We start from the raw sequence: 144179 nt of genomic DNA, 5'->3' as shown, positions 1-144179 counted from the left end.
ACTGCTCCCCATATCTTTTGTCGGTATATGCCAAAAGGGATGGCGTCGGCCTGAGGGTCATCTATCAGGTCACCATGTTGAACATTTCTTTAGCCCGTCCCTTACCCACTGTTTTGCAGAAAATGGCTTTTATGTCACCGATTGCTAGGTGCTGTCCTGATGTTTTTTCCTCAAATTATGTAATCCATTTCTGCCCCCCTTCACACATGCTGGGTAATCACTGGATTAGACCAGTTAGGTCTATGAAGCTCCATGGTGCATAATGCAGAGCTTTTCCTTTGACCATGAGGGGCATCTGAACTGGGGGTTGCTCACTCTGATATAGAGCGGACTCGGACTGGGAGCGGGAAAGCGATACTCTCCGGGCCTTTGAGATGCTCTGCTGGTATCTCGATGGGACTTTCAGTCTCGCTCTGTTCTGCAATTCTTTGGCTTCTTTGGACTCCACCTTTGTTGTGGGGGGGGCATCTGATTCCTCATCATCGCTATCCCCCCGTTCATTTTCTTCTTCTTCTCCAGTCTCAGTCCCCTTACTCTCTGTCCCCTCCTGTTCTCCTACCAGATCCACGTCTGAACTCGCCTGTTTATTCTTCTGCTGCCGTAATTCTTTGTGTACCCGCGTTAGGGCCTTTGAGGCCTCATTCATGCTTTTTAGCTGTTTTCCTGCCGACTGGCTCAGTGCTTTCTCCAATTTCTGCAACCTCCTCATTTCTTCCAGTCGGTGCGTGTTTGCATTCTTTGCAATCTTTGCTATCTGAGATTTTCCAATTTATCCATTTTACCTGCCCGATATGCTATTCTGCTTTCCAAATGCTTAACTCTGCCTTCTAATTCTAATTCTTCCTCTGTCTCATACGGGGTGAGCAACGGGTGCCCTTCTTCTGTTTCTCTAGTGCGTGAGGCTCCTCGTTCTCCATTTTCAGCCCATTGTTCTCCCTCGTTCTCATTCTGACACCTCCTCTCTTTACCGATGTGGCACTCTCGGTCCTGTCCCTCCACTGGTTCCCTGTCTCTCTGCTTGCTTACCATCTGCTGTGTTGCTCGGCCATTCATACCTGACCCCGGCCTAAGGGTACTGGTGGGAAACTCCCCGTGCCCCGGCCACAGTGGCGTGTAGTTTCAGTCCTTCATATATTCCTGCAGTTCCCTTTTCCTTTCTCTGTTACCTACATGTGGTAGGTCGAGCCATGGGCTTCGTCTCTCAATTAGTTTCATCTTCCTGCCCAGCTTCTTCTCCTTCCATCTTGATCAGCAGCCCCGTTCTCCTGCTTGGGGTGTCTCATTCTCTGGTATCCGGTAAATGTTCCCTGGATGTTCATCTCTGTCTCCTTCCATGCTTCTCCTCTGTTCTCCACCCCTTGCATCATGTATAACCCTGCTGACGGGGTGTGCCTAGTAGGTTTCATCGGTGGGGAGCTCTGCCTCCCTTTGTTTCTCTTGTGATGGCACGGTTCCTCCGCTTTCCGCTTCTTTCTCCGCCCTGGCTCTTTCCTTCTGGATAGCTTCCTTTATATTTTTTTTCTTAATTTCAACTCCCTTTCCTCTTCTTTCTTTCTTTCTTTCTGCCATTTCAGCCCACTCCTATTGCATTCTGTCTTTTCCCCTTTTATCCTTCGCTTCCTTTGCAAACCAGTCCACTATCCTCTCTTTCTTTATCAACTTTTCCCTTGTTTTTAGTCCTTTTTTCTGTTCGCCCCATATGGCTAACCTTTCCCTCATTTTCTGGCATAGTTGTTCATCGAAGGTTCCCACCTCAGGCCATTTCCACTCACCACTAGTCTTCCTGCTCCATTTTTTACAACAATGCCTGATGTTTTTCTCATCTATGTTATGTTTGTCAATCACTCTCTCTGTCAGGCTCACCCCTATCTTTCTCCCAGCCATATTTCTGCTCCTTTCACTGCTATACGTTTCGTTGGTGTAGGCCGTGTCTCACACCTCTCACCTTTGGTGTTCACTCCCCGAGAGCTCCCAACATGGATTTTCCCTCTGCAGTTATACTTCACAGCCAAAACTTTTCCCCTTACCTTGCCCTGTTGTCCAGGCCCGTCTCAATGACGTAAGTTATTCTACCTCTTGTCATATCGCTTATGCCTGTTTCCCCTTCCATCCTTACTCAGTACAGACTTCCTAGGGACTCACATACACACGAAACATATACTGATATATATTTTATATGTATTATTCTTAGCTTATACTTATTGCTCTCCTTTTTACCACCAACACAATTACATTCACACACATTAACATTTTACACAAATACTATCCAATTGTATCACACACATTCACCGGGCATGCTTCTCTTAACGGGTCCTTACCCTGAGTCGCGTCGACCCGGACCTGGGCCCAGGATTTCACCCCTCTCTAACCAGACCTGAGTCACTTCACTCAGCGGTATTAGGGGTTCCCCACCAAAGCAGCCCCCACCCTCCGTGAGCGGTATCTGGGGTTCGAGGCCTCACGTCCACCTGCCTTGTATGCAAACCTGAGAATTTCTCAGTGGTATCGCAGGACTTTCACTCACTCCACATACACACAATTTACATTAATTTGACCATTCCGTACAATTCCTCCAATGCAAACTCTTACCTTTTCTCACTCACTTTTAGTTCGTATAGTATTTTTCTACTTAGTTCAATTACTACACTGGGCTCTCTCTGGAGACCAACTCAGTCTTCCTTCCCTCCTCGGGGCTTCCCACTCGTGACAACAGAGTAACTAAGGCAGAGCTTTGGTTAAACAGGCGTCTGCGGTGCCTTCACACTACTCGGCCTCTCTGTGGTCCTTGGAGTGTGAAGTCCCACGACAGGGATCTCAGACTTTCGGGTCTTAGCCCAGTCCCTTCGTGGTCGCCAAAATGTGGTACAAATTTTTGCCCACTAACCTTGTAACGATTTATACATTTATCATAAATTTTAGTACTTACAGCCAACAGCTCCTTGAAGAAATAAAGTAAGACACGGAACCAGGGAGTGAGAAAAAGCAAGACAGGTCCAAGTTTATTGTTCCACCACACGAGATCCACACTGTTGAGACGTCCCCAAAGGGATCAGAACCATTCGATATTGCAACCCCCTTTTTATACACACTTTTTGTCCTAGTTCCCACCCTCTTCCTTTCAAATCCCCTTACATATGCATTTCAGACCTTATCAAATCCCCTTATGTATGCATATCAGACATTACCACATCCCCTTATGTTCACATTTTGGATATCACAAAATTCCCTTATGTCTGCATTTTAGCTATCTCAAAACTTCCTCAGGTCTGCAATTTAGCTCTCCCAAAATCCCCTTATAATTGGTCCAGCCTAGGCCGCCTTTTTTTTAAAAAATACCAACGTCTGCATGTGTCATTATTGAGCTGACTTCCACAGAGAGAGACCTTCCAGACTGCTTCTTGTTTTCTCTGTTATCATGGGTTTTAAGCTTACTTTAACATTCTTAAGGATTAACCTCTCTTCTTTATCTGTTCTTTCATCTGTAGTTCTGTGTGTGTGTGTGTGTGTGTGTGTGTGTGTGTGTGTGTGTGTGTGTGTGCATTACTGGAGCCGCTGGCCTGAATATTTCTTTTTCTGTGTTTTCTGCAAAGCTGAACGACGGCTGCTGTTCCCTACTTTTGAGGAGTGTGATTTTGACCTCAACACGCACTACCAGCTTTTACATTTGTATGCAGACTTGGCCCTCTTGATTGAGGCTTTGCTAACTCCTTCTGACACCTCTACGTTTCCGCCACCTCTCCGATACAGGCTTATTCCAGCCCGAGTGTGTGTGGACGCTTCAACTCAGACCGACCCCCCTCATTCTCCTGAAGGCTCATCTGGTTATAGGGCCGATGACGACATGCCTTATTCTGATACTGGTTCTCCCTTCACTCCCCAAAGTCCAGACTATGCTTTACCTGGGCATATACCTCATTATCAACCATTATCAACCCTATTGTCCCCATCGCCTACCGATTACTCACCCACGAGCCCAACTTTTCAAAAAACTAATCATTTTCCTCACACCTTGTTTCCTCGTGTTTTATTTTGCATTTAATTTTACATCCAACACTTCCTTCGTTTATTTGGTTACTCTGTTCCCAGAACGAGTGAATTCACACCTCAAACTCTGCTCCTTCGGCGGCGCTCATGTTGACCTGCTGCTTCCGCATGGTAGTCGCAGTATTCTGTAACGACACAGAGAGGTGAGGCGGGAGCAGATACAGGTCATCAGAACAGATGGTCAACGGAACAGATATTCAAGCTTTAAACATGAAAACTGGATACAAGGCATGGAACAGGAACCGGACACGACAATAAGACCGCTTAACACATGTACCGCATTCATCATTACATTTACTCAGTTAACATAAATACTGGGCGAAGTGTGCAGCCACAAGAGGGGTTTAAATAACAAACATGATCAGACTGAAACATAGACACCTGGATTAAATCAAGACACACCCTCAAAAATCAACCAATGCTTAAACAGAGGGAAAACCAAAACAAACAAAAGGCGCGTGTCCATATATAAGAGTCTAGTGCATGAGCGCTCTCTGCAGCAGTCTTTGCACTTCAATGCTGCAGCGCCATCTGCCGGCAGGAGTGTAACACAGATCAGAAGTCCTAAAAGTAGACAAAGAGAAACCTATTAAACAAATGAGACAACAATAATATACTTGGGAATTTATTTATTTAGGAAAATGATCAATATGACATATCTGTGAGTGACAAAAGTATGTCAACCTCTAGGATTAGCAGTTAATTTGAAAGTGAAATTAGATTCAGGTGTTTTCAATAAATGGGATGACAATCTGGTCTGAATGATCATTCTGTCTAATTTAAAGACCAGAGATCTATCAAAGTCTCAGGGTATGTCTCAACTAGCTCCCTAGTTCAGTAGTAGTGTACACGAGTTGAGGTGCTGGTAAGGACCCTGACTCACTACACATTGGAACACTGATAACTGAATTTCCGGCAACCTGACTACATACTTGCATTGTGAAAGGTCACCAAAAATTAAATACTTAAATATGTTTAAGTTTTATATGTCATATAAATTTATTAGCTTAATCCCACGTATTTCTGTCATAATATGTCAAGTAGGATCGTAGGCTAGCTAGTGGATTTAAGAAAAAAAAATCATTAAACTCTTAAAAGTCGTTGGACTCAAACAAACTGTATATAGAATGTCAAATAAAGTTAAAAATTGCTAACATAAGTAATCATTTGAGAGCTACATAAACAATAACAAGTTACTCATTTGTAGCCAGAAGTTGGCTGAATTTTCATTCCCCATTTTTTTCAAGATGATTTTTTTCATTTGTATTTTTTTTTTTTTTTTTGCAGATTTTGCAATTGAAACAGCCCTTAAAAATGGCCGACTACCTGATCTGTTCCCTGACTACTGACCTAGGGAGCTGGTTGAGACACAACCTTAGCTTCATAACATGTTGGTGGAAGTGAATCATGGCACAAACAAAGGAGATTGCTGAGGAGCTTAGAAAAAGAGTTGTTGATGCTCATCAGGCTGGAAAAGGTTACAAACCGTAACTTAAAGAGTTGGACTCCACCAATCCACAGTCAGATAGATTGTGCACAAATGGAGGAAATTCAAGACCATTGTTCCCCTCCACAGGAGTGATTATAATGATTATCTATTCTATATAAAATCTATTTATATATAACCTAATCTATAATATGTTTTATTAATATGTTTTATATATATATATATATATATATATATATATATATATATATATATATATATATATATATATATATATATATATATATATATGTGTGTGTGTGTGTGTGTGTGTGTGTGTGTGTGTGTGTATAGATAGATAGATAGATAGATAGATAGTTTTGTTTTGTTTTTTCATTTTATGACTTATAAAATTATATAACGGACAGGTATTGAACATGAATTATTAAAAGTGTTAATAAAACTATAACTATAACTATAACTACTTTGACCAAGAGAACTAGGCTGTAATAAGGTGTACTATTTTTTATGTAAAACATGTTGCATCACATTTGTATTAGAGAGAGAGAGAGAGAGAGAGAGAGAGAGAGAGAGAGAGAGAGAGAGAGAGAGAGACAACCAGGCAGCACAGAGCTCTGTGTGTGCGCGTGTAGAGATTTAACCCGCTACAAAGCCAAGTAAAAGATAAAGGATAAAGAGCCTTTTGAGTTGTTCCAAGCCTGCCTCCGGCTTCCTCATTCCCCACCCGAACCTGAGAAGTGTTACACTCATTTTCACACATGTATTCATTACATATAAATAAATTTAAAACACTCAAATATTCAATCACACACAAGAACACATCAATCCTTTCCCTTTACATGCTAGTAACTGTTTTCACAAGCCGTTAGGCGGGAGTTATTTTATGAACACAACAGACAGTTAGACAATTTATCACTTCTGGGTTTTTGCTTTTTCTTCGCTTCCACTTTCAAAGTGACGTTTAATGTTTGTACAGCCAATGATAATGACGAACATTGAGAGGAACGGGTAGGGTGACCAGCAAAATTGGGACACCAGGTAAAGTGGGACAAATATATTTCATGCAAGCTAGCCCTTTAAATATCAGGAGTCAATACATTTTTATAGTCATGAATAATTACCACAAGGGTCTTTGTCATTGTTCAAATGTTTTCATGTGCCTTACAACATCGTTGTGGCCGTGGTCCGGTTTCAAAATCTACGTGGTATCAGCAATAACGTGGTAAGTCCACTGACAAATGAGAACGGTCTTCTTAAACATAAGCCTCTATAAAGAATAGAAATCATCAAAACAAAACTTTTTTTGTATTTATTAAGTTATTCTTGTATGGTCAAATACAAATATATATGTATTGTTGCAAAATTTGCATATAATTCTTTGTGAATGTGTGTTTTAAGTACCGTCCCACTTTATCTAATGTGTCAGATAAAGTGGGACGGTAGCTTTCAGGTAATGTGGGACACTTTTTAAAGCCAATATTATGGATTATGATTATTTATTATCATACTATTCTGAGCTAGAACAGTTATAAATTCATATTATGTTTAATGTATTCTGGTTTTACATTATTAAGGTATTGAATGGAATCTTGTGGCAGATAGACAAAGCCTAATTTGATAAAACCTTAATCACTTTTCCACTTTGTCAATCACCTCTGACAAGCATCATTCAAAGACCTTGTTGTCAGGCCAAAAAGAGGAAGGGGCATGAAGATGCCCAGAGCCAAGCCATCGTCATACATTCTAACAAGCTCAGAACACTTTACTTATGTTGAAAAATCAAAACAATAATGAAAAAGAAAAACAACAGAATGACCACAACCACCTCAGATGAATGCAAAGGATGATACAGAAAATGTGGTTCCAGTGATAATCAATTTTGTTGACTATGCAGAAAAACGCAGCAGCATATAAAAATTTATATTTAGTTTTTGGATCATGTTTTTGTTCAGAAGGACTGTTGATTTTCACAATTAGGTCATTTTTCATGATTATGGTTGTGTTTGTCTCTTTTGTAACAATTAAACTGTAGCAAAAATAGTGTTTATTATCTTAAAATCACTGTCCCACTTTTGCTGATGATCTGTCCCACTTAATTTGAACATTGCTGAAGCAATGCCGAAGGGTGTTCAAATGTCTATCATTATCACATTAAAGCTATGTCAAATATTTTTTCAATACATTTACATTTAGAAGGATTGTCTCTTTACAAAAAAAAAAAAAATCAAAGGCTAGCAGTATAAAGCTTTTTGTCATTATGTCATGGTGAATCTGCCCAAAACTGTCCCACTTTTGCATTGTTTTGCACACTACAACTAATTTACGCAAATTTAGATATCTAATTTTTTTTTTTAGCTCTACTTGTGCGAGAAAGGTACCCCCCAAAGTGGCAGATGACCAGACAATTTTGCATGCCACTGCCGACAATTCATCTACATTTGGGGGTTGCTAATTACCCTGTGTGTAATAGTCTGTGAGGTCACAAAGGAACCCAGGGTAACTGAACAAGAATGGTGTGCATAGCAGGATTGCAAGGAATAAGTCACTGCTCACCAAAAAGAACATTTGCTGCCCCTCTGCAGTCTGCTAAAAATCATGTGGACAAGCCAGAAGGGTATTGGAAAAATGTTTTGTGGACAGATGGAACCAAAATAGAACTTTTTGGTTTAAATGAGAATGTTATGTTCAGAGAAAAGAAAACACTGCATTCCAGCATAAGAACCTTATAACATCTGTGGTGGTGGTAGTATCATGCTTTGGGCCTGTTTGGCTGCATCTGGGCCAGGACGACTTGCCATCATTGATGAAACAATGAATTCTGAATTATACCATTGATTTCTAAAGAAAAATGTCATGATATCTGTCTGTGAACTGAATCTCAAGGGAAAGTGGGTCATGTAGCAAGACAATGACCCTAAGAACACAAGTCGCTCTAACAAAGAATGGTTAAAGAAGAATAAAGTTAATGTTTTGGAATAACCAAGTTAAAGTCCTGACCTTAATCCAATATAAATGTTGTAGAAGGACCTGAAGTAAGCAGATCATGTGAGGAAACCCACCAACATCCCAGAGTTGAAGCTGTTCTGTACTGAGGAACGAGATAAAATTCCTGCAAGCTGATGTGCAGGACTGATCAACAGTTACTGGTTATTGCTACACAAGGAGATACTGAAGGCAAAGGTTACTGAGGTACTGAAAACAAAGGTTCACATACTTTTGCCACTCACAGATATGTAATATTGGGTCATTTTCCTCAATAATTAAATGACCAAGTATAATATTTTTGTCTCATTTGTTTAAAAGGGTTCTTTTTTATCTACTTTTAGGACATGTATGAAAACCTGAGGATGTTTTAGGTCACATTTATGCAGAAATGTAGAAAATTCTAAAGGTTTCACAAACTTTCAAGCACCACTGTACCTCAATTGAGAGATTAGTGCCCAAAATGTAGCCTACAGCACACAATTTACTACGGTATATGATTTATTGCTCTTTAAGTGTATGTATTCAAGTACATTATTTATGAAATAAAATGACAACGCAATCACAACCTTAGAGTAAAATCACTGAACGAGCTGTCTAAACAACAATCTGGAAAAAGTGAATTCGCAGCTTAAAATTTTGCAGGCACAAAAGCACATGTAAACAGGAGACATTTTTTTGGCCGAGGTTGTTATGATTTGGAGGCACAGACAGAAGCAAATGCAGGTATGGCAGTTTAATAAAACAACAACAAGTCCAAAGGATAAGGCAGAAGTCAATAATCATGAACAGGAAGAAATCAGGCAAACAGTACAAATGGCAGGGCAAAGCGACGAGGTCATAAACGTAAAAAAAAAAAAAAAAAAAAAACAGACACAGTATGAAGGCTTGGTACAGACAGAGACTTTTTTCACAAATTGATGACTGAATGAGTCTCGTAAAAGGAGTAGTGTGAGTGTGTTTGGGAAGTTCAAGTGGTTTTATTGTCATTTCAACCATATACAGCTGGTACAGTACACAGTGAAACAAAACAACGTTCCTCTAGGACCATGGTGCTACATAAAACAACACACTAACCACATGAGACGACACAGAACTAAATAAGATCTAGACATTCTACATAAAGAGCACGTGCAAACGTGTGCTAACAACACAGGAGAGTACAGTACTACTAAAACAGGACAATAGACACAGTAAGTGACCGTGTAGTGCCGAACAGTACACAGTTTTAGTGTGAAAGTATCTGATATAACAGGTAGTGCAGAAGATCGGTGCCAAGGAATAACAATATAATTAAAAAATGGTATAAATATGAACATAACATGCTATGACTGAGTATTCAGCAAATTAGCTTATATGAAATATGGACATAGCAGTTAGTGTGGTAGCAGCCAGGTAAAGTGTATAATCGTTACACTAAATTAAATACTATATTTTTATAAGTGTAGTTGTTGTCGGCCATGTTTGTAGTTCACGGTGCATTCTGGGAAATGGAGTTGCTTGTTTGCAGTGGTATGACAGAGGTCAGTAAAATCTAACAAAAACCTTCAAAAACCAAAATACTTAAAAAAAATAATAATAATAAATTCCAAATTCTCATTATAATTTTTTTTATAAATTTGTGTCTGCACACATACTACCAATGAGTGCATTAGTGTGTAATAACTTGCTTGTGTAAATCAAGTCCCACTAACAAGTCCATGAGATTCTTTAGGAGAATGGAGGCACGAGGGTTAACTGTGAGATTTCTTGGTGATGATTTTACCTGTCTTCTTTGAGACCACCTCGCCCCGGCTAGACTTTGAACCCTGCTCTGGGTTTATCCCACTGAAGCGCCTGGAAACACAGCACTATACAACAACAGTTGGTGACATTTAGAGTAGGGAAATGAGGCATGCGAAAAACAAAACAAAATTAAAGTTAGATTTAAGTAACAAGGTATCTTACCTGTGAATGAACTCCAAAGTACAAGAGGCCTCCTCCTGGTACTGTAAGTTAAACATTGCGAACAATGTTGCAAGCCCTGTCAGGAATATAGGTAGGATTCCCTCACAAACAAAAAGGACCCACTGTGTCATTAATGCAAAGCACCAGCACCACTTTTGAATTTTGGCTGCTAAACAGTGAGTGAGTGTGTTTGTGTGTGAGTTATTGAGTGTGAGTTACTGTGAGCATGTTTGTGAGTGAGTGAGAGTGAGCAAGTGAGTGTGAATGACATGCCCAGGTACATGAGGTATTTAACACAAAAAAGATATGTTTTACACTCATTTAATTTTACTGAAACATTACATTATTTAATATATTATATTGCTTTGTTGAATAAAACAAATATGTTTATATGCAAAAGTCTTAGGCAGTCATGGATGTTCTTCTCAAACACACATGTTATTGTATACATTTCGAGAAGTATAAGGCGAGGACCTGCAGGGAGTGTGAGAGTCTTCTCAACATCTGCTGCGGTGGCACTTGCCTGAAGGAAACAAAAAAGATTGATAACCTTACTATAACACTAAGATTATAAATAAACCTTAAAAGAAACAAAAAGCAAATGCACATCTGCATGAAACACGAGTCCATTGGTATTCTCTTTTGTTTTGAGAAAATAATGTATTTTATACCACAGTGCTGTTTAATACTTGATTCCACCTCGGGTGTGCATTATTTTTCAAATAATCCAATGGCCGGTAGTCAGTCACTGCTTACATATAAGAGTGATAAATTGTGACAACTCAGCTCCTGTTACAAAATGAGGATTAGCATTAGCAATAGTGAGCTAGCCACTTGATACTTCAAATGGCTATATCAGCTAAATTGGTACTTTCTTAGTTTATTAGCTTTCAATGACGGCCGTGCAATGATTTAATAAAATGAGGGAGAGAGAGAGCGGGAGAGAGAGAGAGAGAGATGCACGTGTGCTTTGTGTTGCAGTTATGTTTGTGCGTTTTATGTTATGTTTGAGTTATGTTTATGATTAAACTTTATGTTTATGTTCAGCCAGTTCTCGCCTCCTCATTCCCCATCTTTAAAGTTTGTTATAGGGACTAATTGCAGTAAAAATAATTTATGCATGAAGTTATTAACAATACAGTTAAATTTGCCAAAGTGAAAAGTGTAGTACATTCTAGAGAAGATATTTTACTACTTGTTTTGGGTCAGTTGGTCAAACCATTTAGAAGCTATTTAATTTTTTTTCCCCATTTTTAACATTTCAGTAACAAATATAGGCTACGTGCCAAATTGAGAGGTGTAGTATATTCTATTTTCTGGTGCAAAATATGTCACAACTTGTTTTAACAATATTTCTGACTATTTAGAAGCTATGTCCAAAATTATTATTATTATTATTATTTTAAATCTGTAATAGTTAAAACTCACCAAAGTAATGAGTGTAGTACATAGAGAGTATTCAAGAGAAGTACTGCATATTTTTCCTTCAAATAAAAATGGATTAAAAGTCAGTAAGAGTTTAACTTTGGTTGTGAATAACAATAATTTACACATTTTAACCTTTTGGAGTTTATTCCTAGCTGGTATGGACAGGATTTCTCCCTCCTGAACCAATAGACTATAAAAATAGTCATATTATGTATTGCACTGCAATACTTTAAATATGCACTATACACACAAATCAATTGCTAGTGGAAGTGGAAGAGACAATTCGACTAAACAGAAAGAATAGTTCATTTGTTCCTAAAATTGTACGCTTCTTTTTCAATAAATATAACAAGAGTATTTATGATTTGAAATCTAAGATGAAGTATTAAGTTAGAGCAGTAATGTAAATGTAACTGTGAATAAAAACACATACAAGCCAACAAAATAAAGTTTAGGTTGGTTTATTCCTTCATCAAGGGAATTAATAAATCAGAGCTGCTGATAGTCAAAAATAAAATAAACAACATTTGATAAAGAAAATACAAGTGTATCCCTTTTCTTGAAATGCAATATAAAAACAGCCTTCAACTAAGGAAACAATATAACAAAACCTACTGTACATTTGTTTTGTTGTTGAAAATATCCATTTTTAACCTCCACAACCTCTAGTACGGAAATCACACGGGAAAACCTGCAGTAAGTCCACACACACACACACACACACACACACACACACACACACACACACACACACACACACACACACACACACACACCAATCAAGACTGCAGAGTAACTTTAACACCAATGTACTGTATGCATTGATGAACAATATTCGATTATCCACCTGGTAAAATCTCCCTAAGGGAAAGCATCGCTCCCCACACTGCACTTCTGTGCTTCTATACGCGTTACTGGTAATGTGACGTCATGGAGCATTTTAAAGGATCCCACACCTAATTTCTCTTAGACATGGCACTTAATATTTACAAACATCAAAGACTTTTAAACTTCATCTGGTTACTTAAACATCAGCGGAATTTAGAAGAAATACAGAGAGTTTACTTTACTTTTTTGTAATGCTGTACTGTTTTTGCTCTATGGAATATTTAGAATACATTACAATCACTAATAGATGATGACAACTCACATACTTCCTTTGTGTTCTTGTTTAAACTTTCATTCAGCAGCCCCTTAAGGATGTGATTGTTTCGGCACTATGATAAGTCACTGATTTAAAGTCAGTCAGCTGCAGAAAAGTTGCTCTTTTGTATTTTGTTCATCGTACCCTATATCTTCATACATTCAGAGGGTGGGACCCACTTTGAAATGTTGACATATCTTCATACATTCAGAGGGTGGGACCCACTTTGAAATGGAGACATATCTTCATACATTCAGAGGGTGGGACCCACTTTGAAATGGTGACATTAATTGTTGTCATTGCAGGTGAGTAACAATTAATCTATATCCAATGGACAAAGAGTCTAGTCTTTTCCTGCCTGTCTGGATTGGTGGACTAGTGTACAGTGATGTGACGGTTATAGAGGCCCCACCTCCAAGTCACCAGGCAAATTTCCTACTCTAGGTAGCACAGGCCCTGTGTGGAGCAGTTGGCAAAGTGAAAACAAAATCTTTAAGGCAGAAACAGTGATATTAACGTCGCACAACAAGGACTGTTGACTAAAGGTGAGTGATTTCTTCAAAATAAACTTTATAAATGACTTTATATAAGAAGAATGATGATATTGTAAATAAAACTCATGTAAAATCAGCTGTAGGAAATCTTTGTCGTGTAGGTACAACCTTAGCTGCAAACAGGTTTTTATGGTGTATGTACTATATAGGCCTTTCAACTTCCTCTCTCCAATTTCCTATGAATTAAATATTCAAAATGTTTGGGGAATATAGATTTATCAGTGTGGAACAAACATTGTGTGTTTTTAAAATATATTTCATCACATTTCTCTCATTAGCGGTCTGGAAGCAGAAGTCATGGTGTGTTTATAGGCTGTAAACAGGTGTTGTATGGAATGAAATTAGAGTCAGCAGAACCTGAACCTGAATTTGCATGCTTGGGGGAAAATGCTAATTCAAGCTGTCAAAAACGAAAGCAGTTTCAAATTCAATGACTAGGGGGAAAAAACAAAGCCTACAACTGTGCAATTAAGAGAAAATATCTGGGATAGTAAAGGAGCCAGGCTCTAATAGAACTCAATTCTGGCCAATCACAACACACCTGTGAGCTCATGGAGGCGGAGCTTCATTTATTAGTCATATTTTATGTATCAGTTCCCCTGAAGTAGAAGTTAGAAGCTCTGAGGATAGGTACGGGCATGTAATAAAGTTGATATACTTGATCAAGGCCACAAGGATAAGCATCTTTTTCAGTAATTTATTCAATAGAAATATCAATAGATGTGATATTCTTCTGTGGAAAAAATATTTACACCTTTGGCCTCAGAAGCTACTATTGCCCTCTTTAACTTCTTGTAGGCCTTTTACAAAATTGTCCATCAGTCTCTTCCATGTAGTATTCTTTTAATAGCAAGATGATTGAGGGTTTCGTTGCACATACTGGCCATTTCAAATCCCCCCACATTTCAATACGATTCAAACCAGGGCTTTGACTAGGCCATTCCATAACTCCCCATTTCTTCTTTTTTAGCCATTTCTTGGAGGATTTGCTAGTGTGCTTAGGATATTTATCCTGTTGAAAAGTCCACTTTCGGTTCAACTTCAACTTTTGGACAGATGGTCCCACATTTTCTTCAATATAATGCAGAATTTATAGTTGAATCAATGAATGCAAGCTGTCCAGCTCCTGAGGCAGAGAAGCAACTACCAACCATACAATTTCCACCACTACATTACTGGTATGAGGTGCTTCTCCTGAAAAGCTGTCTTTGGTCAGTGCCAAACATGTCTGCTGTTACTGTGGCCAAACAACTCTCTTTGATTCGTCTGTCCAGAGAACATTATTCCAAAAAGCCTGGTCTTTGCCTATATGCTCATTGGCAAACTGTACTCTTGCTTTAATGTTCTTTTTAGACAGCAAAGGCTTTTTCCAGGCACACCTCCCATGCAGGCCAAATTTATTAAATCTCTTTCTGATTATTTTAGTTAGCACAAGTATTATGGTTTCCCATAAACAATAACAACCACTAGCAATAGCAACACAAAAAAAAACTATCAAAAAATGAGAGGGATAGGGGGCTACACATAACACACACGACACAAAATGAAGTTTCAGACACAAAACAAATGAAGCCAAAGTCATACCGACACAACATTCATTAATGTCCAAGGTTTTTTTTTATTTTTATTTTCATTAATCTTTTGGATTATCTGCATGTTATATATATATATATATATATATATATATATATATATATATATATATATATATATATATATATATATATATATATATATATATGCTAAATAATAAACCTTGATTTCTAACTAAGTTCCTTAGTTCCACTGACTGTTCAATGATAAACATGTATGTATATATACACCAATGTAACAGGACCAGACAGTTCAGATATATAAATGTGGAGCTTGTGATTTTAATGCAGCTGTCAATTTTTTTTTAGCAGAGGTATTAAAAATGTGACAAAAATGGAAAATTGTTGTGAAGCTTAACTGTTGATTTGTTTTTGTGTTTTCTAGGAGTGCGATCCATTCCAGCGGAAGAGATCAGACTCTTCAGGACTAAACTGTGTTTTTGCAAACTTTACTAATATTTAAGATTAGACCCGCAATAAACTTAAAAATCACTCAAAAAAACGGTAACTTCACATGTCCATGTGCTTTAATCAATCAAATATTAATATCTGAAATATTTGTTCAGTACATATGAATGGCAAAACTTAACCAAAGGTTTTTCTGTTAATGAAAAGCTATCAGTCACCATTTGTTATGAAAATATTTTAGATTATATTAATTGTAAGTAAAATTAAGTCATCATTAAATTAACAAGTTAGTGAAAATGGTAAAGAGTGTATATAAATCACTAAAGGACTGTCTATAATGTTGTGCAGTAAACTCAAGGGAGAAAGGTCCAAATCACCAGCACCCAGCTGTATCTCCATGAAGAGTGATCAATCTATGGAGCCACCTTTGAAGTTTAAAGCTGAAGGCCCCTCAGATCTACACAGGTAGCATCTAATCACTGTTAATGTCACTGCTAATGTCACAGTTCCAGCATAAAACTAGAACTGAATATATTATTTATCATGGTATGTAGTATTCTGTTGTACAAACTGTATCACTTAGTGTGTGTTTTAGCAGAATTCATTATTTTGCAATACACCAATATGTAATTAAACCATTGGGAATCCCTACAGTGATCAACAAATCTGGACCTCTGAGTGAGACACATCAGTTGCATGTCTCCCTCTGACGAACATTCTTGGAAACAAAACACAGTGGAATTGTAATAACTTGTGGAAACTTGACTTACAAAAAAGAAATAGCAGGACTTTAGTGATTTTTAAATGCCAGAATCTTTTGTCTAAAATCTCACATTGTGAATACTATCAACCTTTCCAAGCCAACAGAAGATGGTTGTTTTTACAGGCAGTTTGGAGGAATGATTCTGGTCCGAGTTGCTCTATCATTGCAGCACACATTTCATCTCAGCTGAGCAGCTAACTATAAAAAATTGTTGTGCTAAGAATTTAACAGGCTTAGCTTGCTAGTAAACTAACATGCCTAATTTATATTGCTTTAACAAACCTGTGTAGCTCTACATCAATCAGGTTCTTACTGAGGAGTTGCCTATAATGGACATTTATCTATCTAACTTTGTTCAGCTTACAGAAGGATTTATAATTCAATAATCAATAGAATATCAAATCTAGAGTCTAGATATTGTTCAAATAACACATTTGTCTAACTACAGAAGCAGGAAAATGGTTTACAACAGCCACATTTTAACAGTTTAACATGTATAACTCGACTTCAATGTCATGGGCAGGGATGCCTCTAAATAAAAAGCTGCCAAGAAGTCTAGTCCTCCTTGTTCACTTTGACAAACATGTCCTTTAGGATGTTTTGAATTTAAGGTGATACAGGGTGGAGTACTAATGCTAACAAATAGATATTGTAAGGGAAATAGCCCGGGGGGGCACAGATACGCAGGAAACTGGTTGCAGTGATACAGTGATTAATCTTGTAGGGGTGTGGCTGGCGTTGACGCTTTCGAGGGCGTGTCGGGATTCCCTAGAAGGGTGTGGGGTTCTTCCGTGCCGTCATCCACCGTCCTGTGTAAGCTTACCAGCTGGCGTCTTCGTCCGCACCCGAACCTTCGGGAAGAGAACGAGAGAGAGAGAGAGAGAGAGATTAGAAAAATTATGTTGCCGTATCTGAGGTCGGAATACCTTTAGGCAGCAAAAGAGCGCGCACGTGGTCTGCGAGTTAGTACTGTCTCGTGCACGGGCGGAAGAGTGTCCTCTTATACTCTTCCCCCGTCGCCTGAGTGGTGGAATTCGTTGTGTTTGGCGCGAGGCTGTCCGCTTCGTGCCTGCGCGGCAGTCGGAGAAGGAGCGACTTTCTTATCCTGCGCGCCGGCTGTCGGTCCGTCGCGACAATATATAAATACGTTAAAGAATAAAAATTGTATAAACAATTTAATTAGACCGAGGAGCAGGTATTAAATATGTAGAAGCCAGCTGATTTCATCCATCCATCCATTTTCTGTTACACATATCCTACACTTGGTCACAGGGAGCCTGGAACCTATCAAAGGGGACTTGGGGCGCAAGGTGTGGGACACCCTGTGTGGAGTGCCAACCGATCACAGGGCACAATCACACTCACTCACTCTCACACACACACACACACACACACACACACACACACACACACACACACACACACACACACACACACACACACACACACACACACACACACACACACACACACACACACACACACACACACACACACACACACACACACAGAGAGGACAATTTGGAAATGCCAATCAGCCTACAACGCATTTCTTCTTCTGTATATTCTGTATATAGAAATCTATATACACAAGGAAGCAAGTAAATTTGAAGAAAGAAAGAAAGAACAAAAATTGAGGTTAAGGAAAATAACTTTTCAACTTCAAGAAATTGGTCAACAAATAAATTGTACATATAAATAACAAATAAAATAGATCCAATAATAAATTACAATGCACTTCAAAACTGAAATTGCTGCTTCTTTTAATTTTTTTAAGCAAACCTTAGCTAACATAATTTAGACATGACTTGGAGAAATATAGTCAAGCTGACTTGAGCTTTAAAATGTAACTGTATCACTTCCAAGAAGAAGTCTTTATTTGTCACATACAGTATACATTACAGCACACCGAAATTCCTATCTTCACATATCCCAGCTTGTTAGGAAGTTGGGGTCAGAGTGCAGGGTCAGCCATGATACAGCGCCCCTGGAGCAGAGAGGGTTAAGGGTCTTGCTCAAGTGCCCAACAGTGGCAGCTGGCAGCTTGGTGCTAACACTGACAGCACCCCAAAATATTTTCTAATTGCACCTGAAAATGATTCTTATGTCACCTGCTTTCATAACATCTCCCAGAACACACCTGCACTGAACTCCATTTCCCAGCAGCACTACAGACTACAAACTCCACCACGTGATCAGTCACATGACCCACTTCCCAGATCACATTCAGCTGATTACTAACTCAGCATTGAGAGTGCCCCTGTTACTAGTTAGACTAAGAGCCTAATTATTTTATGGCTATTTTTTCAGTTAATGATATTCAAGAAAACTCTTACCATTCAGTCATATATCGAAAAAGAACAGCACATGAAAAACAACATCCCATATCCTCAGGGGAAATCTGAGGTAAAAGGAATTAAGTTATATCACTCTGCTCTTTAGCTGCTCGGACATGATCATCACCTGTCGCCTGCTCCACAGTAAACTGTGCAGTTTGAGTTGTATTCATTGTCATTGACAGGACTGTATCCCGTCTCACACCTGTACCTCCACAGACTCTTGCATTTCATGGGGAATGTGTTGTGGAAGACATTTTGTAAGAACCACATGACTGAGTTTTCGTAACCAGGGAAAGAATGATGTTGAAAGGACGGGTGTTGGTTATATATTATTTTATTTCCTTCAGTATCAGTTATGATATAATCAGCATGAGAAGTTGGTCAGCTCTGGTCTCATCACTCAGCTCAGAAACCTCCAATCTGAGAGAACTGCATCTGACTGTGAAAACACTGGATCTGTCTCGGAATGAACTAGGACACTCAGGACTGAAGAGTCTCTGTGCTGTACTGGAGAATCCTCACTGTAAAGTGGAGACGCTGAGGTAAGATCATCTCTCTGAGAAACACAATAACTCACTAAAAGCAGCAGTTGTATACAGAGTTGTTTTTCACCTGGAATGTTCTGTAACAGTACAACATGCAGAACAAATAGATTAGTCATTAAGTGATAATGATTTCTCTCCAGAGTCACTCATGCATTAAAGAAATAATTAAATGTACTTATAATTTGTAACGTGTGCATTTAAAATAGAGATAAACAGAGATACCTTCTATAAAAACTGACTAATTACTTTTTAAAGCCAGCAATACTTTTACAGATCTAGTACACTTAATATCAATAATTCAACAACAGCTATAAAGCTGAATGGCCCACCAAAAAAAAGCACACTTGTTGCTAGGGGCTACACCATGGTCTTGTTAAAATTATTCACAAACCCCAGTTCTCACTCACTAGGAGCTGCTGCTTTAAGAAGCTGCAATGAGTGACATTGCTCAGTAACTTTTCTGTGTGGTGTGTAACAGACTAGTTCAATAAAGAGTTTACCTTCTCTGAAAGTAAACCATGATAAAAACCTGTTGATGAAGATTGTATCATTGTGTCTCTGTACAGGTTGTGTGGTTGTGGTGTCTCAGATGAAGGCTGTGCTGCTCTGACATCAGCTCTGAAATCAAACCCCTCACACCTGAGACAACTGTATCTGTCTGATAATAAAATAGGAGACTCAGGAGTGAAGAGTCTCTCTGCTGTACTTGAGAATCCTCTCTGTAAACTGGAGATACTGGGGTAAGATCATATTTTAAATCATTAATTATAAAACATGTTCTAATCTTCATCAAAGTCATAATAATAAAAAACACATTCTGTATAAATAAAACATATTCACAGTCAATATTGAATAAACTATTTACACATCCACAGTCTGACTTTAAAAAAGTACATGAACCAGTGAGCTAACAACTTCTCCAAATGTTATTTAGAGTCTGAGCCTGTTTTAGGTCTGATTACAGAGTCTGATCTTTCCAAGAAAGACCTGTTCATTTGAACGCTGATTAAAAAAAGAGATTTTGTTGAGATGTGTGAAGGGAAAAGTTACTAAAAACATTTCTAAAGATCTAGTGTGTGTTACTCAGTCCACAATGAGGGAAACTGTCTACAACCAGAGGAAAGTCAGTGCTGTTGTTCCTCTGCTTAAGATGAGAGAGTGAAGAGTGTGTCATTGTGTCTCTACAGGTTGCGTGGTTGTGGTGTCTCAGATGAAGGCTGTGCTGCTCTGACTTCAGCTCTGAGATCAAACCCCTCACACCTGAGAAAACTGAATCTGTTTGATAATAAAATAGGAGACTCAGGAAAGAAGCTGCTGTCTGCTCTTAAAGATGAACATTGCAAACGGCTGGAACTGATGTGAGTTATGACCTTTTTAGATAAATGTTGGAAATAAAATAAAAGACTAATCATTTAACCTCATTATCATTAGTTTGTTTCTCTTAAGTTCCAATAAATATTAGATTACCAGGTTTGGAAATAAAACTAGTTTTAGAAATGTCACTATATTCTATTTAATCTGATTTTTTCTAACAATTGGCTTTAATGCTGTTTTGTGTTCAGTAAAGTGTGTTGATTTAAAATTCATGTGAAGGTACAAGACAGGGAGTCAGACAGAGTCTACAAAATATCACAAATGAGTGCATGAGAGTGATTGTAAATGAACACCTGCTCTCATTGTGACAGCCTGCTATCTCTGACGTCATACTGCTGCTTTTGTCTGAACAAGATGATGTCTGCTTTTCCCTGTTTCTGATAAGCTGTAAGAACTCCTCACTGGACTGCGATGCCCCTCCTGGTTGGCAGGGGCGCCTCTCTCCAGACTCATGCTGAACTCTGCTACTCATTAGCCCCCCCCACCCCCCAATATCTTTTTTTCCTTTATTGTTGCTCTTTTCATCAGTAAGACTCTATTGTGGATCATATCTGCCTCATTGCCTCTGCTGCTCTTTGATTCATTACTTGGGGAATAGCTCTGCCAGTGACTTTCTGTACATGAGAGACCTGGGTTTGATTACCACCTAAGACAGACTCGTTACATAAGCAGCACACTTTCTTCTCAACTTTCATAAAAGCAAATTAAAAAGATTATATTTTATGCCACATATTTATTTAAGCAGCCACTTTACTCCCTCTGTCACTTCTTCCAGTACCCTACCTCCACACCGTGTCTTCTGTCTTTACTGTAACATTCACCTCGGCTTCTTCTTAAAGTCTGCACTTAAATATAAATGTAGAACAAGAGCTACAGTGAGGGGAAAAAAGTATTTGATCCCCTGCTGGTTTTGTACGTTTGCCCACTGACAAAGAAATGATCAGTCTATAATTTTAATGGTAGGTTTATTTGAACAGTGAGAGACAGAATAACAACTAAAAAATCCAGAAAAATGCATGTCAAAAATGTTATAAATTGATTTGCATTTTAATGAGGGAAATAAGTATTTGACCCCTCTGCAAAACATGACTTAGTACTTGGTGGCAAAACCCTTGTTGGCAATCACAGAGGTCAGACGTTTCTTTTAGTTGGCCACCAGGTTTGCACACATCTTAGGAGGGATTTTGTCCCACTCCTCTTTGCAGATCTTCTCCAAGTCATTAAGGTTTCTAGGCTGACGTTTGGCAACTCGAACCTTCAGCTACCTCCACAGATTTTCTATGGGATTAAGGTCTGGAGACTGGCTAGGCCACTCCAGGACCTTAATGTGCTTCTTCCTGAGCCACTCCTTTGTTGCATTTGCCGGGTGTTTTGGGTCATTGTCATGCTGGAATACCCATCCATGACCCATTTTCAATGCCCTGGCTGAGGGAAGGAGGTTCTCACCCAAGATTTGACGGTACATGGCCCCGTCCATCGTCCCTTTGATGCGGTGAAGTTGTCCTGTCCCCTTAGCAGAAAAACACCCCCAGAGCATAATGTTTCCACCTCCATGTTTGACGGTGGGGATGGTGTTCTTGGGGTCATAGGCAGCATTCCTCCTCCTCCAAACACGGCAAGTTGAGTTGATGCCAAAGAGCTCCATTTTGGTCTCATCTGACCACAATACTTTCACCCAGTTGTCCTCTGAATCATTCAGATGTTCACTGGCAAACTTCAGACGGGCATGTATATGTGCTTTCTTGAGCAGGGGGATCTTGCGGGCGCTGCAGGATTTCAGTCCTTCACGGCGCAGTGTGTTACCCATTGTTTTCTTGGTGACTATGGTCCCAGCTGCCTTGAGATTATTGACAAGATCCTCCCGTGTAGTTCTGGGCTGATTCCTCACTGTTCTCATGATCAATGCAACTCCACGAGGTGAGATCTTGCATGGAGCCCCTGGCGAGGGAGATTGTCAGTTCTTTTGTGTTTCTTCCATTTTCGAATAATCGCACCAACTGTTGTCTCCCTTTAATCGCACCAACTGTTGTCTCCCTTTGTCTCCCACACCCCCTTTAAGAGTGTGCTCCTAATCTCAGCTCGTCACCTGTATAAAAGACACCTGGGAGCCAGAAATCTTTCTGATTGAGAGGGGGTCAAATACTTATTTCCCTCATTAAAATGCAAATCAATTTATAACATTTTTGACATGCATTTTTCTGGATTTTTTTTGTTGTTATTCTGTCTCTCACTGTTCAAATAAATCCACCGTTAAAATTATAGACTGATCATTTCTTTGTCAGTGGGCAAATGTACAAAACCAGCAGGGGATCAAACACTTTTTTCCCTCACTGTAAATGGGACAGTAGTGTTCATTATTTAAAAAGCCCCAAAGCGTGTGATTGGATAAGAGTAGTGATGTGATGGGTAAATATCTGCTCATTTTCCTGTTAGAACTTGCTGAAGTCATTTGTTCTCGCTAAATGTTATAACACAGATGTTAGTAAGAATGAAGAAATGTCAAATGATTAATTATAAACAGGAGATGATAATGATGTTTCTCTTGGAGCAGAGTTGATTACATGTTGATCATGAAGTACCACAGTCCAGTTTGTGGTTATTAATTCACGTATTTCTTTTATATTCAGTGTGTGAAGATCAGCTAAAATGGACAGGAACAGTTTCAAGACATTGGTGGAATTCTCACCCAACAATATTGGCATCTGAGACTCACAACAGGTCACGTGTCGTCTGGTTAATTAGTGTAGCAGTGCTGTTATACTAAATATCAGCACTCTTGGAACTCTGCTTCTCCAATCAAATGAATGGACCAGAACTAACTGTTGCATGATATAGTTTTTCTGTTTTATGTGATTAATATTTGTCTAATATTGGAATGTTTTAATATCTTTACACATGCATTGTTTAGCTGATTTGCTGGATACATAACTAAAATTATATTGTACTTAAGCACTTAGAATGTCTTGCCTAATTGTATCAATTAAATACACTTTGAAGAAATAAAATACATAAATACAATGTTATTTTTGTTGTTTAAAATTAACTTGAGTATTTAACAGGAATTTTGTAGCAAAATAATATTTCAACAATTCTTCAAAAACAAATTTGTGTAACAACAAAATATTGCTCCACTGAGTGTTTTTGTAGAGAAAAGTGCTTTTTGTACTTAAATTTAAATCAACATGCTGAGTCAACATCATAACCCAGCCTTGCTGAGATAAAACAGTCCAGACTGAGTCGGTCCACGTTGTTCCCAGCGCTGGATTTCAGAATCGACCAAAACTGGGTTCTGTTTAACTCAGCAATTTTACAGTGGACCTTTTTTAGGAGACTCAACTGGGAATGAGTGTATATGAGTACAAGCACCTTCTTTCTGTTATGTATCTTTTTATATGCTTCCCTCTCTCATCTTTTTAGGCAGGTCAGTAGTGGAATATTTTTTCATGTGTACATTGTAGACTGCTTTTATTAATTGAGAGTGTACTTAAATAAAATGCCTTACCCATTCTAAACTTTTCACCTTTTACATTTACATTTAGTTTTTTTTTTGTTTTTTTTTCACTAACTAGACACTCAGTGGTGACATGATCATATTTCCTATTCTGGTTTGGACAATACTCCATAGCACACTTCTCTCTTTCTCCCCATCAGCTGTTACTGTGAGGCAGTTTTTGGAACTACTGACAGATTTGTGCGGCACTTTCACTTTGGATGAACTGAAATATTATTTCCCTGATGCAGTATTTTGTGTTTTACACATTCCCATGAAGATGGATTGCATGTTTCGTTTAAAGTTAGTGAACATTGCTCATTGCTAGTCAGCTGGTATCTTGTGTACAGCTTGTTTCAGCTTGGGGGTGAATATACAGCACAGCTTGTGTTACGCTGCATGTGTTACCTTATTTTATGTGCTGGCTAGGATAAAGCACCAGAATGTTTACTAATGTAAATTACAATTTTATTTCAGTAAAAGGGTAAAATGTCACTTATTTATGATAGCTGTATGTAATATTTGAGACATGTGCAGATAATTATCCTTGACTTGTTTAGAAGTGTTTGTTTTTTTTTGAGAGGAAAAAAAAATATTTAGGAGAATGGTATCATCGATTCTACCTGTAACTTTGACCTTGATAACCTAAACTTCCTTTGCACACATGAATTGGTTCTTATTGATGCATTAACAGAACAAATTTATGTTCCAGATGTTACACTAAATGCTCTTTGGCAGCTCCACACATTGGTGTGAGAACAGATGGAAACTGAAACATCACGTATTGAGTTAGAAGTAGCTGCAGGAGTGATGGAACGCTGTAAGAAAGGTTGAAGTAATTTCTAGACATCCAACTGTCAATCCTGTTCATAGTTAACTTACTGGGTGTCGGTCAGAGGACAGTTTTCACAGAATGCATGAATTCTCTGTCACAGGTTTATTGTTGTTCAGTACAATAAGTGACGATGAGCTGTACACAGTAGTGTCCAAAATAAAGGCTGAGATGTCTTACATCTTAAACATTTTATATGTTTTCGATGTTCTATTGTGAATAACATCTGTACATGATATTTGCAATCATTGCATTCTATTTTTATTTACATTTATTTACATTTTAGACAGCATCCCAACTACGAATTGGGCTTGAATTAGACGGGCAGTTTTACTGTAATACTATCAACTGCATTGTTGTAATGTTACTGAATTTCCTTGAATGACTTAAGGTCTTTGTATTAGGCAGTGGAAAGTGATAATTTCATGCATTAATGAAAAAGTGATACCTCAGCCTCAAGCTCTTTGTTGGGATCAGTCTTTTCAGTATCCCAATAAAAAAGGTTTGTACAGGCCCACTTTGGAAAATAGTACATGCACACCTTTCCCTGCCCAAGCCTCCTGCACATCTGAAAAAATACAGTAGGCTGTATTATACTATACAACATTATTAACATCAATATTATAGTACAATATTTTGTTCATTTTGTACAAATTACTATTAAAAAAAAAAACTATCATGCTACCTAATTTATCAACTGAAGTGTGTGCATGTGTTGGAGCTAGTGAGGTGACTGGTGAGACAGGGCCTATTGAGGCTGGTGCTGCTGGTGAGGATGCTGCTGTTGAGGATGTAGGGAATGCTAATGCTTGGACTGCTGCTGTTGTGTCCACTGACTTTTTTGAAAACAGTACCATCTTCTCTCAGCAGATTTTTCACTTTTCCACTATAGTGCCATCACAGTGAAAGGGCCAAGGAAGTTTGCCTCCAGTTTGCCACCTTTTCTCTCTTGGTTTCTTATATTCTGTCTCCAGACCTGGTTGCCTACATTTTAAGGTAAGTTTAGGAGCACGGTGCTTCATTGACCTTCCTGTACTCTCCTGCTGTTTGATGACATTGCCAATGAGCAATATCCTTAATTTGATTAAGGCTCTTTATGTCCTTTCAGCCACAGCAACCTCAACACTATCTACCTGTGAACATGTTTTTACATTCTTTCATTCCATGTTTTCAACACTGTATCAATAGACCTAAAATTATATTTAGACATGAGTTTAATAACCATGAAGTGTTCTGGCACGTCTGTTGGGTACCGAGTCTCTCACCAAAACCTCACAAAGAATGGGGAGAACTGAGTTGTTATTTGTTTTTTTGGTCCACAACCTAGACATGACCACAGCCAAGTACTTGTCCCAATTTTATTTTTTTTGCTACCAGCTTGCTGAGAGCTATCACATAATAGAGGCTGAGATGGAAGCAAGTGCAGGTATGGCAGTTTAATCAAACAACAAGAAGTGCAAAGGGTCAGGCAGAAATCAAAGTACAAGGCAGGCTAGAGTCAAATGATCAGGCAAACAGGCTAAACTAGGCAAGGCAGAGAATCAAGGTCAACAGAGTAAACAAAGTCAATAACCAGAACTGCAAACACAATATAAGCCTTGGAAATATGACAGAAACTAAGCAACTGCACATAAGACTTCACAAAGACATTGGTTGAAAATGGTCTCTTTATACTGTGGAGTGAGAGTGTGAGATTGGATGCAGGTGTGCATGATTTGAATGAATGTGAGTGTTCTGGGAATTGCAGTCCATGGTGGCCATGTTTGTAGGCCACAGTGCTGGATGGGAAATGTAGTCACTGGTTTGCTGTGATATGACAAGAGCTCTAAACAAATATTCATTTTAACTGACAATGGGCATCTACCAAAAAGATATATTTATGGTCCCACTTGCATTTGCTGCTGTAAATTAAAGATCATTTGGTACATCTCACAATAATGTAAATTAAGTATATAATGAGTTCATGTTAAAGCAACCATTTGCCTCATCTTTGTATGGTACTGTTCATCCTCTCTACCAGTCCATTGGTTTGAGGAAGGTAAGGTGAACAATGGCTCCTTTTAATTTCTAACTTGGCACATACATTCTTGTTTATCTGTTAATATAAAGAACATATTATAATATCCATTATGCCAATATTTTCAATATGGTTTTGAAAGAAATTCTTTACGTACTGTACTGTGTCCACCATCACACATGTACAGCTTACCTATCAGGTCCGTGCTGAGTAGCTCAAATGGATGTGTATCCTGAAAAAAGCAGTACACAATAAAAATATACATTTTATTCTGTAGATATTGTTTGTGGGCATGCTGGTGTTTAAAAAAATAATAATTCTGCTTTTATCAGTCAGATCTTTCTTCCTTTCCACATGCTCTGCTGAGAAGTATGTAAATATTTTTATGTATTTATATCGGTATGTTAGATATGTTTTGTGATAAAACAAGAGACATTGATTCTGATAATGTGTCAACAACAGCTGCCTTTATCTGGGTATACTACACCTCATGTTTAATAAAATTACCAGCTGTTTAAAGCATGTACACATGAAAAAGTATAGGTTGTAGGTGAAAACAAGTAAACATTCATTTGTACAAAGAAAAAGGTTTGCTTCTCCCAACTTCTCTGTGGAAAACACACAGACACACACAGAGAGAGAAAGGGAAGGTTTCAACATAGCACCAATAACCTTTCTGCTCCTACACTTTACCCTCTGCAGTGTGTGAAACTACAAAATGTCTTTCGGGAAACTGCACAATGTTGTTTCTAAACTTTCTAAACACTATATTTTCTCACAGTCTGTTCCTGCTGCAAATTTGGGGTGGGACACAAAAATAAATGGCTTTGTGTGTGTGGCTCTTTATCACAATCAATCAATATGGCAACATGATTCTCTGAGAAAGGAACACAGTATACATGCATCAAGTGGAGGAAATAAATGTGCATCACAAACTGTAAAACTCTGTCCCTCATGTGTTGTGTAGACTGGGATGAATATGTGTTCAGTGGGGCTCATTTATCATTTCCATAAAATACTCTATGTAAAATTTTTCTTTCCAATTTGGTCAGATCAAAGAAATAAACATCAATACTTATGAAAACCCTGTTTCACTTATTGTTGGACCCATATTTGTGGCAATATTATTATTTGCCCCTGAGAGGCAGAAGATTATCTTCATATGCGTGTTCCTGCGACAGGGTAATTTTTTCGGCACAGCACCTGCTTTTCTGTCTCATTACTGCATTAACACGTTCGCTCTCTCTCTCACATTATATATATAGTGTGATATATATCTCACATTATATATATAGTAAGGATAAAGCAAATAACAGCTTTATCTTCACTTTTCCTCCATCAGCCTTTCTTGCCTCTGCTTCATTTACTCTAAAGAAAAACTAGCGCATGTGGGTTATCACAGAGCGTGTACGCCGCCGGAGAGTCTAAATGAACACACTGGCAACCAGAGCAGTTCAAAGAGACGTCCGATTTAATCGTAGAATTACAGAGGCTTTTATAGGTACAAATAGCTGTGCATAGGCGTACTGCTGTGTGAAATAATATGGCAGTTGAACTGTGTTGTGGATAATAAATGTCATAAAATATACATAAGGGAGACCTAGCATCCAGCAAAGGTGAGAAGAAGAAAAAACGGGCACCTAGACACATAGAAGCGGGATTAGGCGTACATTGACAAATTGGAATTACACTTTAAAGATCTTTATGGGTTGTTAGTCAAAAAGTCGAAAGACGTGTACGAGCTGAGGAGTGCTAAAACACACCCACACACACACACACACCCTCGTGCAGTCAAGGGCGGGAAAGTAGACATAACACACACACACATACAATCTCTCTCACACATACTATTATAACTTTATAAGAATAATTAAATAGGAATATTAAGATATTATAAGGGTAATGTCATAATAAAAAGTATATATATATATATACTTTTTACAAAAATGCTATTAAGAAGTAGGAAGTACAGTAAACAGCATATATAATAAGAGATATAGAGTAAATCTGAAAATAAAAACTAGAAATACGGGAAAAATATAACACACTCATGATTCAGATGGTGAAGATTCTCGTCTCGCAAGGAAGGCCTTAATTTTAAGAGAACCATGAAGAGAGCCAGTTATAAGGGTGGCTGGGTCAAACTGCCCCCCCCCGAGATAACGATAAGACCAAGGTCCCTCTAGGTTGTTTAGTCTTGTCCACGGTCTACTCTCTGGGTAAATGAAAATGCTGGTTTCTGATGCCCTAAGGTAACTGAAAATTCTGGTTTCTGATGCCCTAGGTAACTGAAAATTCTGGTTTCTGATCCTCTGAGTAACTAGAAAATCTGGGTTTTTATTTTCTGGGTTATTAGAAATGCGTGGGTTCTGATTTTATGTGTAAATTAAAACCCCTGGTTTCAATTCTATGTGTAAGTGAAATAGGCCTTTTCCGGAACATAAGAGTAAGGTAAATGAGCTCTTTTTTAACCCTATTGGTAGTGAGATCATAGTCTTCTTGAAACATATGGGTTATCTAGTGTGTAAATACAGTATAAATACTGGAGCTTAAGCTCAGGGTATTGGGATCACTTTTGAGAATTCTCATCGGTGTGGATCTCGTGTGGTGGAACGGAACAATAAAGCTGGACCCTTACTTCTTCTCACTCACGGCTGGTGTATTTTTTCTATCTCCAACTGGGCTCAGAGGTAGATGTGAGTATTGGCTTCTATGTTGAATTTTAAGTGTTTTTGGGTAATAGGCTAAATTTGAGCCAACAACTGTCTGGCCACATACATGAAAAACATTTTAGGCAATACAAGAATGTACAGCTTTCTTGAACATATATGGTCTGATGGTATGGTCCACTTAACACAGAAAAGAGGAAGTTCCTATGGTAACATTTTAACTGGCACGTACACAACAGACAAGTTCTGTAAAGTCCATGAGACAGAAATCAAACTATAACCTAAACATACTTACACATATCTGAGGGAATAAAGAATAGAGAGTTTCCAACATTGCCCTCTTTTGTCCTAGTGAAATGCAGGACAATATAAAAAGAAGATAACTCTAAGCCTGATAGGTACAGAATTCGAAAAAAAAAAAAAAAAAGGTCACCATTAGGGTCAATACATCCTTGTTCACAAACAAAATCATTACCATTAGCCAATACTCCGGCCATAAACATAGAACATAGGAATACATTAACAACAACAAAAATAACACCAACTTTGTGTCCAGTCCATGTATATGTTGGACCCAGGGACACAAGTGAAGAGAGTATGTGTATATGAGAGGTGTATCAGCACACACCTGTGTGTTCATGGGTGTAGAGACAAATGTTTGTTGTAATCGGGCAGCCCCAGTGCAGGTGCTGAACAGATGCCGTTTTGAGATGTTCAAAGGTCGCCACAGTCTTTGGTGTGTGTGACAGGTGACAATAGAGGATCAGAATGTTCCAACACGGCCTTCAGCTGCTTGTCATAATAAGAGCAGTCAGGAGCTAGAACTGCTTGTTTGGTTACAGATAGCTGAGATGTTTTGGCCACAGTTATACGATCATCAGAGAGCCGTCGTTGTCCTTTGGAAAGAAGGAAGCCTAGATACTTGACTTCAGTTTTACAGAGCTGTAGTTTGGTTCTGGACACCTTGAAACCCTTCACAGCCAAGTGCTTTAGATCTTGTAATGAGTCTCTGACCACTCGTGAGAACACAGCTGGTGAGTCGATGTAGCCTTGCGGAAGACGAGTCCATGTCAGCTGTCGTCCCTGATGCGTGAAAGCAAGCAGCGGCTGTGTCTCCTCTGCAACGGAAAGTCTAAAAAAAAAAAAAAGTAGAACACTGGTCCACCACGCTAAACCATGCATGGTGAGACAGAATTAGAGTGATAATAGTGGGTACATCAGGTGAAACAGAGATGAAAATCTCATTAATCCTACGCAAGTCCTGTGTGAATCTTCCAGTTCCATCTGGTTCTGGAACAGGATTAACAGGTGTATTGTAAGAACTGACACAGGGTTTTAATACACCTTGATGTAGTAATGAATTTACAATAACATCAATACCACAGACTTTAGATTCAGAGAGTGGATATCATTTAACATAAACACGAGTAGAATGTTTCAACTTAGCCTAATATGGAATACAGAACACATATCCTCTTTGTTCTTGAGACCCCAAAGAAAATCTGGCAGGCAACTCAACCTCGGACCTGGTGACTCAGAATGAGAAAACAGAGAGTGAAACACATTGAACAGATGATTTTGGGTGGTTAACTGTGGTTTCAGAAAGCAGAGGTGTAGAAACTACTAATTTAGAACCAGAGAAAGCAAGGTTAGATGTAATTAGCTCATCATATCTTTCCCTAGCAAATTAAAGGGACACTCAGGCATATTAACAATTCGATGTTGAAAAGGTAATTCAGGATCCAAACATGGATGTACAAACAACGGTGGTGTTACGTACTGCTCAGTCACTATCCGTCAATACCTACAGACCTCACAGAATATGGGGTTAATGGCCCAGTGTAGTCTTTTCCAATTGCATAACATAGTGGCACCAGTATCCAATAACAATAAAAAGGCATATACCGTACCTGAGACGTTTCGTTCGATCATGGGTAATTTCTTTATTTGTGGTGAATTAAATGCCATGTTAAACTGCATAGGTCCACTCTGCACAAAGCACATGCCCTCTTCCGCTTCCTCTATTTCTGTACAATGCATCTTAAGCGCGTGCCGCATGCGAGGTGAGCAGGATAAGAACGTGTTTACAAATGGAATGTTAGTATTTAAAGGATTATAATTCATGAGTGCAACATGTCTCCATTGTGTAATGAAGCGTTCTAAAAATTTAGGGACACTTTCACCCTTTCCCATAGTTAAAGCAGTTACTTGAGTTAAATCCTGTGCAGCTGAGCTCAATTTAGTTAATTACAACAGCAAATCATTCTTAATTTTTTTTTTACCTTTTCCTCATCAGCCCAATAGAGAATCATTACATTTTTCTTCTTTACTTTTCGCTTGCCATGCCAGGGTTACATTAGTTGGCTTTAACAGCTCAGACGGTGGTAGAGGAAGAGCGGACATTGAAGAAGGACCCGAAGGAGGGTCAGGTCCGATGCTTACGTCATCATACTCACTATCAGTAGACAAAATGGATTCAGATTCCGTGTTCTCGCGAGAGCACATAGCGGCAGCAGCGAGAACAGCAGGAGGAGATTGAAATTTTTTCTTCCTGATTGTAGGTGTGTCTTTTGAAGCGCGAGGCTCTGTGTGTGTGTCTCTACTCGCACAGGTGCGGAAGTGCGCCAAAGAATCATGTTTAGTTTTTGTGTAAGTCTGTGCTAGAACTGCGAGGTTCAAAAGAGCCGCGGAGAGATATCATTTGTAACTGGGGAGAACACGCCATTGACCATCCATTCGAACAATCAAGATACGAACAGTATATAAACCCCCAGAAACGGCTTCAGCCCAATCACGAGGAATTATTCCCGGTGAAGGGAGAGCAGGGGTAGAGGAGGACCCTCCCATGCCTGGAAAAACACTTAACACTGAACTTACAAACAACAAACAAAATACACTCCCTGATAAACCACAAAAGCTCAAATGGGAAAATAATACTTATTTCTATTATAAGGCAGTCGTGGGCGTGACGTTGCAGAGGAGCTCACAGAGTACAGATTATCCTAAACCCAGACAATCACTCCCATTTAAAAGTTCGGAAATTCACCACATCAGGGAAGCAAACTAAATAAATGATCACTTACCCTGATTTGGAGAAATCCCACTTCTGACACCAAGTTGTAAGAATAATGCAAATAACAGCTTTATCTTCACTTTTCCTCCATCAGCCTTTCTTGCCTCTGCTTCATTTACTCTAAAGAAAAACTAGCGCATGTGGGTTATCACGGAGCACATACGGTGCCGGAGAGTCTAAATGAACACACTGGCAACCAGAGCAGTTCAAAGAGACATCCGATTTATTCGTAAAATTACAGAGGCTTTTATAGGTACAAATAACCGTGCATAGGTGTACTGCAGTGTGGAAATAATATGGCAGATGAACTGTCTGGCCACATACATGAAAAACATCTTAGGCAATACAAGAATGTACAGGTTTCTTGAACATATATGGTCTGATGGTATGGTTCACCTAACACAGAAAAGAGGAAGTTCCTATGGTGACATTTTAACTGGCACGTACACAACAGACAGGTTCTGAGACAAGTTCATGAGACAGAAATCAAACTATAACCTAAACATACTTATACATATCTGAGGGAATAATGAATAGAGAGTTTCCAATATATATATATATATATATATATATATATATATATATATATATATATATATATATATATACAGTATCTCACAAAAACCCCTCACATTTATGTAAATATTTGATTATATCTTTTCATGTGACAACACTGAAGAAATGACACTTTGCTACAATGTAAAGTGTGTACAGCTTGTGTAACAGTGTAAATTGGCTGTCCCCTCAAAATAACTCAACACACAGCCATTAATGTCTAAAACACTGGCAACAAAAGTGAGTACACCCCTAAGTGAAAATGTCCAAATTGGGCACAATTAGCCATTTTCCCTCCCCGGTGTCATGTGGTGTCATCGCTTCCACACTCCCTCATACTGGTCACAGGAAGTTCAACATGGCACCTCCTGGCAAAAAACTCTCTGAGGATCTGAATAAAAGAATTGTTGCTCTACATAAAGATGGCCTTGGCTATAAGAAGATTGCCAAGACACTGACACTGAGCTGCAGCATGGTGGCAAAGACCATACAGTGGTTTAACATGACAGGTTCCATTCAGAACAGGCCTCACCATGGTCAACCAAAGAAGTTGAGTGCACGTGCTCAGTGTCATATCCAGAGGTTCTCTCTGGGAAATAAACGTATGACTGCTGGCAGCATTGCTGCAGAGGTTGAAGGGGTGGGGGGTCAGCCTGTCAGTGCTCAGACCATATGCCACACACTGCATCAAATTGGTCTGCATGGCTGTCGTCCCAGAAGGAAGCCTCTTCTATAGATGATGCACAAGAAAGCCCGCAAACAGTTTGCTGAAGACAAGTAGACTAAGGACAGGGATTTATGGAACCATCTCCTGTGGTCTGATGAGACCAAGATAAACACAGTGCATCTGGAAAGCATTCACATCGCTTCAGTTTTTCCACATTTTGTTATGTTACAGCCTTATTCCAAAATGGATTAAATTCATTATTTTTCTCAAAATTCTACAAACAATACCCCATAATGACAACGTGAAAGAAGTTTGTTTGAAATCTTTGCAAATTTATTAAAAATAAAAAAACAAATAATGTGCATTTACATAAGTATTCACAGCCTTTGCCATGACACTTGAGCTCAGGTGCATCCGGTTTCCACTGATCATCCTTGAGATGTTTCTACAACTTGATTGGAGTCCACCTGTGGTAAATTCAGTTGATTGGACATGATTTGGAAAGGCACACACCAGTCTATATAAGGTCCCACAGTTAACAATGCATGTCAGAGCACAAACCAAGCCATAAAGTCCAAGGAATTGCCTGTAGACCTCCAAGACAGGATTGCATTGAGGCACAGATCTGGGGAAGGGTATAGAAACATTTCTGCAGCATTGAAGATCCCAATGGCCTCCATCATCCATAAATGGAAGAAGTTTGAAACCAAAAGGACCCTTCCTAGAGCTGGCTGCCCGGCCAAACTGAGTGATCGGGGGAGAAGGGCCTTAGTCAGGGAGGTGACCAAAAACTCAATGGTCACTCTGACAGAGCTCCAGCGTGTCTCTGTGGAGAGAGGAGAACCTTCCAGAAGAACAACCATCTCTGCAGCACTCCACCAATCAGGCCTGTATAGGTAATACATACTATAGAGACTGTGTCTGTTCCCCGAGCTATTCAAATATATAGAAAATCTCGGAAAGTCGATCTTCGTAACCTAATTAACATAAAATTAAATCATATTGAATGCACAGCCAGCACTTTTGATCTGAGGCTAGGACTATTAAACATTAGATCTCTTGCATCTAAGGCTCTTATTGTTAACGACATCATTACTGATCAGGAATGTAATTTAATGTGTTTAACGGAAACTTGGATTAAACCAAACGAGTACATAGCATTAAATGAAGCCAGTCCTCCTGGATACAGTTATGTATATCAGCCTCGTTCAACTGGTAGAGGAGGAGGTGTTGGACTCATCCATAGTCAAAATCTAGTCGTCACACAAAAACCTAAGCATAAATTTAATTCTTTTGAAATTCTTTATACCAGTATAAGTTATGTAGCCACAAAAAATAAGTCAATTCCTCTAATTATTATTTACAGACCCCCAGGGCCATATACTGAATTTCTTAGTGAATTTGCAGACTTTGTCTCAAACCTGGTTGTGTCTGTAGACAAAGCATTAATCGTCGGAGACTTTAATATTCATTTTGATAACCTGGAAGACCCTCTAAGAATAGCGGTTGTGTCCATCTTAGATTCAGTAGGGATTAATCAGAACGTAATCGGGCCTACTCATAATGGTGGTCACACTCTTGACCTCATACTAACATACGGACTAAGTATAGAAAATATTATCATTTTTCCGCAGTCTGAAGTTGTCTCAGACCATTATCTTATCTCGTTCATAATACGTATTGATCATAATATTTCCACCTCGTCTCGCTACCGCGTAAAACGTACCTACACATCAGCTACTGCACAGAGCTTCATAAATAACCTCGCAGAAACATCAATTAGATTTGGATCACCGTCAGATCACACAGAACTCGATCAGGCGACTGAAAGCTTGGAGTCAACACTCCGCTACACGATAGAGTGGCTCCACTCAAAAGGAAAATAATTAGAGAAAAAAAATTAGCACCCTGGTATAACGATCAAACGCGAACCTTAAAACAGACAACTCGGCAATTAGAACGTAAATGGCGTCAAACCAAACTGGTGATATTTCAAACAGCATGGAAGGAGAGCCTACTGAAATATAGGAAATCTCTTGGCGATGCTAGAAAAATCTATTTCTCCACCTTAATAGGAGACAACAAAAACAATTCTAGATTCCTTTTCAACACAGCAGCAAAATTAACTAGGAATAAAACCACTACAGAGAGAAACACTCAATCATTACATAGCAGTGAAGATTTCATGAAATTTTTCAATGATAAGGTTGAAAATATTAGACGTGAAATACAGGCCATTAAATTAAAACTGGACAGTACTGTAATAAACCCATTACATGACAATGTAGCAATATCAGATCAATGTTTAGAGTGTTTTGCTCCGCTTAGAGAGACCGAACTAGCTACATTAATCTCTTCAGCCAATTCATCAACTTGCATACTAGATCCCGTACCTACATGTTTGTTTAAGCAGATTGGTCCAGTAGTAATTGAGCCACTTCTAAATATAATCAATTCTTCCCTAAGCAGTGGCTATGTACCTAAATCACTTAAATTAGCAGTTATTAAACCCTTGATTAAAAAACCTGATCTTGACCCGTCTCAATTGTCCAACTATAGACCAATATCAAATCTCCCCTTCATCTCTAAGATTTTAGAAAAGGTTGTAGCAAAGCAGTTATGCTCGTACTTAGATAGGAATAACATTCATGAAATATATCAGTCAGGATATAGACCTCATCATAGCACAGAGACAGCGTTAGTTAAAGTAGTAAATGACCTTCTACTGACTTACGATCAGGGTTGTGTCTCGCTGCTTGTGTTACTCGACCTTAGTGCAGCTTTTGATACTATAGATCACACTATTCTCCTTGATAGATTAGAAAATGTTGGTATTAAGGGAACAGTCCTCTCCTGGCTCAGGTCTTATCTCACCGATCGTTATCAGTTCGTAGATGTTAATGGTGAATTCTCTATGCGTACTGAGGTTACTTTTGGAGTTCCACAGGGTTCTGTTTTAGGCCCACTGCTCTTTACTTTATATATGCTACCCCTAGGTCAAATTATTCGTAAACATGGAATTAGCTTCCACTGTTATGCTGATGATACACAGTTGTATGTTTCAGCGAAGCCAGAGGACAGACATAAGCTTAGTAAAGTTGAGGATTGTGTAGAGGACATTAGACATTGGATGTTAATTAACTTCCTTCTGCTTAATTCTGATAAAACAGAAATACTTTTATTAGGCCCACCTGTAGCTAGAAGTATTCTTTCTGATCACATCATTACTCTGGATGGTCTTTCTGTTTCATCATGTGCAGCAGTTAAAGACCTTGGAGTGATTATTGACTCCAACCTATCATTTGATGCTCATGTAGATAATATTACTAGGATAGCCTTCTTTCATCTCAGAAATATTTCTAAAATAAGAAACATATTGTCACTACATGATGCGGAAATACTAGCTCATGCATTCGTCACCTCTAGATTAGATTATTGTAATGCCATACTGTCTGGATGTTCCAGTAGGAATATAAATAAGCTCCAATTAGTCCAGAATGCAGCTGCTAGAGTCCTAACTAGAACTAGAAGATACGACCATATCACACCGGTATTATCAATACTGCATTGGCTCCCAGTAAAATCTCGCATTAATTATAAAATACTCTTATTAACCTATAAAGCACTAAATGGTCTCGCGCCACAATATCTAAGCGACCTTTTGGTTTTATATGATCCGCCACGCCTACTTAGATCAAAAGATGCAGGCTATCTGACGGTACCTCGAATAGTGAAGGCTACAGCAGGGGGAAGAGCTTTCTCTTATAGGGCCCCACAGTTATGGAACAGTCTTCCTATTAGTGTTCGGGACTCAGACACAGTCTCAGTGTTTAAGTCTAAGCTTAAAACGTATTTGTTTACTCAAGCCTACCCTGACTAGATTCTGTTCTACTTTCTCCCTCTCTCCTTTCGCCGAGCCCCACACGAATTTATGGAGATACTAGAGATCCAGATCCTTTCTGCCTCTGCATGGAGCTCAAATCTTCTTTAATTCCAGACTGCTGGGACTACGGCTGCTCTTAACGCCATACAGACTTCATATAAATCCATAATGAACTTTTTCACAATATCTGTTGTTACCCAGATGAGGATGGGTTCCCTTCTGAGTCGGGTTCCTCTCAAGGTTTCTTCCTCTTAAAACATCTTAGGGAGTTTTTCCTTGCCACCGTCACCACTCAGTGGCTTGCTCAGTTGGGATAAATTCACACCTTTAATATCTGTATACCGTGTTGATATTTCTGTAAAGCTGCTTTGAGACAATGTCTATTGTAAAAAGCGCTATACAAATAAAATTGAATTGAATTGAATATAGTAGAGTGGCCAGATGGAAGCCACTCCTCAGTAAAAGGCACATGACAGCCCATCTGGAGTTTGCCAAAAGGCACCTGAAGGACTCTCAGACCAAGACCAAGACAAAGATTGAACTCTTTGGCCTGAATGGCAAGCGTCATGTCTGGAGGAAACCAGTCACCAGTCATTACCTGGCCAATACCATCCCTACAGTGAAGAATGGTGGTGGCAGGATCATGCTGTGGGGATGTTTTTCAATGGCAGAAACTGGGAGACTCGTCAGGATCGAGGAAAAGATGAATGCAGCAATGTACAGAGACATCCTTGATGAAAACCTGCTCCAGGGCGCTCTGGACCTCAGACTGGAGCGAAGGTTCATCTTCCAACAGTACGACCCTAAGCATACAGCCAAGATAACAAAGGAGTGGCTACAGGACAACTCTGTGAATGTCCTTGAGTGGCCCACCCAGAGCCCAGACTTGAACCCAATTGAACATCTCTGGAGAGATCTGAAAATGGCTGTGCACCGACACCCCCCATCGAACCTGATGGAGCTTGAGAGGTCCTGCGAAGAAGAATGGGAGAAAGTGCCCAAAAATAGGTATGCCAGGCTTGTAGCATCATACTGAAAAAAGACTTGAGGATGTAATTGGTGCCAAAGGTGCTTCAACGAAGTATTGAACAAAGGCTGTGAATACTTATGTAAATGTACATTTTTTGTTTTTTATTTTTAATAAATTTGCAAAGATTTCAGACAAACTTCTTTCACGTTGTCATTATGGGGTATTGTTTGTAGAATTTTGAGGAAAATAATGAATTTAATCCATTTTGGAATAAGGTTGTAATATAACAAAATGTGGAAAAACTGAAGCGCCATGAATACTTTCCGGATGCACTCTATTTGGTTCAGATGGTGTCAAGCGTGTGCGGCGGCAACCAGGTGAGGAAAACAAAGACAAGTGTGTCTTGCCTACAGTCAAGCATGGTGGTGGGAGTGTCATGGTCTGGGGCTGCATGAGTGCTGTCGGCACTGGGGAGCTACAGTTCATTGAGGGAACCATGAATGCCAACATGTATTGCGAGATACTGAAGCAGAGCATGATCATTATGCAGTATTCCAGCATGATAACGACTCCAAACACACCTCCAAGACGACCACTGCTTTGCTAAAAAAGCTGAGGGTGAAGGTGATGGACAGTCCAATCATGTCTCCAGACCTAAACACTATTGAGCATCTGTGGGGCATCCTCAAACAGAAGGTGGAGGAGCACAAGGTCTCTAACATTCACCAGCTCCATGATGTCATCATGGAGGAGTGGAAGAGGACTCCAGTGGCAACCTGTGAAGCGCTGTTGAACTCCATGCCCAAGAGAGTTAAGGCAGTGCTGGAAAATAATGGTGGCCACACAAAATATTGACAATTTCGGCCCAATTTGGACATTTTCACTTAGGGGTGTTCTCACTTTTGTTGCCAGCGGTTTAGACATTATTGGCTGTGTGTTGAGTTATTTTGAGGGGACAGCAAATTTACACTGTTATACAAGCTGTACACTCACTAATTTACATTGTAGCAAAGTGTCATTACTTCAGTGTTGTCACATTAAAAGATATAATCAAATATTTACAAAAATGTGAGGTTTTATTTATTGTCTTTCTTTGTCTAGTATTGTTCGTTATGCTAGTGTTTATTTTGTTGACTTTAGTTTTGGATGTATTTTTGGTTCTGCAACCACACGTAGTCTGAGAGGCTAAGTGGTAAATTAGTGTTTTCCAGTATCAAACCTATTTCAGGTTTGTTGTTCCACAGAACCTCCTTACTATTGAGAGGGTGTATGTTGAGCCTTACTGCCTCCATGCTATAGTTGCTATATTTTTCATTTGTACTGTCTACCATAATTCTGGTTCTGCCTAGGTGCTGTTAACTGCCTGTAGTTCATGTGGTGGTGTTAATGTGCCTGAGTGATCTAGCCACCACCCCATGGTGTCTGTAATTTGCTTGTTTTTGTTTAGTGTTTGTGTAATTTTGGGTTAACCGGTGTCTTCTTTCTCTCCAGAAGCCAGTGAGTCTTGGTGGAACGGGGAGGCTAGCTGCATTTATTCGGTGGTGTGTGCTTCAGAGCGTTCTCAGTGTGCCAACACAATAACTTCCTTATGGTGTAGGTAGTGTTTGATGATTTTGGTGTGACTTGCAGTGGTTTTGGATGACCTCCCGAGCTGTAGCTGGCCTGCCTTGTCCCTGCCAAGCCTGGATCTGGAGAAGTGGTCAGTTTAAAATCCTTATTGTGCTTAATGGGAGGGCGATTTTATATTTGTATGTTAAGTTTTAATGAAGCTTAGGTGTCATAATAAAATATCATTTTTATATTCGTACTCCCGTCTCACTCTCATGTTCCTTGCCCCGATTGGTGAAACTTATCTGTGTGCCTTTAGCTGGGAGTATTTCTCTGGTTCTCCCCCAGGGTGGCAGAGTTGGATTTAGTAAGTTTGGGATAAAGTATGTGAAACTTTATCAACAAGGGTATTGACAAATATAATGTGCCTAAAATAATAACAGAAAATAAATTCTGATCTTTCATGTCTCTATTGAACACACTCATTCAACATTCAAAATGGCAGTGGAAAAAGTAAGTGAAACCTTAGAATTAACAACTGGTTGACCCCCCACCTCAACCAGGTGCTTCCTGTAGCTGTGGATCAGACCTGCTAATCGTTCAGGAGGAATTTTAGCCCATTCTTCCTGGCAGAACTGCTTTAGCTCCGTCATATTCTTGGGACGTCTCATGTGTATGGCTCTCTTCAAGTCATTCCATAGCATCTCTATTGGGTTGAGGTCTGGGCTCTGACTTGGCCACTTCAAAAGGCGGATTTTGTTTTTCTGAAGCCATTCTGTGGTGGACTTGCTCCGGTGTTTTGGATCGTTGTCCTGTTGCATCACCCAACTTCTACACAGTTTCAGCTGACGTACAGACATTCTCACATTGTCCTGAAGAATTGTCTGATATACTTGGGAATTCATCTTCCCCTCAACGATTGCAAGCTGGCCAGGCCTTGACGCAGCAAAGCAGGCCCAAATCATAATGTTTCCTAAACCATACTTTACAGTTGGGACGATGTTTTCATGATGATATGCTGTGCCCTTTCTACACCAGATGTAGTGCTGTGTGGTTTTTTCCAAATAGTTCAATCTTAGTTTCATCGGTCCGCAAAACATTTTGCCAATACCGCTGTGGAGTGTCAGTGTGCTCTTGTACAAACTTCAGGCGTGCAGCAATGTTCTTTTTAGTAAGCAGTGGCTTCCTTCGTGGTGTCCTGCCATAGATACCCTGCTTGTTCAATGTTTTACGTATTGTAGACTCATGAACAGAGATGTTAGCCAGTTCCAATGATGCCTTCAAATCTTTGGCTGTCATTCAGGGTTGTTTCTTTACTTCATTGATGAGGCTTCATTGTGATCTTGGTGTCATTTTGACTGTGCGCCCAATCCTTTGTAGTAGCAACAGTCCAAAAGTGTCTCCATTTGTAGAATGTTGGCCTAACTGTAGACTGGTGAATTTCTAAAGTCTTTGAAATCACCTTGTGACCCTTGCCAGATTGATGTAAATCAACAATTCTTGATCATAGATTCTCTGAAAGCTCTTTTTGGTGAGGCGTGGCTCACAAAAGCATGTGCTTCTTGCGCAGAGCAAACTCCAAAAGTTTGAGGGGTTTTTATCAGTCAAAGTAGCTGTAGTCCGCACCTCTAAACTCATTTTCTTAACGAGACTCCAGGTGGCTAAAACCTGACTCCAATTAGCTTTTTGAGGTCATTAACTCAAGGGTTCACATACTTTGTTTTTTTGGTTGTTCTCAATAAAGACATGAACGATCAGAATTTATTTTGTGTTATTATTTTAGACAAATTATATTTGTCAATACCCTTGACTTAGATGAAGATCAGATCACATTTTTTGACAAATTTATGCAGAAAACCATGAAATTCCAAAAGGTTCACATACTTTTCATTGCTACTATATATATATGAGTGTGATCATTTTACATAGTATCAACATAAACCAATTACATTATGAAATCTTTTGGGGATTGTGTTCATTTGTGAAGATATCTTGAAGAACAAAACATGTAAGAATCATAAACTTTTGCTAGTCACAGAGCTTATTTTCTGCAGTAATCCAAAAGTCAATAGAACAATTCTATTTGGATTTTTGTCGAGGGAATCAGGGTGATGATAACTTCCAGGTTGATCTACAAAGTACGTCATCCCTGCAGCATTCCTGCAACACACTATATGTGTGTATAGCCCCAAATACACCACTGATGTTCTGGGCCGGATAATTCAATGGGCATTATGGGCCATTGCGCACTTGGGGTCCAAGTCAGGAGAACAAAAAATGTTGTTTTTTTTAAAAAATTTCTTTTCTTTTCTTTTCCTTTTTTTAACATTGCTGAAAATAGAGGGCGATGTCTGGTTGGGCCACAAATATTAAAAAAGACGAACCCCACTTAACATCGACAGTGGAGAAGGCTGTAGAGAGTGTGGTGCCTGAATGTAGCTTTTGACCCGAGATGGAATCCACCTTTTGCCGAACTCGTTCTACTCCCTTTTCCCATCAAATATCAGATCAGAATTTTTTATTTTCAATAAAAATTAAGAAAATATTTAAAAAGTGGAAATAAAGTACACCTACCTAACGAGTGTTAAATAATGTGTTTATCGGTTAGGGGTAGGTGTAGGGAGGGCTTTATTGTCCCAATAATTTTTATATGTTTAGTCATTGACACTCTATGTTATTACTGCATCTTGTACAACAATACTATCTACTACTTGTACTATAATACTATACTAATAGTATCTGCCATTTATAAGTATAAATAGCATCCAACAACTATTTGCACTTATTGTAAAGAACTGCTACTTTCATATAGTGTTGATAGAATATATCTCTATTTATCTCTATCTGAATTCTTAATCCGGGCCTGCCCGCAACACACTGTAAAAATGACAGCATACAGCTGGAAGTCTTGATGCCAGTATTTTATTGTAAAGAGTGTACATGTAAGTAAAGCGTGTACCTTGTAGCTGGTGCATATTTTCCTGCAAATAAAAATTATGTAAACGTCAGTAATAATTTAAATTAATAAACAATCAATTCTCTGGATTTTAAACGATTTTAAAAATTTCAAAACAAGCTGATTGTTTTGTTGTGAATAACAATAATTAACATGTTCTAACCAAAAAAAGTGTCCGTAGTGTATGAATGGGTGTGATTGTGTCCTGCGATGGATTGGCACCCCATCTAGGTTCCCAGTAAGGATAAGCAGTACAGAAAATGGATGAATGGATGGATATTTTATCCTTTTTGAGGTACTAAAGCTACTGAAGACAGAAATGTGAAAGTGAAACTAACTTTACCGCAGTCTCTTTCCTATGTAAGTGCAGTACAGAGAGGATAAATTACTGATAGTATGTTGTACTGTATGTGATTAAATGCATTAGAGAATCATGAAAACATAATACTGATGAATTCTCAGCAAAAAGAGCCGACTCAAAGAGTCGACTCATTCCCGAACAACTCATCACCTGTAATGAATCCTCCTTCCTGAAGTCAAAGCATTTCTCCCTCAGACTCGACTACATTTTGTGGAGCGGTTGGTGAAGCTAAAACAAATCTTTAAGGCAGAAACGGTGTTTTTAATGTCACACAACAAGGACTGTTGACTGAGGGTGAGTGCTTTATTGATTTTTTTTTTGTATAAACGACTGTATAAGAATAATGATGATATATTGTAAATAAAACTCGTTTAAAGTCAGCTGTAGGAAATCTGCAGCGCGTGAGCTTCAGGTGTAACCTTACCTGTAAAACAGGTTTTTATGGTGTATGTACTATATAGTCCTTTTAACTTCCTTTCTTCATTTTCTCATGAATGAAACATTCAGAATGTTTGGGGAATATAACTTTATCAGTGTGGAACAAACATCATGTGTTTTTAAAATATATTTGGTCACATTTAACGGTCTAGAAGCAGAAGTCATGGTGTGTTTAAAGGCTGTAAACAGGTGTTGTGTGGAGTGAAATCAGAGTCAGCAGAACCTGAACCTCAATTTGTAATGCTTGGGGAAAACTTCTTGCACTGCTCCCTACAAACATGGTCTGCAATAATCACGCAATAATCACGCACACCTGCATCCAATCTCACACACTCAGTCCACAGTAAGAGACCATTTTCAAAATATGTCTTTGTGAAGTCTTATCGCTCAGTTGCTTAGTCTCTGTTATATTTGCTTTCTGCAAATTCAAGCTGTCAAAAACTAAAGCAGTTTTAAATTCAGTGACATGGGGAAAAAACAAAGCCTAAGACTGAACGATTCAGAGAAAATATCCGGGACAGTAAAGGAGCCAGGCTCTAATAGAACTCAATTCTGGCCAATCACAACACACCTGTGAGCTCATGGAGGCAGAGCTATATTTATTAGTCATATTTTATGTATCAGTTCCCCTGAAGTAGAAATTAGAAGCTCTGGGGATAAATAGGTAATTTTCTGTGCTCTTCAAATGAAATGGTTTCAAAGTTGTTTAAAGCACCTTTTCTACATTCAGAGACTCAGCTGGGATGTACAATAGTGTTTTAAGAAATATCTTTAGTTTTGTGACTAGTACAGAGTGGATGGGAGAGTTTTATCATGTACAGCAGTTTCTTTATGGTGGGGAAAATTCTCTCAAGTGAATACAACAATGTATTGTGTAAAATCCATTTTATAAACCCAAGGATGTGATTTATAGTATAGTATAATTGCAAATTATATTATACTTGATATTTTAAACATAGTATTTGTATAAACACTATTATATTACATGTTATATAATCTGATTCCAAAGGATGTGTTTTTATATAATGCTGAGTTAGTGATAAGTTCTGAGGATAGCGTTTGTGTGTGAGAGAGACAGAGAACTCATTCTGTGCTGTGTATCTGACACTCTCATATATACAGAAAAAGAGAGAATATACAGAAAGAGAGAGAATATACAGAAAGAGAGAGAGTTAATCCCATATGGCAGAGTGTTTACGGTCTTCTTGGAAAGAAGGGTCTTGGAGTGTAGGAGGTGCAGTTAAGCCAACTCACACACGTCCACTACATCAGCAGGAGTTTTACATTAGGAGGGGATTTATTGACAATTTCACACATAATCAAGATAACATTTATCTTTTATTTTAAAACAGATACTTATGATCCTTGATTCTGATTGGCTGGGCTGTGTTCAAAGCCATTGTAAATTACTCTATAAACACACACCTGTGACCTCATTACATTAATACATTAATTAATAATACCAGTTTCTGGAGAGAGACAAAACAAATAAAAAACGTTAATTATCCAACAGCCGTGTTTTCTTTTAAATATACATTACAGTTTGGCAGCACGGTAACATACAGTAATAAACCAGCCTACAATGCTAATTGTTTTCTTTTTACTAACTCACTTTACCCATTCATATGATGAATCGTTTCCTTTTTCGATAAAGGCAGGTGATATCAAGCTGAAAGGTGCATTAATGCCACCTACAGGACTGTAGTATCAAAAGAGTTTAAAGAGCATGAGGTTTAAACCTGCCTAATTTTGTTTTTAAGGTCTCATACAATAGACTTATCTGCATCCAAGGTCAAAAAACACTTTAATTTGCTCATAATTTAAATTTCAGCATTACCTTTTATTCCCCAGCTAACAGCTGTGCACTGGCTGTACACATATACAACACAAAACCACACATTTGGAACATATATACATAAATAATTAATTATAATTACAGGTTGTGATGCAGAAGCACAAGATGATCCAAATAAAGTGTATATGGCCCTATATTTAATAAATAATCATTTAGCAAATCCCACGTTGACTTCAGCTAGATTTGTGAAGCAGTCATCAGTGAAATGATCTGAACACAATGAAAGTCGCTGGTATCGTTTTAAAATGAATTCTAACCACTGACGTTGTACATCATCATCCTTTGGGAGTCCATGCAAAGTGGTTTTGCTTTTGTAGCACAGAAAACATCTTCTAGACATGAACCTCACTCTTTCAGGACACAACCTCAACTGTAGTGTTTTTCGGGTGGGTCAAAGCTGTTTGTGAGCAGCCAGTGAAGACCAGAGGTGGGTTTTTTTGTTACCAAATTAGGTTAGTACAGTAAATAAATCTAGAATTACTAAGGACTCGTTTCAGGTGTTCAGAATCGGTTCTTGAGAGTCAGTATTTCCATTTGCAAAATTTTCAAACTTTGCAAACTTTTTTACATTCTCAAACAGCACAGGATCTGGAAGAATTTGACCTTAATAAATATTTCAGTACAGATAAGATAACAGAAACTGTTCTTCTGAAGATGATGCCTGTGATTCCAGCATCCAGAAAAGCAACGTAAGTAAAGCTGAATATAACTGTTCTACTGTTACAGTGTTAGAACGAGAGAAACTGAAAATAGTTTGACAAATATCTACTTTGTGATGTTTTGAATTTAAGTTGATACAGGGTGGAGTTAATGCAAACAGATAAATTAGAGAATAAAAATGCATAAAAAATTTATAAAGTCTGAAGAGCAGGTATTAAATATGTGGAAGTCAGCTGATTTCATTTGAGGAAAAAACACTGAAGTCTTGAAGTTATGACTTAGTATATTGAAATAATTAAAAAGGTTCTTAATATTATGATTTATTATTACCACAGTGATGCTGGTTTTATGTTGGTTATTTGGAAATCTTGTGTTTTTATTTACATAAACATTAGTAATATCACTCTCACATCTAGAATCTTTAATTTTATCTTTGTAGTTTGAAGATTTTTTTCTTCACGTTTTTCTACAGAATTTCTGTTATACATGAAATGGAATTACACAGACACATGGTATATAAAACTATATTTATTGCTGTAATACAAAATTACAGAGAAACACACTTAAGTAGCCTACCGGTAACAAGGCACAGGTGAGAATCATCACGCGTTAACTGACAGTTTCCCCGCCTCCTCTCTGTCCGCATCCGACGATCAACCACGCCCCCACTGAAAAGAGAGATTCTGTCTGTATTTAGTAAAAAACAGAGAGCAGAGAAGCTCCGTGGCCAGAACAAAAGTAAATGAACTGAAATAGGAGAACTTGTTAATATCTGTTAGCAAGTAGGCTAACCCTACTTGATTTACAAATGTAACTACTAGTAATATGGCTAGTAAGGTCATCAATGCAAAGGTAAATAATCATGTAACATTGCTAGCTAACATTATGGTCGCTGTTTGTGTTGTTGCTAACTTCAGTTATTTGTCTCAGTGTAATTGTGAAAGATCTACAGCTGCTCTCTGCCTCCTGTTGTTCTTCTCTCTGGTGCAGTTCTTCTTCTGTATATTCTGTCTCAAACATGTATGAATGGAGGTCTCTGTGTAACACTAAATCAAAATATCCTCATTCACTGAGTCATTTCTCTCTTTTCAGTAAACAATTCGCTGAGGCATTTTACCTCGTCTCTGGTACAAGTTAAAGATTCAGACTGCGATCCATTAGCAAAACAAACGCTTTTTATGTAACATAGTTCCCATCATGTATTGTTATATAGGATGGTCCGTTGGTTTGTTTGGTCGAATTCAGGGTACGAAATAAGCACCTGCCAAATGAGGGTGAATTGTCGGCAGAGTATTTCATTATTATTATTTTATTATTTTTATTTTATTATTATTATTTGCTTCTTCTTCATCTTATAGGATATGATGCATATATACACTGGTGGATTTTATATACGAACACTCTCCCTACAGAATGTTTCATTTTAGTGGCAAGGAAACTGGTTTGTTGTCAAAAGTGGAATGCTAGTTCCGCCACATATGTTGCTATGGCAACCAGTAGTAGGAACGCCTACTGGTGACATCATAGTACAGCGACTGGCGACTAGCAGCAAAAAATCACTGTATGTGTGAACGCACCTTCACTCAATCTCATTTTTTATGGGCAGCAACTGAAAGAACAAAGACTTTAACTGGTTTCAGGTGTGTTTCTTCTTTTTTTGTGTGTATTTGCCTAATTTAGTACCTAGCGTATAGAAAGAAACGTCCCTGGTGATGTTTACACAGATGTGTCGATGGTTAAAATTTAGATGTCGGCTGGAGTGTCCCTTTAAGCATATTGTCTAACTGGTGTTTGTACTTCTAGCATTTATGAAAATGAGAAGGTTCAGTGAGAGCTGTGAGGACTTGTTTGATCATTTGCACTGGTGTTAGTTCATTACGTATTTTATTTCCTTCAGTATCAGGTGTGATTCACTTGGAGTGAGAAGTTGGTCAGCTCTGGTCTCAGCACTCAGGTCAGAAACCTCCAATCTGAGAGAACTGCATCTGACTGTGAAAACACTGGATCTGACTGGGAATAAACGAGGAGACTCAGGAGTGAAGAGTCTCTGTGCTGGACTGGAGAATCCTCACTGTAAAGTGGAGACACTGGGGTAAGATCATCTCTCTGAGAGTCACATGACCTGCTCCTCAGTAAGAGACATTCTCTAATAGTAAACATTCACCTGTTGCCAATCTCACACTCACTCCACACTATATAAGAGACTTTTTTTGGACCCTTTCCTCTTTTTGTTTCATGTTCATTGGTCTTGCTTCTTGTTCCTTGTTGATGATTCTTGCCTAGTTTGTGCCTGTTTTCCAATCGCCTGACCCTTTGCCTGTTATTTTGACCACGCTATTGTCTCGTGATTAGGATTTGTCTGCCTATCTCTCTCTAAATAACTCTTATCTGCATTTGCATCCATCCTAACCTTCTTAACGTGGATTTCGTGAAAAAGAGTGACGTCATCTCAGTGAATCGAATCTTTTCTTGAATAACCTTCATTTACTGGCCCTTTCTGTAAATTACATCATTACACCAGTACGTGTGAAAAGTGAGCGTCTTTTTGTGTGTTGTGACTCATTGAATCATTCACACAATTGATATGTTTAAACACTGAATTGTTCATGACTAAATCACATCTTATTATCCTAAAATGATCAGGCCTAAATATCTACTAAAAGAGTGTTTAAGCAGCGTGTTTTTCCCGCTCAGAGCAGATCTACTGTTTTTAAAATTATTTTTTCGACTACATAACCTGCAGATTTTTTTCATTTAAATGAAATAAGAAGTCATCCTGCAGGATAGATTAAGTACTTGTGAACTTTATTTTATTTCTGCAGGAGGTGAGCAGCAGTCCTTCAGGAATTATAAAATCCTGCAGGAGTTTTCTCTTGTGCAGCGAGTGTGCTGGAAATTACTGCATGTTTCTATTGTACTGTTCCATCCTGAACCCTATAGGAAAATCCTGCACAGTTTGTCAATGTGTCCTGCAGGATTTCATCATTCCAGGATTCCAGCAAACATCCTGCAGAAAAATGAAAATCCTGCAGGATTCTTGTAGAGTTTTTTTAAGGGAGCCACCAAGATAAAAATCTGTTGATGAAGAGTGTGCCGTTGTGTCTCTCTACAGGTTGGAGTGTTGTGGTGTCTCAGGTGAAGGCTGTGGTGTCTCAGGTGAAGGCTGTGCTGCTCTGACTTTAGCTCTGAGATCAAACCCCTCACACCTGAGACAACTGAATCTGTCCATTAATAATGTAGGAGACTCAGGAGTGAAGTCTCTCTGCTGTACTGGAGAATCCTCACTGTAAACTGGAGATATTGAGGTAAGATCATCTCTCTGAGAGTCACATGACCTGCTCCTCAGTAAGACACATTCTCTAATAGTGAGACTGAAGCAGAAGTTTTAGGTTCATCATCAATGTCCTGAGGACGAAGATTATTTATTTTTATTTAACAATAAATTATCAGCGAGTAATCTGGTTTTGAAAAGACATGAGTGTTAATCCTCTTCAGAATTAATGTTTTATACTTTTATAATGTATCCATTGTATCTTGTAATTCATGACAGTGTTTGTTTTTCATGATGATTCAGACTTTTACTTCCTTCAGTCTGTAATAATATGAATATATAGAGAGATATTAGATGAGAGAAACTTAATATAACACTCAGTATGATCATTTTAATTACACTGTTCATTATAATAAACAGGTGATATTAAATCCTCATATCATTCTGAATAATAAAATTATTTTACAAACACATCATCTTTAACATAATTCTTAAACCATGATAAAAGTCTGTTGATGAAGAGTGTGTCATTGTGTCTCTGTACAGGTTGTGTGGTTGAAAAAAGTGTATGGAAAAAAAGTGTAAATGCGCGTGCAATCAAGTGCCAAAAGTCTCACATAATTAACAAAGTTTCGCTTTAAGCTGCAGACAATATCACAATAATATCAAAGATCCTAATGAAAACAATCAATATATGTCATGAGATAACTTACATTACTTCATGTCACAGTAAAACAAGAATAGAGGGTATTTTTCATACAGTGAGTACATGATCTCTAAGCTGTGCCTGAGATGTGTGTGTGACAAAGTCACCATGCAAACGAAGTTCTTTATGAGTTACATTATGAGCTCATGTGTAGAGATCGAGCAGTATGATGTTTTCATTTACACATATGCACAATGAGTAACAACTATCCAAATTCACCACTTTAACGTTTGAGTAAAAGTTCACACCAATAATGATGACATAAACGGGTACAAATGAAAATATTAGGTTCAAAAGAGACTTGGGTGAATGCCTTTCAGTTTTAACAGAATGTTGTCTCCCTCACCTGTAAAGAGATTGCTATGAAACATTTTAGACACATCAAATCATAACACTACTGAATGTGTTCATTTCGCTGTTTTCGGTTAGAAGCAACGAGAAGAATTGCCTTCGGAATAACCCCGGCTACAGCTGACAACCAGACACACACACACACACACACACACACACACACACACACACACACACACACACACACACACACACACACACACACACACGGAAAGAGCACATCACCTTTAGAATTGTTCAATTAAAATAAATGTACTTTGTTCCTTACAATTTCACGTGTCTGTTTTCTCTGGTTAACCGAAAAGTAAAAATAAAATGAAGTTGGGGTGTTTCTGTGAATCACTGTGCTGTATCCTTAAAACAGCACATGAACACAACACTTTAAATGCTGTAATTCTTAAAATGCTGTTCAGCTTTATGTGACGAATAGTGACATGAATGCCTTAAAAAAAGTAATAAGTACTTTCTGAACTACTTCTCAACTTATTTGTCTTTTTTCTTTCCAGTAAAAACTGCATTAAGTCTGTTCCTTTCTCTTACTCATGACATCACCAGTGTTAAATTAAATGTGAGTGCAAAAAGGCCTCTGTTATTTATATTTGAAAAGGTCACTGCATTAAGTTTCAATTTATTACTGAAGATGCACCGATGTAAAAGGCTATTTTTCCCTGCTATGGGCTATCGGCCCATTTTTAATATCATTTAAAAAAAGGTTATAATATATATTACCAGTTTGATGATCAGTGATGAAGTAGAAATGCTTTTGTTTGTGGTGAGTGAATGTGAGACTAACGGAAAGTTTTTTTTTTTTTAGAATTCAGTCAATGTTAATATGAATTAATAACATTCAATAAGTTAATAATCTTACTTTAATCTTCAGAATTTATTTCATGTGTTCATGTTAATTAGAGTAATGTGTTTTCTGTTTATGAGACCAGTTACTGTGAAACAACTTGTTGAAATGGAGAGAATAAAGTTTTATTTGCATTTCCTTCGGAATTGTGGAATTAATTATTATTCATTTAAAGAAGGTATAAAAGGCTATCGGTACCGGCCGATATCACACTGAGTTATCGGTATCGGCTGAGAAATTTAGTATCGGGGCACCTGTACTTATTACCTACCTAAACTATACATGGATAAAACAGACATTCATGAGTCGTGACTAAAGGGTCACCAGTGAGCATCACATTATACTTTCTAAGGCCACTGATCTCAACTCATGACCAAATATTATCTGTTGTGATGTATGTTTGTGTCTGTGACAGTAATATCGGCCAAACATCATCCAGCATAAAACCAGCTTAAGACGGTATGAGTTTAGTTCTTACCACCTCAATGTGCACAATGAATCTGTTCAGTTCTACAACATTTCATCTGTTGAAAGAAATATTAAAAATGATTGATTGAATAATTGATTGGATCATAAGGAGCTCCACAGCAGCACCTGAGGTGTTCGTTTAGACAGAATTAGAGCTCGGCTAAAATGACCAAACTCCACGACCTCACAAACACAGGCTTAATTATTTATAAGTGACTTTAATTTTAAAGCATTTAAAACTGCTTATTATTTAGTTGAACCAAAAACATTTAAATTAAATAGACAAGAAAAATATTATGTACAATTTACTCAGGTAAATTAAAGTAAAGTAAATCTTTTTCAATGTAAATGGAAAAGGATCAAATGAATTATTTTGGTCATGATGGTATTTTAAATGTACAAGTTGTGTTTGTGGTTAGTTTCCATGTTCAGTAGAGAAAGTGGTGCCATTACACAGTAGCTTCTCCTTATCACACATCCAAACTGTATCATCCTGGTGAAAATACCATCTACATCTACTCTGTGCATTGATGCCTTTAACCTGCTCCTCTGTATTCTATAGCCTAAGGACCTCAGCCTTCCCATGAATAACCTAAATAGCATGTATTAATAGCAGTACTGATGTACAGGATGCAGTAATAACAGATTGTAAATGACTATGTTTATTCAAATTATTGGGACAATAAAGCCGTCCCTACACCTACCCCTAACTGATAAACACATTATTATTAAACAGTCATTACGCACATTATTTCCACTTTTCATATATTTTATTAATTTTTATTGAAAATAAATGCCTTTCCGATCTGATATGTGATGGGAAACGGGAGAAGAGCAAGTTCGGATTCCAACTCGGGTCAAAAGCTACGTTCAGGGACCACACTCTCTACAGCCTTCTCCACTGTAGACGTTAAGTACTGTTCGTCTTTTTTAATCTTATGTGGCCCAACCAGACATTGCCCTCTATTTTCAGCAATGTAAAAAAAGGAAAATAAAAAGAAAAAAGCATTATTTCTTCCCCTCGCTTGGGCCCCAAGTGGCCATTGGCCCCTGCGCCCGTGCCAATAATGCCCATTGGATAATCTGTCCCAGCCCTGATCTGAAACAAACTGTGAATAAGACACCAGCTGACTAGTAATGAGTAATGTTAACTAACTAGAAAGAGAACATGCAATCCATATTCATGGGGATGTATAAAACACAAAATACTGCATCAGGGAAAGAATATTTCAGTTCATCCAAGTGAAAGTGCAGCACAAATCTGTCAGTAGTTCCAAAAACTGCCTCACAATGACACATGAAAAAACATTCCACTACTGACCTACCTGAAAAAGATGAGAGAGGGAAGAATATAAAAAGATACACAACAGAAAGAAGGTGTTTGTGCTCGTATACACTCATTCCCAGTTGAGTCTCCTCAAAAAGGTGTACTCTAAAATTGCTGAGTTACACAGAACCTACTTTGGGTCAATTCTGAAATCCAGCGCTGGGGACAATGTGGACCGACTCAGTCTGGGCTGTTTTATCTTAGCAAGGTTGAGTTATGATGTTGACTCAGCATGCTGGGGTGATTTATATTTTTACTTTTCTCTACAAAAACACCCAGTGTAACAATATATTTGGTTGTAATTTATGTTAAAAATTATTTTGCTATAAAATTCCTGTTAAATACTCATTAAACTCCTCAGATGCCAATCCTGTCAGGTGAGAAATCCACCAATGTCTTGAAACTGTTCCTGTACATTTTAGATCTCTCTTCCACTGACTGGGTTCAGCTTGTGTTCATGTGCATTTTCACCTGCTGTTCCTAATAATCCCTCAGGTGTTTTATGAGATTGAGTTCTGGGGAATTTTATCAAGGGGTCAGAGGTCATTATACACTCAGTGTAGAATTGTGTGCAGTCTGATTCACTCTGCATGATGAACACACACTTCTCACGTCTCGGAGTCTGTTTAATGTGTTATAATTAAATGAGTGATGTGTTTATAAATGTGTTCTCTATTCCCCAACAGTGAAATGCAGGAACACCGGAGTCTTCATCACACACACAGATGTTCTTCAAAACCTGAACATAAAAGAAAAACACGTGAATTAATAAGCACAAACTGGACTGTGGTACTTCATGATCAACATGTAATCATCTCTGCTCCAAGAGAAACATCATCATCTAATGTTTATAATTAATCATTCTACATTTCTTCATTCTTACTAACATCTGTGTTATAACATTTACCGAGAACAAATGAGAACTTCCACAAGTTCTAACAGGAAAATGAGCAGATATTTACCCATCACATCACTGCTCTTATCCAATCACAGGCTTTGGAGTTTTTTAAATAATGAACACTACTGTGTCATTTAGCTCTTGTTCTACATTTATATTTAAGTGCAGACTTTAAGAATAAGCCGAGGTGAATGTTACAGGAAAGACAGAAGACACGGTGTGGAGGTAGGGTGCTGGAAGAAGTGTCAGAGTGAGTAAAGTTGCTGCTTAAATCAAATATCTGTGGCATAAAATATAATCATTTTAATGAGCTTTAATGAGAGTTGACAAGAAAGTGTGCTGCTTATCAGAAACAGGGAAAAGCAGAGATCATCTTGTTCAGACAAAAGCAGCAGTATGAAGTCAGAGATAGCAGGCTGTCACAAGGAGACCAGGTGTTCATTTACAATCACTCTCATGCACTCGTTTGTGATATTTTGTAGACTCCGTCTGACTCCCTGTCTTCTACCTTCACATGAATTTTAAATCAACACACTTTACTGAACACAAAACAGCATTAAAGACAATTGTTAGAAAAATCAGATTAAATAGAATATAGTGACATTTTTAAAACTGGTTTTATTTCCTAACCTGGTAATCTGATATTTATTGGAACTAAAGAGAAATGTACAAATGAGGATAAATCAGTCTTTAATTTTTTCACAATTTATATAAAAAGGTCATGACTCACCACAGTGTCTGTAGTTTGTAATGTTTATCATGCTTAAGAGCAGAGAGACTCTCCACTCCTGAGTCTACTACATAATTATCAAACAGATTCAGTTCTCTCAGGTGTGAGGGGTTTGATCTCAGAGCTGAAGTCAGAGCAGCACAGCCTTCATCTGATACACCACAATCACTCAATCTGTAGAGAGACACAATGACACACTCTTCACTCTCTCGATCTCAGGCAGAGGAACAACAGCACTGACTTTCCTCTGGTTGTAGACAGTTTCTCTCATTGTGGACTGAGTAACACACACTAGATCTTTAGAAATGTTTTAGTAACTTTTCCCTTCACACATCTCAACAAAATCTCTTTTTAATCAGCGTTCACATGAACAGATCTTTCTTGAGAAGATCAGACTGTCCGTAATCAGAAGATTAGAACATGTTTTATTATTAATGATTTAAAATATGATCTTACCACAGTATCTCCAGTTTACAGTGAGGATTCTCCAGTACAGCAGAGAGACACTTCACTCCTGAGTCTCCTACATTATTACAAGACAGATTCAGTTGTCTCAGGTGTGAGGGGTTTGATCTCAGAGCTGAACTCAGAGCAGCACAGCCTTCATCTGAGACACCACACCTATACAACCTGTAGAGAGACACAATGACACACTCTTCATCAACAGATTTTTTTTTTATCTTGGTTTAAAAAATTACTTTAAAGATGATGTGTTTGTAAAATTATTTTATTATTCAGAATGACATGAGGATTTAATATCACCTGTTTATTATAATTAACAGTGTAATTAAAATGATCATACTGAGTGTTATATTAAGTTTCTCTCATCTAATATCTCTCTATATATTTATATTATTACAGAATGAAGGAAGTAAAAGTCTGAATCATCATGAAAAACAAACACTGTCATGAATTAAAAGATACAATTGATAAATTATAAAAGTATAAAACATTCATTCTGAAGAGGATTAACACTCATGTCTTTTCAAAACCAGATTACTCACTGATAATTTATTGTTAAATAAAAATAAATAATCTTCCTCCTCAGGACATTGATGATGAACCTAAAACTTCTGCTTCAGTCTCACTATTAGAGAATGTGTCTTACTGAGGAGCAGGTCATGTGACTGTCAGAGAGATGATCTTACTTCAGTTTCTCCAGTTTACAGTGAGGATTCTCCAGTACAGCAGAGAGACTCTTCACTCCTGAGTCTCCTACATTATTATAGGACAGATACAGGTCTCTCAGGTGTGAGGGGTTTGATCTCAGAGCTGAAGTCAGAGCAGCACAGCCTTCACCTGAGACACCACAACACTCCAACCTGTACAGAGACACAATGGCGCATTCTTCATCAACCGACTTTTATCATGGTTTACTTGCTATGATGATGATGATGCGTCTTTCATTTTGGACATTCTGCTCTCTCTTGACCAATCACAAGATATAATTATCACTGACCAAAACAGTATCACTGTTCAGTGGCTCCCTTAAAAAGCTCTACAGGACTCCTGCAGGATTTTCATTTTTCTGCAGGATGTTTGCTGCAATCCTGGAATGATGAAATCCTGCAGCACACATTGACAAACTGTGCAGGATTTTCCTATAGGGTTTAGGATGGAGCAGTACAATAGAAACATGCAGGAATTTCCAGCACACTCGCTGCACAAGGGAAAACTCCTATTTTTTAGATAATTTCACGGCTGCTTCTAAACTCTGCAGTTCACACACAGTGCATTTAGTTTGTGTCCCAGGTGCAGTTTGTGTGATTAGTTACAATGTTTTAGTAAATTTCACAGTAATTTTAGACACATTTCAGTCACATCAAGTCACGTTTTGTGCTGCAGCTTCTCACATACGCAAGAGAGAGCAATAGTTTGTATATATTGTAACCTTATTTTTGACAGGTCTAGGTCAAAGGTCAAGATCATAAAATTTAATGACCCTGACAGTTCAAAGGGGTCATCATCATAAATATATTTATGTTTGCATATTTATGTTGGCATCAAAAAATAATAGTTATGTAAATCCGGTTCCCATGAATTCCAGATACACACACACACGCATGTTTCATACATAGTATGGTCATGTGTATTCCACACACACACATCCCAACAAAAATATGACACACACACACACACACACACACACACACACACACACACACACACACACACACACACAGACACACACAAACACACACAAACACACACAAACACACACAGACACACACAAACACACACACTCCGAGTCGAGCACTCTAAGAGTCAGGCCTAGGTCAAAGGTCAACCCCGTAAAACCCCGTTCCAATGTATTCCACACACACACACACACACACACACACACAGGGTTATATGCATGAATGTGTCTCTGTGTCTGTCTATAAAAGCACACACACTTCCAAACAAAATTATGACACACAGACACACACACACACACACACACACACACACACACACACACACAAACACACACACACACACCTACATAAGACTGGTGAAAAAATAAGCAAATGATTAATAATGAATTTCCTTACACATCCAACCAAAAATATGACACACACACAAACACACTTTCTTTCCACATTATTTAAAAGGAATATAAGTGTTATTTACTTAATTACCATAATTATGAACACAAATTGTTAAGTTGACAATCATTTTAAAATTACTTTGCTCCATTTAGATTTTCTCCAGAAGAATGCAGCCTTTTAAACCAGGAGAAATGACTACCTTTATGTTGTATAACAATAGTAACTAAAATCCAGTGTGATTTATAATACAAATATCATACCTAACATCTCTGCAGGTTTTATAGACATAAAAGCACTGAATGAAATGAGCAATATAGACAAAAAATAAACACTCTGCGTCTGCTACATTTATCCCTCTCATAGAACTATCCACAGTCCAAAGGCTGCTAATTCTGCTCAAAGAGCAAACTGACTACAATGGAGCTAGAAGGCTATATGTGTGAATGACAAAAGATTTTTTTTTAAAAATGTATACATGAAATTAGTTTAAACAATGTACTTGACGTTTACACGAATAAGCAGAAATGTAATCATGCTTTTCTTTCCTATAGCACAAATGAAAAGTCCTCTCTAGATGAGCAGATTTTTCAAATAAAACTATCATTCTTATCCACTGCTACGGTAAACTCAAGAGTACATTTTAAAATTACTCTGCTAAATATGACTAGCATTAGCTACGTGTAGTTGTGCAAAATAGTCCATCAACTGTATTAGCAGGTGTAGCCTAACCTATACACGAGTCCACTGTTGGTCATATCACAATTGAGAATATGTCCCAAATTCATTGCTTTAGTAGAATTTAATTGTAAATGAAATGATACTCACATTGAAATGTCCTTTGTATAGTATTTGTCCAGTGTACAGGTCCTCTAACACAGTCTTAACTGTCTGAATTTGTCCAGACATGTTAAATGGGTAGGAGAGGGGACTTGAAATTAGTTATCAAGACTTCATTTCGTTAGGCTACTACTTTCTTCTAGAGCTCAATTAATAGATTTTGTGTGGTAGCACTGCTTGAATTGTTCTCTGCTTGATAGATGGCTTTGCTTGTATTCTTTCATTTGTAAGTCGCTTTGGATAAAGGCTTCTGTTAAATGAATAAATGTAAATGTATGACAACTTAAATTTTGTTTTAAGTCAATGCAGAAATTTCAGTTTAAATTACACACAATATTAAGTTGATGTAATTAACAACATTATTATGTCAACACGTCTTATCAAAACAATGTTTACACCTTTAAATATTTAATCAAATCAGTAAATTAGAATTTTTATCTTGCAATCACAAATTTAATTAAGCTGTGGTAATAGGTCCCTGAATTACTTTTTAGACAAAAGCACTGTAATTATTTTTGACAACGAGTTTCCTGAGACTCTGTGTTCTCTGTGTTCTTTCACACAAGCACACACACGCACGCACACGCACGCACGCGCACACACACACACACACACACACACACACACACACACACACACACATATGCATACATGCATATCCCTGTCTAACATTCCTGAGCCAGGTCAAAGATCATCACCAACCGTCATTATCTTAAGAGATGTAGGTCAAAGATTAATATCGGTGGTCCCCACTATTAATGTAGAGTGACAAATGTACATACCCTCCGTGACTAAATTACTTAAGGTTTAAACATTTTTATTTTGTGATGGCAGCAAGACAAGACTGTTGTACATTTGGTATCTGGTAATTTTAGAATTAGGCCCCAACTGTCAAATATGTTTTGTGAATGGCTTTGTTAGGCAAAGGGCATGATGGCATGGGAAGAGTATACAAGAGTAATCGGGGTGATCTAATGCTTAGGCATTTTCTACTTCAACTTGGGAACATTCCAACACGGCCCTCAGATAGGCATTATCTAAGGTATGTATATACAGTATCTCACAAAAGTGAGTACACCCCTCACATTTTTGTAAATATTTGATTATATCTTTTAACATGACAACCCTGAAGAAATGACACTTTGCTACAATGTAAAGTAGTGAGTGTACAGCTTGTGTAACAGTGTAAATTTGCTGTCCCCTCAAAATAACTCAACACACAGACATTAATGTCTAAACCGCTGGCAACAAAAGTGAGTATACCCCTAAATGAAAATGTCCAAATCGGGCCCAATTAGCCATTTTCCCTCCCTGGTGTCATGTGACTTGTTAGTGTTACAAGGTCTCAGGTGTGAATGGAGAGCAGGTGTGTTAAATTTGGTGTCATCGCTCTCACACTCCCTCATACTGGTCACTGGAAGTTCAACATGGCACCTCATGGCAAAGAACTCTCTGAGGATCTGAAAAAAGAATTGTTGCTCTACATAAAGATGGCCTAGGCTATAAGAAGACTGCCAAGACCCTGACAATCTTAAGATAATGACGGTTGGTGATGATCTTTGACCTGGCTCAGGAATGTAAGACAGGGATATGCATGTATGTATATATGTGTGTGTGTGTGTGTGTGTGTGTGTGTGTGTGTGTGTGTGTGTGTGTGTGTGTGTGTGTGTGTGTGTGTGTGTGTATGTTTGTGTGAAAGAACACAGAGAACACAGTCTCAGGAAACTCGTTGTCAGAAATAATCACAGTGCTTTTGTCTAAAAAGTAATTCAGGGACCTATTACCACAACTTAATTAAATTTGTGATTGCAAGATAAAAATTCTAATTTACTGATTTGATTAAATATTTAAAGTTGTAAACATTGTTTGATGAGACGTGTTGACATAATAATGTTGTTAATTACATCAACTTAATATTGTGTGTAATTTAAACTGAAATTTCTGCATTAATTGACTTAAAACAAAATTTAAGTTGTTGTACATTTACAACATTCATTTAATTCATTTAACAGAAGCCTTTATTCAAAGCGACTTACAAATGAAAGAATACAAGCAAAGCCATCTATCAAGCAGAGAACAATACAAGTAGATACAAAATCTATTAATTGAGCTCTAGAAGAAAGTAGTAGTAGTGAAATGAAAGAAAGTAGTAGTAGTGAAATGAAGTCTGGATAATTTCAAGTCACTAATGTCAAGTCCCTTCCCCTACCCATTTAACATGTCTGGACAAATTCAGACAGTTAAGACTGTGTTAGAGGACCTGTACACTGGACAAATAATATACAAAGGACATTTCAATGTGAGTATCATTTCACTTACAAATAAATTCTACTAAAGCAATGAATTTGGAACATATTCTCAATTGTGATATGACCAACAGTGGACTCGTGTATAGGTTAGGCTACACCTGCTAATACAGTTGATGGACTATTTTGCACAACTACACGTAGCTAATGCTAGTCATATTTAGCAGAGTAATTTTAAAATGTACTCTTGAGTTTACCGTAGCAGTGGATAAGAATGATAGTTTCATTTGAAAAATCTGTTCATCTAGAGAGGACTTTTCATTTGTGCTATAGGAAGAAAAGCATGATTACATTTCTGCTTATTCGTGTAAACGTCAAGTACATTGTTTAAACTAATTTCATGTATTGATACATTTAAAAAAAAAAATCTTTTGTCATTCACACATATAGCCTTCTAGCTCCATTGTAGTCAGTTTGCTCTTTGAGCAGAATTAGCAGCCTTTGGACTGTGGATAGTGTTGTGGATAAAAAATGTCATAAAATAAACATAAGGGAGACCTAGCATCCAGCAAAACTGAGAAGAAGAAAAAACGGGCACCTAGACACATAGAAGCGGGATTAGGCGGACATTGACGGATTGGAATTACACTTTAAAGATCTTTAAGAGCAGTAATAGTCAAAAAAAGCCAAAAAGAGGTATACGAGCTGAGCTGAGGAGTGCTAATACACACACACACACACACACGCTCGTACAGTCAAGGGCGGGCAAGTAGACACAACATACACACACACTCTCTCTTTCTCATACACACACATGAATAACTTTAATAATATCTTATAGTAATAGAGAAACTCTATAAAAAACAGAATAGTAGGATATGCAGGACAGTAGAACTGTAATGATATTAAGAAGTTGGAAGTACAGTAAACCGCTTTTCAAGTAGTATAAATATATATAAAATAAGAAATATAGTACAAATATGAAAATAAATTATATACTAGAAATACAGGAAAAATAGAAAAATATAACTTACTCATGATTCAGATGGTGAAGATTCTCGTCTCGCAAGGAAAGCCTTAATTTTTAGAGAACCATGAAGAGAGCCAGTTATAAGGGTGGCTGGGTCAAACTGCCCCCCCCTCGAGATAACGATAAGACCAAGGTCCCTCCCGGTTGTTTAGTCGTCTTGTCTACGTCATTTTATTTCCCTAGGTAATTGAGAATCCTGGTTTCTGACCACCTAGGTAAATGAGAATCCTGGTTTCTGATTCTCTATGTAATTCAAAACGCTGGGTTTTTATTTTCTGGGTTATTAGAAATGCCTGGGTTCTGATTCTATGTGTAAATGAAATAGGCCTTTTCTGGAAACATATGGGTTATCTAGTGTGTAAATACAGTATAAATACTGGAGCTTAAGCTCAGGGTAGGGGGATCACTTTTGAGAATTCTCATCGGTGTGGATCTCGTGTGGGGGAATGGAACAATAAAGCTGGACCCTTGCTTCTTCTCACTCACGGCTGGTGTATTTTTTCTATCTCCAATTGGGCTCAGAGGTAGATGTGAGTATTGGCTTCTAAGTTGAGTTTTAAATGTTTTTGGGTAATAGGCTAAATTTGAGCCAACAATAGTTCTATGAGAGGGGTAAAAGTAGCAGACGTAGAGTGTTTATTTTTTGTCTATATTGCTCATTTCATTCAGTGCTTTTATGTCTATAAAACCTGCAGAGATGTTAGGTATGATATTTGTATTGTAAATCACGCTGGATTTTAGTTACTATTGTTATACAACATAAAGGTAGTCATTTCTCCTGGTTTAAAATGCTGCATTCTACTGGAGAAAATCTAAATGGAGCAAAGTAATTTTAAAATGATTGTCTACTTAAAAACTTGTGTTCATAATTATGGTAATTAAGTACATGACACTTAAATTCCTTTTAAATAATGTGGAAAGAAAGTGTGTGTCTGTGTGTCATATTTTTGATTGGAAGTGTGTGTGCTTTTATAGACAGGGTCGTATGCATGCGTGTGTCTCTGTGTCTCTGTGTGTGTGGAATACATCGGAACGGGGTTTCACGGGGTTGACCTTTGACCTAGGCATGACTTTCGGAGTGCTCGACTTTTGTATACTGGAACGTATTCATGTGCGCAACGTGTGCGGTGCCTGTGCATGCGCGTGTGTTTGTGTGTGGAATTGACCCATTCTATGTGAAAGTAAAGAACGTGTGTGTGTCTCTAATGCATGGGAACCGGATTTAACATAACTATTTTTTATGATGCTAACAAATATATTTATGATGATGACCCCTTTGAACGGTCAGGGTCATTAAATTTTATGATCTTGACCTTTGACCTAGACTTGTCAAAAATAACGTTACAATATATACAAACTATTGCTCTCTCTTACATACATCTGACCCAAAGACTCTGAAAAATCATCAGTGTGCAGTGAAACTAAACAATATTCCTCCTCAGTACACTAATGATGAAACTAAAACTGCTTCAGTCTCACTATTAGAGAATGCGTCTTACTGAGGAGCAGGTCATGTGACTCTCAGAGAGATGATCTTACCTCAGTGTCTCCAGTTTACAGAGAGGATTCTCCAGTATAGCAGAGAGACTCTTCACTCCTGAGTCTCCTACATTATTATAGGACAGAATCAGTTCTCTCAGGTGTGAGGGGTTTGATCTCAGAGCTGAAGTCAGAGCAGCACAGCCTTCACCTGAGACACCACACCTATACAACCTGTACAGAGACACAATGACACACTCTTCATCAACAGATTTTTATCATGGTTTACTTGCTATGATGATGATGCGTCTTTTCATTTTGGACTTTCTGCTCTCTCTTGACCAATCAGATATAATTAACACTGACCAAAACATTACCACTGTTCAGTGGCTCCCTTAAAAAGCTCTACAGGACTCCTGCAGGATTTAAATTTTTCTGCAGGATGTTTGCTGCAATCCTGGAATGATGAAATCCTGCAGGACACATTGACAAGCTGTGCAGGATTTTCCTATAGGGTTTAGGATGGAACAGTACAATAGAAACATGCAGGAATTTCCAGCACACTCGCTGCACAAGGGAAAACTCCTGCAGGACTTTATAATTCCTGAAGGACTGCTGCTCACCTCCTTCAGAAATAAAATAAAGTTCCCAAGTACTTAATCTATCCTGCAGGATGACTTATTATTACATTTAAATGAAAAAAATCTGCAGGTTATGTAGTCGACAAAATTAGTTTAAAAAACAGTAGATCTGCTCTGAGCGGGGAAAAACACACTCTTAACTCTTAATGCACCAACACACCTACAACACACAACTGGCAAAACGGCTAATTTCATGCTCAAAATCACACACTGTAAACGAAACTCCAACACTAATTTTCAAAATAATACACTAACACAATAAACTATGTTTACCAAAACACTAACACATGTTCTCTTCCAGCAGGAACATTTAGTCAATCATAGCACAATGTCATAAAAACACTAACATCAGATGGAATTACAGAAACTGCATAATTTTATATGTGTCAGGTCTGCCCTTATACAATAGACAGTATATTGTATTGATCATAGATTGTGCTTTGCAATGCAGTTTCTTTTGAAGCCTCTCTACATTTTTGATTTGTTGGGTTTAGTAAATGCATGCATTTTGTTTCTTTTGCTGCAGAAATTCAATACAAAAAATGAATCCCATCTCAGAGTAGCTGTATAGAATGTACAGTTTATGAAAAAAAGAAGACAGACAGAATTGCTGCAGTAATAACTCTATTTGCAACAGGACATTACTGCAAGATAACAAAAATATGCAATATAGCTGCTGTTTACTGTGTGAAAATACAACATATACAAACAGAAAAAGACAGAAGAAAAGTAAACAAAAAGAAAGAATTAATATTCTAATCTGCCATACAGGCATACAGTCACTGTACAGTAATACATGGTAAAATGACTGTATTTACACTTTGCAGTGTAAATACAATGAATTTACAATTGTAAATTCATTGACAACTGGTTTCAGGTTCCAAATTCAGTACCACATGTGACACTTTATGTAAATAATGGATGGGAGTCAAAAGACTCGGGGGCCTATGATGAAGGAGGCAAAACCAGCTAAGTGGGAGAGTACAGACAATCTTTTGATTTTTCAATCTGCTGACAAAACATTCCTTAAAATTCTTTGTGCTACTGTCATGGTAGGAACTCCGCAGGAGATCGTGATTGGTGACAACACCCAAATACAGATGTCAGAATCACAGGTGGTAAACTCTAAGACGGCTGAGTTGCTAAAAGACATGGAAGAACAGGTGCTAATTGAACTGTGGCCTCAGCATGATACTGATGTGGGCCTGGTGAAATCTACCAGCCCAGATAAAATAGAATTAAAACCAGGTGCATGCTTGCCACGAAAAACTCAATATCCATTGTGCTCTGAGGCCGAACAAGGTATTAAAACAACCATTGAAGGGTTAATCCAGGTGGGCGTGTTAATTGAAACATCCGGCTATTGTAACACCCCAATTTTACCCATTGCAAAGTCAGACAAGTCAAAATGGCGTCTAGTACATGATTTGCGAGCAGTCAATGAGGTAGTACGAGGCTGAGGTTCCTAATCCACACACGCTGCTGACAACTGTTCCTCCTGATGCCAAGTATTTCACAGTAATTGTACTTTGCCCTGCTTTCTTTAGTGTTCCACTGGCAGAGGAAAGCAGGCACTTGTTTGCCTTCACATATGCTGGTAAGCAGTACACATATACTAGAATGCCTCAACGCTTTAAGCATTCACCACATGTGTTTAATCAAGTACTGAAAGCTGATCTCAATGATCTTTGTTTGGACAGTTGTCTCCTTATGTACGTTGATGATTTACTAGTTTGTTCCTCATCACTCGAACAATGCCACAGAGATTCTATCAAGGTATTGACTAAGTTGGCAAAGGGAGGACACAAAGCCTCCAAATCAAAATTACAGTATTGTCAATCACAGGTAGAGTACTTAGGACGATTGATTGCATACAAGACTAAGGCTATATCCCCAAAACAGCTTGAAGGCATAAGTAGTGCACCACTGCCACAGACTGTAGGAAAAATGATGGCTTTTTTGGGCATGACCGGGTTTAGCTTAGACTGGATAGCCGACTATGCGATAAAAACAGGTCCACTAAGGGCACTCATGAAACAAGCTGAGCATCAAAATTTGCGTGCTCCATTACAATGGAACACTGATGCTCTAATAGCCTTTGAATCATTAAAAAGGGAACTTCAGGTTGCACCCGCACTAACTTCCCAAGATTACACCAAACCCTTTCATCTATACGTAGCTGATTGGGCTCAGGGATATGCCTCTGCAGTTCTGATGCAGGAAACATGTAGGGGTAGGAGAAAACAGCCCACTGCATATTACAGTACCAAGCTAGATAATGTAGCACAAGGTTATCCCCCATGTTATCAATAGGGACTTGCCGCTTTATACTATACTTATGACAAGGCTTCCACTCTGATCATGGGTTACCCTGTGATCATTTACACCCACCACAATGTGGCAGAGTTGTTAGACCAAGGGAGATTTGTTTTGACACAGGCGCGGTGCTTAGCATACTCCACGCTGTTGACTTGCCCTGACATCACTATTAAGTGTTGCACTACAGCCAATCCAGCTGACATGATTCCTTTAGAATATGAAGGGAAACCTCATGACTGTGTTGCAGAGTTGTTAGCTTTTACTCGCCTCAGACCTGACTTAGAGTCTTCGCCTATACCCGACGCTGATGTTTCTTATTTTGTTGATGGTTCCTGCTTTAGAGATCACACAGGCATGCATGCAGGGTACACAGTGGTGATTCGTGCCAGTGATAACAGCATTGTAACCAACCGTGCTCCGCTCAACTGGCTGAGCTAAAAGCTCTTACTACTGCATGTCAGTTGGCTGAGGGCCAAATGGCCAATATATACAGTGACTCTGCATATGCTCATGGTGTATGTCATCTGTTTGGAGCGGTGTGGAAACAGAGAGGGTTTATAAAAAGTGATGGAACCCCCATTCAACATGCTGAACAGATAGGTTAATTGATCACTGCTATGATGCATGTGAAGCGCTTAGCAATCATCAAGTGCCAGGCACATAAACAGAGCAATAATTTTGTTATAAGAGGTAACATTGCTGCAGACATGGAGGCAAAGAAGGCCTCAGGCTGCCAAGTAGCAATAATGGCCCCAATGGTGCTTATTCAACCTCAGCCCAGTGTAGAGGATATTGTCCACATACAACAACAGGCAAATGCATATGAACATTCAGTATTGCAGCAGAGAGGCGTTACTAGAGACACACATGGTGTTTGGCGCTCACATGACACATGATTGCACCCACCGCACTTCTCACTATTCTTATTTCAGATGTACATGGGTTTGATCATTGCGCAAAGGGAGAAATCATGAAGAAGATAAAACAGCAAGGATACTGGTCTCCATACTTACAGGCAATGGTAGACAATTTTTGTCCGAGTGTGAAATTTGTGCTGAAAATAATGTCAGAAAGGGAACATCAACACCTATAGGGCACATACCAATACCAGAAGGACCATTCAAACACCTAGTGATTGACTATGTAGATATGGTAAAAAGCGTAAAAGGTAAAAGGTACATGCTGATAATAATAGACAGATTCAGGAGATGGGTGGAGGCAACCCCAACTGCAGACCAAGCTGCAGGGAGAATGATTAAATTTTTGACCAGAGAAGTAATTCCCAGATTTGGCATACCATCGCAGATTAGCTCTGACAACGGCTCAGCTTTTGTTCAAAAAACAGTGAAAACAGTCTTGCAGCAACTGAGAATGAAACAGAGATTGGGATGTGTTTATCAGTCACAGGGGTTGGTGGAAAGGGTGAACGGTAATCTTAAAGCTAAGCTTAGCAAGATCTGTGCTGACACTAAACTTAATTGGATAGATGCTCTACCTCTTGCACTAATCAATTATCACATGCAGACTAACAGAATTACGCATCTAACACCTCATGAAATGCTTACGGGCCGGCCCATGCCTGTACCATATTTGAGAGGTCCTTATGAAGGACCACCACTGGAGCAATTGCAAATGGAGCTAAAAACTTATATGCAACAACTAACTGCTATACATACAGCTATCTGTTCACAGGAACAAAGCAGAGGTCCAAGAGAAGAAACGGTGGTTCCTTGTCCAGTGGCTCCTGGAGAACAGGTGTTCAGGAGGAAATGGAACAAGCCAAGAAGAGAGAGACCATACAAAGTGCCAGAAGGGATGTTTGATCAGCTGCAACAGGATGGAACAGATTCCAGTTCCTCCAATGAGGACGAAGAAGAAGTTGATGAGCCATGCCCTGGGTGTAAGTACTAGCTTGACCTCTCCCCAAGGGTGGCCCCATGCGATACGCAAAGTATCTGGGTCGAAGACAAACACTGTTAACACATCCCCTGAAAAAGGATGTGATGCAGTTTCATTTTTGTTTTTTCCATTTTTTTATTTTTCTATTTCTGAATTTTATTTTTTTCTATTACAATATAATCAAGTGTGATTAAGAGACAGGGTGATCAGTGTCTGATTTATCATTATAATTGTTTTGTATTCATGTTTATTAGTCTATACTTGTATCAGCTATATGTGCTTGATCAACTGTGTACTCTACATAACCGTGGAAACCACGGGCAAGTGCTGAACCAAATGCATGCTCATGCTTACAAACACTGTTTTAATTTTTGTGGTTAGGGAAAGGGAGGCAGAATCTTTTACTCCTTTCAAGTTAATGGGAGAGGAGATGTGTGTTTCTGATCTACAGAGAGAGTGGTTTCAGGATTTGGTCATTGGTAGATGGCTGACGTGGTCATACATAGATCACTAGTTAGTGTAAATGAAGGGACTGGATTGTGAGATTACTCTCTCAAGCTAGGTGGGGCTTAGGGGGAAAATATATAGAAAATATATAGAAAATATAAAGAAAATATCTATGAAGTGTAATCAATATGTATAACTAACTTTTGGATATGTTAATGAAGTGCATTCAAGATATAACCTACATTTAGAATTACTACTTAAAGCATAATCGAATAATCTGTATGGGTTAAAAAGTATAATCTATATGTATAATCAATAGTTAGAAGCATAATCTAAATCCATAGAACAATGTTTGATCAAGTTATATTCTTATAAAAGAATATATAAGAATATTCTTACAACACTTCAACACTTCCAACAGGTGGTATTCTAAGTGTGTAAATTAGGTGCTTTGTGTTTGTCTAAAGCAAATTCATTCTATGGTAGTAAATTAAGAACTTGTGTTTGTCTAAACGCAGCATCACTCTGTGGAAATAAATTAGACACATTCCAGAACTGGGTTTCTGAACTAAGCCCCCAAAGCTTGCAAATCAATGACAAAAGAAGAGATAAGAGTTCAAGGGAAAAAGTACCAAGATGAGGCTATAGGGTGAAATACGTGACATAGTAAAAAACCCAGGTCTGGTAAAACTTTTAAAGAACATACAACTGACTATGCATGCGCCACAAAGATAAGGTATCATGTGGATGTGAATAATTAGTTAAGGCAATGGTGTTTGCCTTAAAAAATCTGTTCTAGAAAGAAAAGATGAATGCCACACCTAGGGATAATTTTACTGCGTCAGGGAGGTATATAAAGACATGCTTGTGTATGTACAATTCGGACTCTCTGCAGACAGTCACACTTTGTTGGTTTTCAATAAAGTTTACTTACTTTTTTACATCTACTAAACTCTCTGTCTCTGAAGTTTTTTTACTTAGGATAAAATGGTTGATTTTATTCACAACAGAGGGAACATCTAACCAAAGATATCAGGACAAAATATTGTTTCAGAAGAAACGGATAAATCACACAAACTGTTTTAGTTAAGTATTCTTTTAAATATATTAGGAGAACCATTATAACTGTCCGATTATTATTTGGTTGTGGTGATATTTAAAATTATTTTATTCAACTGATGATTTTAACAGAAGAAATAGTCAGAATGGACCACTGCCCCATCAGATTTTTATTAAATAAATTAATTCAGAAAGTCTTCAGATTTTGAGTGAAAAAAGGAAACCAGGCCTACTCTAATTCCTGTGATTAAAGATGACGTGTACAGACACAGCCATCATTTTGTTTTTATCACAGTTAAAATGACTTTGTTTTGGCGTTGCCCCATGCACTCCTCAACCAACTGCAGTTCTGTTCTTCATCTCTCAGATGAGTCCAATCTCCACTCTGACAGCGTGCTCCAGTGTTAACACAAACTGAAATACATCTCATCTTATTATATCCTCTGATTACAGTGTACGAGAGTCAGGAGGGAAAGACACGGTGTGGAGTCTGTTTCAGAGAAGGTAAACTCTTTATTGAACTAGTCTGTTACACGGATACACACCACGCAGAAATGTTACTGAGCAATGTCACTCAGTGCAGCTTCTTAAAGCAGCAGCTCCTAGAGAGTGAGAACTGATTTCATAAAACATTCATTCTGAGGAGAATTAACACTCATGTCTTCTCTAAACAAGATTACTGCTGATAATTTATTGTTAAATAAAATATTCCTGGATTATAAAGCTAATGGAGAGTAAAAATGTCTGCACATTGTGTTCATCAGGTTCTGAGGGTTTAGGATGTGAAATTCACAGTGAATAAAATTTCTAGAGAAGAATAACATGAAGGCAGAGGGACAGATGTGCTGAGATTTTTGTGCATTTGAGGCAGAATCGCCCAAAAAAGTGTAGAAACATTGGAAGTGTAACTGTTACATATTCTGCTCAATTTAATAGATATTGTGAGATTAGCAGTCGTGAGTTTTACGCGTTATTTTGTCCTCCTCTCGAAACCAGGTGTAAATTAGCACCATGTGTGTTGTTGGAGCAGTTGCCAGGTCCCTGGTTTTAATGAGGATCTGAGCTATTTTGACTCACAAGCGTGAATTGATTTCTTTGGCTGTGGATTGGAGTTTGGACATTTTGATGATTATTTTAGTGATATCTGTATATTAAAACATACAGTAGTGAGCATGCACTGTGATCTCCTCTCATACACACGTATTGATCCTGCTCTCAACTTCACCTCTGTGTTACTATATGAATGTATTTGAGTCAGTGGGTTTCCTCATAGACATTCTTTATTTATCACAAAATGTTTAATAATACGAGACCATTGTAGGATCTTAGTGAAAGAACTATTGAGGAAAACTGCATGGTTGTCATACTGCTTGTCTATTGAGCTGCTTCTGTAACGCAGATTTGGCAACCCTGTTCATAGCAGCGAGACAGAGACGTACTGAACGAACATTCACTGACAGAATAAACACTATTTCAGCTTTAAGAACAATAAAAAAAAACAACAAAAGCATTGTTGCTATAGCTTGAAATTTTTGTAAGTGCCTTTACCTCACTTTTTCGTTTTTATTTAAAAATCGAATTTGCTTTATTTAATTGTTCAATTTTTCAGTCCTATGGCATTAACTTCTGATTTTAGTTTCCAACCATTATTTCTGAGATAATTTCTATTTCACTGCTGCTTTTAAACCCAACATTTAGTTTGTGTCCCAGGTGCAGTTTGTGTGATTAGTTACAATGTTTTAGTAAATTTCACAGTAATTTCAGACACATTGCAGTCGCATCAAGTCACGTTTTGTGCTGCAGCTTCTCACGTACGTACTTCTGACCCAAAGACTCTGTGACAAATCATCAGTGTGCAGTGAAAATAAACAATCTTCCTCCTCAGGACATTGATGATGAACCTAAAACTTCTGCTTCAGTCTCACTATTAGAGAATGTGTCTTACTGAGGAGCAGGTCATGTGACTCTCAGAGAGATGATCTTACCTCAGTGTCTCCAGTTTACAGAGAGGATTCTCCAGTACAGCAGAGACACTCTTCACTCCTGAGTCTCCTAATTTATTATAGGATAGAGACAGTTCTCTCAGGTGTGAGGGGTTTGATCTCAGAGTTGAAGTCAGAGCAGCAAAGCTTTCATCTGAAACACGACAACACTCCAACCTGTAGAGAGACACAATGACACACTCTTCACTCTCTCGATCTCAGGCAGAGGAACAACAGCACTGACTTTCTTCTGGTTGTAGACAGTTTCTCTCATTGTGCACTGAGTAACACACACTAGATCTTTAGAAATTTTTTAGTAACTTTTTCCTGCTTTTCACATCTCAAAAAAATCTTTTTAATCAGCGGTCACATGAACAGATCTTTCTTGAGAAGATCAGACCGTCCGTAATCAGAAGATTAGAACATGTTTTATTATTGATGATTTAAAATATGATCTTACCTCAGTATCTCCAGTTTACAGAGAGGATTCTCCAGTACAGCAGAGAGACACTTCACTCCCGAGTCTCCTACATTATTCTCAGACAGATACAGGTCTCTCAGGTGTGAGGGGTTTGATCTCAGAGCTGAAGTCAGAGCAGCACAGCCTTCATCTGAGACACCACAATTACACAACCTGTAGAGAAACACAATGAAACACTCTTCATCAACAGATTTTTATCTTGGTTTAAGAATTACTTTAAAGATGTGTTTGTAAAATGATTTTATTATTCATGACAGAAGGATTTAATATCACCTGTTTATTATAATTAACAGTGTAATTAAAATTATCATACTGAGTGTTATATTAAGTTTCTCTCATCTAATATCTCTCTATATATTTATATTATTACAGAATGAAGGAAGTAAAAGTCTGAATCATCATGAAAAACAAACACTGTCATGAATTAAAAGATACAATGGATACATTTTAAAAGTATAAAACATTAATTCTGAAGAGGATTAACACTCATGTCTTTTCAAAACCAGATTACTCGCTGATAATTTATTGTTAAATAAAAATAAATAATCTTCCTCCTCAGGACATTGATGATGAACCTAAAACTTCTGCTTCAGTCTCACTATTAGAGAATGTGTCTTCCTGAGGAGCAGGTCATGTGACTCTCAGAGAGATGATCTTACCTCAGTGTCTCCAGTTTACAGTGAGGATTCTCCAGTACAGCAGAGAGACTCTCCACTCCTGAGTCTCCTACATTATTACAGGACAGATCCAGTTCTCTCAGGTGTAAGGGGTTTGATCTCAGAGCTGAAGTCAGAGCAGCACAGCCTTCATCTGAGACACCACAATCACACAACCTGTAGAGAGACACAACGGCACACTCTTCATCAACAGATTTTTATCTTGGTTTAAGAATTACTTTAAATATGATGTGTTTGTAAAATGATTTTATTATTCAGAATGACATGAGGATTTAATATCACCTGTTTATTATAATTAACAGTGTAATTAAAATGATCATACTGAGTGTTATATTAAGTTTCTCTCATCTAATATCTCTCTATATATTTATATTATTACAGAATGAAGGAAGTAAAAGTCTGAATCTTCATGAAAAACAAACACTGTCATGAATTAAAAGATACAATGGATAAATTATAAAAGTATAAAACATTCATTCTGAAGAGGATTAACACTCATGTCTTTTCAAAACCAGATTACTCGCTGATAATTTATTGTTAAATAAAAAGAAACAATCTTTCTCCTCAGGACATTGATGATGAACCTAAAACTTCTGCTTCAGTCTCACTATTAGAGAATGTGTCTTACTGAGGAGCAGGTCATGTGACCCACAGAGAAATGATCTTACCTCAGTGTCTCCAGTTTACAGAGAGGATTCTCCAGTACAGCAGAGAGACTCTTCACTCCTGAGTCTCCTAGTTTATTATCAGACAGATTCAGGTCTCTCAGGTGTGAGGGGTTTGATCTCAGAGCTGAAGTCAGAGCAGCACAGCCTTCATCTGAGACACCACAACACTCCAACCTGTAGAGAGACACAATGACACACTCTTCATCAACAGATTTTTTATCTTAGTTTACTTGCTATGATGATGATGTGTCTTTCATGTTGGACTTTCTGATCTCTCTTGACCAATCACAAGATATAATTATCACTGACCAAAACATTATCACTATTCAGTGGCTCCCTTAAAAAACTCTACAGGACTCCTGCAGGATTTTCATTTTTCTGCAGGATGTTTGCTGGAATCCTGGAATGATGAAATCCTGCAGGACACATTGACAAACTGTGCAGGATTTTCCTATAGGGTTTAGGATGGAGCAGTACAATAGAAACATGCAGGAATTTCCAGCACACTCGCTGCACAAGGGAAAACTCCTGTAGGACTTTATAATTCCTGAAGGACTGCTGCTCAACTCCTGCAGAAATAAAATAAAGTTCACAAGTACTTAATCTATCCTGCAGGATGACTTCTTATTTCATTTAAATGAAAAAAATTATGTAGGTCATGTAGTCAACAAAATTAATAAAAAAAATCGTAGATCTGCTTTGAGTGGGAAAAACACACAGTTTAAACAGTGGTAGCTAAATGGTTAAGTTGTCGGACTACTGTTCAGAAGATTGTGAGTTCAAAAACCAGCACTTCCGAGCTGTCACTGTTAGACCTTGAGCGAGGCCCTTAACCCTCAACTGCTCAGAGGTATAAATGAGAGGAATGTAAGTTGCTCTGACAAAATGCCCTAAAAAAGATAGTAGATATGTTGGAACGCTCATTTTAGGATAATAAGATGTGTTTTAGTCGTGAATGACTCTGTGTTTTAACAAATCACTGAATAGGTTTGATGGGCACACGGTGGCATAGTGGTTCGCCTCACACTGCCAGGGACGGGGTTCGATGTGACTCTGTGTGTGCAGAGTTTGCATGTTCTCCCCGTGATGCGAGGGTTCCCTCCCCCAGTCCAAAGACATGCATGGTAGGCTGACTGGCGTGCCTAAAGTGTCCGTAGTGTATGAATGTGTGAATGCGTGTGTGATTGTGTGTCCTGCGATGGCACCCTGGCACCTGTCCAGGGTGTACCCCGCCTTGTGCCCCGCCTTGTGCCCCATGCTCCCTGGGATAGGCTCCAGGTTCCCCCGCGACCCTGAAAAGGAGTAAGCGGTGGAAGATGGATGGATGAATAGGTTTGTTCACACACAGTTTTCCCTTGTGCAGTTGAGTAAATGATTCAATGAGTCACAACACACAAAAAGATGCTCACTTTTCACACGCACTGGTGTAACGATGTAATTTAGAGAAATATAAAAGATTCGATTCACTGAGATAATGTCACTCTGCCACGAAATGCACGTAAAGAAGGTTAGGACGGATGCAAATGCAGATAAGAGTTATTTAGAGAGAGACAGGCAGACAAATCTAAATCACGAGACAATAGTGTGGTCAAAATAACAGGCAAATTGTCAGGCGAGTGGAAAACAGTCATAAACTATTCAAAGCAAAATCAACAACAAGGAACAAGAAGCAAGATCAATGAACAGAGAACAAAACAAGGAAAGGGTACAGAAAAAAAAAGTATTTCATAGTGTGGAGTGAGTTGAGATTGGCAACAGGTGTGTGTGCGATTAGAATTCCAGAGAAGGTGTGTGTGTGTGTGTGTGTGTGGGGGGGGGGGGGGGGGGGGGGTGTAGTCCATGGTTGGCCATGTTTGTAGGCTGCAGTGCAGGATGGGAAATGTAGTCACTGGATTTCTGTGATATGACACTTTGGCACTGCATTCACACAGGTATTCATATTGACAAATTCAACTGTCACCAACCGTCGTGTGTGTGTAGAGGTATAGTCCCACTTTTATTAAATCATATCTTTAATCATTATGGTGTAATAAATTATTGTTCTTAATTATTATCTGTTATGTATTTACACAGTGGTTAGCATAACATTAGCTTACTATCAAACATGGCTAATTATATTATTTAAAAAATTTCTTACATTTCTGACCAAAACATTACCACTGTTCAGTGGCGATTCCAGAAGTTGAACAGACGGTGGGCCTGGGTAAAACAGGGTGGGCACCGCTTTGAAAATAAAACTCAAAAGCCAGCAGTTGCTCAAAAGAACTTACATGACTGCAAAAAGTGGCCAAAGTGCTGAAAGTCTTTCACTCAATAGGTTTGTTCATTTGCCACTTGTTTATGTAGCGTACACACACACACACACACACACACACACACACACACACACAGATTTTGAGTGAAAAAAGGAAGCCAGGTCTACACTAATTCTTGTGATTAAAGATGATGTGCACGAGAGTCAGGGGGAAAAGACACAGTGTGGAGTCTGTTTCAGAGAAGGTAAACTCTTTACTGAACTAGTCTGTTACACGGATACACACCACGCAGAAATGTTACTGAGCAACGTCACTCAATGCAGTTTCTTAAAGTATTGCTGGCTTTGCAGAAGAGTCAGGTTTTGTAGAAGGATCTCTGTTTATCTCTATTTTTAATTCACATGTATCTAACTATAAGTACATTTATTTATTTATTTATTTATTTATTTAAAGCATGAATTATTCTGGAGAGAAATCATTATCACTTAATGACTAATCTATTTGTTCTGCAGGTTGTACTGTAACAGAAAATTTCAGGTGAAAAACCACACTGTATACAACTGCTGCTTTTAGTGAGTTATTGTGACTCTCAGAGAGATGATCTTACCACAGTGTCTCCACTTTACAGTGAGGATTCTCCAGTCCAGCACAGAGACTCTTCAGTCCTGAGTCTCCTAGTTTATTCCCAGTCAGATCCAGTGTTTTCACAGTCAGATGCAGTTCTCTCAGATTGGAGGTTTCTGACCTGAGCGCTGAGACCAGAGCTGACCAACTTCTCACTCCAAGTGAATCACACCTGATACTGAAAGAAATAAAATAATACATAATGAACTAACACCAGTGCAAATTATCAAACAAGTCCTCAAAGCTATCACTGAACCTTCTCATTTTCATAAATGCTAAAAGTACAAACACCAGTTAGACAATATGCTTAAAGGCTTAAATCACCAGGGCTGTTTCTTCCTATACACCGGTTACAAAAGAAGAAACACACCCAAAACCAGTAAAAAAAATACTATTAATTAATTAGTTCTTAAACTGGGACAACTGGCTTTAGAGGAGTTTGGGCTTCACCAGAGTAAAGTGTACTGCAAGTGTAATGTAATTAAAATGGATAAAGTTAATAGATAACTACAGCTAACTAGCTAGTATCTAGAGTAGGGTTTACACTTATCCTGTATAATAACGGATTGTCCTGTATTGAAAAATAAAATTATTGAGTTAATACAGGATGTGATTTGGCCCGTATTCTCGTACACATCGTTTCATACATACACTAAGTCTCCACAGTGGTGAGAAACATAATAGTGAATAAAATGAAACCAATTTCACCAGAAATAGCAGGAAGAGAATGTACATGTGCAGTGTGAGCTTGCATGTCAACGTCATTGTTGCCCTGGTTACAGAAACTCAGTCACGTGGTTCTTAGAAAATGTCTTCGACACAAATTCCCAGTGAAACACAAGAGTCTGTGGAGGTACAGGTGTGAGACGGGATACAGTCCTGTCCCTGACTGTCACGATTCCCCCTTGAAGCAGCGTGCTCTAAGCGCGAATGCGCGAGAACCTGCTTTTCCGTTGTTGACCGTAATGACATCTGGACACGTGTGTTTTGTTTACGTTTCTGTCACGTCTCCTCCCTGTTCTGTCATTGGCTGGGATTTCACGTGGGTCTGTATTGCCCTCAGCTGCTAGCGATTTAGACGCTGATCATGTCCGCATATATACCGCGCGCCTCCCAGCACACAACGCAGAAGATTACCCTAGAGTTAGATTAGTTCGTATCATAGTCAGTTTAGTTCATATCATAGTCACGGGCCATGTTTAGAGTTAATTTAGTTCATATCATAGTCACGGGCCATGTTTAGAGTTAGTTTAGTTCATATCATAGTCACGGGCCATGTTTAGAGTTAGTTTAGTTCATATCATAGTCACGGGCCATGTTTAGAGTTAATTTAGTTCATATCATAGTCACGGGCCGTGTTTAGAGTTAGTTTAGTTCATATCATAGTCACGGGCCATGTTTAGAGTTAATTTAGTTCATATCATAGTCACAGTCCATGTTTAGAGTTAGTTCGCGCTGGATTATCCGCTTTCAGTCCCTCGTCATAGTTCGTTTCTCGTTTTGTTTATCGACCCTGTTTTCCGTGACCACGACCTAGATTCCAGCCTTGTCCCGTGTATGCCTGTTTGCCAATCGCCTGACCTCTTGCATGTTTGTGGATTACGTTTTGGATTTGTCTGCCTGTCTCTCTTTCAAATAAACAACTGTTCATACTACACTTGCATCCGTTCTATCTCTGCTCCGTCACGATTCGTGACACTGACAATGAATACAACTCAAACTGTACAGTTTACTGTGGAGCAGAAGGCAGGTGATGATCATGTCCGAGTGGCTAAAGAGCAGAGTGAATCACTTAGTTCCTTTTACCTCAGACTTCCCCCTGAGGAGGATATGGCATGTTGCTCCTATTTAATACATTTTTATGTTATGTACTGAGTTTTTAGATATCTGATTGATGAGTTTTCCTGAATATCATTAACTGAAAAAAAAATCGCCATAAAAGAAAGGCTCTTAGTCTAACTAGTAACAGGGGCACTCTCAATGCTGAGTTAGTAATCAGGTGAACGTGATCTGGGAAGTGGGTCATGTGACTGATCATGTGATGGAGTTTGTAGTCCGTTGTGCTGCTGGGAAATGGAGTTCAGTGCAGGTGTTTGGTTGTGGTGTTGAATTCTGGGAGTTGTTATGAAAGCAGGTGACACAAGAATCATTTTCAGGTGCTTTTAGGAAATATTTTGGGGCACTGTCAGTGTTGAGCAAGACCCTTGACCCTGTCTGCTCCAGGGGCTCTGTATCATGGCTGACCCTGCACTCTGACCCCAACTTCCTAACAAGCTGGGATATGTGAAGAAAATTATTTCACTGTGCTTTAATGTATACAGTATGTGACAAATAAAGGCTTTTTCTTATAAGTGATGCAGGAACATTTTAAAGCTAAATTCAGCTTGACTATATATCCCCCAGTCATTTCTCACTATGTTAGCTAATGTTTCTTGAAAAAATAACAGAAGCAGAAATTTTAGTTTAAAAGTGTGTTGTAACTTATTATTGGATTTATTTTATATTATTTTATTTGTTATTTATAAGTAAAATTTAGTTGTTGACCAGTTGTTCTTGCAGTTGTGGAAAATAGTTATTTACCTTTACCTCAATTTTAATTTAAATTTTATTTTCCTTCTTTCTTCTCGAACACTTCTACTGTTCCAGAATGTTCAGAATCAGCCCTGAACATTGCTACTCGTGACTTACAGCAAGGGACGTGGATGCAAAATCTGTAAAACCACACCGGTTATGGTGTATAATTGTATTGGACGGGAATGGGGGGGGGGCAGTGCTCACTGGATAATGACATATACAGGGAATTGAAATATTTTGCTGCCTACTGCTAATAATCAGTCACTTAACTTTGTAAGTAAATTATTATTATGGAGCGAATGGATCACTCAGAGACAGAAATGACTCAATAGATAAGGATTTTTTGATGTAGTGTTACACAGTGACCTCCATTCATATATGTTTGTGCCAGAATATACAGAAGAACAGCACCAGAGAGAAGAACAGGAGGCAGAGAGAAACTGTAGATCTTTCACAATTACAGTGAGCCATACAACTGAAGTTAACAATAACAACACAAACAGCTGCCATAATGTTAGCTAGCAGCGTTACATGATTATTTACCTTTGCGTTAGTGATGTTACTAGCCACCTTACTAGTAGTTACATGGGTAAGTCAAATAGGGTTAGCCTACTTGCTACAAGATATTAACAAGTTCTCCTATTTCAGTTGATTTCCTTTTGTTCTGGGCATGGAGCTTCTCTGCTCTCTGTTTTTTACTAAATACAGACAGAATCTCTGTTTTCTTTATCATCTTCTCCAGTGGAAGACCCAAAAACTCACTTTCAAATCTCTTTATAATCCTCTGATTTGAAGTGCTGCTGCACAGGTGTAAATATATATAATATTGGTTGATCACAGTAGAGATTCCCAATGGTTGAGTTACGTATTGGTGTACTGCATTCTGGGTATTGTAGTGGTCGGGTGAAAAATAGAAAATGATACCAAAACATGAATACTGCTAAAATATATAGAGTGAGTGATACAGTCCTGTACAACAGAACACTACTGTTGCAGTGGGGGCGTGGTTGAGTATTGAATGCGGACAGAGAGTAGGTGGGGAAACTGGCAGTTAATCCGTGATGATTCTCACCTTTGCCTTGTTACCGGTAGGCTACTTATGTGTGTTTCTCTGTAATTTTGTATTACAGCAATAAATATAGTTTTATATACCATGTGTCTGTGTAATTCCACTTCATGTATAACAGAAATTCTGTAGAAAAATGTGAAGAAAAAAAAATTTCAAACTACAAAGATAAAATTAAAGATTCTAGATGCGAGTGTGATATTGCTAAGGTTTATGTAAATAAAAACACAAGATTTCCAAATATCCAACATAAAACCAGCATTACTGTGGTAATAATAAATCATAATTTCAAGAACCTTTTTAATTATTTCAAGATACTAAGTCATAACTTCAAGACTTCAGTGTTTTTCCTCAAATAAAATCAGCTGACTTCCACACATTTAATACCTGCTCTTCAGTCTTATTCATTTGTTTATGCATTTTTATTCTCTAATTTATCTATTTGCATAAACTCCACCCTGTATCACCTTAAATTAAAAACAACCCAAAGTAGATATTTGTCAAAGTGTTTTCAGTTTCTCTCGTTCTAACACTGTAACAGTAGAACAGTTATATTCAGCTTTACTTACATTGCTTTTCTGGAGGCTGCAATCACAGGCATCATCTTCAGAAGAACAGTTTCTGGTATCTTATCTGTACTGAAATATTTATTCAGGTCAAATTCTTCCAGATCCTGTACTGATGTTAGTAACACAAACACCAGAGCAGACCACTGTGAAGAAGAGAACTCACTTTGTTTTCCAGATTTCAGGTAGTGTTGGATTTCCTCCACTAGAGAATTATCACCCAGTTCATTCAGACTGTGGAACAGATTGATGGATTTCTCTGTAGGAAGATCTTCACTGATCTTCATCTTAATGTACTGAACTGTTTCCTCTATGCTCTGTGAGCTACTTCCTGTCTGTGTTACTAAGGCATGTAAGAGTTTCTGATTGGACTTCAGTGAGAAACCCAGAAGAAAGCGAAGGAAAAGATCCAGATGTCCAGTCTGACTTTTTAAAGCCTGATCTACAGCACTATAGTGTAAATGTGAGATTTTTTCCTTTGAATTTTTTTTTTCCCTTTCCACTTCTTTCATCCACGATTTAGAACTGTTTACAAATAGCTGTTCAGAGAAGCAATTCGGTTGAACAACCTTTCCCCCTTTTTTCTTTTTAGTCTGTCTTTTTAGAGTCTGATCTACAACTCTCTTGTGTAAATCTGAGATACACCAGTTAGAGTCCCGATGCTGTATAAGAACATTTCTCTTTTCCATCATGAATGTCAGGTGCACATACAGAGCTGCAAGGTGTTCCTGAATGCTCAGATGAACAAAGCAGTACACTTTACTCTGGTGAAGCCCAAACTCCTCTCTGAAGATCTGCGTACACACACCTGAGTACACTGCTGCTTCTCTCACATCAATGCCACACTCTCTCAGGTCTTCCTCATAGAAGATCAGGTTCCCTTTCTTCAGCTGCCGAAAAGCCAGTTTTCCCAGTTTAAGAAGCATTTCTTCATCACTCTCCTGCTTCTTTGAGTACTTCTCTCCTATGATGTTTGTCTGAATGATGAGGAAGTGTGTGTACATTTGAGTCAGAGTCTTGGGGATCTCTCCACTCTCTGCTTCACCCAACATTCTCTCTAGAACAGTGGCTGAAATCCAGCAGAAGACTGGGATGTGGCACATGATGTAGAGGCTTCTTAATGACTTCAGGTGTGTGATGATGTTATTGGCCAGGCTCTGATCACTGATTCTCTTCCTGAAGTACTCCTCCTTCTGTGGGTCATTGAACCCTCGTACCTCTGTGACTCGATGGACACACTCAGAGGGGATTTGATCAGCTGCTGCTGGTCGAGAGGTGATCCAGATGAGAGCAGAGGGAAGCAGATTCCCTTTGATCAGGTTTATCAGCAGCACATGCACTGATGCTGATTCAGTTACATCACACACTCTCACTGTGTTCTGGAAATCTAGAGGAAAACGACACTCGTCCAATCCGTCAAAAATGAACAGAACCTTTTCCAAACTGGACATTTCTGTTTCTTTTGTTTCATTAAAACAGACATGAAGGAGCTCCATCAGACTCAGTTTCTGGTCCTTCACCAGATTCAGCTCTCTGAAAGGAAGTGGAAATATGAGGTGGATGTCCTGATTTGCTTTCCCTTCAGCCCAGTCCAGAATGAACTTCTGCACAGAGACTGTTTTTCCGATGCCAGCGACTCCCTTTGTCAGCACAGTTCTGATGGGTTTGTGTTGTTTAGATAAGGGCTTAAAGATGTCGTTGCATTTGATTGGTGTTTCCTCTGTTGTTGTTCTCCTGGATGCTGCCTCGATCTGTCTCACCTCATGTTCTTTATTGACTTCTCCACTGTCTCCCTCTGTGATGTAGAGCTCTGTGTAGATCTCATTCAGGAGTGTTTGGTTTCCCAGGTTTATTATCACTCCATTCAAACACTCAAACTTCTTCATCAGGTTTAATTTGAACTTTTTCTGGAATTCATTCACAGAAGCAGATTCGGGGTCGTGCCTGTGAGATGGTGAAGTAGGAAGATGAGGTGAGACATGGGGTCGGACTATTATCTATAGTCTAATCCCTCTGTAGTTAATAACAGCAGAGAGGTTTATAATACCAGCGTGTCAGTGTCACAGTCATGTTGTTGGTTCTGATCTTACCCTGTATCTGTGATGATGTTCTTTTCTATTCTGTCTCCTGCTCTCTGTAGAACACTGTGAACAAAAACTGTAGCTGTTAAAGAAGATAACTTCCATCACTTACACACTATTATCTAAACCTTTACCTTAATTTTGCTACAAAAATTCTTTTTAAGTGCATTAACATTCAGAAAACACAGTGCTGATCTGGCCCTGTTTTAATTCTAGGTATTCTAGGTTATTTCCTGAAGGCTGTTAATGATGTAACAAATCAATCTGAATGAACAGGTAATGTTTTCTAAACAGAGATAAATACAGACTCAATTTTGTATAAAAAAATATTTTGGAGGACGTTTTTCAGAACCACAGACTCCATAGCCAGGACAATGATGATGTTGACGTGCCCAGTGTGTGTCTGTTATTCTCTGTCCCATATCACTGATTTAGATTCTGAGTCTCTGCTATTTTTTATGAAACTGGTTTGATTTTATTCACTATTATTATTCTCACCACTGTGTAGACTCAGTGGATGTATGAAACGATGGGAATAAAGACAAATCAGGTCACATATTAACTCAACAAAGGATGCAGCATTTTACTTTTCAATACAGGACAACCCTGTTTATAAGGTGTGGATGGCTGCCAACCCTAGATAGACTGAATAGTTTACTCAAGTGAAAGATTTTACTCAATGAATGAAGTGTTTTTGAGAATGAAGTGGGTTTGAGTGTTTTTGAGTTGAGATCATTTCTAGTTTTGGTTGACAGGGGATGCTGGCACATTTTGCTGCCGCTCCTGTTACTGTTTTGTTTGTTTTCGTTGATATTTTAAGTCATATTGTATGAAATAATTACTTAGTTGTATTGAGTTTTTTTAAATTATATTGTTTTTAGTGCCGTCAGGATTGCGATGTGGTGTTGCCATTTTATATATTTTTGACTATTGTTTTTATTTCTGTGCTCCACCTGGAATAACCTGCAGCGTGCAATGCGGAATCAACGCCTCGGTTCAGCTGCGTGTGTGGATTGTATGACTTTGTGCTCACAGTGCGCTACGGAGTTTCATCGCCTTGGCCTTGTGAGTGTGTACTCAATGACCATGGTCCTAAGGTACACTACACGCCAGCTTTTAAATTTAAAACAGAGCTCTTATTGCCTAGCCAGAGACTCTTACAGAATCATTCGAGACACTGGATTGCTACATCCTAAACAATATATCCATCGTCTCATCCTCTCCTGAAATCTTTGTCCCTACCTGTCGACGTAAGACCAACAAACTGCTCCATACTGGTGTTGATCACAGTAATTTAATATCGTTTCCCCATGTACAGATTAACCTCTTTTACCGGTAGCCAAAAGATGGCATTTTTGTCTGTTTTGGGGGTACCTGTGTTCAGCATTAATTTGTTTTGTGATATCACACACCACAGTAGTGGTTAATGGCTCATATGAAATAGACACTTCAGACTTTAAGAATTAGCAGTTATTTCAAATATTTCTTCTTTTACCTAGCCTACCTGGGGCAATATATTCAGATTTTTTTTTTTATTATTATAAAAAAAATTATTTACTTTTAACACAAATGTTATATCTTCACAGCAAATGTTGATATCAACCCCATTCCTGGTCTCAAAGACGCCCTAAGTACTTGTCCATGAACACCCAAAATATGAGGAAGTGATCTCTAACCACTAAAATTGTGTGTAAGGTTATCCAAACACAGTTAAAAACCTCTCCAACATGGCCCAAAACCTCTCCAAATGGCACCAAATGTCTCCAAATGACATAAAACCTCTCTAAATGGCACAAAGCTTATAAAAATGGCACAAAGCCTTTAAAAATTGCAGACTTCTAGAAACAGCAAACATTTTTTTTTAGAAAAGGCACAAAATAACCTCTACAAATGGCACCAAACGTCTCCAAAAGGCACCAAGCCTCTCCAAATGGCACAAAATGAAAACAAATGGCAGTAGCATGAACTCTGTTACACATTGTGTAATTTCACACACACAAAAAAAGTCTGAAACATACTTATAAAATATAATGTTTATTAAAAATAGTGCCAGAGCCCCAGGTGAAGGAGCACTTGCTCTCCGAATGGCTCAAATGACAGACACACGAGTGACCCCTATCCTCTGACTTCTCTGGGGGGTAGATAGAGCCCCCAACTCAATCCACATAGTCTTCCTCCAAAAAAAAAAAATAAATAAATAAGTCACTCGGAAATAACTGCTCCAGAAGCTGTGATGAATTCAGGGTTTTTCGGGAGCGCGCCGCCGCTATAAGTCGCCGATAAATCGCACGCTGAGCGAAAACCAGTAGAAAACTAGCGATCAGAAAAAACTGCCAAACATGCAAAAACCTGCTGTATAAAGTTCTGCAGGAAGACCGCTAGAGCAGAGCTGCCATTTCCTGATAGTTTCTCTGCACAGCCCTGTAGCGCTGTGCTGATTGCCCTGTACCCGCTGACACACAACTAGAGACGCACGCGTAAAAGGTTTGGTTGTGCTGATTACGCGTTTGATTTTCTCAGACTCTGAGTGGTCAAGCATGTCGAGTTTGGGCTTGTTTGAAAGATAGAAGTATCTACAATTGGTTCAATTCAATTAAATTTTATTTGTATAGCGCTTTTTAGAATAGACATTGTCTCAAAGCAGCTTTACAGAAATATCAACACGGTATACAGATATTAAAGGTGTGAATTTATCCCAACTGAGCAAGCCACTAAGTGGCGACGGTGGCAAGGAAAAACTCCCTAAGATGTTTTAAGAGGAAGAAACCTTGAGAGGAACCCGACTCAGAAGGGAACCCATCCTCATCTGCGTAACAACAGTTAGTGTGAAAAAGTTCATTATGGATTTACATGAAGTGTGTATGGCGTTAGGAGCAGCCGTAGTCCCAGCAGTCTGGAATTAAAGAAGATTTGAGCTCCATCCAGAGGCAGAAAGGATCTGGATCTCTAGTATCTCCATAAATTCGTGTGGGGCTCGGTGAAAGGAGAGCGGAAGAAAAAAGATAATTATGACTGCGAAGTAGTAGAACAGAATCTAGTCAGGGTAGGCTTGAGTAAACAAATACGTTTTAAGCCTAGACTTAAACACTGAGACTGTGTCTGAGTCCCGAACACTAATAGGAAGACTGTTCCATAACTGTGGGGCCCTATAAGCGAAAGCTCTTCCCCCTGCTGTAGCCTTCGCTATTCGAGGTACCGTCAAATAGCCTGCATCTTTTGACTTAAGTAGGCGCGGCGGATCATAGAAAACCAAAAGGTCGCTTAGATATTGTGGCGCGAGACCGTTTAGTGCTTTATAGGTTAATAAAAGTATTTTATAATTAATGCGAGATTTTACTGGGAGCCAATGCAGTACTGATAATATCGGTGTGATATGGTCGTATCTTCTAGTTCTAGTTAGGACTCTAGCAGCTGCATTCTGGACTAACTGGAGCTTATTTATATTCCTACTGGAACATCCAGACAGTAAGGCATTACAGTAATCTAATCTAGAGGTGACGAATGCATGAACTAGTATTTCCGCATCATGTAGTGACAATATGTTTCTTATCTTAGAAATATTTCTGAGATGAAAGAAGGCTATCCTAGTAATATTATCTACATGAGCATCAAATGATAGGCTGGAGTCAATAATCACTCCAAGGTCTTTAACTGCTGCACATGATGAAACAGAAAGTCCATCCAGAGTAACCATGTGATCAGAAAGAATACTTCTAGCTACACGTGGGCCTAATAAAAGTATTTCTGTTTTATCAGAATTAAGTAGAAGGAAGTTAGTTAACATCCAACGTCTAATGTCCTTTACACAATCCTCAACTTTACTAAGCTTCTGTCTGTCCTCTGGCTTCGCTGAAACATACAACTGTGTATCATCAGCATAACAGTGGAAGCTAATTCCATGTTTACGAATAATTTGACCTAGGGGTAGCATATATAAAGTAAAGAGCAGTGGGCCTAAAACAGAACCCTGTGGAACTCCAAAAGTAACCTCAGTACGCATGGAGAATTCACCATTTACATCTAGGAACTGATAACGATCGGTCAGATAAGACCTGAGCCAGGAGAGGACTGTTCCCTTAATACCAACATTTTCTAATCTATCAAGGAGAATAGTGTGATCTATAGTATCAAAAGCTGCACTAAGGTCGAGTAACACAAGCAGCGAGACACAACCCTGATCAGAGGTCAGTAGACGGTCATTTACTACTTTAACTAACGCTGGCTCTGTGCTATGATGAGCTCTAAATCCTGACTGATACATTTCTTGAATGTTATTCCTATCCAAGTACGAGCATAACTGCTTTGCTACAACCTTTTCTAAAATCTTAGAGATGAAGGGGAGATTTGATATTGGAATTGAATTGGTCCAAGTGGGTGTAAGTCAAGTTAGACTGTCCGATTAAAATTTAGGAGGCGGAATGTTCAGCATAGCCAAAGCAGATTAACGTTTTTTAGATGGTGTCTCAGTTCAGTTTATGGCTAATTACTAATTTCCAGAGGAGTGGGATATCAAAACACTTAATGCATTTTGAAGAGGACATTTGTGACTAAATGTGGAGCACTGCATTCGTTTTCTTCAATAAAGCTGATGGACTTTATACCGATGGAAATGTGCATGATTTATAAAACCGCAAGCGAACTGGATTTTCGTCTATGTAGGTAATGTAAGGTAGTAAACGTTTATACAAGTCCGATCTTGGGTTTAAATGTTATAATTTTATAGTAGAAGTTGTGTACGGTGTTTTACTATCAAAAAAGCTTTAGTCCTGCTCTCCGATTTATCTATGTCTCAATGTTTTCGTGGAGAGGTGTGAATTGTTTGCCCAGAGGGGAGCTTAAACTCCGCCCGTTTCCCATCCCCCTGCTCACTAGCAGTTAAGCACACAGACATAAAACCGTACACACAGAAAGCCACAAGTGTCCTGACTAATCTTGTACTAGAACTGCGCCGATAAAATAATTCATTTGTTTATACTAATTGAAAATGTCCGATAAATCGTTTTCCATTCTGCCGGCGGAATGAACGCAAGTGTCGGGGCGAAAGGGGTTAAACCACTGTCGTCTCCGCTTCAGAGCCAGGCCTATGCCGCATTATTCAATGCGTGAATAACATGGCGCTGCTTTTATCGGATTTTCTTACAGATAAAAAGCTGGACTTGTTTTTAACTGAAACCTGGCATAAAGAAAATGAAGGACTCCTGTTTAACCAGATCTCTCCAGCGGGATTTGGAGTATTAGATCTCCCGAGGTTATCTGGCAGAGGCAGAGGCATTATTATGGTTTACAACCTGAAGTTCAACATGAGCTCTCTGTCCGTTCCCCAGTTTTCATCATTTGAATGCCTGGTCTTGAGTATTTCCGCTCCTATATCTACCATCATCGCTACAGTCTATAAACCACCAAAGGCTAAGACACATGCAGCTTTTATTTCAGAGTTTGCTGACTTCCTGTCAATGTTGAGAATGAAGTTTGACAGAATTCTAATTGTGGGAGATTTTAACATTCATGTGGACCGGAGTGACTCTGTGGTGGCTAAGGAATTTCTGTCGCTCCTTGATTATTTTAGCTTCACACAGTTTGTAACTGACCCGACTCATAACAAGGGCCACACCCTGGATCTTGTGATTGCAAACGGCTCGTTTGTATCGCAGTTTTCATCTGTTGACATTGGACTGTCTGATCATTCAGCTGTCTTCTTTAACCTGGAACTGTATCATCCAAGTGAGCCTACCATCCGAACATTAACCTTCCGGAAGTGGAAGTCTATTGATCAGACAGTTCTCTCCAATTCTGTTGTTTCTACCTTAAGCGATCTGCATCCCTCATCGCTGGAGAAGAAAGTTCTGCAGTTAAATTCTGCTCTTGCTGCTAATCTTGACTCTTTTGCTCCTCTAAGGTCAAATAAGGTCACATTCGCCCGCTCTGCTCCCTGGTATAATGACAGTCTGCGCTCTAGAAAGGCTGATTGTCAGAAAATGGAGAGCAAATGGCGCCTTACTGGACTGAATGTCTACTATCAAGCGTGGAAGGATCTTCTGGGTGATTATCGAGCACTAATGGAGACTGAAAGATCCTCTTATTTCTCTCAGGCTATTGTAAACAATCTAAATAATCCCAGACACTTGTTCCAAACCATAAACAGACTGCTTCAAGTTAATGCTGTTACCACTTTGTCTGTTTCTCAGCAGCTATGTAATTCTTTTCTTCAGTTTTTTAATTGCAAGATCGATAATGTTTGCAAAGAAATTTCTGTCACACCTGACTCTGCCTCTTTACTCCTTCGTCCATCTGCGTTCACTCTTGTTTCTTTCACTGATTTCTCCCTGCTTGAATCCGAGGCTCTCACAAGGGAGGAATCCAGCATGAAATCAACCACTTGCTAGCTGGATCCAATTCCCACAAACCTATTTAAATCGTGCTTCAATGTTTGGTGCCCTAATATCCTCAGCATTATAAATGAATCATTGGAGACTGGGGTCGTTCCAGCAGTACTAAAGACTGCTGCTGTTACACCTGTACCAAAGAAAGAAAATGTTTTCGTGGATGATTTGAACAATTTTCATCCAATTTCAAATCTTGAGTTTTTGGCAAAAATACTTGAGCATGTTGTTGCCTCTCAACTATGTAATCATCTTACAATTAATAACCTCTTTGAACCCCTTCAGTCAGGTTTTTGTAAACTTCACAGTACTGAAACAGCGTTGGTTACCAATTACTTGTTGATGGCCTCTGATTCTGGCACTATATCCATTCTTATTCTTCTTGATCTTAGAGCCGCCTTCGATACTGTGGATCATGGTCTTTTACTTACCTGCCTTGAAAGTGTTTTTGGTGTGTCTGGGACAGTTTTAAACTGGTTTAAATCCTATTTTACTGACCGTTCCCAGTTTATTTCTATGGGTGGCTACAGGTCTGGCACTCTGCCTCCATTATCACTTTCATGCTGACGGTACCCAAATCTACAATCACTCAGAGTCTGGTGAAAACCTTGATGCTTGTTTCCTTTCTAACTGTATTTCTGAGATAAAAACATGGATGAATAATAACTTTCTGTGTCTGAACAGCGGGAAAACCGAAGTTATGCTTATAAGTTCCCGTCATCAAATTCACAAAGCTGGTCCAGTGTCTCTGTTTGTTGATGGCTCTGTTCAAGAGACCCAAAGTAAAATGAGGAACCTTGGAGTAATTTTCGATACCGGCCTCACACTCGATTCTTTTGTTCAGAGCACTGTTAAAGCATCCTTTTTTCACCTCAGAAATATAGCTAGACTGTGACCAATGCTAAACTTCTTTAACACCGTTTTAGCCGGAGTTTCTAAATCCATAATTAACAAATTGCAATATGTACAAAACTCTGCCACCAGGATGCTGAAGGGTATCAGGAAATGTGATCATATTACTCCTGGTAATAATAATAATAATAATAATAATAGTAATAATAATAATAATAATAATAATAATAATAATAATAATAATCCACAGAAAAATAAAACAAATAAAAGTTAATAAGAACAAAAACAACAACATTAATAATAAAAATAAGTATAAAACAAGTATAAAAGACATCAGCAGTCGAATGCAAGTTTAAAAAAGTGTGTCTTGAGAAGAGCTTTAAAAATGCCAAGAGTCTGGGCTTCCCTGAGTTCAGGAGGAAGAGAGTTCCAGAGTGAAGGAGCGTAGACAGAAAAAGCCCCGTCACCCATAGATGTTAGGTGTGTTTGTGGAACAGTTAACAGATTACACTGTGAGGAGCGCAGTCTGTGATTTGGGGTGTAAGGGATTAATAAGCCAGATAAGTATTGCGGAGCCAAGCCATGTAATACCTTGTATGTCAACATCATGATCTTGAAATCGACACGGACCCTGACCGGGAGCCAGTGCAAGGACTTCAAAACAGGTGTAATATGTTCACATTTCCTGGTTCCCGTCAGGATCCGGGAGGCAGAGTTCTGAACATATTGCAGTTTGTTAATTGTGGATTTAGAAACTCCGGCTAAAACGGCATTACAGTAGTCCAGCCGTGTGACACCAGATGAATTAATCAGCTTTTCAGCGACAGATAAATTTAGCATTGTTCTGGAGTTCTTATTAACTTTTATGTTTTATTTTTCTGTGTACTGCTTATTTTCTGTGCAGCGCTTTGAGAAGCTGCTTTTAAAGGCGCTTTATAAAAAAATAAAATAAAGTTTATTATTATTATTATTATTATTATTATTATTATTATTACTGTTACACAGTGCCATCCATCCATACATGTTCGAGCCAGAACATACAGAAGAAGAACTTCACCAAGAAGAGCAACAGGAGGCAGAGAGCAACTGTAGATCTTTCTACACAATTACACTGAGACAAATAACTGAAGTTAATAACAACACACGTAGCTACCATAATGTCAGCTAGCGGTGTTACATGATTATTTACCTTTGTATCATTTTATTTTTTTATTGGAATTTCCCTTTAACTGTGACTTTAGCAGTGACATTAACAGTGAGGAGATGTTACCTGTGTAGAAGTGAGGAGTCTCCATCTTTAAACCTCAGAGGAGGATGCATAGACTGATCACTCTTCATGGAGATACAGCTGGGTGCTGGTGATTCTGATCTCTCTCCCTGGAGTTTACTGCACAACATTATAGACTGTCCTTTAGTCATTTATATACACTCTTTACAGTTTTAACTAACTTGTTAATTTAATGAGGACTTAATTTTACTTACAATGAACTGAATCTAACATTATTTCATACTAAGTGGTGACTGTTAGCTTTTCATTAACAGTAAAACTTTGCTTAAGTTATTCCTTTCATATGTACTCAGTAAATAATTTAGGTAAGGGATAATCCATGGCTAGGTGTGCATTACATCATTTTAATGCATGCCGTGGAGGAAAAGAACCACCTGACACGAAGCGGAGTGCATTAAACGATTTAAATTTCTAGCTCTGGATTTTCCTGCTTATACCATATATATATATATATATATATATATATATATATATATATATATATATATATATATAAAATCACACACACACACACACACACACACACACACACACACACACCCCAAGGCTGTAGTAGATGAGTTTTCCTGTGCGGGAAAACTTCGCGTTTTCCATGTTCCCATCTAAAGTGTGCATCAGTCTCTTAAATCCCACGTTGTCCACAGCTTTGAACGTCACTATACTCTTAGATAGATAGAATGTAAAACCTCAGACACCTCGTTTCATTGTTTGTTGCTTTTATCGTATTTTTCGACTGCTCTAATGCGTCGGTCAGTGCTAACTGTTTATGTTTCGGGATGAGTGGGGTTGTTGTACCGGCCTGAGTGAAACACTCGTGGCATGTTCCTTCAGATGCTTCCTCTTAAGGTGGTTGAAAAGATTTGTCGTATTACAGAAGTGCTGACCGTTGCCCGACAAAGTTTATAGAAATCTCTGACTGTGCATAGCCAAACCATTGCCACATTACTGACGTCGAGTCATTTTTTTCACACCAGCTCCTCATTCACCTGCTGCTAGCTCATGTTGAACTGTTTTTCAAATACGTCTCACATGAAAGACGCATAATTTAGGCAATCAAAAATCGTCAGATCGCCCACCAAATTCAACAGTTTGAATGCACACCTTCCAGGCAATCAGAATCTAGTATTCAGACAGACCATGGTATAAATATGAATATTTATGACTAGAATACAATGACATGGTAGGTTACCGTTTTTTTTCTGAAGGTGGGGAAACATTATCCGTGTCCAGATCAGGAGTCTCCATCTTTGAAAATTATTAAAGTTTGCACAAACACACAGTTGAGTCCTGAAGAGTCTGATCTCTTCTGCTGGAATGGATCACACTCCTAAAAAAACACAAACACAAATGTACAGTTAAACTTCACAACATTTTTCACTTTTTGTATAATTTTTAATACTGGTGAGAGGAAAAACTTTTTTGACAGGTGCATTTAAAAAATCACAAGCTCCTCCATTCATATATCTGAACCGTCTGGTTATATTACAGTGGTATATACATACAGTTACAATTATTGGCACCCTTTTAGTCAATACTTTTTGCTACCTCCCTTTGCCAAGATAACAGGTCTGAGTCTTCTCCTATAATGCCTGAGGTTGGAGAATACATGCTGGAAGATCCAACCACGGCCCATTTTAATCTTTCTGGCAGAGTCCATGATGCCCTGTATCCTAACTAAATGTCCAGGTCCTCTGGCAGAAAAACAGCCTCAAAACATTAAAGAGTCACCACCATATATAACCGTGGACATGAGGTACTTTTCCATATGTCTACCTCTCTGTGTGCACCAATACCACCTCTGGTGTTTATTACCAAAAAGCTCTATTTTGGTTTCATTTGACCATAGAACCCGATCCCATTTGAAGTTCCAGTAGTGTCTGGCACACTGAAGACGCTCGAGTTTGTTTTTGGATGAGAGTAGAGGCTTTTTACTTCAAACCCTTCCAAACAATTTGTGGTGATGTAGGTGACTTCAGATTGTAGTTTTGGAGACTTTCTGACCCCAAGACGCAACTAACTTCTGCAATTCTCCAACTGTGATCCTTGAAGATTTTTTGGCCACTTGAACCATCCTTCTCACAGTTTTCACACAAACCACTATCCTCAGAACTTTTATCACTAACTCAGCATTATATAAAAACACTTCCTATGGAATCAGATTGTATAACATGTAATATAATAGTGTTTATACAAATACTATGTTTTAAATGTCAAATATAATAGAATGTGTAAATAAACTATACTTTAAATCACATCCTTGGGTTTATAAAATGGGATTTTACACAATACATTGTGTATTCACTTGAGAGAATTTTCCCCACCATAAAGAAACTGCTGTACATGATAAAACTCTCCCATCCACTCTGTACTAGTCACAAAACTAAAGATATCTTTCTTAAAACACTATTGTGCATCCCAACTGAGTCTCTGAATGTAGAAAAGGTGCTTTAAACTATTTTGAAACCATTTACTTTGATGAGCAGAAAAAATTACCTACCTATCGTCAGAGCTTCTACCTTCTACTTCAGGGGAACTGATGCATTACTATAAAATATGACTAATAAATGAACCCCGCCTCCATGAGCTCACAGGTGTGCTGTGATTGGCTAGGATTGAGTTCTATTAGAGCCTGGCTCCTTTCCTTTTTCTGAGCATTTCTGAGAGATGTTTTCTCTGAATCACTCAGTGTTTATTATTATTTTTTTAGTCATTGAATTTGAAACTTCTTGAATGTCTGAGAGCTTAAATTTGCACGTTGTTCCCCAAGCATTACAAATTCAGGTTCTGCTGACTCTGATTTCACTCCATACAACACCTCTTTACAGCCTATAAACACACCACAGCTGCATCTGAAATCGTGTACTGTGACAGTGACACACTGCACAGCTGTTGAAACAGTACGTACAAATCAGTATGTGTGTGTATTATGACTACAATCCCGGACATACTACCTCCACCATGTTAGCATTGTCCTATGCAGTTGGTTCCTCTGAGCCAAACAGGAACAGCTGTTGGTGCTTAGTGGCGTAGCGGCAGGGGGTCACAAGGTGACACATAAAACCTCAGGATTGTCCCTACTGGATCCAGTTCTGGTTGTTATATTATGTAAATACTTCTTATATAGTTTGTGAAAATTATATGCACCAGTTGTTCATTTGCACCTAGTATATTTCTCAATTTGTATTTCTGAATATCATTTGCACTGTTTGTATTTTTGTTGCACAAGACATTTTTAACTACTTGTTTCACTGTTTGCATTTGTTCATGTTCTTTTATGGACACATCTACATTTTCAGTAAATAAAATACCCTTTTTCATTGAAAAATGCATAGAATAATATTGTAATAAATGGCTATAACTTGCTAAGGGAATGTTAAATGAAGACAAAATTTCATTTGGAAGTCTAAAACATCCAGGTATAACTTTATAAAGAAAAAAGAAGGTTTTGTTTGAGTCCACAGTAAAAAAAAAAAAAGAAAAAAGAAAAAAAAACAACAACACCAAATTGTTTCTGGCATTTTTCTAAATATTATACTAGATAATTCAATCATTCTCAGAGATTTTTTTTTGGCACTTTAAATGAGCTAGATTTAAAAAAAAAAAATGTATCCTGTTTAAAATGATATATGGCACTTGATGCTGACTGCTAGAATATGTTAGAAAAACAAATAATACAGGAGTCAGATTTCCCAAAAATCGATCTAGGTCTTTTAAGGTTTAATATTTAAAAAGAGCCGGCACGCATTTTCCCAACACAAATTTTTTTCTGAGCTTGTCCGCACCAGCCCGTTGCATTATGGGAATGTTTGATTCATGTAGTGTCCATCAGTTGCACGGCATTCACTAAATTCCAGGAGTTTCAGTATCGCGACATACAGTTCCAAAAAAGTTGGGGTGCTGGGTAAAATTTAAATAAAAAGACAATGCAATGATTTGCAGATCTCTTGAACCCACATGTTATTCACAATAGAACATAGAATACATATCAAATGTTTAAACTGAGTAAATGTACCATTTTACGGAACAAAATAAGGTAATTTTGAATTTGTTCCAAAAAGTTGGGAAGGGGCAGCAAAAGACTGGAAAAGTAAGTGTTACTTAAAAAGAAACAGCTGGAGGTTAGTTGGCAAGTGATCAATAACATGACAGGGTATAAAAAGATTATCTTAGAGAGGCAGAGTCTCTCAAAAGTAAAGATGGGATGGAATCTGGATGGAAGCAGATGTTGCTCTAAAACCTGTATATACCTTTCGGCATTGATGTCGCCTTTCCAGATGTGCAAGCTACTCATTCCACAGGCACTAATGCAACTCCATACCTTCAGAGATGCAGGCTTTTGAACTGAGCGCTGATAAAAAAAAAAAGTTTGGTCTCTCTCCTCTTTACTTTAGAGCATGCTGCGTCCATCGTTTCCAAAAAGAATTTCAAGTTTAGATTCGTCTGATCACAGAACAGTTTTCCACTTTGCCTCAGTCCATTTTAAATGAGCTTTGGATCAGAGAAGACAGCTGCATTTCTGGATCATGTTCATACATGGCTTCCTCTTTGCCTGATAGAGCTTTAACCAGCTTTGTGGATGGCACGGAGAACTGTGTTCACAGACAGTGAGTTCTGGAGGTTATTCTGAGCCCATGCAGTGATTTCCATTACAGAATCAGGCCTGTTTTAATGCAGTGCTGCCTGAGGGCCCGAAGATCACAAGCATGCAATATTGACTTTCACCCTTGTCCCTTGTGCACAGAGATTTCTCCAGATTATCTGAATCTTTTGATGATATGTACTGTAGATGATGAGATATTCATAGTCTTCGCAATTTTACATTGAGGAACATTATTCTGAAATTGTTCCACAAATTGTAGACACAGATTTTCACAGATTGGTGAACCTCTGCCCATCTTTACTCCTGAAAGACTCCGCCTCTCTAAGATACTCTTTTTATACCCAATCATATTACTGCCCTGTTCCCAAATTAACCTCCAGCTGTTTCTTTTTACTAACACTTACTTTTCCAGCCTTTGTTGCCCCCGTCCCAACTTTTCTGAGACATGTTGCGGCCATGCAATTCAAAATTACCTTATTTGTTCTTAAAATGGTACTTTTACTCAGTTTAAACATTTGATATGTTTTTTATGGCCTATTGTGAATAACGTGGGTTTATGAGATTTGCAGATCATTGCATTGTGTTTTTATTGACATTTTACCCCATGTCCCAACTTTTTTGGAATTGGGGTTGTAAAATGGTCATTTCTGGAGGTGTGGTGAAGACGCCCCATAAAAAAAAATAAAAAAAAACAGATCACGGAACATACACAAAATACGAGTTTTTCGATGTTTAACTATTTAAAATGTTTAACTAATTTTTCGATGTTAAAAAGAAGAAGAAGCTAAATTAACTGGTTCAAATTAACTTTGCTCTTTCTATGTAAATAAAGTTGAGAATGTAAACGTGGATATTTGTGAGTTTTTAATGTTTGTTTATTGCCTTTTCTCCTACTGTGTAGTTCACTATTTCGGACTCAACCCATAACTTCCGCTTCCGGAGCGCAACTGAGAGGATGGATGGATGGATGGATAGATAGATGGATGGATGGATGGATGGATGGATGGATAGATAGATACTTTATTGATCCGCAAGGGGAACTTCAAATGGACGGAATATATTTTAAAACACATGATGTCTGTTCCACAGTGATAAAAATGATATTCCCCAAACCTTCTGAATGTTTAATTCAGGAGAAACTGAAGAGAGAAAGTTGAAAGTCCTGAACCTCACGCGCTGCAGATTTCCTACGGCTGATTTTACACGAGTTTTATTTACACTATATCCTCATTCTTCTTATATAAAGTCATTTATAATAAAGAAATCACTCACCTTTAGTCAACAGCCCTTGTTGTGTGACATTAATATCACCGTTTCTGCGTTAAAGGTTTCTTTAAAAGTTTAAAATCGCTCCACAAAATGGAGTCTGAGGGAGAAACGCTTCCACTTTAGGAAGGAGGATTCATTACATGTGATGATTCGTTCAGGAATGAGTCGACTCTTTGAGCCGGATCTTTTGGTGAACGTTGGGATCTGACTCGAGAATATAAAGTCAAATCTATCCTTTTGCTGAAACTTCATCAGTATTATGTTTTCATGATTCTCTAATGCATTTAATCACATACAGTACAACATACTAGCAGTAATTTATCCTCTCTGTACTGCACTTACACAGGAAAGAGACTGCGGTAAAGTTAGTTTCACTTTCACATATTCACATTTCTGTCTTCAGTAGCTTTAAAACAGAAGCTCAAAAAGGCTAAAACATTTAAATGACTGTTATTCAAAAACAAAACAATGAGCTACACCTTTTTTAGTAACTGATGCTGTTTAAAATCCACAGAATCCGTTGTTTAATAAAATAAAAGGTTACTGACTAAATCATTTTTATTTGGGGAAAATATGCACTACTCTATAATGTACTACACTCTTTACTTTGGTTACTTTAACTACGAAAGATTTTTAATGCTTTTTTATTTTTATTTGGAAAACTGTAAAATTACAGTAAAATACTGTAGTGCAGTGAGTTAATACTCTTCTGTTTACCACAGACACTCATCCATCAGTTTTCACACAGCTAGCACCAATAAAGTACATGGAAGCGGTGTCTAAACTTAAATTAATAAACAGAGTTTAAATTAGTTTTGATAAAGGATACAAAAACATGGCAGATCCATTTAACGTGGAAACTGCTGATGCTTCGACAGCGTTAAGAATAAATCTACCAGCTGCCAAAGAAAAACACATGGAAATGAATGGGTTTTATATAAAGTACTGTATTACTCTTCCCTTTGCACTTGCATATGAATGATACTATGAATATGAATTGCACTTGCATATGAAAATACTAACATTTAATCACATGCAATCATAATTTTTTTGTGAACGTAGACTTTATACAGCGTTCATCACACAAAATATATTCCCATGCACTGTATAGCTAATATATGAGGCAAATGTTTGCAGTGTAACAATAGGCCTGTAGATGGCATAATCCCGCATTTTTTAAAGTTATATAATAGATGTCAATAGCTGCGTTTACATGGACAACAATAATCCACCCTTACTCCAATTAAGACCATACTCTAATTAAGAAACTACCATGTAAACAGCAATTTTTACTTACCTTAATCTAATTAAGGTCATACTCGAATTAAGCAATAATCTAATTAAGACAGGTGGAGTACTCCTGTTTTAGTCGCATTATGGGTGTGTATAACAGACATGTATTACAGACACCTTAATCACATTATGAATGTTGTGTGGGAGTTTCACCGCATTTTGCGACAGGACATGATCACACACGGCAGCGCAACCGTTTTCGTCAAACAAGAGTTTGCTACAAGCAAGAAGTCACATTTTTGGTCCGACCAGGAAATGATGGTAATGTTAGGCATTCTGAAAGAAATGGATATTATGAAGTGCCTTGATGGCCGTAAGAACAGGAATGGTGACATATTTAAAGTCGCAGAAAGAATGGAAGAGGAAGGTTACGTACGTTCGGCTGAACAAGTGCGCACCTGCTGGAAAATCCTAAAAACTAGCTACTATCGGGCGAAAAAACAAAACAACACCAGCGGTTCTAATCCTTCATCTTTCCCACACTTTGAAAGTATGCATGACATACTTGGTCATCGATCTTTGTCCAACATTTCCGAGAATGGAGTGGACATTGGGTTTGATGGGGACGAGGATGCAGCGGAACGCTCGAATTCAGTGGATGGTAAGCATGTTTGAGCTGGTTGTATTTGTTTTTCTGCTATTAGCTAACTAGAAGGTTACAGTAAATAGTCTATACATTGCTAATTTTATGTATTTACTTTGCCATATAGAGAGTGTCATTGGGGATGAAGTGAGTTCTCTAGCTCGCCAGGAGGAAATGAACGAGGATGCAGATGAAGATAATGCATCATCAACTGATATGTCTGGTACTCAAGAGGAAAGCTTTTCAGCCACAGCACCAGATGTCGACCCACCCAGGACACAAGGTGACATGTAAATGCAATTTCAGTTAAATAGGCACTATGTATGTATGTATATGTATAAGAAAACTCTCTGGAGGCATGTATTAGTTTGACTCATCAGGTTCAGTAGTTGCTACATAAGCCAGCTACTGTATGCTGCACATATGTGTCCCAACATTTAAAATATGCATAATGTAGAAAATGGAAACACTTAAAAATATATTTTTTTACTTTTCCAAGACTTTTAGCTATGTTATCGCTATCAAAGCCTGTCACTACAACTGATGCTTCTATTCTTTTTTTTTTTTAATGGAAACATATTGTGTAGGTTACCTTCGAAGAAAGAAGAAAGCGAGAAGCACTGTGATCTCTCAGCATCAGCAGTTCAGGATACAGATAATAAGGCAAGAAAATGAATGGGTTCAAGACCAAATCCAGAAATCCGAGCAAAGAGAAGAGAGACTCCTTAATGCTTTAATTGAGAGCAATGTCCGTTCCACTGAGCACCTGATATCAGTACTTGAGGGATTCCAAAATACACAGACACAGCAAATGTTTACACCTGATTCACTGCACCCCTCACACTTTCAATGGTATCACATACAGCCATCTAACTATCCCATACATGGTTCTACTGTGTGAAACACATCCACTGCTGAACATGGGTCAGAAGAAGCAAATAACCATGCTCGATCATATACTCAACTGTGAGCAGCCTGCCATTAGGTTAGCAGACAACCTGCTTATGTAAAATAGTTTGTGAATGCCTGTATTGGCTTGAGTTTAGATATGTTTGCCTACCATCATTTGCCTGTGTTACAGGAAAGAATGTGCCTTGTCTTTTGTTATATACTTGCTTAGAAAGTGAAACTTACACCCTGGATGGGGTTGAAATGTTTCTTGTTTTTTTAAATTTATTTAAACCTCTATTTGTAAAGTAATATTTAACATAAGTCTGCAGAACTTGAAGCGGTCCCTTTTTTATTGTCCTTTTGTTGTCCTTTTTTGGCACCTGGAATTGATGCATATAAAGCCCAACATAAATGGTGTTTCTTTCTGTGATTAATGAGTAACACAAAGTACTTAAAGAAATTGTTTAGTTCACATTAAAATAAATTTTATGACTTACAGTAAAATAAATTTTATGACTTTGTCATAAAATAAGTTCTTGAATGCAGTTAACATCAGAGACTGGAGATAAGAACGTTGAACAAATACTAAGAAGTGTGACTTTCCAAGTTCCTCAACGCAAGCAAATATGGTGGAAGTTAACCACTTGTGCCTAATGCATACTCCTCCGAAGGGGAAAGGTTGCTGCCATGTATGCTGATAATGCATCTCTCATGACATGAGCATCTGCGCTGGGAGTGTGGTTCTGTGGTGCACTGTGGGGCTGGGGTAAGGCTCTCTCCATAACTGTTGCCTCCTCCAACCAGCATTGGGGGACCTTCTCCTTTTCTCGTTCACAAAAATTGTGTAGTGTACAACATGTTGTAATCATGCAAGGTGAGAAAGTTAAGTGAAAATCACTGCGTTTCAGGAGCACCCTCCACCTAGACTTCAGTCTCCCAAAAGCAATTTCCACTGTTGTTCTTGCTGAGCTGTGAACATTGAACGACTCTTGTTCAGGTGTTAGGTCTGGAGACTGTGGGTAACACTTCACCAGCTAGTCCATGAGTGGATAAGCTGGATCTCCAAGGAGAAAGAAACGCACAGGTTTCCCCTGAATCACCCTCACTCCCTAAAGATCATACAACAACACAAAGTTATTGATGTCATTGTGATCATTTAATGTTACCAGCCAAGACCATGGCAAAATATTGTTTACCCTGGGTAGTAGATGGGCCTTTTTGCATAGCTGTGATTGCCACAGTACACTGGCATCATCGTGCTCTCTGGAACTTTGACACTCCAAAAGCTAGATGAAAAAGAAAAAAGTAACATCAGCATTACAGAAGTATAGCTGAGATTATTGGTCATATTAGCAGATAAACAACTTAGGCTCTAGTGTTTTGCATACAATATATAGGTTTGAGAGAAAGGTACATATCTAAGTGAAAATCACTTATATTTTAAAGTAAATAAAAAATGTGTATTGTGCTTGTTACAGACAAGTCATAAAACACTTCACAGGGCAGATAAATACTTAAAATGGAACCTATGATAGGACAAATACCAGTAAAAACAATTGATCAAACAACAAATACATAATACGCGCTATTATACAATAAAGGCAAGATTCATGTGGGCTAATACAGGCAAATAAATGTATTCTTGGCTTCTTACCAACATCGGTCATCCACGACTGCCTGAAGCACGTATGAGGGCCATCCTTTACGATTAACAAAGTCCCTATATCCATCTTTTGGCGGAAGTATGGGAATGTGCGCCCGTCACAGCATCCAATTATCTGTGGTATGTGATGTTCCATTTCGAATCGGTGAGCAATTGCATTTGCCTCCTCCAGACTAGGAACCTAGATTAGATTTTTTGCATAGGATACCATTCCTTCGCAAAACATGTACACAAACTTCTTGACCATGCATTTGTGCACGCCAAATTGATTAGCTATTACTCGGTATTCCCCACAGCTACCGAGTCGGTACAGGACCACTGCCACCCGCATCTCCAAGGGCACAGGTGCACGTACAGTGACTTCCTGGGGACTCATGACACCCTCCATCACGGAACATAATTTTACAAATGATCTCTGGGACATGCGGAAATTTTCTTTCCATTCGGCGTCATCAAATTCCATTAAAACAACTCGCTCCCACCAGTCCTTACTTCGTACTCTCATCCAGTACCTCCGAGTTTGTCGCGGTGGCATGAATGAAATGTTGCCGTTTGAAAGTAGGGAGGAGGCCAGTTTCTGGAGAATTTGTATCCGCCGTCGTCTATTTGCATGCATAGCATGACGCATCATCGACTGCACTTGAAGCTTTAGTAAAATTAAAAATGAAACACCCAAAACTGTATACGGCACCATAACGAAGAGGAGCTGTACGTTAATACGTGAGATTCTGGCGGGACGTCAGATGGCATGACGTAATGACGTGGGCTGTTAATCTAATTATGTTCTACAACATGTAAAACGGGAACATGGCAGGAGTATTCTAAAAGCGACTCATGTAATCACCTTAATCACAATATTACCTTACTTAGGTTAAGGTCAATAATTAGATTACTACTGTCTATGTAAACGTAGTCACTGTTTCATTACATCTTCAATAAAAAGAAACAAACCAAATTATTAGTCCCATCAGTAATTATTAAAAGAGACAGGGCTGTAAACAAACCTCAGATGTTGTCTCCCTAAACTCATCACAGTTTATGTGTATGTGTTGGAAAACTATATATATATATATATATATATATATATATATATATATATATATATATATATATATATAAAACCACAAAAACATAGAATTTCATAACAGAAGTTTTCAAAATATTTCCTCTCCCTCCCTAAAAATGGTCCGGTGGTTATTCATTATTTCACTTCAGTCAGTGATGAACAGTAGATAAAACAGTAAACCCAATAAAAAAAACAATAAAACAGACAGAATGTCAAGGATATTCTTTTCTCTGATCTTTGTCTAATTGATAGGTTTTATCTCTTCTTGCTCTTAATTGGCTTAATACACAATTTATGATTCTGCACTTGCATGTTATATTGTATATTGCACTGTATTATTTAAATATTGCAAATTATGTTTAGTGTACATTGTATTGCATATGCACAGCAGACAGTGTATATATATACAGTATCTCACAAAAATGAGTACACCCCTCACATTTTTGTAAATATTTGATTATATCTTTTCATGTGACAACACTGAAGAAATGACACTGTGCTACAATGTAAAGTAGTGAATGTACAGCTTGTGTAACAGTGTAAATTTGCTGTCCCCTAAAAATAACTCAACACACAGCCATTAATGTCTAAACCGCTGGCAACAAAAGTGAGTACACCCCTAACTGAAAATGTCCAAATTGGGCCCAATTAGCAATTTTCCCTCCCCCCTGTCATGTGACTTGTGAGACAGTCTGCAGAGGGTCTGAATTGTACATGTACAAACATGTCTTTATATACCTCTCTGAAGCAGTAAAATTATCCCTAGGCGGGGCATTCATCTTTTCATTCTAGAAACAAATCAATCTCCATTGCCTTAACTAATTATTCATGTCCATATGATACCTTATATTTGTGGCGCATGCGTAGTTAGTTGTATTTTCTTTAAAAGTTTTACCAGACCAGGGTTTTTTACTTTGTCACATAATTTACCCTATAGTCTCATCTGGGTATTTTTCCTCCTGGAATTCTTATCTTTTCTTTTGACACTGATTTGCAAGCTTAGAGGGCTTTGTTTAGAAACCCAGTTGTGGAATGTGTTTAACTGATTTTTTTATTGCCACAAAGTGAAGATTTAAACAAACACAAGGTTCTTAATTTACTGTCGTAGAGTGAAGCTGCTTTAGACAAACACAAAGTACTTAATGTACACACTTAGAATACCACTTGTTAGAAGTGTTTTATAGTTTTAGATTATGCCTGCTGTTCAGAGGTACGGATTGACACAGAAAACAATTAGGCCTACTCTTTAGTAAGACACAGAATTCTTCTAACTCAATACACACTTATAACTCGATCAACAAGTGTACTATGAATTTAGATAACACTTCCCACAAGTAATTCTTAACTGTTGAGTAAACATACCAGATTATACCTGATTAACATATCCAAACATTAGTCAACTTTGTAGTTACACATATTGATTACACTTTATATCCTATAGAAGCAGACATGATTTGTTCACCTCTCGAGTCTTCGGGTTCGAGTCGTTCGTTCATCACTTCACAGCTCCTCTCCATTCAGTCACGTGATGAACGAATGACTTGAAGCCAAAGACTTGAGAGGTGAAATAATCGTTTCTGTTTCCGGGGAACAGACGTGACAAATGTGATGTGACAAAATAAAGAACGATTCGGATCAGGAAGTGAGGTGAACTAACAGACTGCGTAGCCTGAAGACCCAGATAAACTATTAATTAATCATTTCTCTTCCTCATAATTCGGCCTTGGCTGCATTAGCCTGTAGTTTATTTTTTATTCCTAATGTGATCAATGTTTGTGTAAGTACTAGATGTGTTGGGGGATTTAACGTGTAATATTTTAATTATATTCTGCTGATATGAACAAAATGACTTGGATAAAGATTTGTTCATTTTGCTGAACAAGATTCAAACATCCAAGTTGTTAAAATAATCCAAACTTCCCATCACTAATACTCGGAAAAAGTAAAGGAGAAGTCTCTAATAGAACCCAGTCCTGGCCAATCACAACACAGCTGTGAGCTCATGGAGGCGGAGCTTCATTTTTAGTCATATTTATGGTGAAGCATTAGTTAGAAGCTCTGAGGATATGTAGGTACTTTTCAGTGCTCTTAGAATTAAATGGTTTCAAAGTTGTGTAAAGCACCTTTTCTACATTCAGAGACTCAGTTGTGATGCACAATAGTGTTTTAAGAAAGATATCTTTAGTTTTGTGACTAGTACAGAGTGAATGGGAGAGTTTTATCATCTACAGCAGTTTCTTTGGGGTGGGGAAAATTCTCTCAAGTGAATACAACAATGTATTGTGTAAAATCCATTTTTATAAACCCAAGGATGTGATTTATAGTATAGTATATTTACACATTATATTAGATTTGACATTTAAAACATATTGTATAAACACTGTTATATTACATGTTATATAATCTGATTCTAAAGGATGTTTTTATATAATGCTGAGTTAGTGATAAGTTCTGAGGATAGCGTTTGTGTGTGAGCGAGTCAGAGAACTCATTCTGTGCTGTGTATCTGACTCTCTCATATATACAGAAAGAGAGAGAGTAAATCCCATATGGCAGAGTGTTTACGGTCTTCTAGGAAAGAAGGGTCTTGGAGTGTAGGAGGTGCAGTTAAGCCAACTCACACACATCCACTACATCAGCAGGAGTTTTACATTAGGAGGGGATTTATCAACAATTTCACAAATAATCCACATAATCTGTTTTATTTTAAAAACAGATACTTCCGATCCTTTATTCCAATTGGCTGAGCTGTGTTCAAAACCGTTTAAATAACTTTATAAACACTCACCTGTGACCTCATTACATCAGTATTACATAATAAATAAATCGTTCCAAAATGTTAGTTTTTGTTTGCATTTTTTATGCTAATAATACTAAATAACTAAAAAAAAAATCAAGCTGAAAGGTGCATTATCGCCACCTACTGGACTGTAGTATACCAGATTTTAAAGAGTGTATAATTTCAGTGTGCTGTGATTTAGTTGTGTCCGAAATCTATCACGAATTTGGACGCTGACGTAAATACCTGTGTCAGAGAGCACTCTATCACGGACATTATGGATTGTATCATAAAACATTAAAGTTCATTTTCTCACTGTTCATTTGTCATGTTTATTGTATTAGTTGATAAAGAGAACAAAAACAACTGCTTGTCATGTTTATTTACTATTATGCTTATTTATTATATTTAATGAATAAATTTACTATATCTGAAAAAAAAAATAATAAAACACTTCTGTCTGTAGCATTTACTTTATTTGTTTATTTTATTAAAGTAGAAAAAAAAAACAATTTTCGCAGGGTTTAATTTTCACGGGGTTTCCTGTCAGTGTCCTCAAGCTGACTCCTGAGGTAAACCTGGTGTAAAATGTACTCCGTCTTGCTAGTTTTGGTTTTGCTGAAACTTCTTTTTCCTGAGGAGAAGAAAAACATACATCACCACAAGTTGTTTGGAAGGGGTTCAAGAAAAAAGCCTCTACTCTCATTCAAAACCAACTCAAGCGTCTTCAGTTTTCCAGACACTACTGGAACTTCAAATAGGACCGGGTTCTATGGTCATATGAAACCAAAATAGAGCTTTTTGTCAATAAACACCAGAGGTGGTTTTGGTGCACACAGAGAGGTAGCCGTATGGAAAAGTACCTCATGCCCACGGTTAAATATGGTGGTGACTCTTTAATGTTTTGGGGCTGTTTTTCTGTCAGAGGACCTGGACATTTTGTTAGGATACATGGCATCATGGACTCTATCAAATATCAACAGATATTAAATGAAAACCTGACTGCCTCTGCCAGAAAGATTAAAATGGGCCGTGGTTGGATCTTCGAGCAGGACAATGATCCAAAACATACATCAAAATCAACACAAAAATGGTTTACTGACCACAAAATCAAGCTCCTGCCATGGCCATCCCAGTGACTTGAAAGCCATAGAAAACCTGTGGGGTGGACTGAAGCGGAGAGTCCACCAGCATGCACCTTGAAATGTGAAGGATCTGGAGATTTTCTGTATGGAGGAATTGTCTCAAATCTCTTTCCATGTATTCTCCAACCTCATCAGGCATTATAGGAGAAGACTCAGAGCTGTTACATTGGAAAAGGGAGGTAGCACAAAGTATTGACTAAAAGGGTGCCAATAATTGTATCTGTATGTATGCACATACAGTATGTGCACACACTGTCTGCACCGTAATATAACCAGGCAGTTCAGATATATGAATAGGGAGCTTGTGCACCTTTTAATGCACCTGTCAATAAAGTTTTTAGGCTCACCAGTATTAAAAATTATACAAAAAGTGAAAAATGTTGTGAAGTTTAACTTTATATTTGTTTGTGTGTTTTTAGGAGTGTGCTCCTTTCCAGCAGAAGAGATCAGACTCTTCAGGACTCAGCTGTGTGCAAACTTTACTAATTTTCAAAGATGGAGACTCCTGATCTGGACACAGATAATGTTTCCCCACACTCAAAAACCAGGTAACCTACCATGTCATTGTATTCTAGTCATTAAATATTCATAGTTATACCATGGTCTGTCTGAATACTCGATTCTGATTGCCTGAAAGGGGTGCATTCAAACTGTTGAATTTGGGGCGATCTGACGATTTTGTATCATGATCGATCTTGAAGATGTCCACAATCTACTTTTCAAGCGAATTGTAGAGATTGTGACCTTTAATGTTCCTCATAATAATGTTAAAACTACAACAGAATGATTGCCTACTAGATGGCTGTGCTGATTGTCCTAAATTATATCACGAAATGATCAGGAATGTGTTTCAGCGACACCAGGTAAAGCAAAACTGGTCATCTGAACTGTGTTTAATTACAGTATTCTTCAGGGCATGTGGTGAAATCATAAATATCATACAGGTTTAGGCAACAGCATTTTCAATATATGTTGCAATATGTGCTCTCTCTTCTCTCTCTCTCTCTCTCTCTCTCTCTCTCTCTCTCTCTCTCTCTCTCTCTCTCTCTCACACACACACACACACACACACACACACACACACACACACACACACACACACACACACATACACACACACAACACACATATACATATGCTGGAATCCCTGGTTTGAAGGGGCGGAATTTTTCCTTTGATCCCACCAACCCATTCTCAGGAATTTTATCAGCATACAGTTCAGCAAGGTGCACTAATCAGCTGTGAGTCTATCCTGCCATAAAACAATAATTCCTATTTCATATCTTGGTCACTGTACATTGCAAAGAGGTTCAGGGGTATAAGAGGATCTACTTGGGAGAACCCAAGGGGGCTTCTAACATATAGAGTGGCTTATAACATCAGACGCTGCCTTTTTGCCATTAATGCTTTAACATCGCACATCCTATGTCAGACATTGGTCCACAAGTCTGTACAATTTCTCTATTCTATGTATGTCTTCTTTTGTTATTTTGCATAATATATTTGTGTTATTGTTATCTTTAGTATCTAGTGGTTCTTCTGTAAGAAAGTATGTTGCATTAAAAGTGCATGACTGTATTTCTATGGATGTTAGGAATAGTTACCTAAATTAAAGTTGTTGTATGTTAGACACGTTAAAATCGACCTCTGACAAGTAAATAGGAAAGGCCTAGACTTGCACTTTGATATAAACCTCTGAGCTAACAAAAATAGTTGTATATTATAGAGTATATAAAAGCCTCTGACATAGGAACGTCTCTTTATAATGAAATTTTAGAATGAAGCTGTTTTAGACTAAACATAATCAGAACACTAAGTAATTAAATAATTTATTTAATTGAAGACAGATATTTAAATCATAAATTAAAACACATTCAACCTTCGGCTACACCTATTTCCGTCTTTGGTTATAGTAGAGCAGTGGGTTAAGTAATGAATCCTTAATATTTTAGCCTTACAGTCTTTAAGTTGTCCCACAAAAACCTCTCTGCAATATTCTGGGATGATTAGTTTTTGGTTACAAATAGAATCTACAGAGAATGTTCCTAGAATGTTATTATTTGGTTCCCAAAAAAAAAAAAAAAAAAACTAAACGGGAACCATATGCTAATGTTAGGAGAACGTTCTGTGTTTACTGGGTAATGACAGCTTTAAGTTGTCAATGCTGGCAGTGACCATGGTATAAGCAGTATAATCCAGAGTAGGAGTGTATTACACGATTTCAATGCACCCCGCTTCGTGTCAGGTGACTCTTTGCCTCCACGGCATGCATTAAAATGATGTAATGCACACCTAGCCATGGATTATCCCTTACCTAAATCATTTACTGAGTACACATGAAAGGAATAACTTAAAGTTTTACTGTTAATGAAAAACTAACAGTCACCACTTAGTATGAAATAATGTTTGATTCAGTTCATTGTAAGTAAAATTAAGTCCTCATTAATTTAAGAAGTTAGTTAAAAACTGTAAAGAGTGTATTTAAATGAGTAAAGGACTGTCTATAATGTTGTGCAGTAAACTCCAGGGAGAGAGATCAGAATCACCAGCACCCAGCTGTATCTCCATGAAGAGTGATGGGTCTATGGATCTTCCTCTGAGGTTTAAAGATGGAGACTCCTCACTTCTACACAGGTAACATTTCCTCACTCTTAATGTCACTGCTAAAGTCACAGTTAAAGGGAAATTCCAATAAAAAAAAGAAAATAATGCAAAGGTAACATTATAGTAGCTACTTGTCTTGTTGTTAACTTCAGTTATCTGGCTTGGTGTAATTGTGAAAGACCCACAGTTGCTCTTCTTGCTGGTGCAGTTCTTCTTCTCTATATTCTGACTCGAACATGTATGGTTGGATGCCACTGTGTAGCAGTAGTTCAAAATCTCCTCATTCGTTGAGTCATTTCTGTCACTTGAGTAAACCATTCACTCTGTCTACGGCTGGCAACCATCTGTACCTTATAAACAGGATTGTCCTGTAAAGATGGAGACTCCTCACTTCTCCATAGCTAACATCTCCTCACTGTTAATGTCACTGCTAATGTCACAGTTAAAGGGAAATTACTAGAATGTATTATATTATTTATCATGGTATGTAGTATTCTGTTGAATGGGACTATATTGCTTACTGTCTGCATGTTAACAGAATTCATGATTTTGTAATACACAAACATGTAATTAAACATAATTGGGACATTGGGATTGGGAATCCCTACTGTGATCAACCAGTCTGGACCTCTGAGGGAGATACGTCAGTCTGATGTCTCCCTCTGACGTACATTCACAGAAATAAAACACAGTGGAATTGTAATAACTTAATGTAAGACTTAAAAAAAAAAATTAAAAAAATAGCAGTGATTTTTAAATACATGCCAGAACATTTTTTTTCTAAAACATCATATTGTGAATACTATAGAACTACTTTCTAAGACATCCAAAGATGGTTGTTTTTACAGGCAGTTTGAAGGAATAATTCAGGTGTTTGCAGCACACATTTCATCTCAGCTAAGCAGCTAACTGTAAAATGAATAAATAAATAAAATGCTTTGCTACGAATGTAACAGGCTTAAGCTCGATATTTAGCTAGCATGCCTAATATATATATATATATATATATATATATATATATATATATATATTGCTTTAAGAAGCCTATGTAGCTCTACATCAGTCATGTTCTTACTGAGAAGTTGCATACAGTATATTGGACATTTTTATCTATCTAACTTTGTTCAGCTTACTAAAGGATTTATAGCATCTGGCTGTGTAGCACCTCGGCTTTCAGTGTAAAAACATCCCCCATGTTAAAATCATAACAAAAATAAAGTGCTCACAAATAAAAAACTTGTAAGAATCTATAATAATATGTGGATAACATTTTAGCTAATGTCAATACGATATCTAAATAATTGAATTGAACTTCTCAGTAGATATTTATTGTCAATCAAGTAGCTTCTTCTAGAGTTCCTGGGTCTTCTGCTAAAGAAGCTGCTAAAGTAAACAGTGGTTCTGTCTGTATGTAGTACAAAACAGAGAGCAGAGAAGCTCCATGTTCAGAGCAAAAGGAGCGAAACTGGGCTCAGAGAACTAATTAATGTCTGTTAGCAAGCACTTGTTTTCACCCATGTAACTACTAGTAAGATGGCTTGTAAGTCCGCTTACACAAAGGTAAATAATCATGTAACATTTCTAGCTAAAATAATGGTAGCTACGTGTGTTGTTGCTAACTTCAGTTATTTGGCTCAGTGTAATTGTGAAAGATCTACAGTTGCTCTCTGCCTCCTGTTGCTCTTCTCACTGGTGCAGTTCTCTATACTCTGTCTCGAACATGTTGGATGCCACTGTGTAACAGTAACTCAAAAACTCTTCATTCAATGAGTAATTTCTGTCACTTGAGTAAACCATTCACTCTATCTACGTGAACAGGATTGTCCAGTATTGAAAAGTAAAATGCTGTGTCCTTCATTGAGTTAATACATGACGTGATTTTTCCCACATTCTTATACACACCGCTTCATACATGCACCAAATCTACACAGTGGTGAGAATAATAATAGTGAATAAAATCAAACCAGTTTCACATAAAATAGCAGAGAATCTCAGAATCAGTGATATGGGACAGAGAATAACAGACACACACTGTGCATGTCAACATCATCATTGTCCTGGTTATGGAGTCTGTGCTTCTGAAAAACGACTTCCAAAATAAGTTTTTATACAAAATTGTGTTTGTATTTATCTCTGTTTAGAAAACATTACCTGTTCATTCAAATTGATTTGTTACATTAATAACAGCCATACAGGAAATAACCTAGAATACCTTGAATTAAAACAGTGTTAATGCATTCAAAAAGATTTAAATTAAAGCAAAATTAAGATAAAGGTTTAGACTATAGTGTTTAAGTGATGGAAGGTATTGTCTTTAACAACACAGTTTTTGTTCACAGTGTTCCACAGAGAGTAGGAGACAGAATAGAAAAGAACATCATCACAGATACAGGGTAAGATCAAGACCAACAATATGACTGTGACACTGATACGCTGGTATTATAAATCTCTACTGTTATTAACTATGGTGGGATTAGAGTATAGATAATAGTCGGACCCCATGTCTCACCACATCTTCTTACTTCACCATCTCACAGGCACGACCCAGAATCTGCTGCTGTGAATGAATTCCAGAAAAAGTTCAAATTAAATCTGATGAAGAAGTTTGAGTGTTTGAATGGAGTGATAATAAACCTGGGAAACCAAACACTCCTGAATGAGATCTACACAGAGCTCTACATCACAGAGGGAGACAGTGGAGAACTCAATACAGAACATGAGGTGAGACAGATCGAGGCAGCATCCAGGAGAACAACAACAGAGGAAACACCAATCAAATGCAATGACATCTTTAAACCCTTATTTGAACAAGACGAACCCATCAGAACTGTGCTGACAAAGGGAGTCGCTGTCATCGGAAAAACAGTCTCTGTGCAGAAGTTCATTCTGGACTGGGCTGAAGGGAAAGCAAATCAGGACATCCACCTCATATTTCCACTTCCTTTCAGAGAGCTGAATCTGATGAAGGACCAGAAACTGAGTCTGATGGAGCTCCTTCATGTCTGTTTTAATGAAACAAAAGAAACAGAAATGTCCAGTTTGGAAAAGGTTCTGTTCATTTTTGACGGATTGGACGAGTGTCGTTTTCCTCTAGATTTCCAGAACACAGTGAGAGTGTGTGATGTAACTGAATCAGCATCAGTGCATGTGCTGCTGATAAACCTGATCAAGGGGAATCTGCTTCCCTCTGCTCTCATCTGGATCACCTCTCGACCAGCAGCAGCTGATCAAATCCCCTCTGAGTGTGTCCATCGAGTCACAGAGGTACGAGGGTTCAATGACCCACAGAAGGAGGAGTACTTCAGGAAGAGAATCAGTGATCAGAGCCTGGTCAATAACATCATCACACACCTGAAGTCATTAAGAAGTCTCTACATCATGTGCCACATCCCAGTCTTCTGCTGGATTTCAGCCACTGTTCTAGAGAGAATGTTGGGTGAAGCAGAGAGTGGAGAGATCCCCAAGACTCTGACTCAAATGTACACACACTTCCTCATCATTCAGACAAACATCATAGGAGAAAAGTACTCAAAGAAGCAGGAGAGTGATGAAGAAATGCTTCTTAAACTGGGACAACTGGCGTTTCAGCAGCTGAACAAAGGGAACCTGATCTTCTATGAGGAAGACCTGAGAGAGTGTGGCATAGATGTGAGAGAAGCAGCAGTGTACTCAGGTGTGTGTACGCAGATCTTCAGAGAGGAGTTTGGGCTTCACCAGAGTAAAGTGTACTGCTTTGTTCATCTGAGCATTCAGGAGCACCTCGCAGCTCTGTATGTGCACCTGACATTCATGATGGAAAACAGAAATGTTCTTAATCAGAATCACTTCTCTGAATGGTGGATGAAAGAAATGACAATCTCAGATGTACACTATAGTGCTGTAGATCAGGCTTTAGAAAGTCAGAGTGGACATCTGGATCTTTTCCTTCGCTTTCTTCTGGGTCTCTCACTGAAGTCCAATCAGAAACTCTTACATGCATTTGTACCACAGACAGGAAGTAACTCCCAGAGCAAAGAGGAAACAGTTCAATACATTAAGAAGAAGATCAATGAAGATCTTCCTACAGAGAAATCCATCAATCTGTTCCACTGTCTGAATGAACTGGGTGATAATTCTCTAGTGGAGGAAATGCAACACTACCTGAAATCTGGAAAACAAAGTAAACTCTCTTCTTCACAGTGGTCTGCTCTGGTGTTTGTGTTACTGACATCAGCACAGGAGCTGGAAGAATTTGACCTGAATAAATATTTCAGTACAGATAAGATAACAGAAACTGTTCTTCTGAAGATGATGCCTGTGATTGTAGCATCCAGAAAAGCAGTGTAAGTAAAGCTGAATATAACTGTTCTACTGTTACAGAGTTAGAACGAGAGAAACTGAAAACACTTTGACAAATATCTACTTTGGGATGTTTTGAATTTAAGGTGATAGAGGGTGGAGTTTATGCAAATAGATAAATTAGAGAATAAAAATGCATAAACAAATGAATAAGACTGAAGAGCAGGTATTAAATATGTGGAAGTCACCTGATTTCATTTGCATAAAAACACTGAAGTCTTGAGGTTATGACTTAGTATCTTGAAATAATTAAAAAGGTTCTTGAAATTATGATTTATTATTACCACAGTAATGCTGGTTTTAAGTTGGATATTTGAAATCTTGTGTTTTTAGTTACATAAACCTTTGAAGATTTTTTTCTTCACATTTCTCTACAAAATTTCTGTTATACATGAAGTGGAATTACACAGACACATGGTATATAAAACTATCTTTATTGCTCTAATACAAAATTTACAGAGAAACATACATAAGTAGCCTACCGGTAACAAGGCACAGGTGAGAATCATCACGCATTAACTGCCAGTTTCCCCGCCTCCTCTCTGTCCACATCTGACGCTCAACCACGCCCCCACTGCAACAGTAGTGTTCTGTTGTACAGGACTGTATCACTTACTCTATATATGTTAGCAGAATTCATGTTTTGGTGTCATTTTCCATTTTTCACCCGAACACTACAATACCCAGAATGCAGTACACCAATACGTAATTGAACCATTGGGAATCCCTACTGTGATCAACCAATATTATATATAGTTACACATGTGCAGCAGCACTTCAAATCAGAGAATTATAAAAGAGATTTGAAAGTGAGTTTCTGGGTCTTCCACTGGAGAAGATGTTAAAGAAAACAGAGATTCCGTCTGTATTTAGTAAAAAAAAAACAAAAAAAAAACAGAGAGCAGAGAAGCTCCATGGACAGAACAAAAGTAAATTAACTGAAATAGGAGAACTTGTTAATATATGTTAGCAGGTAGGCTAACCCTACTTGACTTACCCATGTAACTACTAGTAAGATGGCTAGTAAGGTCACTAATGCAAAGGTAAATAATCGTGTAACATTGCTAGCTAACATTATGGTCGCATTTTTGTGTTGTTATTGTTAACTTCATTTATTTGTCTCAGTGTAATTGTGAAAGATCTACAGCTGCTCTCTTCCTCCTGTTGTTCTTCTCTCTGGTGCAGTTCTTCTTCTGTATATTCTGTCTCGAACATGTATGAATGGAGGTCACTGTGTAACACTAAATCAAAACATCCTCATTCATTGAGTCATTTCTTTCTCTTCAGTAAACCATTCACTCTATCACAGTAACTTACATAGAAAGCTACGTAACTGATTATTATCAGTAGGCTGCTAACTATCTCACTTTCCTGAATATATAATTATCTACTGAGTACCACCCCCATTTCTCCCTTCTCCCCCATATCACCCCTTCTCCCCCATTCCTCTCCTACCCAATGATCTTAAGGGCCGTTTCTGATGCTCATATGTTCATTGTAGGTGCTTTCAGTAGTGGACAGGGGTCAGCATGGGGACTGTGACCGGTCTGCAGCTACGTAGCCCCATACGCAGCAAGCTGTGTTACACTGTGTGTTCTGACTCCATTCTTTCACAACCAGCAATAACTTTTTCAGCTATTTGTGCTACGGTAGCTCTTGTGTGGGATCAGACCAGATGGGCTAGACTTCACTCCCCACATGCATCAGTGAGCCTTGGGTGCCCAGTTGTCATTCCTTGGTCCACTTTTGGTAGGTACTAACCACTTCATACTGGGAACACCCCACAAGACCTGGAGATGCTCTGACCCAGTCATCTGGCCATCACAATTTGACCCTTGTCAAAATCACTCAGATTCTTACACTTACCCATTTTTCCTGTTTCCAACACATCAACTTCGAGAACTGACTGTTGTATTCTTTGTCAGGGACAGGACTGTATCCCATCTCACCCTTCTACCTCCGCCGCCTCTTGTGTTTCACTGGGAATTTGTGTTGAAGACAGTTTTTAAGAATCACGTGACTGAGTTTCCGTAACCAGGGCAACAATGACGTTGACATGCAAGCTCACACTGTACATGTACATTCTCTTCCTGCTATTTCTTGGGAAATTGGTTTCATTTTATTCACTATTATGTTTCTCACCACTGTGGAGACTTGGTGTATGTATGAAACGATGTGTACAAGAATACGGAGCAAATCACATCCTGTATTAACTCAATAATTTTATTTTTCAATACACGACAATCCCATATTATACAGGATGAGTGTAAACCCTACTCTAGATACTAGCTAGTTAGCTGTAGTTCTCTGTTAACTTTATCCATTTTAATTACATCAACAAGTGGAAGTAAGAAAGTACACAAATTGACACACACTAATTCATTAATAATATATATATATATATATATATATATATATATATATATATATATATATATATATATATATATATATTTTTTTTTTTACTGGTTTCGGGTTTTGGGTATCTTTCTTCTTTTTTTCTTTTTGTGTATTTGCCTAATTTAGTACCTAGCGTATAGGAGGAAAGAGCCCTGGGGATGTTTACAACAGATGTATCAGTGGTTAAAATTTTAGATGTTGTCTGGAAGGTCCTTTTAAGAATATTTTCTAACTCAGGGGTGTCCAGTCGTATCTGGAAAAGGCCGGTGTGGGTGCAGGTTTTCATTCCAACCAAGCAGGAGCCACGCCTGATTCCACCTGTTTAATCAGTTGATCTTGGCTTTCAATAGACTCTTCTGCTTGGTTGGAATGAAAACCTGCACCCACACCGGCCCTTTCCTGATAAGACTGGACACCCCTGGTCTAACTGGGGTACTTTTAGCATTTCTGAAAATGAGAAGGTTCAGTGAGAGCTGTGAGGACTTGTTTGATAATTTGCACTGGTGTTAGTTCATTATTTATTATTTTATTTCCTTCAGTATCAGGTGTGATTCACTTGGAGTGAGAAGTTGGTCAGATCTGGTCTCAGCACTCAGCTCAGAAACCACCAATCTGAGAGAACTGCATCTGACTGTGAAAACACTGGATCTGACTGGGAATACACTGGATCTGTATGGGAATGAACTAGGAGACTCAGAATTGAAGAGTCTCTGTGCTGGACTGGAGAATCCTCACTGTAAAGTGGAGACACTGAGGTAAGATCATCTCTCTGAGAGTCACAATAACTCACTAAAAGCAGCAGTTGTATACAGTGTTGTTTTTCACCTGAAATTTTCTGTAACAGTACAACATGCAGAACAAATAGATTAGTCATTAAATGATAATGATTTCTCTCCAGAATAATTCATGCTTCAAGTAAATAATAAATCTACTTACAGTTAGATACATGTGCATTAAAAATAGAGATAAACAGAGATCCTTCTACAAAACCTGACTCATTACTTTTAAAGCCAGCAATACTTTAAGAAGCTGCATTGAGTGACGTTGCTCAGTAACATTTCTGCGTGGTGTGTATCCGTGTAACAGACTAGTTCAATAAAGAGTTTACCTTCTCTGAAACAGACTCCACACCATGTCTTTTCCCCCCGACTCTCGTGCACGTCAGAGATAGTTTGTATATATTGTAACCTTATTTTTGACAGGTCAAAGGTCAAGATCATAAAATTTAATGATCCTGACAGTTCAAAGGGGTCATCATCATAAAATATATTTATGTTGGCATCATAAAAAAATAGTTATGTTAAATCCGGAACACATTAATAACACATAAATTCCAGGAACACACACACATGTTCTTTCCTTTCACATAGAATGTGGAACACTCCGAGGTAGGTCTAGGTCATAAACTATATTTATGTTTCCCTGTCATCATAAAATATATTTATGTTTGCATCATAAAAAAATAGTTATTTTAAATCTGGCTCCCATGCATTCCAGATACACACAGACACACATATTCTCATACATATGTATTCCACACACACTTATACATACACATCCATACAAAAATATCACACACACACAAACACACAAACACACGCGCATGCACAGACACAGAGGTGAGCAGCAGTCCTTCAGGAATTATAAAGTCCTGCAGGAGTTTTTCCTTGTGCAGCGAGTGTGCTGGAAATTCCTACATGTTTCTATTGTACTGCTCCATCCTAAACTCTATAGAAAATCCTGCACAGTTTGTCAGTGTGTCCTGCAGGATTTCATCATTCCAGGATTCCAGCAAACATCCTGCAGAAAAATGAAAATCCTGCAGGATTCCTGTAGAGTTTTTTTAAGGGAGCCACTGAACAGTGATAATGTTTTGGTCAGTGTTAATTATATCTTGTGATTGGTCAAGAGAGATCAGAAAGTCCAACATGAAAGACACATCATCATCATAGCAAGTAAACCAAGATAAAAATCTGTTGATGAAGAGTGTGTCATTGTGTCTCTACAGGTTGTATAATTGTGGTGTCTCACATGAAGGCTGTGCTGCTGTCACCTCAGCTCTGAGATCAAACCCCTCACACCTGAGAGAACTGCATCTGTCCTATAATAATGTAGGAGACTCAGGAGTGAAGAGTCTCTCTGCTGTACTGGAGAATCCTCTCTGTAAACTGGAGACACTGAGGTAAGATCATCTCTCTGAGAGTCACATGACCTGCTCCTCAGTAAGACACATTCTCTAATAGTGAGACTGAAGCAGAAGTTTTAGGTTCAACATCAATGACCTGAGGAGGAAGATTGTTTATTTTCACTGCACACTGATGATTTGTCACAGAGTCTTTGGGTCAGATGTACGTATGTGAGAAACTGCAGCACAAAACGTGACTTGATGCGACTGCAATGTGTCTGAAATTACTGTGAAATTTACTAAAACATTGTAACTAATCACACAAACTGCACCTGGGACACAAACTAAATGCACTGTGTGTGAACTGCAGGGTTTAAAAGCAGCAGTGAAATAGAAATTATCTCAAAAATAGTGTTTGGAAACTAAAATCAGAAGTTAATGCCATAGGACTGAAAAGGTGAACAGTTAAATAAATCAAAATAGATTTTTAAATAAAAACAAAAAAGGGAGGTAAAGGCACTTACAAAAATTTCAAGCTACATCAACAATCCTTTTGCTGATTTTTTTTTTCTCTTCATTTTTCCTAAAGCTGAAATAGTGTTTATTCTGTCAGTGAATGTTCATTCCGTACGTCTCTGTCTAGCTGCTATGAACAGGGTTGCCAGATCTGCATTATGGAACTAGTTCAATAGATAAGCAGTATTAAAACCATGCAGTTTTCCTCAATAGTTCTTTCATTAAGATCCTAAAATGGTTCGTATTGTTCCACATTTTATAATAAATAAAGAATGTCTATGAGGAAACCCACTGACTCAAATACATTCATATAGTAACACAGAGCTGAAGTTGAGAACAGGATCAATAGGTGTGTGTATGAGAGGAGATCACAGTACATGCTCACTACTGTATGTTTTAATATACAGATATCATTAAAATAATCGTCAAAATGTCCAAACTCCAATCCACAGCCAAAGAAATCAATCCACGCTGGTGAGTCAAAAGTAGCTCAATTCCTCATTAAATCCGGGGACCTGGCAACTGCTCCAACATCACACAAACAAAATAATGTGTAAAACTGACGACTGCTAATCTCACAGTCTTTATTTAATTGAGCAGAATATGTAACTGTTACACTTCCAATGTTTCTACACTTTTTTGGTGATTTTTCCTCAAATGCACAAAAATCTCAGCACATCTGTCCCTCTGTCTTCATGTTATTCTTCTGTAGAAATTTTATTCACTGCGAATTTCACATCCTAAACCCGTAGAACCTGATGAACAGTAAAAATGCAGACATTTTTACTCTGCATTAGTTTTATAATCAAGGAATATTTTATTTAACAATAAATTATCAGCAGTGATCTTGTTTAGAGAAGACATGAGTGTTAATTCTCCTCAGAATGAATGTTTTATAAAATCAGTTCTTACTCTCTAGGAGCTGCTGCTTTAAGAAGCTGCATTGAGTGACGTTGCTCAGTAACATTTCTGCGTGGTGTGTATCCGTGTAACAGACTAGTTCAATAAAGAGTTTCCCTTCTCTGAAACAGACTCCACACCGTGTCTTTTCCCCCTGACTCTCGTACACTGTAATCAGAGGATATAATAAGATGAAATGTGTTTCAGTTTGTGTTAACACTGGGGCATGCTGTCAGAGTGGAGATTGGACTCATCTGAGAGATGAAGAACAGAACTGCAGTTGGTTGAGGAGTGCATGGGGCAACGCCAAAACAAAGTCATTTTAACTGTGATAAAAACAAAATGATGTCTGTGTCTGTACACATCATCTTTAATCACAGGAATTAGAGTAGGCCTGGTTTCCTTTTTTCACTCAAAATCTGAAGATTTCTGAATGAATTTATTTAATAAAAATCTTATGGGGCAGTGGTCCATTCTGACTATTTCTTCTGTTAAAAATCATCACTTGAATAAAATTATTTTAAATATCACCACAACCAAATAATAATCCGACAGTTATAATGGTTCTCCTAATAGATTTAAAAGAATACTTAGCTGAAACAGTTCGTGTGATTTATCGGTTTCTTCTGAAACAATATGTTGTCCAATGTCTTAACCATTGATCTACCACTGTTTTCGCAGTGTGTTTTTCCTGCTCAGAGCAGATCTACCATTTAATTAATTTTGTAGAATACATAACCTAAAGAATATTTTCATGTAAATGAAATAAGAAGTCATCCTGCAGGATAGATTAAGTACTTGGGAACTTTATTTTATTTCTGCAGGAGGTGAGCAGCAGTCCTTCAGGAATTATAAAATCCTGCAGGAGTTTTCCCTTGTGCAGCGAGTGTGCTGGAAATTCCTGCATGTTTCTATTGTACTGCTCCATGCTAAACCCTATAGGAAAATCCTGCACAGTTTGTCAATGTGTCCTGCAGGATTTCATCATTCCAGGATTCCAGAAAACATCCTGCAGAAAAATGAAAATCCTGCAGGATTCCTGTAGAGTTTTTTTAAGGGAGCCACTGAACAGTGATAATGTTTTGGTCAGTGATAATTATATCTTGTGATTGGTAAAGAGAGAGCAGAAAGTCCAACATGAAAGACACGTCATCATCATAGCAAGTAAACCAAGATAGAAATCTGTTGATGAAGAGTGTGTCATTGTGTCTCTGTACAGGTTGGAGTGTTGTGGTGTCTCAGATGAAAGCTGTGCTGCTCTGACTTCAGCTCTGAGATCAAACCCCTCACACCTGAGAGAACTGAATCTGACCTCTAATAAACTAGGAGACTCAGGAGTGAAGAGTCTCTCTGCTGTACTGCAGAATCCTCTCTGTAAACTGGAGATACTGAGGTAAGATCATCTCTCTGAGAGTCACATGACCAGTAAGACACATTCTCTAATAGTGAGACTGAAGCTTTGTTCCAGATTGTTTATTTTTATTTAACAATAAATTATCAGCGAGTAATCTGGTTTTGAAAAGACATGAGTGTTAATCCTCTTCAGAATTAATGTTTTATATTTTTATGATTTATCCATTTTATCTTTTAATTCATGACAGTGTTTTTTTTCATGAAGATTCAGACTTTTACTTCCTACATTCTGTAATAATATAAATATATAGAGAGATATTAGATGAGAGAAACTTAATATAACACTCAGTATGATAATTTTAATTACACTGTTAATTAGAATAAACAGGTGATATTAAATCCTCATGTCATTCTGAATAATAAAATCATTTTACAAACACATCATCTTTAAAGTAATTCTTAAACCAAGATAAAAAATCTGTTGATGAAGAGTGTGTCATTGTGTCTCTGTACAGGTTGAGTGGTTGTGGTGTCTCAAATGAAGGCTGTGCTGCTCTGACTTCAGCTCTGAGATCAAACCCCTCACACCTGAGAGAACTGAATCTGTCCTGTAATAATGTAGGAGACTCAGGAGTGAAGAGTCTCTCTGCTGTACTGGAGAATCCTCACTGGAAACTGGAGATACTGAGGTAAGATCATATTTTAAATCATTAATAATCAAACATGTTCTAATCTTCTGATTATGGACAGTCTGATCTTCTCAAGAAAGATCTGTTCATGTGAACGTTGATTAAAAAAGACATTTTGTTGAGATGTGTGAAGTGAGGAAAAGTTACTAAAAACATTTCTAAAGATCTAGTGTGTGTTACTCAGTCCACAATGAGAGAAACTGTCTACAACCAGAGGAAGGTCAGTGCTGTTGTTCCTCTGCTTAAGATTGAGAGAGTGAAGAGTGTGTCATTGTGTCTCTCTACAGGTTGAGTGATTGTGGTGTATCAGATGAAGGCTGTGCTGCTCTGATTTCAGCTCTGAAATCAAACCCCTCACACGTGAGACAACTGGATCTGTCCCTTAATAATGTAGGAGGCTCAGGAGTGAAGCTGCTCTCTGCTCTTAAGGATGATAAACATTACAAACTACAGACACTGAGGTGAGTCATGACCTTTTTGTGAAAAAATAAAAGACTATTAATTTAACCTCTTTTGTACATTTCTCTTAAGTTCCAATAAATATCAGATCACCAGGTTAGGAAATAAAACCAGTTTTAGAAATTTCACTATATTCTATTTAATATGATTTTTCTAACAATTGGCTTTAATGCTGTTTTGTGTTCAGTAAAGTGTGTTGATTTAAAATTCATGTGAAGGTAGAAGACAGGGAGTCAGACAGAGTCTACAAAATATCACAAACGAGTGCATGAGAGTGATTGTAAATGACACCTGGTCTCCTTGTGACAGCCTGCTATCTCTGACTTCATACTGCTGCTTTTGTCTGAACAAGATGACCTCTGCTTTTCCCTGTTTCTGATAAGCAGCACACTTACTTCTCAACTCTCATTAAAGCTCATTAAAATGATTATCATTTATGTCACAAATATTTGATTTAACCCTCTTACCCCTAAGTTCCCACAGTATTATGTCCCATAACCCTATATTCCTCAGAGAAACAGCACGCCAATCCTGAGTTCCTGGGCCAAAATCACCATTTTAACATTTTTAGGCCTTGAAACAACTTATAATAATGTATTTGTGTAATATTACTTTGAAAATGAAGCAGTTCAGTGTTTTTACTAAACTTAGAGCACAATTCTTAACTAGAGAAATGACAAAAAAATGCTCGCTAAAATCCTTCTACTCATTTAGAAGTACCATACGAGCATCAGCGTGGTCAATGCCTTTATAAATAATAAATAAATAAATGCATTTTAGCGCCAAAAGTCAAGTTTCTGGTGATAATCAGAGCAGCAGGTAGTGTTTTCACGAATGCACAGAGATGGTCCCGTTATGACTCCAGACCCCTGTAGTGTCAGTCGCACTGGCTGATGCTGAAGATGAAGACGGATCAGGGTCTGAATCAGGAGAGTTTGCGTCTCTGTCAGTTTCGGTTTCGGTTTCAACATCGCCTGAACTTTCACTGCTGTCCCTATCTAGAATCCTCGCTCTCGCCTGTGTAACTGTGTATGTTTTCTTTTTTTTTCCACTGTTTTAGATGTACCTGTGTTCACTGTAGGTGTAACTTTAGCTGGAACACGATTAGCTTTTCGCTTTGGCATTTTTAGTTCACTTCTACTATTACACCAATATTCACGCTCGGATCAGCTTCATCGTAATGCCGGCGTAAAAACGTAATCACGTCGTGACGTCATCAACCTTACGGGTCAAAAAATAATAATGAAATAAGTAAGGAATCATAGCAGAGTAATGCCGGTGCACCGGCCTTATGGGGATAACTATATCGGCCTTACGGGGATTTGGCATAGACGACCAAGCCGGTCTATGTCCTTACGGTAATAGATCAAAGACGGGCAAGCCGGTTTTTCGGCCATACGGGGTAAGAGGGTTAAGCAGCCACTTTCCTCACTCTGACACTTCTTCCAGCAGCCTACCTCCACACCGTGTCTTCTGCCTTTCCTGTAACATTCACCTCGGCTTCTTCTTAAAGTCTGCACTTAAATATAAATGTAGAACAAGAGCTAAATGACACAGTGGTGTTCATTATTTAAAAACTCCAAAGCCTGTGATTGGATAAGAGCAGTGATGTGATGGGTAAATATCTGCTCATTTTCCTGTTAGAACTTGTGGAAGTTCTCATTTGTTCTCGCTACATGTTATAACACAGATGTTAGTAAGAATGAAGAAATGTAGAATGATTAATTATAAACAGGAGATGATGATGTTTCTCTTGGAGCAGAGATGATTACATGTTGATCATGAAGTACCACAGTCCAGTTTGTGGTTATTAATTCACGTGTTTTTCTTTTATATTCAGGGTGGGTTGAACATCTGTGTGTGAGATGAAGACTCCGGTGTTCCTGGATTCCACTGTTGGGGAATAGAGAACACATTTATAAACACATCACTCATTTAATTATAACACATTAAACAGACTCCGAGACGTGAGAAGTGTGTGTTCATCGTGCACAGTGAATCAGACTGCACACGATTCTACACTGAGTGTATAACGCCCTCTGACCCCCGGATAAAATTCCCCAGACCTCAATCTCATAAAACACCTGAGGGATTTTTTTTGGAACAGCAGGTGAAAAAAGCACATGACCTCTAGCTGAACCCACAAACAACTTCTTTCTGTTGTGTATCTTTTTATATGCTTCCCTCTCTCATCTTTTTAGGCAGGTCAGTAGTGGAATCTTTTTTCATGTCTACATTGTAGACTGTTTTTGACTAATTGAGAGCGTACTTAAATAAAATGCCTTGTCCATCCTAAACTTTTCACCTTTAACATTTACTTACTACATTTAATTTTTTTTCACTAAACACTCAGTGGTCATTGTGATATTGTCATATTTCCTGTTCTGGTCTGGACAATAGTCCATAGCACACGTCTCTCTTTCTCCCCATCAGCTGTTACTGTGAGGCAGTTTTTGGAACTACTGACAGATTTGTGCGGCAGCTTCACTTTGGATGAACTGAAATGTTTCGCTGATGCAGTATTTTGTGTTTTAAACATTCTCATGAAGATGGATTGCATGTTCTCTTTCTAGTTAGTTAGCATTACTCATTACTAGTCAGCTGGTATTTTATGCACAGTTTGTTTCAGATCAGGGCTGGGACAGATTACCCAATGGGCATTATGGGTATGAGGCCCAGGGGCCAATGGGCACTTGGGGCCCAAGCAAAGGGAAGAAAAAATATTTTTTTCTTTTCTTTTTCTTTTCTTTTTTTTACATTGCTGAAAATAGAGAGCAATGTCTGGTTGGGCCTCACAAGATTAAAAAAGACGAACACCACTTAACATCTACACTGGAGAAGGCTGTAGAGAGTGTGGCACCTGAACGTAGCTTTTGACCTGAGTTGGAATCTGCGTTTTGCCCAACTCGCTCTTCTCCCTTTTCCCATCACATACCAGATCGGAAAGGCAATTATTTACAGTACAAATTAAGAAAATCTATGAAAAGTGGAAATAAAGTGCCTAATGACTGTTTGATAATATTATGTTTATCAGTTAGGGGTAGGTGTAGGGAGGGCTTTATTGTCCCAATAATTTGAATAAATATAGTCATTTACACTCTGTTATTACTGCATCCTGTACAACAATACTGTGTGTGTGTGTGTGTGTGTGTGTGTGTGTGTGTCTGGTTGTCAGTGGTGTAACCACGGTATGGACATTGCCCCCCTCTTCCCGTCCCCGCCCCCTTGCCCCCTGCTCGACCATCCAAAGTTTGATACTGAAAATTTGCATATTTAGAACTTAGTTTTAGGATTACAGTTATTGTTTGAATTCACATGATTTCTGAGTGGTAGAAGCTCCCACAGCATGGGGAAATTGTAGTGTGCTGTGGATATCCTGTGGGCAGATGTATTCTCTGCTCCATAACCTACCATGAAATCTACCACACCAAGTAGAGGCAAGCTAAGATGTGTGCAGGCAAACCACACGTTATTTAAACACGCAATCACGACTTTTACACAAAAGAAATGATGACTACCTATGAAACTAAACTCAACACTATATATGTCGTAAATACAATTTCCCCACGGATGCTTCCAAGCAATGATGTGCTGCCTGTATTGTGACCAGGTACCATTATTTTCCCAGAAGAGCAATGAATGAATTAAATGATCAATTTAATTTGATAAACTGAATATTTTGTTTGTGTAACTGGTGTAATGTTAATCTCACCATGCTGTTTAGTTTGCTATGTAATAAGTGTACAACATGTATAACAATATATAGTGGTAACCTGAAACGTTAGCTATGTAAAGGGTACTGGAGTTTTCTTTTCTTAATTCTAAAGACAGACCACCATAATTAGTTCTGAATGGAGAACTACAATATGGCCACAACTCAGACGTTAGTTCCATATCACTCGTTGCCAAGCTAGCACATCTCAGCATTATGCTGAGCCTTATATTTGTAAAATCGCTTAGTTGTCCTTAGCCCAAATGTAGTGTAAAGGAACGAAATGCAACTTTCCTCACTTTCACTCGCATTTATAACAGTCTGTCGCAACATGAGGGTTCACAACGGACTTGGCGGGAGGATACGCAAGTGAATGTAACATTAATGGTCAAAAACTGGAACTGACGTTAGCCTAGCCTACTTCGTGGGTGTGCGAATATCAAAAGTTAACTTACGTTCTTAAGAACAAACCAAGCCATGGTATGATGCCTTCTATACTAAGATAAGGTTACCTACTATTTAGGTATCTAGTTACTTACTGTCTGAAAAAAAGCTTGTATGCTCTGCTACACTTTTCTACGCTTGGCTGCTGTCTCCATTTCTTACAGACTGAGCTGCTAAAATATATCAACAAACTTGTGTTGAGTTTAGGCACAACCAAGCGTACAATTGTAGGTGGGGCACACACCTATTTCCTTAACAAACGGAAATATATTAAAAAGGAATAGGAATAAATAAATAGAGTAGATGAAGAAAAGACAGATCCATTTTCAGGGTTCATTAAAGGGGGGCATATAGAAAATATTTTGTACTGTATATTGGGGGGACAGATTGGTATTTACTCAACATTGGGAGGGTCACGACCCCCCAACCCAAAGAATGCGTGGTTACGCCCATGCTGGTTGTCAGCTGTGGCCGGGGTTATTTTGATGGCAATTCTTCTCGTGGCTTCTAAGCTAAAATAACGAAATGAATACATTCAGTAGTGTTATGATTTGATATGTCTAAAATGTTGCATAGCAATCTCTTTACAGGTGAGGGAGACAAAATTCTGTGTTAAAACTGAAAGGCATTCACCCAAGTCTCTTTTGAACCTAATATTTTCATTTGCACCTGTTTATGTCATCGTTATTGGTGTGAACTTTTACTCAAACGTTAAAGTGGTGAATTTGGATAGTTGTTACTCATTGTGCATATGTGTAAATGCAAACATCATACTGCTCGATCTCTACACATGAGCTCATAATGTAACTCATAAAGAACTTCGTTTGCATGGTGACTTTGTCACACACGCATCTCAGGCACAGCTTAGAGATCATGTTCTCACAACAGGAAAAAATACCCTCTATTCTTGTTTTACTGTGACGTCAAGTAATGTAAGTTATCTCATGACATATATTGATTGTTTTCATTAGGATCTTTGATATTATTGTGATATTGTCTGCATCTTAAATCAAAACTCTTTGTTAATTATGCGTGATTTTGGCACCTGATTGCGCGCACATTTACACTTTTCATCCGGATCAACTGGTTAGGTAGGTAATGATTGTTCCAAAGCAGTTCACTTGACCCTTTCTCCCTCTCCAACCAAATTTATAGCCTATATATGTAAAATGTTCTGCTAGCTACGTGTTTTAAGTTAAAACAATGGTGTCACCCACTTATGCAGTGTGTGTAGTGAAAACGCAAACACTAAAATATAGCTATTGCTCGATCTCTTTAGAGACGAAGCCACGTAAGCTTAAAAAATAAAAATGACTTGAGTATGAGCTCATAATCAAGTGTCGTTTCCAGGATCGTCACACGGGCATCTCAGTCACAGATCAGAGATCATGAACTCAGCGTGTGAAAATGCCCTCTATTCATGTTTTACTGTGACATCAAGTATGTAAATTGAATTATATTGTTATTTTATGTACTTTGATATTGTTCTGATATTATTGCTCGCAGCATCACTTTGGAGAGTTGTTACATAAAGCGTAAAGCTAAAGAAACTTTTTGTTAATTACGCTCGATATTTGGAACTCCATTATGCGTTTGATCATCCGGATCAAAGTGTGTGACCCAAAACTATAATGCTGACAAACAGGTACAAATTATAATCTGTTGTATATCTATCTATCTGTCTATCTCTCTGTCTGTCCTTATATCTATCTGTCGGTCTATCCATCTATCTGTCTGTCTATACATCTATCTGTCTGTCTAACTCTGTTCGTCCATCCATCAGGGTGAGAATAATAAATGTTTTTGTTTTTTTTTTGCTGATTGTTTATAACTGCTAGAATAATGCACTTGCCTGCTTTGCTGTTTTTGCATGATATGGGGCATGTTTTAGGGTCACAGCAATCATTTCCTCCACACTCTGGGATTTTGGTGTGAGTATGCCTTACTGCAGGCACCATGAGTCAATACAGAGATCACAGTTATTTAAATTAGAACTCAGACTAAAGTTCTATTCAAAAAGCATCAATATTACTCTTGTTTTCATAATATTCCTTGGTATGAATATTTATGTACTGAGAACTAACAACTTTTACATTTACAATGTACATTCTTATTTATAACCTGAAAGGAAATTCTCTTATATCATGTACTCTCTTATATTATAAACTGCTATCAAATACCTATGATGAATGTATTCATTTAATTACCTTGTATTCATTTAATTACCTCTTTGAATAAGAATTGTAAACCTGGAAATACACATGTATTTTCGTTTCAACATGACACAGGACTCATTCTGTATCATGACTATGTGCTGTGTGTTTTGGTTAAATCTGTCTGACACTTGGACCAGTAGAAACCGTCCACGCACTGCTTCTTATCAATATGTATAATACTCCTGTTGTGAATGAATAAATCGGACGTCACTGTGAGCATGCATGTGTCAGTGTGTGTTCACTTAGGCTTCCCAGATATCTGAAACGCTCTGAGGAAAACCACACATTCTAGCTCATAGCAGCACAGAAGTAAAAGTTAATAGAAGTAAATAATTGTAGAATTGTAGAATAGGCTAAAGAAAGCATGACGGAGATCTGGAGACATGAAGCCGAGATTCCTGAGATGAGTGGAAATCTAACACAACCTTTCTGCATTCCAAATAATTTTTGAATCTTGGGGATTGGCACAGACACATTATTAGTCATCAGTGAGAAGTTTTGAAACGTACATATTATGGCATCATTGATTAGGAAATCATTGAAATTTATGTTTCCCTTTCTCCCTTTGTAACTGTAATGTTTCCATAAGGAGTTATTTCCAATTTTTTCAGCATCCTCCTAATTCCATCTCCCAAGCTGCCTCCACTCTGAAGACACAGATAACGAATCTACAAACAACAATCAGCAATTAATCACAAGAGTAAATTGTTTTAAATGATTTCAGGTTAACAGTGACTAGTAATGTTGCTTGTGTTGTGGCACATACCATCTTCTTTCGAAAGTCAGCATCTTTCAGCTTATCTCACAGCTCTTTTAATTCCTCCACAGTCTTACAAGGCACCTCTAGCACCTCTATAAGATCAGAGACAGATGTGCTTGGCTGGCTCATTGACTGCTGCACTGTTCTGACCGCTGCTGTGATGTTGTCCTGGATTTGTTCTAGTTTCAGCATGATTCTCCTCTCCGAACTATCAAATTTCATAACTTGTAGATTTCTGTCCAGAATTTGTTTTGAAACATCAATGACGTTTCTAATTACAGCAATGAAATCCAGAGATTTTTTACTAAGTTGAACAGTTACTGACTTTAAAAATGATTTTTATTTGAAGGAAATATCGTACTACTCTATAATGTAGTACACATTTTCACTTAGGGGTGTACTCACTTTTGTTGCCAGCGGTTTAGACAGTAATGGCTGTGTGTTGAGTTATTTTGAGGGGATAGTAAATTTACACTGTTACACAAGCTGTACACTCACTACTTTACATTGTAGCAAAGTGTTATTTCTTCAGTGTTGTCACATGAAAAGATATAATCAAATATTTACAGAAATGTGAGGGGTATACTCACTTTTGTGAGATACTGTAGGTTGTTCCACATCTAACTCAGAAAAAAAAAAAAAAAAAAAAAAACGTTGAGTAGAAAAATCAGAGTAAAATAAACATATGAAAGTAAATCATAGTGACCTTACCTTCATCAGGCTCCTCAGCTGAAAAATCAAAAAACAAAACATTACCCAAGGACTTTTTGTTGTTGTTTATTGGTGACATTTCTAAATGTGCAGGCCTTCCTAAATTTGTCATTTTTGTACAACATAGAAAGGAGCTTCTCTGCACTCTTTGGAGTATCATCTAACATTTTCAAATAATCAAATATTCAATAGTTAACACTCTAACACTCTATACACTCAGGTGCTGTTGATCTTGAGCGTTTATTTGATTTCTTTGCTCGCAAACTGGACATCTCATCTTCAGGGCCAAAAGCAATAGAGCCAGAAAGAAGTTTTTGACATCAATTAGAAACAGATGCAAAATGGTTCTGTTCTGAATAATTTATTCCCTCTGTTTAACCTCATATTTCACAATGAATGCAATGACAGTGACATAATAATGATTTCACCTTGTGATGATTCACTTTCCTCTTGAACTGGAAATCAAAAGGAGCATTTAAAGAAAATATGCATAGACAACATGCATTTTGGCTTTCCTTGATTATTCCAACTTCATTTGTTTTATATGTGTACTTACAATGTTGTGTCTGTTGCGCACTTCTGGGCTTGCTGGGCTGGAATTCTTCTTCAGCCTCATTTTGCTCAATTAAATGGGGCACAACAGATGAACCTGTAAGTAAAGTTCATCTAAATCTATAATTTCAGCTTGCAATACACAAAGGAAATGCACACAATTACCTATTAAAAGATGACCATTGGCTACTTTCTCTAACCTCATGCTTAAATTGAATCTTCTGATGTTTTTTCTTTTTGTACTCTAAACATTTAGGTTGTTTTTGGCCTTGTTTTCTACCTGCATGGTCTAGTTTTCAAAAGTGAATGTCACTGGAGAGCAAGTCACTAGTCATTTTGTCACACCCTAGAAAGAATGAAGTATGGACACCACAATTCTGATCCCATAGTTTTCCTCAGCAATGAATGCCCTCCTCTGAAGTGACTTTCTGTCTAGGCAAAGCATTTGAGAATGCCTAATGTTAGTCATGTGTGTTCCATACAGATGTGAATCACACGGTACCCATCTGCATTACACAAACTTTTAGGGTATCCCTAAATACAGGTGATCTCTAAATTAATTGACTACTAATATTATTACTATTCCTTTGATTTTTGGAAGTTCTCACCAACATAAATGTTGTGTTCTGACTAAACCTGGAATTTTCTACAGCACATGGTGTACAGTTGAAAGTAAGTAATCTTACTGTACATGTCGACCCAAAATGAGCACGACTTTAACCAGTCCTTTATCAGTTGATACTGAAGATGCAGAAAATTGTTGTGATTATGACGGCAACCCTAAAAATATCCTTTTCATTTATTTATTTATTTTTTTTACATTTTGCAATGTGGAGAAATGACCCAATGTGCTTCATCCAGGTTCTGCATCCCACAATAAAAGTAGAGGCTGCTTAAATCATCTGTTAAGACAAACAGTATTCAGCAAATATGTTCAGATTAATACAATTTGCATTGCACAGTACTAATTCATTAGCTTATATTGTAGCTGCATATTTATGAGATAACATGCATGGAACCAACAACATGTCGTGATTGACAATGTTGAGCAAAAAGGAAAAACACAAGCTTCTCTGAGGAAGGAAGTCGCTATGATCAGCCTCAACTTGTCCACTAACGTTTGTGAAGTGTCAAGATTTATCGCCTCCCCTGTAAACTCTCTGCAAACTGTAGAGAACTTTGATTAGCAGAATGGCATGAGGAATGCATTGTCTATGTTTTTTTTTTTCTTATTGATTACAAACAAGTCAAGCATCAAATTTAAAATATTAGATATAGTAAACGTATAGTATTAGTACATTTAATAAAACCTCCATCAGGATGAATAAAAGCAGATCTTCACTCTAATTGTTACTGACTTTTGTTTGAAAACAATGTTTAGGTAACGACATTTCACAATCACTTTTAAGGCCTGGACACCACAGGATGATCTTACTGACATCTATGAGGGAGAAACTTTGCACCTTTTTTATCTCATGAATACTGTAAAGAATGTGAATACTGCATATGTGAAAGCTGTTGCACATCATTTAAAAACTCAAAGGACACAAGTACAACTACATTTTAAAGTCAAATTTAACCTGTAGACTCCAGGCACACCTTAATCTTTCCATCAGTTTCCCCTAGTGGATCCAAGAAAAGGATTATTTTCTAATGTGGGTGCAAAATCTTTTATTGTTCACATGGAAACACAAAATACATTACACAGAAGGATAATAGTGAAATTCTACAATGTGGGGTATTGTGTAGACCTTCTTAATAATAAATGAGAGCATGTATGCATGGCCAAATTTAATTAGTAAATGCCTAATCATGTGGAATGTATACATCACTATAAATATACAGCTTGAAGTAGCAAGAGTATCACAGCAAACCAGCAACTACATTTCCCAGGAGGTACCACAAACTACAAACATGGCCGAAGAGGACTACACTTCCTGTACACGCTCACCTTCTCTGGAGTTCTAAACACACACACCTGCACCCAATCTCACACACAATCACAACACAGCTTATAAAGAGACCTTGTGAACGTTTGAACTTTGCGAAGTAAACGTACAGCTGTCTAGTCTCTGTCGTTGTCCAAGCCTTGTTATCGTGTTTTACCATTCTGAGTTTTGACCTTTATTTACCCCTTTGACTTCGATTCTCTGCCCTGCCTAATTTTGCCTGAACACCTGACCTCTGCCTGTTTATTGACTATGGATTTCTGCCTTACCCTTGGAGTATGTTGATATTAAATCTGCCAAACCTGCACTTGCTTCAGTCACAGCCTCCATTCCGTGACACTCTTGCTGTCACCATCAACATCCAATGATGGTGCTCATAAACAATTTCCACAATAACTCTGTGTGCCACTGGAACAAAAAATACAAAAATCTGTTACTTGAAAAATACTTATTGAAACATTTACAAAATGTGAAGTCACTAAGACAATTGTCACTAAGATGACATTATGTATTAGACAGAGGCAGTTTCACTGTAATACTATCAACTGTATTGATGTAGTGTTACTGAGTTTTCTTGCATGTGCAGGATTTTTTGGCTTCTTCAACCTGCACTGGCCCTGCCAGCTCACAAATTTAACCTATGAACTTAATTAAGCTGTCTGACTTGTATTTTTAGAGAAATAACATAGCAGATCTCATGAAACTGGATTCAGAGGAAGCAGGTTTATTTAGCAGTCAGCAAGACAGCAAACAAACCGAGCTGGGCCCATGGAGACACACCACACGACTGCGATACTGAGGTTTAAAGTTCATCCTCAACTCATAGAAAACACTGCTGCATATCAAATCAAGGGATGACCTCATTTTTAATGCCAAAACCTGGATACGAGGAAATCATGATACTAACATGTTACTTGTCGGGGACATCATTGCGCAAAACAGGAAAAGTTCACCTAAAGATCCGGCTCAAAGAGTCAACTCATTCCTGAACGACTCATCACCTGTAATGAATCCTCCTTCTTAAAGCGAAAGCGTTTCTCACACAACAAGGACTGTTGACTAAAGGTGAGTGATTTCTTTATTATAAATGACTTTATATAAGAAGAATGATGATATATTGTAAATAAAACTGGTGTAAAATCAGCCGTAGGAAATCTGCAGCGCGTGAGGTTCAGGCCTTTCAACTTCCTCTCTTCATTTTCTCCTGAATTAAACATTCAGAAGGTTTGGGGAATATAATTTTATCAGTCTGGAACAAACATCATGTGTTTTAAAATATATTCCATCACATTTCTCTCAGTTGGAACCGGAAGCGGAAGTTATGGGTTGTGTGTGAAATGGTGAACTACACAGTAGGAGAAAAGACAATAAACAAACATTAAAAACTCATAATTATCCTTCTCAACTTTATTTACACACAAACAGCAAAGTTTAAGTTTGATTTAACAGTTTGACAGTTAATTTATATTCTTCGTCTTCTTTTTTTTTCTTTTAAACATCGAAAAATTAGTTAAACATTTGAATAGTTAAACATAAAAAAAACCCCCGTATTTTGTGCATGTTTGGTGACCTGTAATTTTTTTTGTATTGGGGCGTCTTCACCACACCTCCAGAAATGACCATTTTACAACCCCAATTCCAAAAAAGTTGGGATGTGGTGTAAGATGTCAATAAAAACACAATGCAATGATCTGCAAATCTCATAAACCCACGTTATTCACAATAGAACCTGGAAAACATATCAAATGTTTAAACTGAGTAAATGTACCATTTTAAGAACAACACATCTGCAACACATCTCAAAAAAAGTTGGGACGGGGGCAATAAAGGCTGGAAAACTAAGTGTTACTAAAAAGAAACAGCTGGAGGTTAATTGGGAACAGGTGAATAATATGATTGGGTATAAAAAGGGTATCTTAGAGAGGCGGAGTCTTTCAGGAATAAAGATGGGCAGAGGTTCACCAATCTGTGAAAATCTGTGTCTACAATTTGTGGAACATTTTCAGAATAATGTTCCTCAATGTAAAATTGGGAATACTTTGAATATCTCATCATCTCCAGTACATAATATCATCAAAAGATTCAGAGAATCTGGAGAAATCTCTGTGCGCAAGGGACAAGGGTGAAAATCAGTATTGCATGCTTGTAATCTTCGGGCCCTCAGGAGGCACTGCATTAAAAAACAGGCATGATTCTGTAATCGAAATCACTTCATGGGCTCAGAAACACCTCCAGAACTCATTGTCTGTGAACACAGTTCTCCGTGCCATCCACAAAGCTTGATTCTGTAATGGAAATCACTGCATGGGCTCATAATCTCAGAATCATAATTTCTTTATCAGCGCTCAGTTCAAAAACCTGTGTCTCTTAAAATTTTGTGAAAATGGTACATTTACTCAGTTTAAACATTTGATATGTTTTCTATGTTCTATTGTGAATAACATGTGGGTTCAAGAGATCTGCAAATCATTGCATTGTCTTTTTATTTAAATTTTACCCGGCATCCCAACTTTTTTGGAACTGGGGTTGTACGTCGTGGTACTGAAACCACTGGAATTCAGGGAATCAAAATTCCCCAAAATTGAATCAAATTCCCATAATGCAATGGGCTGGTGCGGACAAGCTCAGAAAAAAAAAAACTGTGTGTAGAAAATGTGTGCCGGCTCTTTTTAAGTATTAAACCTTAAAAGACCTAGATCAATTTTTGGAAAATCTGACTCCTGTATTTTTTTGTTTTTCTAACATATTCTAGCAGTCAGCATCAAGCACCATATATCATTTTAAACAGGAGAAGGTTTTTTTTTTTTTTTTTAATCAATCTAGCTCATTTAAAGTGCCAATTTAAAAAATAATGTCTGAGAATGATTTATTACAGTATAATATTTATAAAAATGCCAGAAACAGTTTGGTGGTGGTGTTTTTTTTACTGTGGACACAAACAAAACCTTCTTTTTTCTTTAGAAAATTATACCTGGATACTTTAGACTTCCAAATGAAATTTTGTCTTTATCTAACATTCCCTTAGCATGTTATAGCCATTTATTACAATATTATTCTATGCATTTTTCAATGAAAAATTATTTTATTTACTGAACATGTAGATGTGTCCATAAACAACATGAACAAATGCAAACAGTGAAACGAGTAGTGAAAACTGTCTTGTGCAGCAAAAATACAAACAGTGCAAATAATATTCACACATACAAATTGAGAAATATACTAGGTGCAAATGAACAACTGGTGCATATAATTTTCACAAACTATATGAGAAGTATTTACATAATATAACAACCAGAACTGGATTCAGTAGGGACAATCCTGAGGTTTTATGTGTCACAACTCAGTTGTGATGCACAATAGTATTTTAAGAAAGATATCTTTAGTTTTGTGACTAGTACAGAGTGGATGGGAGAGTTTTATCATGTACAGCAGTTTCTTTATGGTGGGGAAAATTCTCTCAAGTGAATACAAAAATGGATTGTGTAAAATCCATTTAATAAACCCAAGGATGTGATTTATAGTATAGTATATTTACACATTATATTATATTTGACATTTAAAACATAGTATTTGATTGAACACTATTATATTACATGTTATATAATCTGATTCCAAAGGATGTGTTTTTATATAATGCTGAGTTAGTGATAAGTTCTGAGGATAGCGTTTGTGTGTGAGAGAGACAGAGACCTCATTCTGTGCTGTGTATCTGACACTCTCATATATACAGAAAAAGAGAGAATATACAGAAAGAGAGAGAGTAAATCCCATATGTAGAAGTGTTTACGTTCTTCTAGGAAATAAGGGTCTTGGAGTGTAGGAGGTGCAGTTAAGCCAACTCACACACGTCCACTGCATCAGCAGGAGTTTTACATTAGGAGAGGATTTATCAACAATTTCACGCATAATCAAGATAACGTTTATCTTTTATTTTAAAACAGATACTTCTGATCCTTGATTCTGATTGGCTGGGCTGTGTTCAAAGCCATTGTAAATTACTTTATAAACACACACCAGTGACCTCATTACATTAATACATTAATTAATAATACCTGGAGAGAGAAAAAACAACAAGTTAAAACCCGTTTATTATCTAACAGCCGTGTTTCCTTTTAAATATACATTACAGTTTGGCAGCACGGTAACATACAGCAATAAACTAGCCAACAATGCTAATTGTTTTCTTTTTACTAACTCACTTTACCCATTCATATGATGAATCTCTTCCTCTTTCGATAAAGCCAGTTGACATCAAGCTGAAAGCTGCATTAACGCCACCTACAGGACTGTAATATACCAGAGTTTAAAGTGCATGTATTATGGTTTTGAAGCCTGCCTAATTTTGTTTTTAAGGTCTCATACAATAGATTTACATGCATTCAAGGTCAAAAAACACTTTAATTTGCTCATAATTTAAGTTTCAGCATTAACTTTTTTCCGCAGCTAACAGCTGTGCACTGGCTGCACACATATACAACACAAAACCACACATTTGGAACATATATACATAAATAATTAATCATACTTACAGCTTGTGATCCAGAGCCACAAGATGATCCAAATAAAGTGGGTATGGAACTATATTTAATAAATAATCGTTTAGCAAATCCCACGTTGACTTCAGCTAGATTTGTGAAGCTGTCATCATTGAAATGACTGAACACAGCAAAAGTCGCTGGTATCATTTTAAAATGAATTCTAACCACTGACGCTTTACATCATCATCCTTTGGGAATCCATGCAAAGTGGTTTTGCTTTTGTAGCACAGAAAACATCTTCTAGACATGAACCTAACTCTTTCAGGATGCAACCTCAACTGTAGTGTTTGAGGGTGGGTCAAAGCTGTTTGTGAGCAGCCAGTGAAGACCAGAGGTGGGTTTTTTGTTACCAAACTATGTAGGTTAGTACAGTAAGTAAATCTGGAATTAATAATGACTCGTTTCAGGTGTTCTTTCTTTGAGAGTCAATATCTCCATTTGTCGTGCGCTTTGATTTTTGAAACTTTGAAAAGTTTTTACATTCTCAAACAGCTCTATAACACGCTACATGAAATGAAATATTTGAAAAACCATAACAGGTGTGCTTCAAAGTGTTTATAATTACAGTAGCTGTGTCCGAAATCACTCACTCGTTCACAGCTGTCCCAACTTTTTTTTGTTGCATGCATGTTAAAAAAAAAAAACGATGCCGTTGATTAGGAGAAAGATCAAATACCTTCTCTTTATAAGTTTTTTTTGTTTGTTTGTTTAAATACATGTCAAAGTACATTTACAAATCACTCCTCTTTGTTTTTATTAGCATTTTCCATACTGTCCCAACTTTTTCGGAATTGGGGTTGTAAATGAAAGAGCAACAAATTAGGCAAGCTCACCAACTGAGCAGTCTAAGCTTTTGTGAGATTTTTTTTATTATTAAAATATGTGAAATAAAGTCCAACTATGTGTATAGTATATGTAGTATATTTTCATTTGGCTGTGTTTGTTAGTTTGTTTTCTACAGAAGGTGATGGTCATGATCTCGTCCTGTCTGTGGGGGTGTGAGAGACTAAATATTTAAAAATATTTTCACTTAGAAAGTTTATAATCAAAATTAATTAAATTTGTAGATGCAAAAGTAAAGCCATACTACTGGTCCATTGTGCTTAATACACGCTTCTGTTGCTACGTTAAACAGGAAACTCCAGGCAGTAGATCAGTCCATCCAAGATTTTGCTATCACAGAGATTAATACTAAATCAAGGAAACGTCACAATTATCAGAGGAGCTTGCATTTTTTTTTCTAAATTACCCCAGATTGTCTGCAGTTCTTGGCCAAGATGAGTGTCATGTATCAAGGAAGGAACTCTGACTTCATTTCCCCGCAGCCACTACACCATACTCAATGTCCCATGACCACCTGCCCCTGATTTACGTTTCGGTTAATGAGCACTCTTGTATATATGCCACTGTTTGCACTGCTTTCCTTGTCTCACGTTAACGTTATCATGTTGTGACGTTATCTTTCGTCTACCGTGTTTAGTTTTTGCCACAGTGTTTTGCATGTTTGTTGTAGAGTCCTTTGTATTTTGTTTACTTGTTATTAAATGTTTGAAAATCCACACTTGCATCCGTAATCAACTTTGTAACGTAACAGAAGTTATGACATTTTCACATTGCTCATTCAGCCAAAACCCACTTTGATTCACATGCATCCAACATGGGTAGAGCTAAAAAGGTCTTATTTACCAACAAACATCACTGCGAAATTTTGTAGAATTACAATTGTGATTCTAATTCAAGTAGTTTTCTGCAAAAACACACGAAACTTTGCAAATTGCACCGCAAACTTTGGAAAAACCAGCAGCAAAATCTTTTTGGCTACAATAGTCACAAAAAAATATTCCACAAAATCCTGTATGGATTGGTAGATGTCCATAACTCCAAACCTAAAGGGTGATTTTGAAAGCCCAATGAAATTCTGTTGTATGTGATCCAGTAAGTAAGAATTACCATAACTATTTTTTGCACAGGTTTTTAAATGTGCACCGTTAAAAGGTGTAAGTGCACAATTTCTTTTTTATGAATAACATTTTCCCCCAAAACAATAAAACAAATAGCAACACAAACACAACCCAAAAGGGGGGGGGGGGGGGGGGTACACATAACACATACTAAACACACTATTAATTATCCAGATACAAAACAAAGCTAACAAGAACTGTCCAATTCTGGATTTTACATGATTTGGCCTTATAAAATTTGGATTTAGCCCGTTCCAGGACGAACACGTCCAAAAAACAAGAATGGCAGCTTGATAAGAGAAATATGATCAAACGAACCTTTCAAAATGTACTTCTTTGCAGCTGTCGATAAGCACATGATTTCTCAAATACTCTTTGCAAAGTCTTGCCAATGTTAACATGCATTTAAGTTCAGAGAATCAACTCTGTGATGGGTGTACTGTGTTCGAGACCCTGTCCTCTTTTTTGGATTACTCTTTTTGTCACGATTGGAGGTGGAGACGGATGCAAGTGCATATTATAATTTTTAATAAGGACAAAAACAAAACACAAAAAGACACTATGACCATGTGGCAAGACTAAGAATAAACAAAAACCAAAGACCATAAACACAGCAACGGCAAAGAAAGAGAAACGTAAGACAAGATGTGTGGCTCTATACACATAGGCGCTCGTTAACATGACACGATACAGGTGCAGGTGGTCATGTGACCGTGATGCAGTGAGGTACAGTGGCTGCTGGGAACTGTAGACCAGAGTTCCTTCTCTGATATTACATCACAGAACCCCCCCCCCCCCCCCCCCCCCCACCCCCGAGCGTCCCAGGGCAAAATGTCTTCAACCGAGCACGGAGGCGGGGCGACGTCCTCAGCCAAGCAGGAAGGTGGGGCAACGTCCCCAGCCGAGCCTGGCGTAGTGACATCCGAGGCTGAGCAGGGAAGAAAAGCGAAGCTCTTGGCCGCACTCGGAGGCAGACCAATATCTTCAGCTGAACAGGAAGAGCTTAACAAAATGGGAAGTGTCTATGAGAAAATAGCACAAGCATTGAAAATGCCCATTTCCACCATCACGGCAATAATTAAGAAGTTCCAGTCAACTGGAAATGTTATGAATCAACCTGGAATTGGACGTGTGTCTATATCATCTCAACGCACTATGAAGAGGACGGTTCGAGTGGCCAAAAATCTCCAAGGATCACAACTGGAGAACTGCAGAAGTTAGTTTCATCTTGGGGTCAGAAAGTCTCCAAAACTACAATCCGAAGTCACCTACATCACCACAAGTAGTTTGGAAGGGTTTGAAGAAAAAAGCCTCTACTCTCATTCAAAAACAAACTCGAGCGTCTTCAGTTTGCCAGACACTACTGGAACTTCAAATGGGATCGGGTTCTATGGTCAGATGAAATCAAAATAGAGCTTTTTGTAATAAACACCAGAGGTGGTTTTGGCGCACACAGAGAGGTAGCCATATGGAAAAGTACCTCATGTCCACGGTTATATATGGTGGTGGCTCTTTAAAGTTTTGGGGATGTTTTTATGCCAGAGGTCCTGGACATTTTGTTGGGATACATGGCATCATGGTCTCTATCAAATATCAACAGATATTAAATGAAATCCTGACTGCCTCTGCCAGTAAGATTAAAATGGCCCATGGTTGGATCTTCCAGCAGGATAATGATCCAAAACATACATCAAAATCAATCCAAAAATGGTCTACTGACCACAAAATCTAGGTCCTGCCATAGCCATCCCAGTCCCCTGACCTGAACCCCATAGAAAACCTGTGGGCTGAACTGAAGAGGAGAGTCCACCAGAGTGGACCTTGAAATGTGAAGGATCTGGAGAGATTCTGTATGGAGGAACGGTCTCAGATACCTTGCCATATATTCTCCAACATCATCAGGCATTAAAGTAGAAGACTCAGAGCTGTTATCTTGGCAAAGGGAAAAGGGTGCCAATAATTGTAACTGTACCTGTATGTATGCACATACACATACTGTCTGCACCGTAATAAAACCAGACAGTTCAGATATATGAACGGGGAGCTTGTGATTTTAATGCACCTGTCAAAAAAGTTTTTAGGCTCACTAGTATTAAAAATGATACAAAAAGTAAAAGTTGTTGTGAAGTTTAACTGTACATTTTGTTTGTGTGTTTTGTAATTGTAACTGTATGTATATACCACTGTAATATAACCAGACAGTTCAGATATATGAATGAGGAGCTTGTGATTTTTTTTTTTTAATGCGCTTGTCAAAAAAGTTTTTAGGCCCACCAGTATTAAAAATTATACAAAAAGGGAAAACTGTTGTGAAGTTTAACTGTACATTTGTTTTTGTGTTTTTTTAGGAGTGTGATCCATTCCAGCAGAAGAGATCAGACTCTTCAGGACTCAACTGTGTGTTTGTGCAAACTTTACTAATATTCAAAGATGGAGACTCCTGATCTGGACACGGATAATGTTTCCCCACCTTCAGAAAAAAAACGGTAACCTACCATGTCATTGTATTCTAGTCATTAAATATTCATATTTATACCATGGTCTTTCTGAATACTAGATTCTGATTGCCTGGAAGGTGTGCATTCAAACTGTTGAATTAGGGGTGGAGGATCTGACGATTTTGTATCGTGATCGATCTTGAAGATGTCCACAATCTACTTTTCAAGCGAATTGTAGAGATTGTGACCTTTTATGTCCTCATAATAATGTTAAAACTACAACAGAATGATTGCCTACTAGATGGCTGTGCTGATTGCCTAAATTATATCACCTGTCTCTATCATGCGTCTTTCATGCGAGACGTATTTGAAAAAGAGTTCAACATGAGCTAGCAGCAGGCGAATGAGGAGCTGGTGTGAAAAAAAAAAAGATTCGACTTCAGTAATGTGGCAATGGTTTGGCTATGCACAGTCAGATATTTCTCAAACCAAAGTTATCTGTAAACTTTGTCGGGCAACGGTCAGCACTTCTGTAATACAACAAATGTTTTCAAATCTTTTGCCAGACATACAGTACCAAGCCTTTGTTTATTGCGTATGCTTTCCTGGTTTTTGATCCTGTTCTGATTTTCTTGTTTTGACCTTTGCTTAGCCCAGTTTATGTTGTTTGTATCTAAATCACCTGACCCATGCCTGTTTTAGAATTCTGCCTTTGTCTATTGTTTTGGATTTGCCTGCCTGCCTCTCATTAAAGCTTTGACTGCAATTGCATCTGTCTGTGTTCGCCTTACATGACCGGCATTATGTTGGTGTATCAATTATTTATTTAAATGGATTTTTTTCACTTATGATGAGTTTTTGGCCCATTACAATATCCCTGTAACACCAGAGGACTATGCAACATTTTTTAATGAAATATCTATTGAAATGTGTATACTGTGTAAAGGTCAGATTCAACAATGGTCCCTGCCTAATATAATTTATTTAGTAAGTTATAAGTACTTTTTAATAGTACTTATGTTGGCAAAATATTTTTCTCCTTTCACTCCCATAACGGATCCATAAGAGTTTTATTTCAAAGAGATAATATATGTTTACATTATGTATATTCATATTAGAATTGTTTACAGACAATATTGTTTGGAAGTTAAGGAAGTATTCAGGCTTATACACAGGATCAACCCAGTGAAACATTATTTTGTAAAACTTTAAAGATGATATTGATACAAGTTGCTCCTTTTGTGACAGTTGTCCTTAAACTGTGGTTCATTTGTTTGGCAGTGCCCATTTGTTAGGCCTTTTTGGCAAAATGTTTGTGAATTTGTTGTGAATTTGTTGTTGATGAGTTTGTTTTGTTGTCTCTTGGAGTATCAAAGAAACAAATGCAGTCATGTTTATATGATAAATCTTATTTCTTTAGTGGCAAAATTCCATATTCACAAATGTACATTTTCCTGCCAAAAAAAACCCTGCTTTATGTCCTTCTAAAATAGAAATGGAACATTATATTGACTCAGTTCGATTTTCTATTAAGCAAAAGGCAATTCAAATTCTGAAAATTTATATTAATATTTTTATACAGAAATGTGCTAAGCTCCCCCAGTGTACAAATGATTTATTATATTGTTGATGTTTGTAAGTATATGTAACATGTGAACTTTGTTAACTGATTTAAAAAAAAAAAAAAAAAAAAAAAGTGTCTAAATGGGACTACAGAGGTTGTTAGGGACATTAAACATCACACCAAACAGGAAAACTCATCTTCTATAGCCTTGGTGTGTGTGTGTGTGTGTGTATATATATATATATATATATATATATGTAAAATATGGCATAAGCAGGAATATCCAGAGCTAGGAGTGTATTACACGATTTTAATGTACTCCGCTTTGTGTCAGGTGGTTCTTTACCTCCACAGCATGCATTAAAATGATGTAATGCACACCTAGCCATGGATTATCCCTTACCTAAAATATTTACTGACTACATATGAAAGGAATAACTTAAGCAAAGTTTTACTGTTAATGAAAAGCTAACACTATCCACTTAGTATGAAATAATGTTAGATTCAGTTCATTGTATGTAAAATTAAGTTCTCATTAGATGAACAAGTTAGTTAAAACTGTAAACAGTGTATATAAATGACTAAAGGACTGTCTATAATGTTGTGCAGTAAACTCCAGGGAGAGAGATCAGAATCACCAGCACCCAGCTGTATCTCCATGAAGAGTGATGGGTCTATGGCCATGCCTCTGATGTTTAAAGATGAAGACTCCTCACTTCTACACAGGTAACATCTCCTCACTGTTAATGTCACTGCTAATGTCACAGTTAAAGGGAAATTCCAATAAAAAAATTAAATAATGCAAAGGTAAATAATCATGCAGCGATGCTAGCTATCATTATGGTAGCTACTTGTGTTGTTGCTAACTTCAGTTATTTGTCTCAGTGTAATTGTGAAAGATCTACAGTTGCTCTCTGCCTCCTGTTGCTCTTCTTGGTGGAGTTCTTCTTCTGTATGTTCTGGCTCGAACATGTATGGTTGGATGCCACTGTGTAACAGTAATAATAAACTTTATTTTATTTTTTATAAAGCGCTTTTAAAAGCAGCTTCTCAAAGCGCTGTACACAAAATAAGTAGTACATAGAAAAATAAAACATATAAGTTAATAAGAACAACAACAATATATAATGATAATAATAAAATAATAATAATTATTTAAAAAAGGCATCAGCAGTCAAATGCAAGTTTAAAAAAGTGTGTCTTAAGTTGAGCTTTAAAAATGCCAAAAGTCTGATTTCCCCTGAGTTCAGGAGGAAGAGAGTTCCAAAGTGAAGGAGCGTAGGCAGAAAAAACCCCGTCACCCATAGATTTTAGCCGGGTTTGTTTAACAGTTAACAGATTACACTGCGAGGAGCGTAGTCTGTGATTTGGGGTGTAAGGGATTAATAAACCAGATAAGTAATGCTGAGCCAAGCCATGTAATGCCTTGTATGTCAACATCATGATCTTAAAATCGACACGGACCCTGACCAGGAGCCAGTCCAAGGACTTCAAAACAGGAGTAATATGATAACATGTCCTGGTTCCCATCAGG

At 37.9% G+C, this 144179-nt stretch overlaps 3 protein-coding genes and 1 long non-coding RNA gene across 9 annotated transcripts; 3 read left to right on the top strand and 1 right to left on the bottom strand.

The window, feature by feature from the left end:
- The first annotated feature begins 15798 nt into the window (after positions 1-15798).
- LOC108279561 (ribonuclease inhibitor) lies at positions 15799-23590 on the top strand. The gene is made up of 5 exons (XM_047162215.2): positions 15799-16011; positions 18996-19190; positions 19760-19933; positions 20381-20551; positions 23195-23590. Exons 1-5 carry the CDS (start codon positions 15884-15886, stop codon positions 23199-23201), a joined length of 675 nt encoding a protein of 224 aa, XP_047018171.2. The 5' UTR covers positions 15799-15883; the 3' UTR covers positions 23202-23590.
- Positions 23591-43768: 20178 nt separating this feature from the next.
- Positions 43769-143336, top strand: LOC128635398 (uncharacterized). Of its 2 annotated transcripts, XR_008398371.1 has the most exons (4): positions 43769-43882; positions 48439-48633; positions 49654-49846; positions 50948-51731. It is a non-coding gene; the product is annotated as an uncharacterized LOC128635398 (long non-coding RNA). The 2 variants fall into 2 exon arrangements; XR_008398372.1 differs by lacking the exons at positions 48439-48633; positions 49654-49846; positions 50948-51731 and adding exons at positions 140992-141129; positions 143255-143336.
- On the bottom strand, positions 52505-97137 carry LOC108279542 (NACHT, LRR and PYD domains-containing protein 3). Of its 5 annotated transcripts, XM_053688236.1 has the most exons (15): positions 97000-97137; positions 92317-92454; positions 91110-91226; positions 82617-82670; positions 80530-82470; positions 76304-76498; positions 73442-73615; positions 72756-72929; positions 72076-72249; positions 71619-71792; positions 63329-63502; positions 56294-56467; positions 55602-55775; positions 55146-55319; positions 52507-54256 (listed from the first exon to the last, which is right to left on the bottom strand). In XM_053688236.1, coding segments are annotated over exons 2-14 (3582 nt in total). In that variant the 5' UTR covers positions 92373-92454; positions 97000-97137; the 3' UTR covers positions 52507-54256; positions 55146-55318. The 5 variants fall into 5 exon arrangements, with proteins under 5 accessions (XP_053544214.1, XP_053544211.1, XP_053544212.1 ...); XM_053688239.1 differs by lacking the exon at positions 72756-72929 and having other exon boundaries at positions 52505-54256; XM_053688237.1 differs by lacking the exon at positions 56294-56467.
- Positions 111543-124841, top strand: LOC128628724 (NACHT, LRR and PYD domains-containing protein 12-like). Its single transcript, XM_053688248.1, has 7 exons — positions 111543-113342; positions 116298-116513; positions 117767-117940; positions 120519-120692; positions 121168-121341; positions 121629-121802; positions 123641-124841. The coding sequence occupies exons 1-7, from the start codon at positions 111616-111618 to the stop codon at positions 123648-123650; spliced, it is 2649 nt and encodes an 882-aa protein (XP_053544223.1). The 5' UTR covers positions 111543-111615; the 3' UTR covers positions 123651-124841.
- Positions 143337-144179: the final 843 nt, after the last annotated feature.

This window comes from Ictalurus punctatus, chromosome 19 (genome assembly GCF_001660625.3).
Source record: "Ictalurus punctatus breed USDA103 chromosome 19, Coco_2.0, whole genome shotgun sequence".
In the NCBI taxonomy this organism is placed as follows: domain Eukaryota; kingdom Metazoa; phylum Chordata; class Actinopteri; order Siluriformes; family Ictaluridae; genus Ictalurus; species Ictalurus punctatus.
The sequence above is the reverse complement of the archived record's forward strand: the minus strand, read 5'-3'. Positions and strand labels throughout refer to the sequence as shown.

Coding starts and splice junctions, on each gene's coding strand:
- LOC128628724 (XM_053688248.1), top strand. CDS start 111,616: ATGAAGAAGTTTGAGTGTTTGAATGGAGTGATAATAAACCTGGGAAAC. Junction 113,343..116,297: donor GTAGCATCCAGAAAAGCAGT/GTAAGTAAAGCT, acceptor TATTTCCTTCAG/TATCAGGTGTGATTCACTTG. Junction 116,514..117,766: donor TGTAAAGTGGAGACACTGAG/GTAAGATCATCT, acceptor GTGTCTCTACAG/GTTGTATAATTGTGGTGTCT.
- LOC108279542 (XM_053688236.1), bottom strand. CDS start 92,372: ATGGAGACTCCTGATCTGGACACGGATAATGTTTCCCCACCTTCAGAA. Junction 91,227..92,316: donor CCACCTTCAGAAAAAAAACG/GTAACCTACCAT, acceptor AATGTTGTGCAG/TAAACTCCAGGGAGAGAGAT. Junction 55,776..56,293: donor TGTAAACTGGAGAAACTGAA/GTAAGATCATCT, acceptor GTCTCTCTACAG/GTTGTATAGGTGTGGTGTCT.
- LOC108279561 (XM_047162215.2), top strand. CDS start 15,884: ATGTTGTGCAGTAAACTCAAGGGAGAAAGGTCCAAATCACCAGCACCC. Junction 16,012..18,995: donor GGCCCCTCAGATCTACACAG/GTAGCATCTAAT, acceptor TATTTCCTTCAG/TATCAGTTATGATATAATCA. Junction 19,934..20,380: donor TGTAAACTGGAGATACTGGG/GTAAGATCATAT, acceptor GTGTCTCTACAG/GTTGCGTGGTTGTGGTGTCT.